General features: G+C 36.6%; 5 protein-coding genes across 7 annotated transcripts; 3 read left to right on the top strand and 2 right to left on the bottom strand.

The window, feature by feature from the left end:
- The first annotated feature begins 1,760 nt into the window (after positions 1-1,760).
- vwa11 (von Willebrand factor A domain containing 11) lies at positions 1,761-50,217 on the top strand. The gene is made up of 18 exons (XM_059328950.1): positions 1,761-2,082; positions 31,274-31,466; positions 32,729-32,865; positions 32,952-33,096; positions 34,672-34,765; positions 36,270-36,398; positions 36,818-37,004; positions 38,229-38,398; positions 40,994-41,106; positions 41,238-41,354; positions 41,440-41,613; positions 41,938-42,070; positions 42,218-42,370; positions 44,472-44,564; positions 45,278-45,549; positions 45,670-45,803; positions 46,532-46,691; positions 48,225-50,217. The coding sequence occupies exons 2-18, from the start codon at positions 31,284-31,286 to the stop codon at positions 48,603-48,605; spliced, it is 2,775 nt and encodes a 924-aa protein (XP_059184933.1). The 5' UTR covers positions 1,761-2,082; positions 31,274-31,283; the 3' UTR covers positions 48,606-50,217.
- LOC131968208 (prostaglandin D2 receptor 2) lies at positions 12,308-13,793 on the bottom strand. Its single transcript, XM_059328984.1, has one exon. The coding sequence runs from the start codon at positions 13,709-13,711 to the stop codon at positions 12,308-12,310; it is 1,404 nt and encodes a 467-aa protein (XP_059184967.1). The 5' UTR covers positions 13,712-13,793.
- Positions 50,218-50,818: 601 nt separating the features above from the next.
- LOC131968164 (mucin-2) lies at positions 50,819-62,002 on the bottom strand. Of its 3 annotated transcripts, none has more exons than XM_059328921.1 (5): positions 61,582-62,002; positions 57,418-57,560; positions 57,237-57,339; positions 54,733-57,116; positions 50,819-54,341 (listed from the first exon to the last, which is right to left on the bottom strand). In XM_059328921.1, exons 1-5 carry the CDS (start codon positions 61,859-61,861, stop codon positions 52,179-52,181), a joined length of 5,073 nt encoding a protein of 1,690 aa, XP_059184904.1. In that variant the 5' UTR covers positions 61,862-62,002; the 3' UTR covers positions 50,819-52,178. The 3 variants fall into 3 exon arrangements, with proteins under 3 accessions (XP_059184904.1, XP_059184913.1, XP_059184922.1); XM_059328930.1 differs by having other exon boundaries at positions 57,237-57,336; XM_059328939.1 differs by having other exon boundaries at positions 57,237-57,309.
- Positions 62,003-65,598: 3,596 nt separating this feature from the next.
- On the top strand, positions 65,599-71,429 carry si:ch73-109d9.2 (uncharacterized protein LOC565042 homolog). Its single transcript, XM_059328972.1, has 4 exons — positions 65,599-66,336; positions 67,919-68,052; positions 68,814-68,922; positions 70,122-71,429. Exons 1-4 carry the CDS (start codon positions 66,078-66,080, stop codon positions 71,270-71,272), a joined length of 1,653 nt encoding a protein of 550 aa, XP_059184955.1. The 5' UTR covers positions 65,599-66,077; the 3' UTR covers positions 71,273-71,429.
- A 2,682-nt stretch (positions 71,430-74,111) lies between these two features.
- Positions 74,112-84,710, top strand: si:ch73-109d9.3 (zinc finger protein 354B). Its single transcript, XM_059328960.1, has 4 exons — positions 74,112-74,902; positions 75,249-75,388; positions 78,059-78,158; positions 78,889-84,710. The coding sequence occupies exons 1-4, from the start codon at positions 74,605-74,607 to the stop codon at positions 80,058-80,060; spliced, it is 1,710 nt and encodes a 569-aa protein (XP_059184943.1). The 5' UTR covers positions 74,112-74,604; the 3' UTR covers positions 80,061-84,710.
- The last annotated feature ends 37,186 nt before the right edge of the window (positions 84,711-121,896 follow it).

The following is a 121,896-nucleotide window of genomic DNA, read 5'->3' as shown; positions in this document are numbered from 1 at the left end:
AAATGGGAACAACACTCACTCAGAGAACATCCATAAAAAAGTCCCAAAAAAGACTGAATTTCTTAAGGAAGTTGGCCTCCGTCAATGTAGACCGGTCCCTTTTGAAGTCATTTATTGAGAATATTTACCTGTCTGCATTACCTGTTGGTACAGTAACACTAACACTTCACAAAACAACATGCTTACTAGAACTGTTAACATTGTCAGTAAAATCCTGGGTGTGAGACACGACTGCCTGAATGAAATCTGCAGCAGGGCCTAAACTAAAGCTACTAGAGTCTAACTCACCCCTTGAATAGTGAATCTGATTAAACCTTTGAAGTCCAGGAGATTTTGGTTCAAATTTGTCAACTTGCTATGCATTCATTTCTGTCTCTATTCAGCATATTTCAGTCTGTCCTTACATCACATGCATGGCTCCTTTTTCTCCACACAAACTTGGCTATCAGTCAGATTTTTCATTTAATTTTAATTAACAAAGTATAAAGCTGCCAAGAACCCAAAATACAAACAAAAGACACAGGTTTCTATGGTTTCTATTTTCAGGTTTCTACTATATTACATTTATAACATTATTTTTGCATGTAAATTAAAAAATAGTAATTCATTGTAGAAAGGAAAATACACATTTTAAACATGGTCTAGAAACATAAATGGCACACCTTTTAACTGGCTTTCTCAGCTTGTCTACATATGATATATACATAAAGTTATTACAGAATAAACATGCGAAATAGATGAACTCCAGACGGTTAAAATGTAATGGGTTCCTCATTGGCCCATGCTACACCCTTTCACAATGTTTCCTAAGAATTGGTCCAGTAGTGTATGAGCCTCTTGACACTCAACAGACAAACAAAAGGAAACATAACGTCTGTTGTAGAGGAAAGGAGCTGGTCCACCCCTGGTCCTAGACAGGAAAGTTCAACAAACTCATAGTTCAAGCATTTGTCACTTGGACTGGCATTCAATTCTCTTCACTGAATCATCAATAAATGCAGCGGCGCAGATGGGATTTTTGAAGCTTTCCCTCAGATTTAGTGCACAGTTAAGCATAACCTCGCCTTTATGACCTGATTATTATTTTCATTTTCATTTACTGGATCAACATTTTGAACACAAAAAACACACATAAAAACACACAAAAAACATTTTTTTTTTTTGCAAAAAAAATACAGATAAAAAAACAAAAAAACACACAAAACATTTATTTTTAAAGAATATATAAAAAAAATACTTTTTTTTTTTTTTTACAAAAAACACAAAAAATACACATAAAAAACACAAAAAATACCAAATCACAAAAAATAGACATGAAAACAAAACAAAATTACAATAAACACACACAAAAACACATTGCTTACATAATGTTTATTTCTAGATTTAATAATCTTAATTTAAGAAATCTTTTCAAGGTAAATTATCTGTCCATGCAGCAAGATCATTTCCCTCAGATTTAGTGTTTTTATCTTGTTTTTAGACACACCTTTTTTGCAGTGTATAATTTTATCTCACTTTTTACTTCATCACTATTTAGATACTAATTTCCCTATCAAATAATCGTATAATTTCTATTATTTTTATGCTTTAATTAGCATATATATATATATATACTAATTAAAACACAAAAATAATAGAAAATTGAAGCAAAATTAAAGCAAAATTGAAAACTTTGTCACAAGATAAAACAGAGAAAACCATCAAGAAGTTCATTTTCAGTTCATAACTCAATTTCAACCAACAATGTATTTACTGCAGTTAGTAGCTTTGAAGGGCAGAAGAGCACTTGAGTAAATGTACTTAGTAACATTCCAGCACTGAATATGAAACTGTCTTCATCATAATAATGTTGCAATTCTGTAGATGTTGTGGAAAGTCCAAGTTTCAGAATAGCCTAAAACTAAAGGGAGGAAATTCCCCGCTCAAGTTCACTCCCACTTCCTGTCAAAGTGATGTTTACAAGTCGCTGCAGCAAATTAACTCACATAGCTTCTGTACGGACCTGCAAGAAACAGCCTGGATAGGAATTTCTTTACCAACTTATCAACAACTTCACATCCCGGTTTGCCTTTAAAACAAAGGGTAAGTAAAATGTTAACACTTAGAGAAGTTGATAAATAACTTCCTCTAAGTCATCTTGTAACAGTGCATTCTTAAGATAAAGCAGAAGGCTTTTCTCTGCTGTGTTCGGCTCCGTTTAACAGTCAAAAATGTTGAATTACACTCATTTTTCTATGTCAGTTGTGTTAATTCTATGGAAATCGATTGCATAAAAAACTGTATGTTAATGATTCACAACTACAAGAAGAAGATGCAACGTATATGAGAACAAACATAGATTAATTATGAGGCAAACTTTATTAAACTGTTCCTGTTTTTGCATAAATGTACATTATAATATACATGCATTGCACAAAATGCATAAAAGGTGTTTAGTCTAAAAGCAAGATAAAAACACTACATCTGAGGGAAATGATCTTGCTGCATGGACAGATAATTTACCTTGACTTGAAGATTTCTTGTTTTTTTGTGTGTTTTTTGTAATTTTTTGTGATTTTGTAATTGTTTTGTGTTTTTTGTAAAAACAATGTGTATTTTTATAATTTTTTTATGTTTTATGTGTGTTTTTTGTCTTTTTTGATTTTTTTGTGTTTTTTTGAGTATTTTTATGTGTGTTTTTTGTATTTTTTTGTGTGTGTTTTTAGAGTTTAAAATGCTGATCCAGTAAGTCAAAAGGAAAATAATAATCAGGTCATATAGGTGAGATTATGCTGAACTGTGCACTAAATCTGAGGGAAATGATCTTGCTGCTTGGACAGATAATTTCCCTTGACAATATTTCTTAAATTAAGATTATTAAATCTAGAAATAAACATTTTGAACACTTAAAATAAGAAATTAACTCTCAAAACAAGATACATTAAAGCTGCGAGCAGAGTGACCTGACAATTATTTGTTTCTTACCAAGATAAAAAAAAAACTTTAGATTTAGAAGTGTTTTAAGAGTTAATTTCTTATTTTAAGTGTTCAACATAAAAATACACATAAAAACACATAAAAAATTACAAAAAACACACACAAAAACACACACAAAAAACGCATTGCTTACAACGTGCTTATTTCTAGATTTAATAATCTTAATTTAAGAATTTTTGTTCTTAAATTATCTGTCCATGCAGCAAGATAATTTCCCTCAGATTTAGTGCAGAGTTCAGCATAACCTCACCTATATGATCTGATTATTATTTTCATTTCAAATTGTGTTAATTTCATTTTCATGTTTCAAAAAAATATATTTTTTAAAATGATAAAAAAGACATATTTTTATTTTTTTTTACAAAAAACACAAAAAATTACAAAAACACACATAAAAAACACAAAAAAATTACAAAATCACAAAAAATACACATAAAACACATTTTAAAAAATGACAAATACACACATAAAAACACACCCAAGAAACACATTGCTTACAACATGTTTATTTCTAGATTTAATAATCTTAATTTAAGAAATCTTGTCAAGGTAAATTATCTGTCCATGCAGCAAGATCATTTCCCTCAGATTTAGTGTTTTTATCTGATTTTTAGACCTTTTTTTGCAGTGCAGTTGCACATGCTGCCATGTTTCATCTGTTGCATTGACATGATGCACGCATAGTTTTTTATTTAGTAACTTATTTTTTACAAATGCAAAATCCTGTTTTTGTGCATGAGCATATATTACTACTTGCACGGCGTTTAAAGGAGAATGAGTGACGTGCGACATGCTTTAATTCTCTCTTGCAGCATCTGTCGGCTATAAGTGCTGCAGCAGTGCATTAAACCCTTTTAAAGCCTCCACCTTTCCTTATCTCTCATCTCTACCAACTGTTTTTCACAGCGGTTTATATAATCTCTCTATCGGTGTCAACATCTTACACTGTCAATGTTCTCACTGTCCTCCTGCTGTTTCATCATCTTTATCCTCATCTATGTCATTCTGTCTTTTCTATAGTCAGAAACACCAGTAAATCTTAACTCTATGGAGTTTTGGGCTATTTTGTCCATGTTTGAATGCTTTTCATCCTGCCTGTATACACCACTTAAAAATGTTTAAATGCCATGTTGGTATATGTTTTTCACCTATATGACCTGATAATCATTGATTTTTTATTCTGACTTACTGGTTCAATATTTTGAGCCAAAAAGAAACAAAGAAAAACCAACATAAATGTGATCTTGTGATTGTGTGTGATCCTGTCATCAACTCTGGTTTTTATTCTAGTGGGACTCTATTTTATTTGTGTCTTGTGTGTTTAGCGTAACAATTTTGGTCATTTTGTGTCTTTTTTTTGGTCATTTTGTGTCTTTTTTTCAGTCATTTTGTGTCTTTTTTGTCATTTTGTGTCATTTTTGTCATTTTGTGTCTTTTTTAGTCCTTTAGTCCAACATAAAATGTGATTTTAAACCTAAAACTTATTTTCTTTTGTTAACATCTATTCATCAATGGTCTGGTAACATCAATATACACTACAGGCCAAAAGTTTGGAAGCAACTTAAATTTTCTGTTCACAATGTCTTTCTTGAAAACCTGTATGGATTCTTTGGGTTTTTGTATGTGTTTACTACATGATCAGACTTTGCCTTTATTGAATTGAACCATTTTCCTCAATTTACCTTCATTTATACATTGATGTTACCAGACCATTGCTGAATAAATGTTAACAAAAGAAAAGAAGGGCTTAGTTTTAGTGTTGAGAAGATTTGGAAGAGTCAGAACTTCAGTGCAAAAGTCAAAAACAAATCAGTTTGCATTATTCACTTTAGCTCTTTGGCTTTTGAGAGATAAGACACAAAAATTCCAATAAATCTCAACTGTTCATATCTCTGACAAAAGAAACAGGATACACAAAGTCTAAGCCAGGGGTCTCAAACTCAAATTACCTGGGGCCGCTGGGGGCAGTATCAAAATGACACAAAATGACAGAAAAAAAGACACAAAATGACAGAAAAAAACTAAATCATCTAGAAAAAGGCACAAAATGACCAAAAAAAGACACAAAATTATTTTAAAAAGTAAGACACAATATGACCAAAAAAGACACAAAATTATTTAAAAAAAAGACACAAAATGACCAAAAAAAAAGACACACATGACCAAAAAAAGACACAGAATTACCAAAAAAGACAAAAGTAATTAAAGGGACCTTCCACACACAACATGGTAAAGTGCCATTCATATAAAACTCACATTAAACTTTCATATCAAGGTGGGGGCCACAAAATATCGTCACGAGGGCCACAATTGGCCCGCGGGCCGCGAGTTTGAGACTCATGATGTAAGCAATAAAAACCCAAAGAGCTGATAATTAGAGTCAAAATGTGTTCTAATAAGTGACTCTTTATAGAAAAGTCATGTTTATTTTGTTTCAAAGTATAGCAATGATGATCTTTTTTTGAACAAATTTGAACTTGCTTCCAAACTTCTGTCCTGTAGTGTATCTGACACCTTCCCACTTGTCAAAAAACAACAATCTGTTCTCATATTTTATGACTTTGAGACCCATAATTTGATGTAATAAAATATGATGACATGACAACAAACTATCTTAATTGCCGTGCTAACTCATAGTTGAACACACGTAATTCAAACTTGACAGAAGAGCTTTGTTTAGTCTTTCCTCTGTTCCAACAACAAATAAAACCTTAACCTTGATGCACAACATGGGTCTAAACCTTATACAGTCTATGGTCTAAACCAGGGGTCTCAATCTCAAATTACCTGGGGGCCGCTGGAGGCATGATCAAAATGACAAAAAAAAGACACAAAATTAATTTTAAAAAAAGACACAAAATGACAGAAAAAAACGAAATTACTAAAAAAAAAAAAAAACACAAAAATGACCCAAAAAAGACACAAAATGGCCCTAATCCTCTTCCATACATCTCAGGGGATGAAATTAAATTATACAAATAAAATGATTTTTAAAAATTCATATAAAACTCACATTAAACTTTCATATCAAGGTGGGGGCCACAAAATATCGTCACGAGGGCCACAATTGGCGCGACCCATGACCCATGATTTAAATGTTAATTTTGGATCTGAACAATAATTTCCTTTTACTGACTGTAAACCATGTTGTGAAATACACAGGGTGCATGTATTAATATACTGACCTTTATTCATCCCTACATCCTCTTCTGTTGTGTCTGTTTTTTCACTCTCATTGCTAAAAATGCATGACTAATAATACTGTATCAGACTTTTCTTTTTTTCTGTTCTACATGCTGTTTGTGGTGGCTGCAGTTTTAATGTGGGAGGTCAGAGGTCATCCACTGAATCAGGACTCTACTTGCTCTTCTCTTCTTCCTGTTTTTTTCCACTTTGAGTTCACTTCAAGTGTCTTTGTTTGTCCTGTCACTTTAAAGAGAAAAGTCATCGCTACACAGAGCCATGAACATTAAATGAAACTATTTCTTTGGGAAAATCTGCTTTCATGTAATTTATCTGCATATTTTAGACATTTATTGAGGAATTGTGTTTGTTTTTTCACTCTCCTTGCTAAAAATGCATGACTAATAATACTGTATCATGTTTTTCATCCTTTCTGTTGTACATGCTATTTGTGGTGGCTGCAGCTTTAAACATTAAGAGAAAAGGAAGCATCTAGTGGTTATATTCACCTCTTCTTGCTCTTCTCTTCTCCCTGTTTTTTTCACTTTGAGTTCACTTCAAGTGTCTTCATTTGTCCTGTCACGTATCTGTCTTTTCATCCCTACTTCCTCTTCTCTTCTTCCTGGTTTTCTTCACTTGCATTAGTCCGACATGTAGATTATGACATATCTGACATGATTCCACTGAATTTAACATTGAGCCAAAAGGATGTAAATCAGGGGTCTCAAACACAAATTACCTGGGGGCCACTGGAGGCAGTATCAAAATGAGCAAAAAAAGACACAAAATTACTAAAAAAAAAGACACAAAATGACAGAAAAAAAGATAAATTGCTTTAGAAAGACACAAAATTACAAAAAAGACACAAGATTACTAAAAAAAAAGACACAAAATGACCAAAAAAAGACACAAAATGACTGAAAAAACATTAAATTACTTTAAAAAAGACACGAAATGACCAAATAAAGACACAAAATGATTTTTTTAAAAAGACACAAAATGATTTTTTAAAAGACACAAAATGACCAAAGAAATACACGAAATTACTAAAAAAGACACAAAATTACTAAAAAAGACACAAAATGATTTTAAAAAGACAAAATTACCCAAAAAGTAATTAAAGGGACCTTCCACACACAAGACGGTAAAGTGCCATTCATATAAAACTCACATTAAACTTTCATATCAAGGTGGGGGCCACAAAATATTGTCATGAGGGCCGCAGTTGGCGAGACCCATGACCAATGATTTAAATGTTAATTTTGGAGCTGAACAATAATTTCCTTTTACTGACTGTAAACCATGTTGTGAAATACACAGGGTGCATGTATTAATATACTGACCTTTATTCATCCCTACTTCCTCTTCTGTTGTGTCTGTTTTTTCACTGTCATTGCTAAAAATGCATGACTAATAATACTGTACCAGGCTTTTCATCTTTTCTGTTGTACATGCTGTTTGTGGTGGCTGCAGCTTTTAACATTAAGAGAAAAGGAAGCATCTAATGGTTATATTCACCTCTTCTTGCTCTTCTCTTCTTCCTGTTTTTTTTTCACTTTGAGTTCACTTCAAGTGTCTTCATTTGTCCTGTCACGTATCTGTCTTTTCATCCGTACTTCCTCTTCTCTTCTTCCTGGTTTTCTTCACTTGCATTAGTCCGACATGTAGAATATGACATATCTGACATGATTCCACTGAATTTAACATTGAGCCAAAAGGATGTAAATCAGGGGTCTTAAACTCAAATTACCTGGGGGCCACTGGAGGCAGTATCAAAATGAGCAAAAAAAGACACAAAATTACTAAAAAAAAAGACACAAAATGACAGAAAAAAAGATAAATTGCTTTAGAAAGACACAAAATTACAAAAAAGACACAAGATTACTAAAAAAAAGGGACACAAAATGACAAAAAAATACACAGAATTACCAAAAAGGCACAAAATTACCAAAAAAGACACAAATGACAGAAAAAAAACTAAATTACATAAAAAAGACACAAAATGACCAAATAAAGACACAAAATGATTTTTTAAAAAAGACACAAAATGACCAAAGAAATACACAAAGTTACTAAAAAAGACACAATATGATTTTAAAAAGACACAAAATTACCCAAAAAGTGATTAAAGGGACCTTCCACACACAAGACGGTAAAGTGCCATTCATATAAAACTCACATTTAACTTTCATATCAAGGTGGGGGCCACAAAATATCGTCATGAGGGCCACAATTGGCGAGACCCATGACCCATGATTTAAATGTCAAAAATCATTTTGGATCTGAACAATAATTTCCTTTTACTGACAGTAAAACCATGTTGTGAAATACATAGGGTGCATGTATTAATATACTGACCTTTATTCATCCCTACTTCCTCTTCTGTTGTGTCTGTTTTTTCACTCTCATTGCTAAAAATGCATGACTAATAATACTGTATCAGGCTTTTCATATTTTCTGTTCTACATGCTGTTTGTGGTGGCTGCAGCTTTAATGTGGGAGGTCAAAGGTCATCCACTGAATCAGGACTCTACTTGCTCTTCTCTTCTTCCTGTTTTTTTCCACTTTGAGTTCACTTCAAGTGTCTTTGTTTGTCCTGTCACTTTAAAGAGAAAAGTCATCGCTACACAGAGCCATGAACATTAAATGAAACTATTTCTTTGGGAAAATCTGCTTTCATGTAATTTATCTGCATATTTTAGACATTTATTGAGGAATTGTGTTTGTTTTTTCACTCTCATTGCTAAAAATGCATGACTAATTATACTGTATCAGGCTTTTCATTTTTTCTGTTCTACATGCTGTTTGTGGTAGCTGCAGCTTTAAACATTAAGAGAAAAGGAAGCATCCAGTGGTTATATTCACCTCTTCTTGCTCTTCTCTTCTTCCTGTTTTTTTTCCACTTTGAGTTCACTTCAAGTGTCTTCATTTGTCCTGTCACATATCTGTCTTTTCATGCCTACTTCCTCCTCTCTTCTTCCTGTTTTTCTTCACTTGCATTAGTCCGACATGTAGAATATGACATATCTGACATGATTCCACTGAATTTAACATTGAGCCAAAAGGATGCATATGGCAACATTCACCTCTATTTCCTCTTCTCTTCTTCCTGTTTCTTTCACTTTGAGTTCACTTTGAGTTTGCCCTGCCACTTTAAAGAGAGAAGTCATTGCTACAGAGAGTTATGTAAATTAAATGAAACAGGAGGAGAAAACAAGTGACAGTACCAAAGAAAGAGAGAGAGAGAGAGAGAGAGAGAGAGAGAGAGAGAGAGAAAGACACAAAATGACCAAAAAAGACACAAAATGACAGAAAAAAATTAAATTACTTAAAAAAGACACAAAATGACCAAAAAATACACAGAATTACCAAAGAAAACAAAAATATATTTTTAAAAAGACACAAAATTACCAAAAAAGACACAAAAATGACAAAAAAATACACCATACAATAAATGTTTTCACTTTGAGTTTGCCCTGTCACTTTAAAGAGAGAAGTCATTACTACACAGTGACATGTAAATTAAATGAAACATAGGAGGAGAAAACGAGTGACAGTACCAAAGAAAGGTAGAGAGAGAGAGAGAGAGAGAGAGAGAGAGAGAGAGAGAGATAATCTGCTGGAAGTGAATGGCTGAGAGGAAAGTGGAGCTTTGTCCGTCAGTCTGCTCCGTTAGCTTTAATCCTGCTCTGTCTTTATATTCTGGATCTTCACTCTCTAATATTCTCTACAAATTACAACTACCTCCATGGTAATCCTCCATGGCCCACATTACACCTCCGCCTGTGTGTGTGCGTGTGTGTGTGTGTGTTGTTGTACTTCCTACATAGTGAGGACCGGGACACGTTTTTAACCAACAGGGTGAGGACATTTTTGCAAAGTGAGGACATTTCAGCCGGTCCTCACTTCTTTAAAGGCTTTTTTGCGATTTCAGACTTTGTTTTAAGGGTTAAAGGTTACAATCAGGTTTATGTTAGGGTTAGGGTTGGGCATTTAGTTATGATGGTGAAGTTTAGGTTAAGGGGCTAACTGAAACTGTATTGTGTGGTTACAAAACTAATTGAAACTAACTAAAATTATAGTGAAAATGTCCTTCGTTTTCGTCTTTGTCAACTTTTTTCATACATTATGAAGATGGATAAGACAAAGAAAATAAAGGCAAAATTTACTGTGACCTCTTTTAATCTCCCACCCAACAAATACCCCATTACAAAAAACTAAAACTAATACAAACTAAACTAAAATTAAAGCATTTCAAAAAAAAAAAAATACTAAACTAAAACTAGCAAATTCACTCTAAAAACTCATTAAAACTAACTGAATTTGAAAACAAAAATTCACAACAAAATTAAAACTAAAACTAATGAAAAATCCAAAACTATTATAGCCTTGCAAGGGAATTCACTGTTCCAATGAGGGACCTCACAAAGGTAGAAGTACAAGACTGTGTGTGTGTGTGTGTGTGTGTGTGTGTGATGGAACCAGACATTTGTTGATGCAGTGATGAGACAGTCAATCAAAATGGATATCAGATATGATCAAATCCAATCACTCAGAAAGGTGGTCAGACGTTCAGCAGATTTAAAGTGCACCTGGATTACACGACCTGAAAAGCATAATCACACTTTCATTCACTATCATTTGATGTTTGTTTATGTATTTAGTGCTATATTGCTCTCTGGTGGCCGAAAGCTGAATAGCATAAAGTCTCATTCTACAGCAAAAAACATTTTTTGCTTGTGAGTTTTTCAATTTTTCTTTTTTTATGCTTCATCTGAATAAAATTTAAAACATTAAACACAATTTAGTGCAGCAGAAATGTATTTGATATTTCCTATGACCCCTCACATTCTTCACTTCTTTCTCACTTCTTACAGTTCAGTGTGAAATGGGAAAAGTCGTGGGATTCCAGGGCATAAGAATTAATTGATAACATGTTAGTGGATGTCTGTAAACCCTTTTACATAAATATGAGATTGAATTGAATGAAAACTACAGCAGACCATTAATTTATGTACAAAAATCAATTTAATATAAAAGTGAACGAGACAAACAAAACATTTTTTTTTTATCAGTGTGGCTGAGTGAAGCCATTCAGTGCTGTGCAATATATTTCTGAATGTTAAAGATGCAATGGTCACATTAGCAGGTCACATTAGCAGATCGCATTAGCAGGTCACATTAGCCGATCGCATTAGTCAGTCACATTAGCCTTTGCATTAGTCGGTCACATTAGTCAGTCGCATTAGCCGATCGCATTAGCCAGTCAGTAGTGACGACACAAAGTGTCAAACTGAGGTCAGCCAGAAAGGGCGCCATATTAACCCACTGAAACGCCGCATATCACCACCCAGTGTTGAGGAGGAGGACACGTTCCCATCGGTTATTAGATTTTCTCAGTTGCATGTAAACTGGGAGACGCCAAAATCGATTTTCAAGCAGCTTGTTTAAACTCTGCATGTTAACGCACTGACTTTGAAGGAGTTACAGTGTTGACTTGTAAAATGGATTGTGCCCCGAGGGGTGTTACTGAGTAACTGTCGCATCCAGACTGTCCTTAGAGGGGACAAAGAGGCAGATGCAGTGACACTGTTAGCTGTACAGCTAATTAGGTTTAGTTTACATCTAAAACTACAATGAAGACCTAACATGCTGACATTTTTTAAGACGTTGCAAGGTTTGTGTGTCTTCATATACAAAAATCTGTGGGGTGGTTTTTTTTAGCCAGATATTACAATTTAACCTACGTGGCGGGTGGACTGAGTGACAGATCAGTGTTGTCGTCCTTAGTATCTGGTGCTAGCATGGCTGAAAATACTGTATCAAACTACTCCTGTTCTGTATGCTTCTTGTGGTGGTCGCAGCTTTAATGTGGTAGACCAGAGTGCATCCACTGACTCAGGCCTGCCTGTAGATTACCACATAACGGACATGATTCTACTGAATCAAACACTGAGCTAAAAAGGATGCATTTGGAAATATTCACCTCTACTTCCTCTTCTGTTCTTCCTGTCATCTTTTTCACTTTAAATTCACTTTGAGTGTCTTTGTGACTTTAAAGAGAAAAGGCAAAAGAGCCGACAGAGATTACGACATATCTGACATGATTCCACTTAATCAAACATTGAGCCAAAAAGCCGCCAGTGTCTCAGCTATCTTCCACCTCATCTTTGGCTTCTTGTCTTGTTAGCTCCATGTGAGTGTCTTTGGGGCCTTCGGAGGGTGAAGGCAAGGGGAAGGACGGTTGGCTGTGAGGAGACAGATGAGGTGAATGTGAACTCTTTGGCGACGTTGGCGTCCCAAGGCTCACATCTTTGCTGCTCTTCCGCCTTATATGAGCTCTTAAACTTTTCCCTGGGGCCATCAGTAAGCCGCCTCCTTCCTCTACCAGGCCTTCAAACACAGCTCCCAAACTCTGTCGTATCCTCACACAAAAGTTGGGACAGCTGAAGGCGTACAGAATGGGGTTCAACACAGGATTCAGGAAGGCGAGCGTCGTGGCCAGGGGCAGTCCCACCTCCACATACTTGAGATTTTTGGGCCAGTACTGGGCTGTCACTTCGATCAAACAGAAGACGTGATAGGGAGCCCAGCACAGCACGAATGCAGCAATCACAAATGTCACCATCCTGGTAAAGCTTTTGGATAGCTGGCTGTTATTGGTCTGATTAGTGGGGGACAATTTAGTAGGCGTCAGGGATAACAATGGGCCAGAGACTGGAGGCTTGAGAAAGATGTTAGTCGTTTTTGTGGTTGTAGGGGTAGTTTCTGGTACTCCATCTTTGTTTGACATAATCAATGCATCTGTGAACCTGCCGGTACTCTGCTTCCTCCTCCTGCTCCTGTTCCTCAGGGTTAGAACAATCTGGATGTAGTTCCCTGCAATAACCACCAGGGGGAACAAGAAGGCCAGCAATAACTTGGAGATGGCTGTTGCAGCTTGCCTTATTTTGCAATTTCTCTCCAGAGTGTCTTGAGAGGAATACAAGGCAAAGTTATGATAGCAGAGTTTCCTCCCGTCCAGTTTTTCCGTCACTGAGCGGAACATCAAGTAAGGTAATGTATTAATTGCCGCCCAAAGCCAACCCAGCACACACACCTTCCATGCTCCGGCCACTGTACGGTGATTCTGGCTCCACACCGGTTTGGCCGCCAGAAGGCAGCGGTCCACTGAAATGGCAGCCAGCAGGAAGGCAGACACAAACATGTTCAAGTAGAAACTGGAAGCCTGTGTTTTGCACAATATGCTGCCGAGCTCCCAGTTGTGTGAGGAGGAGAGGTAATGGGTGAAAAGAGGCAACGTCAGGGTTGCCAGGAAGTCGGACATGGCCAGGTTGAGCACCCAGACAGAGGCGACGGTGCGGCGCTGCAGGCGGAAGCCGACTACCCAGAGGATGAGGGCGTTCTCCAGAATCCCCAGGCAGGAGACCAGTCCATGGATGCAAACCACCACCAAGTTGGCCTGAGTGTTGTTGTTGAGGCGGTGCTCCATCATATTATGTAGCAGGGGACAGACCAGCGGCCCCCCTGACACATCGGAGGTGTTTGACATCGGTGCTCTGAAACACAAGAGACAGAAGAAGTAAGCTAATGTAGGCTTGATTAAAATCAAATGTCCAGCTCCACTGGCGACCTGTTGCGGACCGCATTAAATTCAAATCTCTAATGCTGGTTTTGTGGCAATTTCGTGGATTGCACTAAGTTAATGGGTGAGCTGGCCAAACACAAAGCACTCAATACTCTGTTCAGCAAGTTTTAGCAAGTTTTATAAGCACATTCGATTCCATACACCGCACAATCCCGAATGGCTCTTTCACAGTACAACAAAGCCCTGTATACCGCTCAACTTATATCTGTTGTATTTCCCAGCAATGATTCTTCAGCAAGTCTCAATGTGGCCCTATCTTCCTGCCCTATACATCACATCAGGACAGAGCCCACTGGCCCACACGTTCCCCTCAGTCATGGTGTTATCAGAGTTAAGTTCACAGAGTCAGTTCCCACAATGCCTTGTGTCTTGAATATCAAGCAGGTCGCCGCCTACTTCATGCCCCACCATGCAGGAATCACCAAATTTCCTTCACACTTACCTATAAAGTTGTCTCCGGTACTGCGTCCACCTACGTGAACACCCTGATTCAGACATATGCTACCTCACGACCACTGAGCTCTTCCAATGAACAGCGCCTGGCTGTGCCACCTGTTTGCCCGAGGCAATCCAAACTCTTTTTTTCACATTTCTTGTTCCCCGCTTGTGGAACCACTACCAGTTCCTACCAGAGCAGGGGCGTCCCTCTCTACTTTTAAAAAACTCTTGAAGACCTTCAGAGAGGACCTGCTCTCCTAGCACCACATGACAATTCTCCTCCTTAACCCATTTAAGGCGAAAGCATTATCGCATTTCTACCATTAAAACCGGGGGCGATGTTGCGTTATTCTACCATTAAAGCCGGGAAAGTGGATACGTCAATTTGTAGTATTTGTAGTTTTTTCCACCTATTTTCGGTCTCTTGGCCAATGAAATGCATCAGAATACATGTGGGAGTGTCGCAATGCAACACATTGATTTAAAAAAAATACTTTTTTAAGGTTTGGACAAATAAACTCAACTTCTAATGAAAGCCACAGGTATGAAAAATCTATTATTTAGTAGGAATCATTGACACTTCTGTTGAATTTCCAGAAAAACTTCAGGTTTTAGGGGGTTATTTTGAAATCACCCAGAGGTTTTACAGGCATTTTTTTTTACAGGCGTTTTAGGCCTAAATGGGTTAAAGAATCCTCACTAGCACTTATTGCTGCACTAACAGCTCTTATTGCACTATACCTTAATTGTTCCCCTTTTTTCCTGTAAATCCCTTTGGATTAAAGTATCTGCTAAATGACATAATGTAAATGTAATGTGAAATCAGAGTCATGGTTAGGAGGTACACATGCTTGTTCTTGTTTGACAGCTATTCATCATTTCATCACGCTCCTACAGGAACACCTACCTGGAGGGCAAAACAAAGCTGATTCCACAATCAGCCAATGACAGCTCAGCTTTAACCACACTGTTAGCCAAAATGTCAGATTGTTGTTGTCCAATTGGGTGGACCAAAAGACAGAATCTCCTCGTCTCAGATCAAACACCAAGAGTAGATTAAAAACAGATCTCAGAGCGGGAGGGGGCGAACACAAACGTCACTATTTTTAACTGCTAAATTGAGAAAAACTACCACATTGTTTATAAAACTTAACATTCATTATCAATAATTATGGTATCATATTGGGTGGGTTGTTTTGTGTTAAATTTGCATGGTTTTTTTTGTAATTTAGTGTCTTTTTTTGTAATTTTGCGTCTTTTTTGTGTCATTTTGTCTTTTTTCTAATACTTTTGTGTCTATTTGATTATTCTGTGTCTTTTTTGAATCATTTTGTGTCTTTTTTAATAACTCTGCGTCTTTTATTGGTCATTTTGTTTCTTCTTTAAGTAATTTAGTTTTTTCTGTTATTTTGTGTCTTTTTTTTAATAATTGTGTGTCTTTTTTTGTAATTCTGTGTATTTTTTTGTCATTTTGTGTCTTTTTGGTAATTTAGTGTCTTTTTTAAGTAATTTAGTGTTTTTTTCAGTCATTTTGTGTCTTTGAGTTCCCAGTTTTAGCTGACGGTCTTTTGACCTCCAGGGCTCGGTGCCAGTTTCGTGGTCTATATCCTCTGCAGTGGCTGATGTTTGTGCATGTTCATGGTTGTCTACAGTGAAAAAAATGTATGAGAACAGTGATGATGATGATGAGGATGATGATGATATCACCAACAGACGTGCTTTTGCCTGTAGACAGCTCATAAGCCAGCAATCCATTTCCTCATATGCAATGACGAAATAAAAACAAGCACCATGCTACTTCTCCTCTCGGTTGTTAATCTTTATTGATCAATTACAAATCTACTTTACTGTCAGGGCAACTAAATAAAACCTCAAATGCAATTAAGTTGATAATTGCAAGAATTAAATCAACAACATGACGAATGATGACTCTGCTTCAACAAAAATAAAAATATTAAAAAATAATAATAAAAAATATCTCGAAACTGGAAAAACCAATGATATGTTGAAATAAATCCAAATATACTTATTTTGAGCAAATGTTGCTTGAAAAGCCCAACTGTAGTAAGATTAAAGTAAACCAGACTTGAAATGCGGTAGAAAATGTTTAAAACTCTCAATTGGAGCCAAAATTTTAGGTAAAAACTCACCATATTCAACAGTTGAATAGATTGAAAAGCATGAAAAAGCTCAAAATGTCAATCCTGAAAAGAAGTCTTTAACTCTTTGGAGTTTGGGGCTATTTTGTTGGTTTTTGCAACTTAAATAATGATCACCATGCCATGCTGGTATCATCTTTTTCAGCACAACCTCACAAACCTTTTTTTTTTTTTTTTTTTACAAAAAACAAGCGCAAAACACAAAAAAATAACAAAAACACACAAAAACACACCAAAGAATAAAAAAAAAAAAATACATGAAAAACAAAAAATAACAAAAAACACAAAAAACAAACAAAAAAAACCCCACATAAAAACGAAAAAGAGTTGATGCATTAAATTGGACATGGAAACTTCTGGAAAAGCCAAAACTTTAGAGAAAAGCTGACAGCAGGGAAACATGCTGCTGAAGTTTTTACCTCATGAAGAAGTCCTGCTCCAGAGGGTTAAACAGTAAGATAATTAAATAAGCACATGAAGCTATGGTCAGTAGGTAAATTATACTCAAAACAAGATAATTAAGATACTATTGCTAGAAATAAGAACAAATAACTTGGCAAGCTTCATGTTTTTACAGTGTACTGTACACTAGTTTCTTTGGGTTACAGTTTGGAATTTAATATCAAGAAAGTAAGAAAGAAAGAAAGAAAGAAAGAAAGATAGATTGCGAGATCTTTTCATGCATCATATATTTCTGTCCTTCAAGGCCTTCAGACTGCATAATGACACACTTATATAATGAATTTCAAGGGAAATCTGCTTCACATACCAGTTAGTAGGTGTGTGTCTCACATAATACACTAAAACACAATATATATACAGAGGTTTTTGATTCCATTTCCTCATTCTCTAGAAACCCCAAACCCCTTACAAAACATTGTCTCTTTGATAAGAACAACATGTCAAATCCTGTTGCTGTTGTCTAGCCACATACCAGCTCTTGGGCAACAACTCTTGCTGCGTGAAGCAATAGAGACCGCAAAACCTATGTCTTTTCACTTTATTCTATCCCAGTACCAGGATATATGTAATTTAAAGTGACAGTAAAAAAAGTTAATTTTTTTACATTTTGGTCGTCCGTCTTGCTCTGCATGCGTTCAGTTTTACTAAAAGACACTCTAAGGAGTTGGCTGTTCATTTTTCATTCCCCAGTAAGTACATTTTCTTCTAAGCATGTTTTAAGCTGTCATAGTTAAGTGAATTACAGGAGCAATAAGTGTTAGCATTAGCTGCTAACTTCATGTTTTCTTTGTGTGTTCTCAATCTAAATGCCAAACCTGTGTGGCTATGTCCACTTCTTTTAAACAGTAGGTGGTACAGTAGTGTTAAAAAAAAAAAAAACGTAAAAAAAAAAACTAGGGCACACCCAGACACCCTTCTTCAACATGTATACTGGCACATCCTCAATACTAATCCACAGGTCTGATACTTACAGCTGACCACTATCAGCAGCACAAATGCATCCCAACAAGGAGTCAAATTATGAGATGTGAAAACATGAAAAACCAGCAAACAACACATATACATTCATGGAAAAAAAAATATTAGACCACCCTTTTTCTTCAATTTATTGTTCATAATAATGCCTGTTTGGACAAATATAATGATAACAACAAAAAGAACTGATAAGAGTTTAATTTAAGAGCTCATATCTAGACATTTTCCATGGTTTTCTTGATCATGACCAAAATCATTATCGCATGCTAAAATTTAACGATCAAATCTTCCTAACATTAGCTGGCGATCAATAGCGTGCTAGCGTTAGCAGGTTAGCAAGACCAAGATCAACTCAGTGCCGTCGAGAGAGACCAACTAAAACGTTGAATCATTCATTTATTTGATTTGTTTAACTGCAATGTGATTGATACGGGCTAGCAGGCTAACGCTATATATCACGTTATGACATGAAATAATCATTATCTTGAAATAATGTGATAATACATTATTTACCAAAAAAGACACAAAATGACAGAAAAAAAACTAAATTACTTAAAAAAGACACAAAATGATCAAAAAAAGACACATAATTACCAAAAAAGACACAAATTATTTTTTAAAAGACACAAAATGACCCAAAAATACACAAAATAACGAAAAAAGACACAAAATGACACAAAAAAGACACAAAATAATAGAAAAAACTAAATTACTTAAAGAAGAAACAAAATGACCAATAAAGGACACAGAGTTATTAAAAAAGACACAAAAATATTTTAAAAAGACACAGAATAACCAAAAAGACACAAAACTATAAAAAAAAAGACAAAATGACACAAAAAAGACACAAAATTAAAAAAAAGAGACTAAATTACAAAAAAAAAAGACCAAATTTACAACAACCCACCCAATATGATACCATAATTATTGATAATGAATGTTAAGTTTTATAAACAATGTGGTAGTTTTTCTCAATTTAGCAGTTAAAAATAGTGGTGTTTGTGTTCGCCCCCTCCCGCTCTGAGATCTGTTATTAATCTACTCTTGGTGTTTGATCTGAGTCGAGGAGATTCTGTCTTTTGGTCCACCCAATTGGACAACAACAATCTCACATTTTGGCTAACAGTGTGGTTAAAGCTGAGCTGTCATTGGCTGATTGTGGAATCAGCTTTGTTTTGCCCTCGGGGTAGATGTTCCTGTAGGAGCGTGACGAAATAATGAATAGCTTTTTTAAAAAAAAGAGACAAAATTACCAAAAAAAGTAATTAAAGGGACCTTCCACACACAACATGACCCATGCTTTTAAGTGTCCTCTGGAAACACTTCTGTTTTGTTGTGGTCTTTTCAGCGTTTTCTAAATACTGCGCTTGTGTTGTCAGACTGATGAAGATGTTTTCTCAATTTCCTTGTGTTTTGTTTCAGCGATGTGAGCTCTCAGGGCCACCGTACATTTAAGTCCTTTTTACACGTTTTCATCTATTATTTTGTGCCTTGTAAACTATATTTTCACACAAATCTCTGATCTTACAAACTCCAGTCTCGAATTCCACCTTCATCCCTCTCGCTGTGAGGCTAAAGTGTTAAACATGACACCACCATGTTGCCACACCACTTTGGAGTTACACCCCAGAAATAGCTGACATGTGGAACATCTCAATACTTATACTACTAGAACAAAACTGTTCAATTTAAATGGCTGAAGTTGTTTCCAGCCGCGGTCACTAACTTAGTCACCTCCCCTCATCCTGACTGTCTATGAGCTTTCAGCACCGTGCCTGCACATGAACACAGACATGAGTAAATGTGTCTATTACACAACGCCACCATGACTTCTCTCCACCTGAACTCTAAACATCACATGTCTGACCACAAACAGACATGTTTCAAAAGGTCAGATCAGGATGATGGATGATGATGGAAGTCGACAAAATGAAACACATCTTATTCACTCTATGGAGTCTTATAGGGCTATTTTGTCCATTTTGTATCCTTTTCATGTCTTTTCGTGTCTTTGTAAGTAATTTTGTGTCTTTTTGTGTCTTTTTTGGTAATTTTGTGTTTTTTGTGTCTTTTTGTGCCTTTTTTCGGTCATTTTGTGTCTTTTTTTTGTCATTTTGTGTCTTCTGTGGGTTTTTTGGTCATTCTGTCTTTTCATTTTGTGTCTTTTTTGGTCATTTTGTGTCTTTTTGTGCCTTTTTTTTGGTCTGCTTTGTTTTTACGTCCAGATGTGATGACGAAGTCATGCTTTGGTGCTTTCGGAGACTCCAGAGGGTTAAAATAATAATATAAGTCTTCAAATAAAGTAGCTCTATATACTACAAGTGTTGCTGGTGTTGTAACCTCTTTGCACTTTGGAACAGTCATGGAAAAGTATTCAGATAAATTACTTAAGTAACAGTACTACTACCACACTGTGTATTTACTCCATTCCAGTAAAAATCCTGCATTCAAAACTTACTGAAGTAAAAGTGAAACAGTTTCAAAAGTATCAAAAGTAAAAGTAGTCAATATGCAGAATTTATACATCCCAAATATATCATTGTATTATTATTGATGCATTTATGTTTGCAGCATTTACTTTAGTCAAGTTAGGGCTCATTTAACTACTTGTAATTGTAATAATTACTTCCTAGGCAGCGCACACATGCACAAAATGAAGCTAATCTTTTTATTTTTATTTTTAATTGCTGTCAACATGCTTTCCACTAGGACACGAAGCAACCAGCCAGTGTGGAAAAAAACTGTCTAGAATATTTAACACAAAATAACTTTATATTATGAATAGTGTAGATATACACAAGGCACAAGGCCAAATTGCTTGTGAAATTCCTGCCTGTCTAATCACTTTAAATTGATCAGGTTTTTTATGTTAAATGTTGACCTGAAAAATGACTAAAGTTGAGTAAAAACCACAATATTTGCCTCTAAAATATAATGGATTAAAAGTATGAAGTTACATTAATGGAAATACTTAAGTAAAGTACAAGTACGTCAAAATTGTACTTAAGTACAGTACTTGAGTAAATGTACTTAGATACATTCCACCACTGCTTTGGAAGAAGTTGAAGTTTTTCCTAACCCTTTGAAGCTGGAGGCAGTATCAAAATGACCAACAAAAGACACAAAATTATTTAAAAAAAGACACATAATGACCAAAAAAGACACACAATTACCAAAAAAAGACACAAAATGACTTAAAAAAGAAACAAAATGACCCAAAAAGACACAAAAAAACAGAAAAAAGACACAAAATTACTAAAAAAAAAAAAAGACACAAAATGACCAAAAAAGACACAAAATTATTAAAAAAGACACACATTTATAAAAAAAAAGACACAAAATTACCAAAAAAAGTAATTAAAGGGACCTTCCACACACAACACGGTAAAGGTGGGGGCCACAAAATATCGTCACAACGGCCACAATTGGCCCGCGGACCGCGAGTTTGAGACCCATGATTTAAAGGGACAGTGCACCCAACATCTATTGTTTGTTGTGAGTTACAGACTGTTAGAGACGTACAGGTGCTTCTTAAAAACAGTAAATACACAGTACAGATGGATAACATGTCAAAATGAGCCACTCAGCAACTCAGCACCAAACTTTTGAACCGTGCAGTAAACTGACAAGCCCCGTGTGTTTGATTTATGCTTCCTCCTTGTCATCACGTTCCCACGAACACAGAGTGCTGCAGGCTGTCAACAGGCATATTTCAAACGTTTATTAGCTGCTCTGTTGTTTGGCTGCTGTTGACATTTGATTAAGAGCTGCCATTGTATTAGGCACACCTAGTTAATGTTTACTGAACCATTATTGGCATGAATTAGGTGGACATAATGATAGAAAAACATTTCTGTATGGCACACTAAAACACTGCCTCCACAACCATGATAACGCTGAATCAACACCTCTCATTAAACTGTTTCAACAGAAAACGAATGAGGATTATTTTCATTAAAGCAGAATTTATTACAGGGCTCTTTTATTAGACGGCAGACATGCTCAGGCACATGTAGCTGGTAATAAACTGGCATCAGAGTGTATAAACAACATTATTTTATTATATAGTACTGGTTCTAATAGTAATGTTGTTGTCTTCTTTCAGCTTTTATATATTTTCATTTCAGTGAATAAACATTTTTAAATTGATTTTGTTATAAGTGCATTTAAAAGTGTTCAACAACTCTATTCAAAGATTTTTGTATTTTAGACTTAATATTATGAAATAATGTTGACTTAATCACTATCTAGATAATAATTTCCATATCATATAAACTTATGATTGCTATTATTTCTATTTTTAAATTAGTATAATTAGTATTATATATATATATATCTAGGGCTGCAACTAACAATTATTTTCATTATTGATTAATGTGTCGATTGTTTAAACGATTAATCGATTAGTTGTTTGGTCAATAAAATGTTGAAAAATATCAATCAGTGTTTCCCAAACCACAAGATGATGTCCTCAAATCTCTTGTTTTGTCCACAAACCAAAGAGATATTCAGTTTATTGTCATAAAGGAACAAAGAAACCAGAAATATTCACATTGAAGAAGCTGAAATCAGAGAATTTGGACTTATTGTCTTAAAAAAAACTGCTCAAATCAATTATTGGATTATCAAAATAGTTGAAGATTAATTTAATAATCGATTATTATTCCATTAATCGAATAACTGTTGCAGCTCTAAAATTAATTCTAAAATACACAAATTTGTGCTGAAAGAAGACAACAACATTATAGTTACTGCATTTAATAATTAATTTAATAATTGATTATTGTTCGATTTATCGAATAATTGTTGCAGCTCTAGGGCAAGGGCAATTACTGTTTGGTTTTGAGTTGGATTTTGCTGTTTTTTATGTAATGTTATTTGAAATAAAGCAAAATTGAAATCTAAAACAAGATGTCACAAGATAAAACAGACATCAAGGAGTTCATTTTTAGTTATAACTCAATTTACACCAAAAATGTAGCTACTGCAGTTAGACTTTGGGGCAGAGTAGCAGTCTGTAAATCCCCAATGAGCTTTTATATATATATATATATATATATATATATATATATATATATATATATATCTACAGATTACTGCTGTACTGGCAAAGTGTGACATGTGGTGATAAGAGGCACTATCTTGTCCCAGAATCTTTTCTTTCTATGTTTGAAAAAAAAAAAACATTACCTGAAGCCATTTCAGGAAATAAAACACCAACTCTCTCAGAAGAAAAGTCAATAAGCACACAACATATCAATAAGTACAATATCCCCATGTTTAAAGAATGACACGATATGACATTGCGGATGAAATGAAATATTAAAAACATACCTAGTGAGGGAGTGTAAGGTGAAGATCTCATTCACAGAGGAGAGTCGAATGGTTTCTCTCCAGATTCCTGTTCTGTCCTGTTCTTTGTCTTTCTGTCGCTGACACTCATCTCTCCAGTTCTGTCACTTTCTGCTGCTCTCCTACTATGGAGACACCCACTGAATCACGCGCACACACACACACACACACACACACAAACACACACATTCTTGTACTTCTATCTTTGTGAGGACCTTCATTGGAACAGTGAATTCCCTTGCAAGGTTATAATAGTTTTGGATTTTTCATTAGTTTTACTTTTAATTTTGTTGTGAATTTTTGTTTTTAAATTCAGTTAGTTTTAATGAGTTTTTAGAGTGAGTTTGCTAGTTTTAGTTCATTTTTTATTCGTTTTAGGACATTTTCACTATAATTTCAGTTAGTTTTAATTTAGTTTTTATTAGTTTTAGTGTTAGTTTTTGTTTTTTTGTAATGGGGTATTTGTTGGGTGGGAGATTAAAAGACTTCACGGTAAAATTTCTTTATTTTCTTTGTCTTATCCATCTTCATTATGTATGAAAAAAGTTGAAAAAGACGAAAACGAAGGACATTTTCACTATAATTTTAGTTTGTTTATTTGTTATTATTGTTTGTTATTATTTTGTAACCACAAAATACAGTTTAAGTTAATTATCTTTATCTTAAAACTCTCGTTTTTATTTTTATTTCAGTTAACGAAAAAAAAATGTCCATTCTAGTTTCCGTTATTTTGTTTTGTTTTCGTTAACTATGATAACCTTGCTCCCGAGCCCCTTACCCTAAGGTAACCATGGTAACCCTAACATTAACCTAATTGTAACCTTTAACCCTTAAAACAAAGTCTGAAATCGCAAAAAAAGCCTTTAAAGAAGTGAGGACCGGCCGAAATGTCCTCACTTTGCAAAAATATCCTCACCCTGTTGGTTAAAAACGTGTCCCGGTCCTTACTATGTAGGAAGTACAAGAACACACACACACACACACACGTACACACTCTTGCTCCACCTTAAAAGATATCTGACGTGTGAACGTGTGTGTAAAATTTGAACATAATCAAAATTCCGACAGGTATCTGGTAAAAGAGAAGCAGTGTGACATGAACAGAGACCAGAGGTGATTCTGATCTCTGTGATTTCACTGTCTGTTCTTCATGACTGATCACCAGGCTCAGACTGGACTTGTGGGAACTCGTCTCCCTGACGCTACAGACACTGAGCTGTAGTTTCCGTGATGGTACATTGCATCAGTAAAAACCAGCAGACTGAAACATCTTCAGTCTGACATGTTAACACAACACTTGCTCCTTAACAACAGAAACAACATTTAAATGTGACTTATTCAGCAGCTCCTGACAACTGTGTTTTACTAACATCTATGTCGCCATCTGGTGGTGAATATGACTCACAGCACCTTTCACTGTGTGGGTATTCCTGTGTGAAGTGCTTCTACAGACCAAGGTTATTATAGTTAACGAAAACTAACGAAATAACGAAAACTAGAACTGAAAAAAAAACATTTTTGTTAACTGAAATAAAAATAAAAATGAAAACGAGAGTTTTTAAAAAACGATAACTAACTGAAACTGTATTTTGTGGTTACAAACTAACTAAAACTAACTAAAATTATAGTGAAAATGTCCTTCGTTTTCGTCTTTGTCAACTTTTTTCATACGTAATCCAGAAAACCATGTTAAATGTCCAGATATCAGTTCTTAAATTAAAATCTTACCAGCTATTTTTGTTGTTATCATTATATTTGTCCAAACAAATGTACCTTTAGTTGTACCAGGTATTAAAATGAACACGAAATTGAAGAAAACCAGGGTCTAATAATTTTTTCCATGACTGTATTTATGTATAATGTTAGGCAGTTACCTCTAGTGGCCAGAATAAATCAGGACTTTGACTTTCTTTTCTGCTAGCTAGTCTGTTTACAGTCTGGATAATAGGCTGGTGGGTGGCCCCTACCCCCACCCAACCCAACTGTATTGTGACAATGAGGGATTGCTCAGACCCTGAGGCCCCCAGGGGATCGGCCCCTGTGGTCTGGTTAGTGTTTGGAGATGCTAGAATGGAGTGGAGGGACATTTCCATCACTGGACTTGTTCAAGTAGCTTTTCTAGCTTTGTTAGCTAAGCAAATAATACTTTTTCTGTCCACACTGACTGTTTAGCTACAGTCAATCAAAGCCTTCTCAAACCTGATTGGTCAATGCTACTCAGACTACAAGCAAAAATCAAATCAAATCAAATCAACTTTATTTATAGAGCCCTTTAAGACAGTGTTAGCTGATACAAAGTGCTGTACATGGCAGGACAGACCAACAATAAAAACAGAGAACAAGCAAAAACAACTAAAACAAAGCAAGTCTCATGCTGGGTAAAAACCAGTAAATAAAAGTGGGTTTTAAAATGAATCTCAATTTTAAAATGAATCTTAATTTTAAAAAAGCCCCACAAAGAACAGAATAAAAACAAATAAAACAGAGCAAAGGCTCATGTTGAGTTAAAAGCCAGTGAATAAAAATGGGTTTTAACAAACAAACAAACAAAAATCTAGCATGTAGGCCAGCATTAGAGATCTGAATTTGATGCTTTGGGCTGCAACAGGTAGCCAGTGGCAGTGGCGGTTCTACACAGGGGCCTCCAGGGGCCACTGCCCCTGTAAAAAAGCACTCGGCCCCTGCTGTGGCCCCTGTGTCAAATTAATAATAAAATGAACAATTCATAACGATGAACGACGGAACAATTCTTACCTATTTCTTGTTCAAACAATATCTCATTGTACACAAAAGGAACCCAGAATGTGTACATTGTATAATAGTTTAATTGTGCAATAAAAGCTTGTGCATATTTAAAAAGATCATTCTGACTGTACTGCACTTTCAAAATAAAAAAATTGTGCACAAAAATGAGAAATGTCATTGTCGTACAAAAATAAATTGTTATAGTTGGTAAGTCTCATTGTTTTAATCAGTGTATTTGCATCTTCCAAATCTACTTAAGATTACTTGAGATTTTTAAATAAGCTAAAATAAAGATTTTGAATGTTTAAATATCATCTTTGACATTTTTTAATGTGCTCCTCTGATTAAACACTGGCCCCTGTTTGGCCCCCACAGTAAAATTAATCTAGAACCGCCACTGACCAATGGAGCTCAATGAGCAGGCTGGAGGCATCACAGTAGTCAAGTTTTAGGATGATGACAGCTTGTGTCAGGAGTTGAGTGGCATGTTGAGTTAAAAGGTCTGATTTTTCTTTATGTTGTAAAAAGTGTTGATGTTGAAGCCCCTAAGCATACTGTTATACATGTTGACACACTCTAGCAGCATTATTTGTGAGCTCTCTACCAGTGGTGGAAGAAGTCTTCAGATCCTTTACTTCAGTAAAACTACTACTACCACTCTGTGAAATTACAGATTATTATTATTGATGCATTTGCATAAGCAGCGTTTCAATTTTCTCAAGGTAGGGCTAATTTTAAAATGAACAAGAAACTGGAAAAAAAACAAGGGTTATGACCTTAGTTTACTGTCACATGAAGTAACATAAAGAGTAAACCAAAAGCTCTGCAGAAAAATGGCTGCTGGGACACAAGGTTTAACAATGATCACCATTTATTTACATATAAAATTGATGAAGAGAGATAAACTAACAGAAAAAGGAGGCAACTAAACCATCAGGGTCTCTGTGTTGCCAGTACTGACCTGCTTGGTTGACTGTTGCCGTCAACATGTTGCTTTCTCTACTGCAGCTCTTTCCACACTTTGTGTACTTTGGACCTGCAGATCTGGAGGAGAGGGGTTGAGGTTCAGCAGGTTTCTGTATGTGTCAAAGGATTTATTTTTAAAGGCGGGGCAGGGTGGTGACTTCTGAGAATGTTCTGAGGAAATACACCCGAGAATCCTACTTAGCATTTATAGGCTTCCAGTAATATAAATATAATAATAATAATAAAATAAATAAATAAAATAGATAAAATAAAATAAATATAACAAACAAAATAAATAAAATGAATAAATAAAATAAAATAGAATAAAATAAATCTAAATATAACAAACAAAATAAATAAATAAAATAAATAAAATGTAACAAACAAAATAAGTAAATGAAATATATAAAATAAATAAAAAATAAAAATATAATGAATAAAATAATATATAAAATATAATGAATAAAAAATAAATATAATAAAAAAAATTAAATAGATAAAATAAAAAAAATCTAACAAACAAAATAAATAAATGAAATATATAAAATAAATAAAAAATAAAAATATAGTAAATAAAAGAATATATATATATAATATAATGAATAAAAAATAAATATAATAAATATTAAAAAAAAAATTAAATTAAATTAAATTAAATTAAATTAAATTAAATAAATATAGAGGATTCAGTCAATAATTAGGGCCTCGGGGCAATCGCACCGAGCACTACTGTTATACTGTGGATTTCTTCTTCTTCCTCTTCCGGACGCAATTTCGTCCCGCTACTAGTCCTACAACTTGAAGAGTTGCAGGACAAATTATATATCAAAATGTGCGGTTTGATCGGGATCGGTGTGCTATTACTTTTCTCTACAGAATCCATATTCTTCGCGACATAAGTTGCGAAAAACTGCCCAAAATTTTGCATTGAAATGAATGGGACGGCCGAAAAAAATGAGCGAAAAAGAACAATAATTGGAGATTTTTAAACGTCTACTCCTCCAGCATAATTTCACAGAGAGACTCCATTTAAACTTTAAACAGTAGACACAAGTCTTGTGTATCGGTGTATTAATCCACGTTTCGATTGGTCATATAGTTTTTTATCAATCCCTGTTCAATTACCATGATCATTTTTGGAGAAATTCTGAGATTATAATGGGTGTGTATTGCACGAAATGTTCGTGTCACAGTGTGTGACATCATCGCCAGAGTGTAGAGGGAGAGAATAAATTTGAAAACTGCACTCCAGGCCGCAAATTCCACTCTACAGAAATAATTTTTACATAGAAATGTAGGAAAATTTGTCTTCTCACTCACAATCCTCTGGTAAAGCTGTCAGAGTTATAGTTTGGGCGTACGACGCACAGATGTGCCATCAACACGCATCAACAGCCTCATTGGCTCCCATATTAAAAACGCAGGAAGATTTCTGAAAAAACGAAGTTTTTTTAGATCGCTCTAACAAAGCTATTCTTTCATTTGTCTTTAAAAAAAAGCATATGTAGACGTTCAGGAAGAACTCAGGACGCTAAAAGTGAAGTCGGATCAATGATAGGTATTGCCAAAAATGCTTTCTGTTCGAGGACAGAAATTGCAGTCTGTCCACCTCTGCTTTCACTGGAACAGGTGTCAGTTAATTCTGTTGATTGCTTTGATCTTTGATGTGATTACAGTTACAGATACACACACACACACACACACACACACACATGCGCGTAAACGCGCACACTCCTCACACATGCATACACATGCTTCAAAAACACACGCACACACGCGCCGCACACACACACACACACATACACACAGACACACAGGTAACTTTATGTGATTTTAATTACACACACATACACACACACACACACAGGTTACTTTATGCGATTTTCGCTACACACACACACACACACACACACACACACACACACACAAATACACTTACTCACACACACAAAATACACTTACTCACACACACAAACGCACACACACACACACACACACACACACACACATTTTGAGGTTAAAGGGCATAGTTTGAAATCTCTGAAGAATCTCATCATAGTGTAAACACACCGGCAGTAGCCCCCGTGGCCCTTTCAGAATTTCCCCAGAGGAAATTTTCTAGTTTATGAATGCTACTTTAGTCAAAAACATTGCTTTAATTTTCTGTTATTTTTCTTCTTCTTTCTGTGTTAGTCAATGAACATTTCTCAATACTGAAACCTTTACTCAGTAAAGTGATTGATTTTTGCAGCTCAAATGCATCAGGTTGTTAAACATGTTTCAACTGTTTCATCACCATAAAATAATAAAATAATAAAATTTGTTTTTTATCGAGTTAGTGGGAATATGTTGCAGAAAGTGAAAGATAAGTATAAAAATTCGGAAGTCTAAAAATAATATGTGTATATATATATATATACATATATATATGCATTTTATAGTCTGGCAGTAAAGATAATGACAAAACAATTCAGAGAAATGTATGAAATGGAAATCTAATTTAAGCAGAAAAAAGTATTTAAAGCAACTGAAAGTAAGTGTGTTCTGTAAAATATTACGTAAACATTTATATTTACACTTCCCCTCCCCCTGATCTCCCTCTGGAGAGGTTGGAACAAAGTTATTTCTTAACCTGCCCAACCTTTGTTTGAACCTTCAAATGGAATAAAAACATCTATAGTCACGTAGGGTCATTTGAATGATTTACGTGTGCGTCACTGGACTAACAGTCAAATGATTCCTTAAGGTGTGACCATATTTTATGGCTTTAAGATGATGATATCCAGCTCTTTATGAGGAAAACCCTCCCAGTAAAGTCATTTTTCTGATGTATATGATAATGTTTCCACGTACACACACACCCTATTAGATGTTCTAGTCTCCACCTTCCATCATAAACCACTAGAGGCCTATATAATCATCCTCAGGGCTGGTCAGCAGCCTTTATCACTGCTATTAGAGTCTCTGGAGTCACCACAGCTGAGAAACATCAAGGTAGGATCATCAGTTTAGTTTTTACTATTGTTTTAATATAGATTAAATTACTACTGAGAAAAACAATTCAAGTATAGCATGAGCACCAAATTTTATTCACTTTTTTAAAAAAGGAATCAGTACATTTGATCAATTAGATATTCAACTGAATTAATAATCCATGAGTAAGTTTAATCATTGTAAACTACTATTAATATATGTACCTGAGAATATATATTCTCAGGTTTCTATATATATTCTCAGACTTTTAATATATATTCTCAAACATTTAATATATATTCTCAGACTTTTAATATATATTCTCAAACATTTAATATATATTCTCAGACTTTTAATATATATTCTCAAACTTTTAATATATATTCTCAAACTTTTAACATATATCCTCAGGTTTGTATTATAAATTTTGTTTCTTGTTCTAATTCATTCACTCATTGTTCATTTTTTCTTTTGCATTATTTACAACTGTTAGCTTAGATTCTCGGTTTTACTTTTTTGTAAAGTATGTGACATTTATTCCAGTACATTGAAAAATTTCAATGCAATAAATTTGAATTTCCTGTCATAAATAAATACAATTAATACAATTAATTAATTAATTGATACAATTAAATTAAATTAAATTAAATTAAATTAAATTAAATTAAATTAAATTAAATTAAATAATATGAATATAGGGGATTCAGTAAGTCAATAAAATAGATAAAAAAATATAATACATAAATAAAATGAATGAAATAAAATGATGAAATAAAATGATGAAATAAATAAATGAAATTTAATAATAGTAATAATTAAATTAAATAAGTTAATGAAATAATATGAATATAGGGGATTCGGTCAGTAATTTATGAAAGTGACTTTAGTCAAAACATTACTTTAATTTCATGTTATTTTTCTTCTTCTTTCTGTGTTATTCAATGAAGATTTCTAAACTTAAGAAGTGAAAGTGGACTCAGTAAAGTGATGCATCGGGTTGTTAAACATTAATCTGCAACCTCAGATTCAACCTCGGAAACTACTGCAACCTCAATGCATCATCACAATAAAATAATACAATTTGTTTTTTATCGAGTTAGTGTGAATATGTTGCAGGAAGTGACAGATAAGTATACACTGGAAGTCTAAAAATAAAATAAAAACAAATGTGATGGCTGATATAATGAATTTCAACTCCTAAAAATCAGCATATGTTGTTGCTTCTCTCTCTCTCTCTCTCTCCTTCCTGAACATCTCTCTTTCAGTCTGTCATGTGATTTACTTTAACTCTACATAATAAAGTCTTCCAGTGTGACGATCCAGCTAGAACACAAGTCCTCCTCCATTAATTAACCTGATAACAGACTTCTAATCATTTCCTCTCTGTTCCCTGCAGATCAATCATCATGACTTCAGTGCCGGGCCTCGCCCTGCTGACTCTGGTCCTATCAGGGTCCACGATGGCCTTTGTCCCCATCGGGGGAGGGGCGTCCACTCATGTCAGCATTACAGGAACAGCTCTGTTGGACAAAGTGACGGAGACGTGTCGGGCGGTGGCTGAGGCAGCAGGTCATGAGTTCAACCCCACGGTAGGAAAAGATCTGAAGATAGCACAAACAAAGTCCCAAAACAACAAAAATACTCACACATTTAACCCTCTGGAGTCTCCAAAAGCACCAAATCCAGACTTCTTGATGACATCCAGACTAGAAAACAAAGCAGCGTGGGAAAAAAAAAAGACACAAAATTACCAAAAAAAGACACAATATTACAAAAAAAGACACAAAATTACATTACGTAACATTTCCACTGCTTGCGGTAACAACAACAGGGCAGATAATAAACGGTCCGGTAGCAGCTGCCTTTCTTTTTGTTAACGTCGTCATAGAAACGAGTGAAACAAAGCTCCAGCTGGAGCAATAAAGGGACCTTCCACACACAACACGGTAAAGTGCCATTCATATAAAACTCACATTAAACTTTCATATCAAGGTGGGGGCCACAAAATATCGTCACGAGGGCCACAATTGGCCCGCGGGCCGCGAGTTTGAGACCCGTGGTTTAGAACCAGTGGTTCCCACAGGGTTTTTTTTTTTTGCAGGAAATTTTTGCCCTAAAAGCCTAAATTTGGTGCCTCTCGCACATTCTAATGCCACTATTCCATCATAATCATTGCATATTTTTAATGAATTATTGTAAAGGAGAATAAGGGTTTTTCTATGTTTTATTTAAGGTGTCATATTTTGACAGTATTCTTGTAAAATATGTGGTGGACTCTGCTAACACATCCATGTGCTCTTATTTTGAAAGCTGCATGTGTTTGCTTTTATTTTGAAGGAGGGTTTAACACGTTCCTTCCGTAACGCCTTATGGTGCATTTAATTTACACTGAAATCAGAACTTATTATTTTTTAAATAATTTTGTGTCTTTTTTGGTCATTCTTTGTATGTTTTGGTCATTTTGTGTCTTTTTTTGGGGTAAATTAGTGTCTTTTTTAAGTTTTTTTTTTCTGTAATTTTGTGTGATTTTTTTGTAATTTTGTGTATTTTTTGGTCATTTTATGTCTTTTTTTTAGTACTTTTGTGTCTTTTTTGGTCATTTTGTGTCTTTGTTTTAGTAATTTAGTTTTTTTCTGTGATTTTGTGTCTTTTTTTTTGTAATTTTGTGTCTTTTTTTGGTCATTTTGATACTGCCTCCAGCGGCTCCCAGGTAATTTGAGTTTGAGACCCCTGATCTAAATATGTCAGGATATGACGTTTGGTCCATATCGCCCAGCCCTAGAGACAATAGTTTGGTTCGGAGGTGCAGGGGAATGTGAACCTTTGTCTAACCTTTGACCTGTGACTCCAGGGTCCTTCTCCTGATGAGCTGGTCCAGGCCTGTCTGGGTCCCACGGCGACAGGAGAAGTGTCTGGAGCCAAGTTTCACTCTGCTCTTCAAGAGATCTACGTCCAGAACGGACTGGTGGACCGCGACTTTGTCAACAGGTTGGAGAACCATAGAGACAAAACAGCTGTTTTTATTTCAAAGCAATAAAATTAGCTGTTTTACATATTGTGAAAATGTCTTTCAGTGCTCCACATCATTTCAACTCTGAAGCCTTTCTGGAGGGGCGTAGCCTCATCACAGAGGGAATGGCCACCATTAAGGCAAACATCCGCAGTGAGAACTTCCAGGCTGCCAGAGAAACTCTGGGCAGAATCCTCCATACTCTACAGGTGAGAGAGGGGGAATAAAGAGCAGGGGGTGGAGAGATTATTGAAATACTTGCAAATTCCTAATTTCAACCCTAGAGAATATTGGAGGATATTACATACTACCAGAATGTGTACTGTGGAATGTGGAAAAAAAAAGGGGGGAGGGGGGTAATATTTTTGAGAAAAAAGTTTACGAGACTAAAGTGGCAATTCTACGAGACAAAAATGTGCAGATTTATGAGATTTAAAGTGGTGAATCTGCGAGAAAAAAGTTGCTATTTTTCCACTTTTTTCTCGTAAATCTGCAACTTTTTTCCTTTAGATTTGCCACTTTAATCTAGTAAATTTGCAACTTTTTTCTCGAAATATTATTGCCACCCCCCTCTGGGTTAGTATTTTTATTTTTATTCATACTTGGCCCTAGTCTTGGCCTGGTCTAAATTTTTAATTTTTACATTGGAGGTCAAGGTGAATAAAGTTAATATTATTATATTATTATATTATTATCATACTGATTGGTCAGATCTCTTGGTGTCACTGTCTGTGACGTAGCCTGATCTTTGCTGATTAGCTGGAATAAATCCATGTGGTTCTATGACCAAACAGAGAGACATGGGGACTCAGTTAGATATCCACTGAAGTTACCAAATATAGTTAGTCGCCCGATAAAGGGTTAAAAGACAGGTCACTGGAGTAATAAACAGACAGATCCTGAGTCATGCACTAGATCTGGTGAAGATAGGGGTACACTCTTTGCCCGAGAATTGAAGAGTTTTAGGAAGAGGTTAGTGGATTAGTTCAGGAGATTCTATCAAGTAGTTTGGGAACCCAGACTTTTTTTTACTTGGTCTATACCCAGAGGGGCATAACATAAATTACCATGAACAAGTTTTTCTTAATTTGTGTTAGTTACAGGCAAAACGAGTGCTTGAGTCAACATGGAAAAACATCGGTAAACCAAGTGTATCACAGTGGTTTAAGGAATTAGCGGTAACACTTTACAATAACCAACTAAGTGATGTTTATAGATGGTTTATAAACCAATTATTAACCATTTACAAAGTGCTATACATATTTAATCTTTAAATGTTTTCAACCAATTTCATAAAGGTATATGAATCATTAACATACTTAATATGATATTTAAAATGTTAAAATGAGTGCAACTAAAACTATTAATAAACTATTAATTATAATTTAATTGTTTGTTCATGATAAAGTAACTATAAACTTACATTAATATAGAATCTATTTGCCATTTTAAATGATGTAGTTAGTTAAACATTAATAAATTGTGTATTTAACATTCTAAATGGTCTATATACGGTTTATAAATGCTGATTAAACATTAATAAACTATCTGTTTACCATGTATAAATGATGGTTATTGTAAAGTGTTACCCAAAACTCAATAAATATATTGTTGAAAAAAAAATAAACAGGGTGTACCAATGATCAGGCTAAAGGAGGTACAAATGAGATTAAATGGAGTAAAGCTTCTGCTATGTATGACTAGTGGATATACAATCATAACTCTATAAGTCTATATATATGTATGTATAACAGTGTTAATGTGTGTGTTTCTATCCCTGTCAGGACTTCTACAGCCACAGTAACTGGGTGGAGCTGGGAAACACTGATCCATACATCAACCTGATACGCCCAGACCTTCTCTTAGATAACCTGGCAGGTGTGTGTATGTGTGTGTATAAACAGTCATAGAAAAAATTATTACATCACCCTTATTTAATGCCTGGTACAACTAAAGGTACATTTATATGGACAAAAATAATGATAACAACAAAAATAGCTGATAAGATCTAGACATTTTCCATGGTTTTCTTGATAATGATTTTGGTTATCATCAAGAAAACCATGGAAAATGATGGAAAAAATCATTAAAATTAACAAGAAATTGAAGAAAACTGTGGTTTAATATTTTTTTCCCCATGACTGTAAATTAGACGTATTGAGGAAAAGCAGGTTGTAGCTTGCAGTCTACTTTACCAAACACAAAAAGTTTACTTTCAATGGTTCTTTCTTGATAGTGATTTTAGCTATTATCAAGAAAACCATGCAAAATGTCCAAACAAATGTTCCTTTAGTTGTACCAGGCATTAAAATGAACAAGGAATTGAACAAAAAGGGTGGTCTTAAAATGTTTTCCATGACTTTAGGAGGACTATGCATATTTTTGCTGTTGGTTGGGTAACACATCATGAAGAGGACTATCTGTATATATGTAGATAAAAAAAAGAGCATATCTACTGACCAAAGAGCAGACTGGGCTGATTGACTGTTGGGTGTGTATTTTCCTGATAACCATGCATAGCCCTCCTATCACTGTTCTGACCTAAATTATACCATGAAGCAGAGGTCAACCTGATCACTACTATAGGAAAATGCTGTAAACAGGGCCTGTATGGAGACGGCTACTTAGCAAAGTAGGCTTCTAGCATCGGTCGTGCTAGCCACCAGCCCATCGTTTTCTGTAACCATTGTAGCATGAAAGAATGGTAGGATTAGCTTACTATCTAGCTAACGAGCCAATTGTTCGCTAGTTGGCTAGCTAGATAGTAAGCTAATCCTACCATGCTTGCTACACTGGTTAGAGAAAAATGAGCCAAAAGTCACTCAGTGTGAAGAATTAACTTGCTGTTACTCATTTAGCAGCTAGCCATCCTGGCTTTGCACAGAAGCGTGCCTATGTTCCCCTCTTTGTATGAGACTGGGAAACATAGGACCCCTTTTTCCCTGCTTTTCCCAAAAAGGGTCCTATGTTCCCCGGTCTGTTACTTTTTCCACCACTACTGCCACATTCCATGGCAAATAGGCCTAACCCTAACCCTACAGGCTAACCCTATCCCGAAAAGGAAAAAGCTAAGCCTCGATGCGATTTTTTCCATGACTGTATGTTATATTGCTGCACTATACTATACATTATCTTATTTTATGACTGAACCCTTTACTATATCATCGTATCTAATATTCTATGCTATATCATAATTTACCAAAATAAATTAAGTTATGTTAATTCATATTGCATCACATTTTATATGGTATTTATTACAACTCTTTATTAATGCTGCAACCTTGCAGTTTTTGTCTCCATATGATGTATAGTTTCCATTTTTTTCATTCTTATTATTCTATTTCTTCTATTTATCTCTATTTAACTATTCATGCATGTTTAGATGTGGACACGGCCACCTGCATTGACTGTCCCAGTGGAACTTGCCCCAACCCCATTCTCCCCAACGTCCTGAAGGACAAGATGCTGACATCAGGATACATGGGAGTCTTCTCTGCTGCCAAACCCAAAGGTATCAGACACGTCACCACCGGGAGCTGAACATCCTGTTTAATCCTCTTCAAGGAGGAAATTAACTTACACAACTCATAAAAATATGTATATGTCCATGATAAAACGATAAGATATTTTACTTATTTATTCATTAACATAAAAAATCAACAATCACAAAATATTTTAGGAGAGACACATGATTCTTTTCACAGGTTATTTATCTTTTGTATGACTGTAAGGACATAGTGACAATTTCAACAAATATGACACTAAATTATTTATGTCAAAGGTTCCAACTGTAGCTTTAAAGTACATTGACATTTAGATGAGACACTCATTCAGTCAACCCAAAGAAAACCCACTTAAGTGCCTGTAAAGTCCAGAATAAATATACATTTGAAGCCTGTCTGGGTGTGACCTGTCCCTTCTGCTCTGCAGGTAAATGTAGCCACGGAGGTGCAGGTGACCTGACCAGCACCGTGGTTCCTCGTGGAGGAATCAGCAAAGACGAGCGTCGTCCAGATAACGTTGCTGTCCACAACGCTGCTGTGAAGGCGGCTACGGCCGCCAGCCTCCTGCTGCTGCAGGACATCCGCCTCGCTGCCGGGGACAACGACTTCCTGAGGTACGACAGAAAATATCTCACGGTAACACTTTAGATTAGGGAACACACATTCAACATGAATTAGTTGCTTATTAACAGGCAAATAAGTAACATATTGGCTCTTAATTAGTCATTATTAAGTAGTTATTAATGCCTTATTCTGCATGGCCTTATTATACAACCAGTAAGCCATTAACTCTATAGAGTTAATGGCTTACTGGTTGTATAATATATATAATATATATAATAATATAATATAATATATAAAGGAGTCTTATAGAGCTAATTTGTCCATTTTTGAATCCTTTTCATGTCTTTTCGTGTCTTTGCAAGTCATTTGGTGTCTTTTTTGTGTCTTTTTTGTATCTTTTTAGGTAATTTTGTGTCTGTTGTTGTGTCTTTTTTAGTTATTTTGTGCCTTTTTTGGTCATTGGTGTCTTTTTGTATCTTTTTAGGTAATTTTGTGTCTGTTGTTGTGTCTTTTTTAGTTATTTTGTGTCTTTTTTGTCATTTTGTGTCTTTTTTGGTCATTTGTGTTTTTTCTGTGTCTTTTCGGTCATTTTGTGTCTGTTGTTGTGTCATTGTTAGTTATTTTGTGTCTTTTTTTTTTAGTCATTTTGTGTCTTTTTTGGTCATTTGTGTCTTTTTGTGTCTTTTTTGGTAATTTTGTGTCTGTCGTGTCTTTTTTAGTTATTTTGTGTCTTTTTTTTAGTTATTTTGTGTCTTTTTTGGTCATTTTGTGTCTTTTTTAAGTAATTTAGTTTTTTTTCTGTCATTTTGTGTCTTTTTTTCATTTTGTGTCTTTCTTGGGTCATTTTGTGTTTTTTTTTTTTAAATAATTCTGTGTCTTTTTTGGTAATTCTGTGCATTTTTTGGTCATTTTCTGTCTTTTTTTAAAAGTAATTTAGTGTTTTTTCAGTCATTTTGTTTCTTTTTTGGTCATTTTGATACTGCCTCCAGCAGCCTCCAGGTAATTTGAGTTTGAGACCCCTGTTGTAGAGTAAAATAATTCTGAGGTTATTGAAGGAAAACTCTAAGTTAATAACTTACTGGTTGCATAATAAGGCCATGCAGAATAAGGCATTAATAACTACTTAATAATGACTAATTAAGAACCAATATGTTACTTATTTGCATGCTAATAAGCAACTAATTACTGTTAAATATGTGTTCCCTAATATAAAGTGTTACCTATCTCACTTTATCCTTGAATCTGGGTTACGTGACTATAACTCTTGTTCTCAGAATGATGGGGATCGCCCGCTCGTCCGTCGTGTGTTTCGTCATCGACACCACCGGCAGCATGTCAGACGACATCGATGCAGCCAGAGAGATTGTTTACAAAATCATCGACAGCAAGAGAGGAACACAAGACGAGCCGTCGGAGTACATTCTGGTGCCGTTTAATGACCCTGGTAGGACCTTTTCTATCTTGCTCATCATGTTTACTGAACTTTCAGCAGTGGAGACCCCTGGTGGTAGCATGATGCCATAAAACAGGGGTCTCAAACTCAAATTACCTGGGGGCCGCTGGAGGCCACCTGCCACCATTAGAAATTCAATAAAACATTCAAGCGTTATCCTCAAGAGGGTATTGAGAATAAATGTAAGTTTTGTGTTAATCCGACCAACCGATGTGGAGATATAAAATACTTCAATTTAAAGAGCGCCACCTTGTGCTCATCGGCCAAAATTTTGCAGAGAGCCTCAGGGTCTCATGGGGAAGTAGTAACCTGAGTTTCATGTCATTCAGATACACCGATGTGGAGATATGCAACACTTTGTGTTTTGTGTTGATAATAGCGCTACCTGCAGGAAGTTGTTATTTAATAACTTGAGTATTCTTTGGGTTATCAAAATTCTTTTAAAAACTTTTTGTTATGAGGGTCCATAGATGCTGTGTGCAAAGTTTAGTGCAAAACGATGAAATTGCCTTGGAGGAGTTCGAAAAAGTAGATTTGCGACATTTTGCGAATTTGGAAAAAAAAGGGAGGCGAAAATGGGCGTGGCCTATATCACGAGATTCAGCACAACTCAGTGAATGCGTGGATATAAGATTTTTGAATGTGCGATAAAAACACAAGATGAGCCAACAGAGTACATTCTGGTGCTGTTCAATGACCCCGGTAGGAACTTTTCTATCTTGCTCATCATGTTTACTGAACCTTTAGCAGTGGAGACCCCAGGTGGTGGCATGGTGCCATAGAACAGGGGTCTCAAACTCAAATTACCTGGGGGCCGCTGTAGGCCGCTGTAGGCCACCTGCCACCATTGGGAATTCATTCATTCATCAATGTACTCAACACTGGGAGCCATTTGAGGTTCAGTATCTTGCCCAAGGATACTTCGACATGTAGGCTGCCATGGTCAGGGATCGAACCACCAACCTTCCGCTCTGTGTGTGACCGCTCTATCAATTGAGCCAGAGCCGCCCAACATACAAATTGTGAAATTGTGAAGCTGTCTTTAAAAAGGCCAACCAGCGCCTGTACTTTATGAGGAAACTGTCCTATCTACACATAGACCGAACCCTACTGACTCTTTTTTACCATGCTTTTATTGAATCTATTTTATCCTTTTGTTTGGTGTGCTGTCTCTTAAAAATAAAAATTCCCTCAAACAAATAGTCAGGTGGTCTAGCAGGCTGATTGGTGAGCCACAACTTAACCCTGAAGCTCTCTACAGTAGGCAGTTGCAGAGGATAGCTGGTTCCATTCTGCGAGATGGCTCCCACCCACTACACAAACAATTTCAGCTTCTCCCATCTGGCCCCAGATACAAATTGCCTACATGTAAAACAAAGCGATTTAGAGAAAGCTTTGTTCCCTCTGCCATCAGGGAAGTAAATAAAACATACCATTTACTAAGGCCATGACAGTTGCTTTTTAATTATCCATCCTTACCATCATAAAATTTTTATCTACTTATTTATTCGATTGACTTTTTATCTATGGCATTCAATGGGATGCAGTGGTGCACTTCTTTGAGTTTTTTATTTGCTTAATGGTTACTGTGTCTTTCATCTGTCTGTTGTGTTCTTAATGTCTGTATGCTGTGTGTTTTGTGCTGAGACATCTCACTCGACTGCACACCAAATCTACCTCTTGGTATAAATAAAGTATCAAATCAAATACAATTATGCCTCATTTCTAGGTTTTTTTCCCCCTGATGACCACAGTTAAAAATTTCAATGGACGATGATATTGTATGTCCAACATACACACACACACACACACACACACACACACACACACACACACACACACACACATATATGCACATTTTAGTTGATTAACAGCCCATCCTTACCAGGGTTATCCTGAGACTACTTTACCTCCCTATAGTGATGCGCATCATTTTTTAATATGTCCCTACCAAGGATATAATAATTTGGGATTTTTCATTAGTTTTAGTTTTAATTTCGTTTTGATTTTTTGTTTTCAAATTCAGTTAGTTTTTAGAGTGAGTTTGCTAGTTTTAGTTTAGTTTTTATTAGTTTTAGTGTTAGTTTTAGTTTTTTTGTAATGGGGTATTTGTTGGGTGCCAGATTTTTAAAAAAGTCACAATAAATGTTTCCTTTATTTTCTTTGTCTGATCCATCTCAGCCCCAATTTGTTTATTAAGTCATAAAACCAGATAGATTAAATAGATTTCATATCAACCAAAAAGGTTAATGTATGAAAAAAGTTGACAAAGACAAAAACGAAGGACATTTTCACTTTAATTTTAGTTAGTTTTGTAACCACACAATACAGATTCAGTTAGTTATCGTTTTAAGAGTTAATTTCTTATTTTAAGCGTTCAACTTGCTTATTTCTAGATTTAATAATCTTAATTTAAAAAATCTTGTCAAGTGAAATTATCTGTCCATGCAGCAAGATCATTTCCCTCAGATTTAGTGTTTTTATCTTGTTTTTAGACACCTCTGTTTTGCAGTGCAGGCATTCAAAATACCTTAGGCCACAGGTTAATTTTGACCCTTAACTCCCTTTTCTGTGCTTTTAATTCAGACTTTGGACCAATGATCAGGACAACAGACGCTGATAAGATGAAAAGGGAAATCTCAAAGCTGAAGGCTGATGGAGGCGGTGACACCCCTGAGATGTGTCTCTCAGGACTTCAGGTACTAAAACTATCGTATTCTCTAACTCTGTGATTGTTTATTGGGGAAATATTTATACCCATATATTTTTATGGAGTCTTTGAAGACTGTATTCATTCAGAATTAACTGAGATGCATTGTTTATGTTCCAGATCGCTCTCACCGGTTCCCCTGACAACACTTACATTTATGTTTTCACCGATGCTATCGCCAAGGACATTCATCTCAAGGATGCTATTGAGGCCCTCATCATGAAAACAAAGTCAACGGTAAATACCGGCTAACTCCCAATGATGCCCTATGTTCATTCAGTTTAGTCAAGTTAATTTCCTTCACATTAAAATCTCTCCACAGGTGTCATTTTTCATGACTGGGGCCGGTGGTAGGCCCCGTCGTTCCATCAAAGCAGCTTCCTTTGAAGACTACAAGCAACTGGCTTTGGCCTCTGGAGGCCAGGCCATCCAGGTGTCTAAGAACCAGTTGCCTCAGGCCACAGACGTCATCCTCGACACCGCCACTTCAGCTCTGGTAGGACACTTCTTATAATACATCCTGTACTAGCAGGGCCGGCTCTAGCCCATTTGGTGCCCTAGGCGAGATCCATTGATGTTGAGCAGCTCCGCTTGCTGTTTCACGGAGGCTGGAACTCCCGTTTTTGTTTGCTCATGGTGCCAACCAGGCTATATAATACAACTGTCTGTCCATATAATTATTAACTTAAAGTAAATTCGCAAAGAAGCACAGCTGGAGACCGCTAACAAAGATAGAGACAATAGAGACAATGAAAGTGCAAAAATGATTCCTTAGTTGTTTCCAAATCTCACGCTTTTCTTTGTCTCCCTTCTCCCTCAGGTGACAGTTCTTCAGAGAGCAAGGAGCCCTGGAAAGCAGGAGACCTTCCCCTTCTTGTTGGATGAATCTTTGAAAAACATCACTATCTACATCACAGGGACATCCATTACTTTCACCCTCACCAACCCTGCAGGTAACGTACGATTTCCAATGCATATTTGTTTATCTTTGTTAAGACAATGTAGAAGCTTGGCACTTGTTGGGTGTCCCTTTTCCTTACTGACAATGTTATATGTGATACATATTTATGACTAATTAAAGGCATGCTAAAAATCTACAGGTGTGACCCAGAGTCACAATCAGGCTAGCGGTAGTCTGGCGACCATACAGACAGTCGGCAATCTGAGGAGAATCCGTCTCAACGCTGACAACCAGATAGGAACCTGGCAGATCAACATCGTCTCCAGCCAACCATACACACTTAAAGTCTCAGGTCAGATATTCTGTTTATTACTCATGCCCTTTCTGTAGAAACACTCATATCAACACATATACACATAATTTGTAGATGAAAAGAATAGTTCAACATTGAGAGAGATATGCTGATTTGCTTTCTTGCCGAGAGTTAGTTGCAAAAATTGATACCACTCTCATATCGATCTGGTAAATACAAGGGAACTTCCCAGGGGTCTGAAGTTGCCATGATCCTATGTTCACTGGGTTCTCAGTTCCAAAAGTCCTATCTTATGTGAATCCAATTCTCCCAGGGTCCTTTGTCACCATGGTCCTGTGTTTCCTGGATCCTTTGTTTGCAAGGTCTTATCTTCCCAAGGTCCTACGTTCCCTGGGTCCTAATTTATCAAGGTCCTAGGTTTCCCATGGTCCTATGTCACCAAGGTCCTGGATCATATATTCGCAGGGTCCTCTGTCCCAGGGTCCTAAATTATTGAGGTCCTATGTTAACAGGGCCCTATTTTATCAAGGTTCTAGGTTCCCATGGTCCTATGTCACCAAGGTTGCATTTTTCCTGGATCCTATGTTCCCAGGTCTTACGTTCCCTGGGTCCTAATTTATTAAGGTCCTAGGTTCCCATGGTCCTAATTTATCAAGGTCCTAGGTTCCCATGGTCCTAATTTATCAAGGTCCTAGGTTCCCATGGTTCTAATTTATCAAGGTCCTAGGTTCCCATGGTTCTAATTTATCAAGGTCCTAGGTTCCCATGGTCCTAATTTATCAAGGTCCTAGGTTCCCATGGTTCTAATTTATCAAGGTCCTAGGTTCCCATGGTCCTAATTTACCAAGGTCTTAGGTTCCCATGGTTCTAATTTATCAAGGTCCTAGGTTTCCATGGTCCTAATTTATCAAGGTCTTAGGTTCCCATGGTTCTAATTTATCAAGGTCCTAGGTTCCCATGGTTCTAATTTATCAAGGTCCTAGGTTCCCATGGTCCTAATTTATCAAGGTCCTAGGTTCCCATGGTCCTAATTTATCAAGGTCTTAGGTTCCCATGGTTCTAATTTATCAAGGTCCTAGGTTCCCATGGTCCTAATTTATCAAGGTCCTAGGTTCCCATGGTCCTAATTTATCAAGGTCTTAGGTTCCCATGGTCCTAATTTATCAAGGTCTTAGGTTCCCATGGTTCTAATTTATCAAGGTCCTAGGTTCCCATGGTCCTAAATTATTAAGGTCATATGTTAACAGGATCCTACGTTATCAAGGTTCTGTGTTCCCATGGTCCTATGTTTCCTGGATCCTTTGTTCCCATGGTCCTGTGCTACCAAGTTTCTATGTTACAAATGTGTTAGGTTCCCAAGGTCTTATATTGCCACGTTCATGTTCCCCAGGTCCTACATTCCCCCATTTTTATATGACCCTAAAACTTGTCATATTAAGTGATACAGACCTGAGGAACATCTTTCACAGTTTCCCTTTTTGTGCTATAAAGCTGGGGAACATAGAACTCTTGGAACATAGAAATGACCCCATCATTACTCTCCAATAAGTAGGGGGTTAGCTTAATTTAGCATAATAGATGGGAATGGAGAAAATATCTAGCCTGGCTCAGTGACCAGCAGAGGCTTAAGGAAGTTAATGTCTGCAGTAAAACCACAAATTGGGTCTTTTACCCATTTTTGGTACGGATTTAACAAACAACATGTGAGCTGCAGATTTGCTGGTTGGCAGCTTTTGTTGTTCTTCTTTTGTTGGCTAGAACTACCAGCTGCCTCTTTGCAGGCTTTGTGGTAAGCTAAGCTAATCACTTGCTAGTGGTAGCTTCATATTTACCAAAAATACATGAAAGTGGTATTGATCTTTGCATGCAACTTTATTTTAGCAAGACAGTAAATAAAACTGTTTCCAAAAATGCCAAACCATTTGTTTAAGGTAATCTGAATTCATATTTGCACTGACCCCCGTTGTCTCTACGGCTTTTTAAAATCATAATCCACATTTATTTCCTCTGCTTTTTGGTCGATGCAAAACATGTAAATTAGTTCTGTTTCTATTGTCAGAATAATCTAACACAAGTTATTACACAGCTGTTATTGAGACTTGTATCTGTATTTACTGTAAGTCTGTGCTTGTGCTTCCAGGCCAAAGTACAACAACCTTCATCTATGACTTTGTGGAAAGATTCGGGGGACCTCACCCAGGTTACGCCGTAATCAGTGGGCGTCCACTCGCAGGTACAACACATGCAATAACAGTTTTACAGTAGCTCCTCATTAACCTCTTTAACCGTTTGACGCACAACATACTGACCCCCCTTTTAATGTACAACATGGGTCAAAAATGACCCTCATTCATTCCCCATGTTATTTAATGCTGCTGTGTGTTTCTGTGCTCTATCTTTTGATATCAACTTATTTTATGATTGAATATTCCAAGTATTCTTTAAATATCTTGTTTTTGATAACAACTGACTAAGTAGTTAGCTTGGCAAACTACTTAGCCAAGAAGTTAGCTAAGTAGTTAGCTTAGCAAGCTACTTCGCTAAAAAATGGATATGGGTCGTTTTTTACCCATGTTGTGCATTAGAAGAGTAGTGACACAAAAAAAGGGATTTTATTTAAAAATGAATAAAGGAAAACATACAATTAGGATGTATGACGATCAAAAACAAACTCATTGAGGGAAACCTGGAATACTGAATGATGAAAATAATTTATTGTAAAGATATAGAATATAAAAACTCATACATATCGGGTCACTTTAGACCCATGTTGTGCATCAAAGCAATTATGTGGAATAATCAATCATAGATGTGATGGTGTAATAAAGACTACAGGACCAGGTTAAGATTTATATCTTTGAATGTAATTAGGTAAACAAAGAAGATGAATTTTTCTTCTTTTTCTTAATCTACAATACTTCTTCATGTCCTCCTCTACAAACCCAGGTCAGGCAGCCACTCTGATGCTCACAGTCATGGGTAGGAAAGGTCCGTCCTTGATGACCATCGAAGATGTTGCCCTGGTAACTGTGTCTGGTCCTGAGACTCATAGCAATGGCACAACAACTGACATGGGCAATGGAAACATCCTGGTGACAGTTGATTCAGTCCCTGAGGGGGAGTTTGTGGTTCTTCTCAAAGGAACTGACAAAGAGTCCAAAAGTGACTTTCAGAGACAGTCTACCACCCAGATATCAGTCTCCAAAGTCAATATCCAGGTTGGTCTCTTCACTTCCTCTTCGTACCATGTGTAAAGAGATAAATGCATGCAATTTCTGTTCTGTATCTTTTAACTCTTCACCTATTTCGTTCTCTTCTCTACTTCCTCTTCTCTTTAGGCTGGGGTGGCCGGCAGTGTGGAGCCAGGAGAAGCATTCGAGCTTCCCTTCAGTGTCATGACTCAGGGCTCTGGTGGAGCGTACGAGATCCAAGCCACCAATGACAGAAGCTTCCCCATGAACTTCCCAAAAAGGTGTGGGGAAACAGCAAAAGACCATTCTTTTGTTAAATATTCTCATCAATGTTGTTATGTGTCTAAACCAGGGGTCTCAAACTCAAATTACCTGGGGGACGCTGGAGATAGTATCAAAATGACCAATAAAAGACACAAAATTACAAAAAAAAGACACAAAATCACCCAAAAAAGACACATTCAAAGATACATACAAAGTGATTATGTACATTCACTGAGTGAATATTTAAAAAATAAAACATATATTTCTCGCTAGAAATGTGATCAAAATCCATTTTTATGCAGAAACTAAGTCAAAATATTGAAAAGTCACGTGACTTGGAACTAACCAATAGGAAAAACTACCCATGGAATAGCCACGTGATATGACTGTCATTAACTTGCATTGTAGAGAAATCCGTGTCAGTTTCGCGGAAATTTGAGTGATTCTGAGTTAAGCAAATCCGTGGCTATTTCACGGATTCCTGTGAGACCATGTTCCATTAATTACTTTGATCTGGATCTCCTTTAACTAATGCTAATCGTAATCAAGAATGAGGACTATTTCATCATACATGATGCATCAGAGCTTTCTGCTGCTGGTGGGGCTCCATGTTGTACAGAATGGGCCCTTTTTATTTTTTCGCCCTTCAAATAGTCTGAGTCCGCCACTGATCAAACGCATTGATTAATCACAGTAAAAGTTCTGTCATCATAACGTGTATTTTATCTGTTTCTTCTCTTGACAGTGTCACCTTAACAACTGGAGTATACACTAACGCTACTCTGACCATCACACCTCCTGCCTCCACACCATCAGGAACTGATGTCACTCTCACCCTGGAAGCCAAGTCGGCCAGTGGCGCCGACTCCAATTACGTTGTTCTGAGATTATCTGTCGTTACCAAGGTAACTAGACACATCCTGGGTTACACAAAACAATCTCTAGACCGAAAAAAGGTTATAATAGTTTATTTTTCATTAGTCTTAGTTTTAATTTTGTTGTGATTTTTTGTTTTCAAATTCAGTTAGTTTTAGTTGGTTTTTAGAGTGGGTTTGCTAGTTTTAGTTTAGTTTTTATTTTTTCACAATAATTAGTTTTAGTTTAGTTTTTATTAGTTTTAGTTTTAATTTCGTTGTGAATTTTTGTTTTCAAATTCAGTTAGTTTTTAGAGTGAGTTTGCTAGTTTAAGTTAAGTTAATATTCTGAAAATGCTTCGTTTTAGTATAGTTTTTTATTAGTTTTAGTGTTAGTTTTAGTTTTTTTTGCAGTGGGCTATGTGTTGGGTGCCACATTCAAAGAGGTCATAAAAAATTTTGCCTTTATTTCCTTTGTCTGATCCATCTTAGCCCCAGTAAGGTTATTAACTCTTATAGTTCCAGGTGTTTTGAATGTTGGTTCTAGTGTAACATCCCAGTCTCAGTAAATATATTTACAATGTGTTCCTGCATGCTCACTAACAGAATCCTCTTTCTAATAGAAACACTGGATTATGTAGGAAAGAAGTTGACAAAGATGAAAAAAACTAAAGACATTTTCACTATAATTTTAGTTAGTTTTGTAACCACAAAATACAGTTTCAGTTAATTATCGTTTTTCTTAAAAACTCTTGTTTTTATTTTAATTTTATCCATCCACTATATATATATATAGTGTTTCTATATATATAAAAGTGTTTCTTTAATTGTAGTTTCCGTTATTTTTTAACATTTCTTTGTTGGTAGAATCTTGTAAAAAAATTTAAGGGTTGAATAGGATGATTTGTACAAATTCTTCAAGATATTCAACCAAGGAAGCAAATATATTTTTCCAGTAATCTTGAAAAAAAAATTGGGGGGAAATTGCTGTATTTTTAGAAGATAAAAAGAAATTGTACATGTCAAGATTAATTTTGTCATTTCTTTAGTTTTCGTTCACTATAATAACCTTGTTCAGAAGACATTTGATGTTCTTGTTTCTTATTGTTGTCATTTCAATTTTTCAGTAAAACAAAAAAACATTTCTACTTTAAAATAATTAATATTTTAAAAACATCAGGATAATTCCTTGTTCAGCATCTTAGAATAGATAGTTTATTAATGTTAAATCATCATTCATAAATGGTAAACAGTTTATTAATGTAAGTTAATAGTTACTTTACCAATAAAACAATTCAGTTCTGATTAATAATGTTTATTACTGGTTTATAGTTGCACTCATAACATTTTAAATACTATTTTAAGCATCTGTTAATGATTTCCAAATTATTCATATAGCTTTAAGAAAATGGTTGTAAACATCTATAAAGATTGACTTTATGTCAATAATTATATTAATGAAGTTAGGGCTATACATGAAAATTACTTCTTTTTTTTTCTTCAACACATTCAGGAAAAACATTTTTACAGAGGTACAAGATTAATTTGTGCTGTGATTGACTTATTTCCCCACTCTCTGTCCAGATTACAGACTTTTTCCAGCCTAAGTGTGTGGTGCTCAGTGTGCTGGCTGATGATTGCCCTAAAACCCAGTCTGAGTGTGGACCTTTCCAGTGGGATCTCATGGCCAGCCTCACTGATGGAAACGGCACCGGGATAGAGAGCATTTCTCTGAGCCAAGGAGCTGGAAACCTCACCACCACCTCCCTGACGGAGCCCGTCGTCCACGTTAACTACACCGCCTCCTGCTGCTCGCAGATTGTCGAGTTAATCGCTGTCGACAAAGTTGGAAATGTGGGAAAATGCTACCACTCCATCGTCCGTTCTGCTGGTCCTCCAGCTTTGACTCTGTCTCTGCCGCTGTGCTTGTTCCTGCTGCTATCTGCCTTTATAACAAGAGGCTAAAGGGCTTCGCTGGCTCACTCTCTTACAGATGCATCTCAATACATTAGAAAAGTCCATAACAAGTAGTTTAACCCTCTGGAGTCCACGAAAGCACTGGAGCACAACTTCTTCGTGATGTCAAATAAGACACAAAAAGACACAAAATGACTAGAAAAAAGACACAGAAATGACCAAAAAAGACACAAAATGACTAAAAAAAGACACAAAATCACTAGAAAGAAGACACAAAATGACCAAAAAAGACACAGAAGACACAAAATGACAAAAAAGAGACAAAATGACAAAAAAGACACAACAACATACACGAAATGACCAAAAAAGACACAAAAAAGACATGAAAAGGATTCAAAAATGGACAAAATAGTCCAAGACTCCATAGAGTTAAGTCTAACAGCCCCAACCAAATATTGAGTCATATTCTGTCCTGCAAAGTCTAACTAGCAAAGGGTAAAACTGAGAAAAACTACTTTAAAGATTTTTAACGTTTTTTTAATGGCCAGCCAAATTAGTTAAAGGTACACTGAAAAAAAACAGATTTTTTTGGCCCTGTAATTATTATTTCAATCATCTATATAAATTCTACAAATAAATACGAATTTGGTGCTTTTACTTTGAAATAGCAGTTTTTCATGTACTGATAATACATGTGTTATTCCCACTCGTTGAATTGAATTACTGACAAATAAGCTTATCTATCCATCCATCCATCCATTCTCGTCCGCATATCCGGGGCTGGGTCGCGGGGGCAGTATTATATTCTAATTTATTGAGATGCACCATTATGTCTGCATCAGGTACTGCATGCACCCTTTACCACTCCAAAGTACGTTAAAATAAACTTCCTACTGGTGATGGTATACTCATGTGAATAAAATGTAAGCACTGATTAGGCGATGGATGAATGCTTGAACTGTATGAAAATAAATATTTCTATATTTTTTTATAAAGAATTAAAGGAATTGAGAGCAATGGGTTGGAGGAATAAAAATGAAATGGATAATATATAATAACAGTCATACTGCAGTGAGCATGCTTCATTTGCAGCAGTTTTATAGAGAAATATTGTCAGTAGATTCAATTACATAAACCAAACTGTTCAGTTTCATTCCTGTTTATATTCTGAAGGTTTTTAAGCAGGGATTTGGATCATTCGTAGCCATTTACATCACATTTTATTCTGGAAAAACATGAAAATATGTGTAATGGTTTTCTTTTTATGGCTTTTTTTCTGAGATATCCTAAATCCCCTCTGTAAAAATGTTTTTCCTGAATGTGTTGAAGAAAAAGAAGAAGTTATTTTCATGTATTGCCCTAACTTCATTAATATAATTATTGACATAAAGTGCTTGTGTTGGATGTTTTTTGTTTCCTGTAATACATTTACTGCAGAACATATTTCTACACTGATCTACAACAAAACTAGTCACAATTATGTCTTAAAATTTTAATTCATGGAAGTTAAATATTTGAAAATTCATGGATCATATTAAATAAATTCATCGAATTTAAATCAACAATCATCTGCATAAATGCTTGTACTAAGGAATCATTCTGATGTTTTTAAAATATTAATTATTTGAAAGTAGAAATGTTATTTCACTGAAAAAACAATAAAAACAAGAACATCAAATGTCTTCTGACCAAGGTTATTATAGTTAACAAAAACTAGCGAAGTAAACGAAAACCAGAACTGAAAAAACATTTATGTTAACTGAAATAAAAATAAAAATGTTTTTTTAAAATGATAACTAACTGAAACTGTATTTTGTGGTTACAAAACTAACTAAAATTAGAGTGAAAATGTCTTTCATTTTCGTCTTTGTCAACTTTTTTCATACGTAAACCTTTTTGGTTGATGTGAAATCTATTTCATCTTTCTGGTTTTATGACTTAATAAACTTATTGGGGCTGAGATGGATCAGACAAAGGAAATAAAGGAAACATTTATTGTAACTTTTTTTTAATCTGGCACCCAACAAATACCCCATTACGATAAAACTGAAATGAACACTAAAACTAATAAAAACTAAACTAAAACTAAGCGTTTTCCCAAAAAATACAAACTTATTAAAACTAGCAAATTCACTCTAAAAACTCATTAAAACTAACTGAATTTGAAAAACAAAAAATCGCAACGAAATCAAAACTCAAACTAATGAAAAATCCAAAACTATTACAACTTTACTTTGGACAAAAAATAGCACAGCAGAGGGTTAGTTTTAACTCTTTATTACCCGCTTCCTCGAGTGACAGGACTTGGAATATACAACTTAACTGAAATACAATCAAATAAACTTGAATTCAAAATAATACCATAAGGTTTAAAATTCTAAAAGAAGCACGGGTCACTGTCATCTAACAAGTGTTAAACTGTTAGCACTTTGAGAAAAAAAACAAAGGTTTTACCAAAGCAAGCATTAAACTTTCATTTGTATTTGTATAATACAGCACACGTATTGCCAATTTTTGTAACAAAGTTGTCAAAGAAACAGCAATATGAAGAATCTAAATTGTACTCAAACTATTAACATATTTACAAATAAACAACAATACTTACAAGCCAATCATTTATCATACATTCACCGTATGCTCCAAAATCACAATGTGACAGCTGGTAAAAATGACAGCTGTGTCTTGCAAAAAAAAAAAACAATAACAGAATAATTAAATATCTCTTTCTATTAGACATATACTATCATACTGAACTTGGTATCCATAGAGAAAACATTTTTTAAATTTCTCAAGTATCTGGTACGCCGAGGTTTTCACTACAGCCAAAAACTGATGTTTCATCTATAATAAATAATACCAGATTAACCTTTGAAATTGTTTACAATCTAAAACATTCTTAAGCCCTGCATGAAGCAAAGCTCGTCGGAATAAAGTGCATTTCTTATTTTGCATCCATCATTTGTTCCAACATGCTACTGAAATCAGGGCATTTTGTTGTATCACTGATTTAATCAAAAATGAGAAATGAATTAGTTATTGAAATAAGCCAATATTCTATATTTACAACAAAAAAAGAGGTGTCAAAACCAATTAAATGGAAATTATTTTAAAAGATCAGATCGAAATTTTAGGAAATGCTCCAATATGTTTACTTGATAAAAGTTACCTCTCTCACATAGGGCACTACTTCTGAATTATTTCTTTCACAGCATCACAAAGTTTGTGAATTGTGTAAAAATGTTAAATCAATCATTAAATTACAAATAAGGTTGTTTCTCTCTGTAAAATATACATGTGATCTATTTTGACTTTGCACTTGTTTGTTAGTTTTTTTTTTTTTAAATCAGCAGGAAAGCATTAGAGAATTTCCTAAAAAAAAATGTGTTCCTTCATAAATTAAATAAAAACAAATTCGCCTCTGCTAAATGAAGCATAAATAGGATTGCATTTTTCTACTTGCGTTTTTTTGTTCGTTTGTTTGACAAATATATCGCGTCAAAGGAAAAATAAAATAAAAAAATCACTGATCCCTTTTGAATCAAGTACTGTCACATTACAACACTGTATATTGCTGTATGAAGATGGGGTTAAAACAGTGGTATACTGAATAACCATCTCTCATTATGCTCTATGCACATTTTTCACATGCTTTTTCAGGTGGCCTGACTGTGTGAAATTCTTGGGGCAGTGTGGGCAGGCATGTGGTCTCTCCCCTGTGTGGATGTACTTGTGCCTTTTCAGGTTGTTGGAGTCCAAAAATCCTTTCCCACAGTATGGGCACCAGTGTCTCTTCTCACCATTATGCCACCTTAAATGCACATTTAGTTCTACCCTCCTCGCAAACTTTTTATCACAGAGGTTGCAATGGAATGGTTTCTCTCCGGTGTGCATCCGTATGTGGGCTTCCACATCACGCTTTGAGAAGAACCCCTTGTTGCAGATCTGACAGATAAAAGGTTTAATCCTGGTGTGCACCATCTGGAGGTGTTTGGTGAGGCCAAAACGATAGACAAAGCCTTTCCCACACTCGGGACAGATATGGATTCTACCATTGCGGTGCACCCGGCCATGCCGTTTGAGACCTTTTGAGTCCGGAAAGCCCTTACCGCAGAGCGTGCACGAGTAAGGTCGGCGACCAGTGTGGAGACGGACGTGGCTCTCCAGGGCGGCAACACTGCTTAGGACACGGCCGCACTCCCCACACTGGTTCTTGAGCAGACGCCTACCGATGACTGATAAAGGCTGTAACGGTGATACAACAGGTGGTCCTCTGATAGGTATAGGGAAGAGAGAAATACTTGGGGGGTAAACCAGTGGACTGTCCGGCGATCTTGGTGACTTCGCCTCTTTCTTTTGCCCTGGAGGTGTTTTACAGATTGGAGGAATCCACACAGCTGTAGCTGTAAATTTTCTCAAAACCCCACCGCTAGCATGGCCCTCTGCTAACTGGCTTGTTTTAGCGACATTTTGCATTTTTGATTGACTAGAATTTCTCATTTTAGCTATTGTTTTTGCTTTTGCTGCTTGAGCTAATTTCTTAGCATTCAGCACTCTTAGATTCTTTTGAGGATTAGCAGCCTCGTGAATAAATCTGGGTTTTTTAGCAGGGGTGGATTCCCTTGACTTCTTAGGACTTTGACCGTCATCATCTAATCCAGGCCACCTAACCAAACCAATTTCACTCATAGCATTTGCACTAGTACTAGCACCATCGGTACTAGTACTATATCTAGCACTGAAGGAGTTTGATTCCCTCTTAAACTCTTTTGTGATAGGGCCATCTTTAGGTAAGGTACACCTCCTACGGCAGAAATACGGCAATTCATTTGTTGACATTTTTGGGCTAGCACCTTTTTCACTACTTTTTTGACTAACGATATCTTTCCTAGAACTAATCCTCTTGAGGGTCACAGACGTGGTCTTAGTACTTTTAGGGCTTGTACTGTTTTTGGAGTTAGTACCATCTCTAGTTGAATTGATCCTCCTTGGACTCATAGATGTGGTTTTGGTTTTTTTAGGGGTAGCACCATTTTGGGGGCTTATGTCATCTCTAGTTGACCTGGTCCTTCTTTGACTCACAGATGTGGACCTTGTATTTTTAGGGTTACTTATTTTAGTTGAAGACCTTCTTGGACTCACAGAAGAAGATTTTGTCTTTTTGGGGTTAGCATTTTCCTTAGCCTCTTTAGTTGGGCTAGGCCTCCTTGAACTTACAGAAGTAGATTGAGTCTTTTTAGGGCTAGTATTTTCTTTAGTTGAGCTACACCTTCTTGGACTCACAGAAGTGGAGGTTTCAGTTTTGGAGCCTACAGCAACTCTATCTTTAATAGACCTCCTGGATGTCTCCAAGGTGGATTCAGTAGTGGCCTTAAACCTTTCAGAAGGGACAGGAGTTTGTTCATCAGCAGTCCTCTTTGATCTAGCACTACCTGTACATAATCCAGATCTCAAAGGACTCATGGGAGTCGGATCATCATTGGTCTTGTTTGGAGATGTAACATCTTCAACTGCTCTTGGGTCTTCTGGGCTGAGAGGAACAGCTTTTGAAGTTGCTTTTTCGTTATTTGGACTGTTGTTCTCTAAAGTAGGTTGCCTAGGGTTTGAAGTGTGGGGCTCAGTTTCAGTGCGTGGCTCTGGAATATTTCCAGTTCTTTTTGCCCTTGAGTGAGCTTTGAGATGATTTTGGAGTCGGGCCACTAAGGATTTCCTCTGTAACCTCTTCTTGTCAGGGGTGAAGGTCTCTGAATGAGAACTTGTGGCATGTACAAAGTCATTAGAGGAGGCCTATAACGAAAAAAAAAAGAAATTATGTTAAATTTAAAATACATACAGAACAACCACAATAATTGTTGCAGAAGATTGCAATACATATTTATTTAAAGATGCATGGATCCAAAATCTACTTAACCATGGTAATTTTTTATACATATTTATATTGAATATTATTATGCCCCTATACAAATTGTTTATTTATTTATTAGCAAATCAAATACCAGATTGAAGTTATTTGTCATGTTTAATCTTAGGGTGAGGGTCTTTCAGCAACTCTCTTGGCAATCAAGCAAACAAGATTTTGTTGGCTCTGGTTACGGCAGCAATATATTTTGAAACTAGCTTCCTGAAGGTGCAAAAAATGTTTTTTTAACATAACAATCATATTGTTAAACAAAGTTACCGTTTGTGGTTCTTGCATCACAGGTGTCACTGCCAGCTGTGCCAGAAACTGAGCTTTCGTCATCTGTAGATGAGGGTCAGAAGGGTCCTTGGTGATTGGAATTAGCTGTATGGGTGCGGCAGACTGTCTCTCTTCCATAGTTGGCTCATATGGCAACTGACAAACTTCAAATATTTCCTCATCTGAATAAGGAGTAGTTTCACAAGCTTTACCAGCTACAGCTGGAGGCTCAGATGTCTTGACGGCAATTGTAGAGTTCTCAAAGACTGGCACACTGGGTGGTGTAGATAGACTACAGTAAGGGGACTCTTGCAGATTGGACCAGTTGTCAGAGGATAACGATGCCTTCTCTTGAATATCAGTTTGCTCTTCGGACACCTGAGGGGCATTTACAGACAGAGGAACAGAAGTTTGTCTTATATTGGGACAAATGTCCGTGGCTAATGTCTGTGTTGACATAACCAAAGGTGAAGATGGTTTCTCTTGTGTGTCACTATCTTTCAAAATGGATTGATTTTCAGAAGATCCATCTTTAGGCAGTCTTGAGACGAAGACTGCTTTATTGGCCGACACTGAAACTGGAAGCCTGGTTAATCTGACCACAGCAGAAGAGATTTTTTGTTCAGAAGTTGGCGGAACCACTGGAGGTGAGGGCGTTGGTACTAGCCAGACTGAACCAAAAGAGGTTCCTGTAGGTTCATCTATTGTTTCAGAAGCAAAGTCAGTTTGTTTGGGAGATTCCAAGCTGTCTGATGTATTATCTCTTTTTTGAGACGATATTGTGACCACTTCGTCTGAAGCCATGTGTGTATCCATAGAATCGCTTAACTCGTGTAACTCGGAAATCAACAGTGGCGATGACATTGTAACAGGAGAAGCAAATTTGGCTGACTCCTGCTTGGTTGTCAGAATGGCCTGAGACTGAGACATTCTTGATGCCACAGCTGACATCCGTCTTGGAATTATAATTGTTATTTTTGGGTGCGATAGAGTTCCCAACTGTGGGTCTGTTAGGGTAGCGGTCGACTGTGAAGTGGCAACAGGAAGCGACTTCGTTGAGGTAATGAATATTGTTTTCTGAGGAAGAGGGGAAAGGGAAGCTGATGCCGGAGGCAGGCTTGTAGTTGCAGAGCCTGAAAGTAGACTTTTCTTTTGTGCAGCAACAACTGTTGATACAACAGCAGGAAGCTGGGTTGGAGACAGCGCTGCTATTTTCTGATACGTTCTTGGCATGACAATAATTTTATGGGATGCTGTCTCACCCGGATTTTGGGCTGCTACTGGTGTTATCAGATGATGGGGAGTTTGTTGCTGAAATGACATCAGATTTGTTTGAACTGCAGCAGCTGATGAAGATGTGATAGTATTAGATGGAGTGACCCTGTGCTGTTGGTTTGGTAAGACACCCTTAATGTGGGCCTGAGTTTTGCTGGTTGGAGTGGCATCTGCAGTAACTGAAGGAGCACTAAGTTTCTCTACTGTTGATTGGGTTGTTGTGGACATCTCTGTTACGTCGAGATTTCCTGCAGGCTTATGACTTTTAACAGGAAGAGGTGGTGTCTGTACCTCAGCAGGGACCTTGTCCACAAATCTTAAGGTACCCACACTGAGGGCACACTGGTTTTGAGTTGGTGCTGCCATTCTTTGTGGAGAGGAGAGTGTCTTTTCTGCAGGTGACTGATTCATGGCTTCAACTAATAGCATTGCATCCTGAAGAGTAACGGAGGTGTGGCGTTCTCTGGGCTGACCTTCTGGGGTGTTTTTTGTTTCATTTGCAGATGAAACCTGAATTGCCCCTTCTTCCATTTCCATGGAAGATTGTTGAGATCTAAATGTTTTTTCCTTTTCAGAGGAAAAGTCTCTACTTAGAGATGCTGCTGAAACAGCAGGAGAACCAGTATCTCTTGCTGGCTGTTTAGCCTTCTTTGGTGGCCGTCCTCTACGTCGTACTGACTTTGTAGATTGCACATCTGTATTCTGTTGCAGAGTGACATCAGTTCGTTCAATTTCTGACGTTTCACCTTCTCTTCGACACTGTTGGGGAACAACTGATGTTTGCTCTTTTTCGATAGATTCAACCTCTGATTGATTCTGAGCAATGACCAATAGGGGGTTTTCAGGTGTTTCTGATATCTTCTGACTAACTTCCGACTCTTCTTCCATGTTGTGATTTATTGCAGCAAGTGAGATGACAATTGAATGCTCCAATTCAGATGACTGGTTCTGGGCTTCTTGTGAACCACTATTTATTCTCAAACAAGGTAGTTCTAGGGCCAACCGGGCCTCTGCATCTTTAAGGGGTAAGGATATTCCTCCAGTTGAACATTCCTTGTTAATGAGAGGCCCTTCAGTTTCAGTTCCACAAGCAGATTCTTGTGTTGAACCTAGCATTGATTGACATCACAGAGGAAACATGAGAAGAAAAAAAAAAGGGTAAGAATTTTGTGTAGCCAATCTTAACAAAGTTTGTAAATCTCACAAATAAGTTAGTTTTAATTCCTTACCTGATTTATCACTCAAAACTAACCCACAAACCACAGCAGGCTCAACTTCCTCTTCCTCTTGCTTTATGGCAGACTGCGGAGAACAATCATCATAAGAGTCCTGCTAAAAGACAACAAAACTTAAAATGCCAAGAAGACAAATGTGAAAATAGGTTGGTTGATTTCAAAGACACCCACGCACCTCTTGTTTGACAAGTATGAAGGCCATTTGAGGACATCCCTCTCCGTAGTTGTGGTCATGCAAACATTGTTGCTCTTGGTTTTGCAGTGAATGCCTCAATGGTTGACATTGTTCCACCAGCACTGTGCGAAAAGGAACCAAGTCTGTAAACATGAATATGCATTAAAACAGGACAAATGGTGATTTTTTTTTTAAAGAAAAACGATCCGAATATTAAAAATAGGGTTTTTAGAGCTAAATCCCTAAATGCTTTTGGGCCCGACTCCAGGAAAATATATTGTAAAGCAGCCTGCTAAGATACAAAGAGCTTACTTTATGTTGTACAACAGCTCAAATATATAGCTTGTTTAGACTGCCGTTTCAAGCATCGATGACTATGCCTCTGTGATGTTTCGCCTTCAACATCAGAGGGTTAATGGGGGGACCAAGTGATCCCCCCTCTGTAGCACCTTTGGAGGTGGTTACAGAGGCATTACAGGGGTGAGACTTTCCAAGGTGGTATCAATGTGAACCAGTGGAGCCAGCAAGACAGAAAATATGTGATGTTGCGCATGATGTCTAAAGAAGCACGCCTCTCACTTGAGTCTGAAAGTAATCGAATCATGTTGATTAAAACCTGAACAATGGCCGAAATCATATGGAGAAGGTTTCTTTCTTCAGCATTGGAAACAACTGCCTACACTGTACTACAATAACTCTTTGTATTCCAAATTTTTTGATCCATGGTGGTTTAGTTTTTATAAAACTTTACTCAACCTGAGAAAGGCTATTTAAAAATCTGTGATGTCATCACAATGTAAAGTCTATGTACACACCCCGGAGGTAAACCCAGAAGTTAAAACTCGACAGACGAGCAATTGTCACTGGAATTAAAAGATGCCATCTTGGGGTTACATGATACAGTTTTCGTTATACATCCAAAAGAAACCTCTTTCACTGTCTTGTACCCATTTTTGCCCAACGCAAACCTAGTTCTTTTGCTGGGCTGGTGCTGGTTTGCAGTTGGTTCAACTTGCAAACTGCCTCAGAACCAGTTTGCTTTTCCACAGGCTGGAGCCACGTCATTACATCACTGTATACACCTGGAAACTTCTCCGCTCTCTGAGACTTGAATAACAATGGCAGACCACATTGTCACAACATTGTCTCAAATGTTGCTCATGGCTCTGCAAGCCTACATTGGCATCTAAACACCACTGGTACAAAACAATTGTGCTGCTCGTCTTGAATGTTATGGACGGAGATTATGTTCTTGTTAACACTGAATGTAAGATGTTAATGCTAGACTTTGTTGTAAACTATATCAATCCCTATATCAATCACATTGCAGTTAAACAAATAAAAGGGTTGGTGTTCTTCTGGAACCAGTTTCACTGGTGGAGAGCAGGTTCTTTGGCAGTCAAAAAGCGAGGATCTGGTTCAAGATTAGGCATTAGCCGCGTTTCGACTAGGGGGGAAGTGGCCACTGGGAAAGTCTCAGGCCGCATCCTCTCAAAGGTCCGCTCACTCTGCATGTTTCGACTACAAGTGAGCCCCCAGAGGGATTTAGAAACTCCGGAGGTGATGTATGGTTTTCGCCGTCGCTAACTGTGCACAACGTCAGCAGCTGAAAGCAGCATAGCTAATAATGCACAGAGTCTCTGATCATGAACATAGTGATTGTGAATTAACAACATCGCTAAGTGAACACCTCCTGCAGCAGCAGCACATACACACTGTACTGCTACAGAGCTAACTGTAGCTAACTGCCGCTAACGGCGGCTCTTCTTAACAAGCCGGCCTCCGGCTCGTAAGCGGTTCTTTAAGAAGAGTAAGAAAGAGTCGCTGGATTTTGTCTCCAGTCGCTTTCCTGAAAAATAGTTGCTAAGAGGGTCTGAAAAGTCGCTGAATTTAGCAACAAAGTTGCTAAGTTGGGAACACTGCTTTGTTGGCTTTTACAGGTGCCGTGTTTTGTTGTCGTGTAGAGTACTACATCATATCCAGGCAGTTTTCGGGGAGAAAAAAAGACCCTGCTCTTCGACAGGGACTACAAAGGTCCCGACAAAAGTATTTTTCTGTTGTATTGCTAAATGATTGCATTACATTCCTTCTCGTTAAATGAAACATTGGTTCTTGCATTAACTTTGTTTTGGAGAGACTTTATATTGGAGTGTAAAACACAGATTACCAGTTAAGACGGTTGGGGAATAATGCCCTGCAGTGCTTACTTTGTTTTTCATATTTGTTTTTTTGAAGAGAAGATTACTGAATATAATACTGAAATATAAATGACAAGTTTATAACCTTTTATTTTTGGTTAATTAATTCATTGATAGACAAGTTTAAGTAAGGATGGCTGTAATACAAGTATAATGTGAGGTAAATAAGACTGACAAAATACTAAGTAAATACAAGTATAGTATAAAATCAGACAATTTGGACTTATTGTCTTTTTTTAAAATACTACTCAAACCAATTAATCGATTACCAAAATAGTTGACGATTAATTTAATAATCAATTATTGTTCGATGAATCGAATTATTGTTGCAGCTCTAGTGTTATTTGTACTGTATACATTCATTATGTCACATCCCGTTATTGCTGCTGGAACACACTGTGACAAACATGTTAGCCAGGATAGCATTGTATGGTTTCCCCACCCTTTTTGGGTCCCACACTTTAGACAAGTTTAAGTAAGAATGGCTAATACAAGTTCATTGTGAAGTAAATACGACTTACAAAATACTAAGTAATACAAGTATACTTGTATTTCTTTGTTGTGTTGAAAAGTAAAGAGAAGAATAATATAAATTATTATTATTATTATTATTGTTAAGTAAAAAAGCAAGATAATATTTTATTAAGGCTAAAATATAACATTACTTTATAATATCAAGTAGGGCTGCAACCAACAATTATTTTCATTATCGATTAATCTGTCGATTATTCAAAGGATTAATCGATTAGTTGTTTGGTCAATCAGTGTTTCCCAAATCACAAGATGATGCCCTCAAATCTCTTGTTTTGTCCACAAACCAAAGAGATATTCAGTTTATTGTCATAAAGGGACAAAGAAACCAGAAATATTCACATTGAAGAAGCTGAAATCAGAGAATTTGGACATATTGTCTTTAAAAAAAACTGCTCAAACCAATTATTCGATTATCAAAATAGTTGACAATTAATTTAATAATTGATTATTGTTCGACTAATCAAATATTTATTGCAGCTCTAGTGCAATCTGTAAATTAGCGTCATATCACTAACCTACCTATAACCTATTTGGCTGGCCAGTTAAAAAAACATTTAAAAAAACCAAACCTTTTGTTTTACCCTTTGCGTAGTTACTGCAGTTAGACGTTTTAGTATTTGTTCTGTATACAATCATTATGTCACATCCTGTTATTGCTGCTGGAACACACTGTGCCAAACATGTTAGCCAGGATAGCATTGTATGGTTTCCCCACCCTTTTTGGGTCCCACACTTTAGACAAGTTTAAGTAACGAGGATTGTAATACAAGAATATTGTGAGGTTCATACGACGGACAAAATACTAAGTAATACTAAGTAAATACAAGTATAGTATGAAATCAGAGAATTTGGACTTATTATCTTTTTTAAAAAAAAATCAAACCACTTATTTGATTATCAAAATAGTTGACGATTAATATAATAATCCATTAATCGAAAAATTGTTGCAGCTCTAGTAGTATTTGTACTGTAGACAATCATTATGTCACATCCTGTTATTGCTGCTGGAACGCACTGTGACAAACATGTTAGCCAGGATAGCATTGTATGGTTTCCCCACCCTTTTTGGGTCCCACACTTTAGACAAGTTTAAGTAAGGATAACTGTAATACAAGTATATTGTGAGCTAAATAAGACTGAGAAAATACTAAGTAACGTTTCTGTATGTAACCACAATGTCGCAAACTGTTCCTGTTGTTGAAACACGCCGTGTTAAATCTGTGTGCCATGAAAGCATTGTATGGTTTCCCTCCCATTTTGGATCCCACGCTTTAGGTAAAGCTGAGCTCACATACGTCTGTACACACGAGTTACAGCATGTAGCTCCAACATAATCACACTTTAGCTAAATCCTCTCATGACATTATCGCACAATTATATTTGGCTACGATTATACTAAGCATATCGTGCGTAAACAAGCTTCATAACGCACCACATTGAACCGCTCGGTCGTGTTTCTCCGCGCCGCAGCTCGGCCCCGCGGCGGGCTCACTCTCTCCGGTGTCCCCGGTGTCTCCGCTCGGTTCGCTTCTCGTCTTCTCAAACTGGCTGCATCTTGTTTTCAGGTCCTCGTTCTCCTTCTTGATTTTGGAGATCTCTGCCTTCAGCTCATCGACCATAGTTTCGAAAAGTTTCGTGGTTTCTGCGATGGCACCCTTCAGCATTCCCTCCATGACGGAGGAGTACTTGGTCTGGAAATCATCCGCTGACATCTTGGTGTCTTTTACACTTAGTCCGAGTCCCGACAGGAGTCTTTTAACGGACTTTTAACGGTTTGTTTCACTGAAACGGGTTTAAAAACACGGTATTAGGAGCTGGCTTAACATGGCTGCTTTCCTATGGCCGTGCTTTGTGTGACGCACATACACTTCTTCTTCTCCCCTCTCAATTCTTCTTCTTCTTCTTCTATTGAGTTTTTTTTGGCGGTTGGCAGACCAACGTACAGGTGCATTACCGCCACCTACTGGACTGGAATGTCAGATTAACACTTTGCTGTAGCCTGGGCAACAATATTCAAGGGCCCCATCATCACCACCCCATAATCACCATAATCTGGCAAAATACAGAATAAATTACAGTAATATACAGTTAATATACTCAATACATCAATAACTAACTGTCATAAAGTGCATTTTCCTGTGTGGATATGCAAACGCTCATAGAACTACAAATGCACTACAAGGCCACTCACTCACATATGATGTTATGAAAACAAAACACATCAGCAGTAGTATAATCTGACCCACTACATAGATGATGATGATGATGATGATGATGATGATGATAATAATAATAATAATAATAATAATAATAATAATAATAATAATAATAATAATATTAATAATACATTTTATTTTGAAGGCGCCTTCCTTGGCACTCAAGGACACCATACAAAAAGATAGAAAAAGATCGGGAAGGAAGTGTCCTCAATTTTCACAAAAAAATAAGTAAGCAACCACTTTCAAAGCGTCCAATATTTATTTAACAACACCTATTCCCAGCAGCACTAATGTATTGCATTGATAGAGGCATCACAGAGGAAGACAAGACACAAACAAAAATCAAGAATCTACAATCATAGTAGCATTTTGGTCCTCAGCTCATTTTAAACAGAAATCACCCTGAAATCACCTCAAAATTCATTTTTGAGCAACGACTCCTATGGACAGTTGAACATATAAGAGAGAGATAACCAGATATTTAGCTTGTGCCCACACTGCCCTGGGCCCTTTAGAGGTCAAGGGCCCCTGGGTAATTGCCCAGTTGCCCATATGGTTAATCTGGCCTTGCCTCTTCTTTGGTGTTTATTGGCAGTTGGCATCCTTATTGTTGCATTTACCGCCATCTGCTGGATTTAACTTATTTCTTACTCTTTCTGTTATATTCTTTTAATTAATCCAGTTTAGAAGCTGTTCAACTGACTTCAACTACTGGAAATTGATTTTTCCATCATATTCTGATTAATTGAGATGCATCTGTATTATACATTTGAAGTTATCTCCCCTTTTATCTGCCTTCTGTAACTCTACATTCATCCTTTTCTTCTCCCTTTTTGTACTCAACCACATGTTCTCCTGTCTCCCTCTCCCCACAATTACACCAACCAGTTGCATGTTTTCCTATTATATTAAGTGTGTTATTTAACCTTCTGTGCACTATTCTTGTTCTACTTATGCTTACTTGTTCTGTTCTATTATCACCATAACAACCTGCCTCCCCTACTACACTCTGTAGTTTATATAAATGTCTCAGTTTTACCTCCCTCTTCCAATGTTGATTCCACTGATTCATTATTTCTTTCCATATTAAACTTTCCCCCTCTGCTTTTGAACATTTTACTTTCATTTCCACCTCCTCTTTTCTTACTGCTTCCTCAGCCATTTCTTTTTCATTTCCTATTAACCCTTGATGGGCTGGAACCCACATGAATACTATTTCCTTCCCCTGTTCAGTCCAGGTGTTTTTAACAGTATTTCATGTAATATTTCCTGACGTGTTTTTCGTTAATTAGTTAGTTGCTTTATTGTCTCCCTTAGGAGAAATTCGCTTTGGACACAAGATAATGTCACATGTTCACATAAAGCACGTCACAAAACACAAACACACACAAAAGGAAGTCTGTTTACATATCGCATTAAATTCATATCAGCACAGAACACACACACTCTTCATTTGCACTATTGCACACACTCTTCCTATTGCATATATGGGTAATTCTCATGAACATGGTACAGCTCATAGCAAAAATCCAAGAGCATTGAATACATATTTCCTTTGACCCTTTATAACATATACAATCTAAAGTCACTGTTTAATATGAATTTATAATCTATTTTTTAAAAATGTAAGGTATTTTCTGACATTTTTAGAGACACTGTGAGCAAAATTCATTACCGTAACAGATTTTTAAATAGAAAAAAACAACGAAAGGTTTTTTGTCTTGTTTTTTTTCTTTGGCAAACCCTTAAATATGCTCAAGGGTAGCTGGTATCACCAAAATGTAATTTATTAAATATACATATATTTTAATTAAAATTCTAGCCTTATTGTATCATTTAACCATTTTTTTTTCATCAATTTTCATTCAGATTTTGTTCTTTATACATGGTTAAAAAGCAATATGTTTGAAATCATTCTGTTAAATTTTACATTTTTAAACAAATGTATACTTATTTTTATAATTTATTAAATATTTATTGTATATAAGTTTGGGGAAATCATGACATTTTTATCTGGACGCATTGCAGTGATGAATTTGTGAATCAAAAATAGGTTTTAAAATCTAAAAAATATTATTTTAACACAAAACAATGAATTGTGCCTCATTATGGTTATGTTGTTCATTCATATAAAAGTGAAATATATTTAGTTTATAAGTATGTCCTTATAATTTTCACAGACAGAACCCTATACCATCGTTTTTATTGCACAATCCCTTCATGAATCTCTCACTGACACACACACTATCTTGCACTATTTAATAATTTAATGGAGATAGGTATAAAGGACAGTTTGTATCTATTTAACTTGCAGTTTGGTACCCTATACCTTTTTTCCTGAAGGCAACATCTCATATTCGCTGCAGAGAACATGATTTGGATCACCAGCGATTTTGCGGCCTTGCCTCCACAAAGATTTCCCGGAGAGAGGATAATGGTGGCATACCCATTATTTTTCACTGTCCTGTTTTCAATTCATAATATTGATGAAACTGAATCACTACATATGACTATCTTTCTTCCAACCATGACCTCTACCCACGACACTACTGTGTAACCCATATATATATTAAAAGTCTGAGAATATATATTGAAACCTGAGAATATATATTGAAGGTTTCAACCGAAGGTTTCTATATATATTCTCAAATTTTCAATAAATATTTTCAGGTTTCAATATATATTCTCAAATTTTCAATAAATATTCTCAGGTTTCTATATATATTCTCAAACTTTTAATATATATTCTCAGGTTTCTATATATATTATCAGGTTTCTATATATCTTCTCAGATTTTCAATATATATTCTTCGGTTTTTTATATTCTCAAACTTTTAATATAAATTCTCAGGTTTCTATATATATCCTCAAATTTCAATATATTTTCTCAGACTTTTAATATATATATTCTCAGGTTTCAATAAATTTTCTCGGGTTTCTATATATATTCTCAAACTTTTAATATATATTCTCAGGTTTCTATATATATTCTCAGATTTTCAAGATATATTCTTCGTTTTTTATATATTCTCAAACTTTTAATATATTTTCTCAGGTTTCAAAATATATATATTCTCAGGTTTCAATATATATTCTCAGATTTCTATATATTCTCAGGTTTTGAATCCATAGCCTATATATAATAATTTCCTGAACGGCCATAATATGTAGGCCTACATATAAATAACGCTCTGTGTAGCGTTGTTGATGAGAGAGCCGGTTCGGTTCAGTTTGTCCCATCTGACGATCCGTAGTTTAAATCTCGGAAGTTCTCTTGTTTACGGAATCAAACGGAAGAGCGAAGCTAAACGGATTTATAACGTTAGATAACAGATAGAAACTGGATTACCATCGCTACCAAACTTTCCTCACACTTACCGTAAACTACATTAATGCTAAATATTATTATTCTTTACGTGTCTGCTAATTGTTTATCGCATAATGGTCGGAATCCGTAACGTCAACTCTGAATCACAACTAGCAGGCTAGTGAGCTAACGTTGGCTTTAACAGCGATTCTGCACTTTAATAACATCATATTTGGTTTAATAGACGTAAACAAGAAGTAAATACGGACCAGACAACATACCAATAAGACTTGTTTAACGTCTCATAGAGTGGAAACCGACTTTAAGACGTGGCGTACAGTTTAAAGGGACCTTTTTTTGAAGTTGTACTGAAAGAGACAGATATCTCATATTCTTGGAACGATGTCTGAAACCATAGTAACGTTCCAGTCGCAGCTCTCGGGTGTCATGGAGACGGTGTTCAAAGCCGCCATGTATGAGATCACCCGGCTGGTGGAGGACAGCTTCCTGGAGGAGGTGAGCCGCTGCAGGGAGCAGGTCGAGGCCCTGAAGAGGAGGCTCAAGTGGTCGGAGAGTCGCCGGAAAGAGAGAGAGGAGGACCGGAGGAGGTGTCTGGACTGTGGGAGAACCGGAGAGGATCCCAACAACCCCAGAGACATAGGTGAGTCTCACAACCCCAGAGACATAGGTGAGTCTCACAACCCCAGAGACATAGGTGAGTCTCACAACCCCAGAGACATAGGTGAGTCCCAGGAAGACACCAGGGGTACAAGGTAATATCCTGTAAAGCAGCTATTTTTCAACCTTGGGGTCGGGACCCCAATTGGGGTCGCGAGATGATTGCTGGGGGTCGTCAAATCATTTTGGAAGTCAGCTCTGTCTCCACTGTGTTAAAGTGTTCATGTGTTAATGTGTTTTAGTCTTTTTGGTCACTTAATGTCATTTTTTTGGTCATTTTGTGTGGTTTTTTTTTGTCATTTTGTGTGTTATTTGGTCATTTTGTGTCTTTTTTTGATCATTTTGTGGTCAATTTGTGTCTTTTTTGGTCATTTTGTGTCTTTTTGTAATTTTGTTTCCTTTTTTGATCATTTTGTGTCTTTTTTTAGTCATTTTGTGTCTTTTTTGGTAATTTTGTTTCTTTTTTGGGTAATTTTGTGTCTTTTATGGGCATTTTTTGTCTTTTTGGTCATTTTTTTTTTTTTTTGGGTGATCTGAACTGTGCGTGTGAGATTCTGTTCAGTGAGCGGGGGTCACGGTCAATATGCATGTTAAATTGGGGGTCGCGACTCAAAAAGGTTGAGAACTACTGCTGTAAAGTACTGTACCTTATGGTCAGGAAGCTTAGGATCAGATTTAAGAATAAAGGGGACACGCCGGACAAAAGCTCCACATTTTTTCCACATGCTCTCCATCACCATAGGTTTACATTTTTGGTAGGAGCCACTTCATCAAGATTGTGGATACTTTAAGTACATTTTGATGCTGATACTTTTGTACTTTTACTTCAGTAAGTTTTGAATGCAGGACTTTTACTTGTAGTGGAGTAATTTCAAAGTGTGGGATTAGTACATTTACTTTTTTAAGTAAGGGATCTGAATACTCTTTCCATCACTGTATAAAGTAACAAAAATTAAAATACCCAAGAAAAGAAAAAGTACCTCCTATTTGTGCTACTAGTCAGGAGAGTAGATTTTGACACCAAGATTGACACAAAGTGTATAAAAATATCAATCAGTGTTTCCCAAACCACAAGATGACGTCCTCAAATCTCTTATTTTGTCCACAAACCAAAGAGATATTCAGTTTATTGTCATAAAGTAACAAAGAAACCAAAAATATTCACATTGAAGAAGCTGAAATCAGAGAATTTGGACTTATTGTCTTTAAAAAAAACAGCTCAAACCAATTATTAGTTTATCAAAATAGTTGACGATTAATTTTATCATCAATTATTGTTCGATTAATCAAATAATTGTTGCAGCTCTAAAATGTTCCACTCTGTTTGCCAACTTTCACAAATTTTGTCTGCAATTTGGTCCTGGGTAGATAGAGTACAAGGTCTTTTATTCTTCTTTATGCTGATTTCCGTTGTTGTACCAAAATAGTAAAGTGGCGGGGCATAAACCAAAACAATGTATCAGTGACCCCTCACCTTTACCTTCATAAACTCTTAATATGCAATTGCAAATATTCATGCTATTCAAATAAGAAGATAAGAACATTTTCCCTCTCTTCTGCTCCAGAGAAAAGTCTTAAACAGGAGAGTATGCTGCAAGAAGAAGATATAAACAGTTCCCAAGACACTGATGGAGAGACACCTTGTCATGAAGCAGAAGACACAAGACCAGAGACCAACAGGGGCATGAAGACCACACAGGTAGGGGACAGTTTGTTTCACTATCCAAGCTTCTATAAATAAGAGTTAAACCTCTGAAGTCCAGGAGATTTTGGTTGAAATTTGTCAACTTCCTATGCATTAATTTATGTCTGTGTTTAGCCTCTTTCAGTCTGTCCTTACATCACATCCTCCTTTTTCTCCACACAAACTTGGCTATCAGTCAGATTTTTCATTTTATTTTAATTAACAAAGTATAAAGCTGCCAGGAACCCAAAATACAAACAAAAGACAAAGGTGTCTATGGAAATGTACCATTTTTTTCACCATTTATACACATAAAAACAGCAGAAAAAAATAATAAATAAGAATAAATAATTAAAAATAGTAATAGTTTTCATTGTAGAAAGAAAATTCCCCTTTTAAAAATGGTCTAGAAACTAAATGGCACACTATGAAAGCTCCTATGATTGAACTTTCAACTGTCTTTCTCAGCTTGTCTACATATCATATATAAATAAAGTTATTACTGTAAATAAAACATGTGCATTTTCGATAAATACATGGACTCCAGAGCGTTAAATGTTTAAAGTATAGTTTTTAAGGATAGCTGATTGTCATTGCATTGTTTTTCACGTCTCCGGTAATAAAATCGCTGTAATATCTTTCAGTATTTTGGTTTTTGTTTGACTTTTTAATGCTGTAGCATTAAATCCTGTTGATCAAATGCAAATCTTATAATTTCTCCTGAGGTTAGTGTAGTTAAAGCTCCTGTATTAATGTGTCTTGTGTGTGTCTGCCAGTCTCCAGGTGTTCAGGGTGAAAAGCTGGACAGACTGCTGAAGGAGGAGGCCCTTCGGATCACTCCAAAAACTAACGAGTCCCAAGAGAGATGGGGAGTCAATATGGACGGTCAGTCCCTTTTATCTATGCACACATTCAGAAAAATGATTTAAATTTGAAATTTCAGTCACATAAATAAGTATATCGTCATTTCCAGGTTGAGTTTTTAAGAGTGCCGGTGGTAAAAATGGAAGGTTTTATAACTTAACTTAATTGTTTTACATAATTGATGATAGCACACCATTATTATGACTTGGTTTGGGTATACCCATGCTGCCTTGCATGCTTTATTTAGTTTCGAACTGCAAGATAGCATGGTGTCCATGGCCGATTCTTAGCCCTGCTTTTGGTATCCAATCACAGAACGGGGAGGGACGACAAGACGATGACGCGTACTATTCGACAGACGGAAGCTTGTAGTTTTCTTACGGATCCAACATGGCTGCAGCAGACGCGAAGCTCTATTTGGATCTAGCTGTAGACAGTGTTCTCAATAGTTTAGAGCCAAAGTTTATTTTAAAAGAAGAACAATGTTTGACTTTACACTCCTTTATCACCACCAAAAAGGATGTTTTAGCCTTGCTGAGAAACCGGATTTGGCAAAAGCCTAATCTACCAACTAGCCCCGTTAGTGGCTAAGCTAACGGGGTTTAGCGAGACCCCGATCGTTGTGGTCGTCTCGCCATTGATCATTGTTTTTTTGGAAAAATATATGTCTGAAGTGCATATGTGTAGTGTCTTTCTTCCTTCATATATATCTTGCACAAACGACAATAATTGTTCGGCGCCATCGTGTAAACATGAGTCGTGTTCTTCCTCGATGCTTCCTCGAATTTCTGTCGCTCTACATACGTCATCTGGTATTGCTGATACGATTGGCTAAGAGCTATGTACAGATGGTTATGACAGACATTCGGAGCGTCCAATAAACGGCTCTGGAGGATCGTAAACCACGCCTCCTCTACGGAGAAATGAATAGGTGGTCTCCAGACTATATCTCATTTGTGATATAGTCTGGTGTTAGCCAGGCTAACTATGACTATAGATAACACCTCAAAAGCTTATTGACATAACTTGCTATAGTTAAATAATAACATTTATTATTTTCACATTACACAGCCTTTATCTCAACAGTGAATTCTTCTTCAGTACTGCCAGATGATGCAAACTGGTTTTTCAGTATTCATATTGTTATTGTGTCGTTGTAGTTCAACAACTGTAATGATCTTTAATATAATAAATAATCTTTTCTTCCTCTCATTGGCCAGAAACATCGACATCAGGTCTGCCGGGGCCCAGCAAACGTTTCAGTGACCAGAAGCTCCCAAAGTGCCACATTAACTGGGACGCCGGCTTCGACCAGAGGCCAGAATCAGGACAAGGAACCCACTCAGCCAACACATCTGAACCTCTTTTCCAGAACAGGTACGGTATGGAAGATCTGGGAGGATTTGACAAGACTGGCTACGGAGACTCCACTGTGATAGACATGGGCAACTTGGATGGGTTACAAGGGTCACCGTCCCACCTGGGGGAGGATCTGAGTTACATGGGGCACTACGAGGGGGAAGCAGCAGCAGAAGGAGCCGGGCATCAAGTTTACCAAGTGGGAGCCGCACGGAACAGAAGAGGCGCGGTTGGTTCACCCGTAGGGTCTCCCTCAAGGACTAACGTTGATGTAAGTGGAGAGCTCAGCTGTTTATTGATCAATGAAGAAGGGTATCTACAGGACCCCAGTATCCTGTACCCTGAACATGTGTCTGGTGATGCAGGCGGCAGGTTGAACTTCAGGGGCCAGGGCATAGAAAACACAGAGGATATGTATGGGCCCTCAGACGCTTACAGTGCTAGCTTAAACCTGGGAGAGAGGCTGCAGCATCAGGTTGGAGGGAGAGCAGGAAGGAGGCACTCCTGTAACCAGTGCTCCATGTCCTTCCCTGATCCGGCTTCACTAAAAGCCCACAAGCAGACACACAAAGGCACCGGACAAGTGCCACCGTACTCCTGCACCCAGTGCGGGAAAACCTTCACTCAAGCTTGTAACCTCAAAGTCCACCAGAGGATCCACTCAGGGCAGGGGCTCCACCTCTGCAGCCACTGCGGGAAAGGTTTCCCTTCGTTCTCCGACCTAAAGACACACAAGTGCGGCCAGACGGGCGACAAACCATACTGCTGCACCGTGTGCGGGAACAAGTTCAGCCGCCTCTGGAACCTGAAATTGCACCGGAGAATTCACACGCAGGAAAAACCGCACCGGTGCACCATGTGCGATAAGAGCTTCACGCGGGCGGACATACTGAAGGTTCACCAGCGCACACACACAGGGGAGAGACCGTACTGCTGCACCGTGTGTGGCCTCAGCTTCAAACGGCTCGATCATCTGAAGTCACACCAACGCAAACACATGACAGATCTATAGGTTAGAGGTCTGGTGATCAGAGGATTTAAGATTGTTTATTATATAACAACATTGGTAACAGTTTCTATGGTGTCCATGTCTACAATGCATTATAAACATAATTATAATGTGTTACAATCTGCGTATATCACTGTATAATTATAGTTATAAGCACTAATATATATATATATATATATATATATATATATATATATACACTTTTCATATATATACTTTTCTGGTACACAATGATGCATTTATATGCATTTATGCATTTATATTAATTAAACCACATACTAGCATATGAAGTATTTAAAAGGAACCCTACCTAGGCAACAGTACAATGCTGCTGGCAAAAATGCATCATTACAAATGATCCAATAATATATTTGAAAAAAAAAAAAAACAACAACATTTTTGGGGTCAAAGATTAAATAAATCGTCATGATTTTTTCACATAAAAATTACATCATCAATACATGTAGAAATAAGTGTCATATCACTAATCTAAGAAGAAGCTGAAATCAGAGAATTTGGACTTATTGTCTTTAAAAAAACTGCTCAAACCAATTATTCGATTATCAAAATTGTTGGCGATTAATTTAATAATCGATTATTGTTCGTTTAATCGAATAATTGTTGCAGCTCTTTACATTATCGTATGTTTAAGTGCATTTTCATGTGATTACAGGGTTAGGGTAGGGGTTAAAGCTAATGCTAACCCTATAATTCATGTATGTTAATAATGCATTATAGATGTGGGTTTGGTTAAACATTTTCAGTAACCTATTATAATGTTTACTATAAAATGATTTGTAATGTGCTATGATTATCGTTATATTTTATTATGAATATTTGTGCTTATTACTGTAATTATACAGTGCTATAAGCTTATCATAATGTATTATATGTATATTTATAATGCATTATAGACATGGACTTCATAGAAAGTGTCACTGGACATTTAAAAATCTGTCCGGGGGGGCAGGGGTAAATAAGCCATGGAAGTTTTTTATTTTCTTCTCTTCAATTCCAAGTCCTTAGATTTTTATTAAAAACTTTTATCGCTATAAAAACAAATATAGGACAAATATAAAATACACGTTTCTTGTGTTTGATGAAATGTCTTCTTTGTACCCATTTATCCTTTATCCTTAACTGATTATCTGAACGCGGGTCGCAGGGCAACAAGGCAACAGATCTCCAGACTATCACATGGCTGACACATAGAGACAGGCTCTCATTCACTCCTACGGACAACTTAGAGTCACCAATTAAACCTTTTGGGACTATGGGAGGAACCCAGAGGAACCCACACTGACATGGGGAGAACATGCAAACTGCACACAGAAGAGCCACAAGCCGGAGTCGAACCGACGACCCTCCTGCTGAGAACACCACCGTGTAGCCCTGTACCCAGTTATTGCTGCATATCTTTTTACTGCAAAAAATGACAGACTTTAAGTTAAACTGAAAGTTACATTATCCTTGTGATCAAATTACAGATTCAAAATAAAAGAAAAAATGTTTCCTCTCAGATCTGCTTTTCTTAAATCAATGATTCACTTGAAAACTTTATAAGAAAATCACATTTTAGTCATTAGGGCCACGGGGAACTGGAGCACTATTGTTATACTGTGGATTTTTTCTTCTTCCTCTTCCGGACACAATTTCGTCCCGCTACTAGTATATATCAAAACAAAACAAAAATTATATATCAAAATGTGCGGTTTGACCGGGATCGGTGTGCTATTACTTAGATTTTTAAACATCTACTTCTCCGGCATAATATCACCTAGAGACTTAAACTTTAAACAGTAGACACAAGTCTTATGTATCGGTGTATTAATCCACGTTTCGATAGGTCATATAGTTTTTTATCAATCCCTGTTCAATGACCATGATCATTTTGGGAGAAATTCTGAGATTATAATGGGTGTGTATTGCATGGAATGTTCGCGTCACAGTGTGTGACATCATCGCCAGAGTGTAGAGGGAGAGAAAAAATTGTCAAAAAGTTAATTTGAAAACTGCGCTCCAGGCCGCAAATTCCACTCTACAGAAATAATTTATAAATAGAAACGTAGGAAAATTTGTCTTCTTACTCACAATCCTCTGGTAAAGCTGTCAGAGTTTGGGCGTAGGACGCAGTGAGTTTGCTAGTTTTTATTACTTTTTATTTTTTGGAAAATGCTTAGTTTTAGTTTAGTTTTTATTAGTTGTAGTTTAGTTTTTATTAGTTTTAGTGTTTTTGTAATGGGGTTTTTGTTGGGTGCGAGATTCAATAAGGTCACAATAAATGTTTCCTTTATTTCCTTTGTCTGATCCATCTCAGCCCCAATAAGTTTATTAAGTCATAAAACCAGATAGATAAAATAGATTTCATATCAACCAAAAAGGAAAGTATGAAAAAAATTTGACAAAGACGAAAATGAAGGACATTTTCACTATAATTTTTTTAGTTAGTTTTGTAACCACAAAATACAGTTTCAGTTAGTTATCGTTTTTTTTAAAAACTCTTGTGTTCATTTTTATCTCAGTTAACAAAAACGTTTTTTCAATTCTAGTTTTCATTATTTCGTTAGTTTTTCGTGAACTATCATAACCTTGGTACCTATATATCCTAAAATTGGTCAAAAAATATAATTTCACTTTTTGCCTCCAATAAACCATCGCAATAGAACGTGGATATATTGTCCCAAAATATGTGTACAAAAAGTAAAACGCACCCGTATTTTAAACAGTGAATGAAATAACAAGGAATGTTTGGAGCAGCCTATGGGTTTCCCTTTATTAAAACGCGTTTCGTTATTCACAGACTTCAGGTAAGGCCACCGTACTACGTTACTAATGACGTAATGACGTCACGAGCAAAAACAAGGACCACAGGCGAAAGCTAGCTCCGTTAGATGCTCAACGCTCATGAAATTGATTAACGTTACGTTAACTTCGGTTACTGATAAACACGAGGGTAAAAAGGTAAACATCTCAGGCGGGAATATGGTTTTTATAGCTCGCAGCTTTGTCCGTTTTGTTGACGGTTTGTCGCTGCTAACGTTAGCGAGCTAAGAAGTCACTTTAGCTATCTGGCTAGGTGACAATTTAGATTAACATGAAGGCTTTTCGTGTCAACAAATAGCTTGTTGGACAGAGTTAGTCCAACCTTTGAACGTGTATAATTCAATGAATATGTGTTAGTAGTTCTGTATCTGAAATACCAACAACAACAAGTGGGTGTGTAGCCTAGATAATGGTGCGCAACGTAAACAACCTGTGGTAGCATTTTCCCAGAAAGGATTTCTTCTCCATCACTTTTATTTTCTCCAAACGCGGGATTTTGGTCGCCACAGCTCATGATGGCGGACCTGGACACCCTGATTGTCACCTTCCAGACCCAGCTGTCGGATGTGATGGAGACGGTGGTGAAGACAGCCATGTATGAGGTCACCAGGCTGGTGGAGGACGGCTTCTTGGAGGAGGTGCAGCGCAGGAACCGGGAGGTGGAGACCCTGAGGAGGCAGCTGCAGCGGGCCGAGAGGAAACTAAGTGAGCATAAAGGAGCCAAATCTGGTCGGTGTGTTGACTGTGCAAAGGAGGATGTGGAGCTGTGCTGTGAAGCTGCAGGAGAAAGGCCCAGAGAGCAACAGGATGGTGAGAACAGACACAGTGATTATGTATTGACGTATACAAATCTTATTTTTTATTTAACCAGGAAATATCCCATTGAGATTAAGAACCTCTTTTTCAAGGGAGCCCTGGCTAAGAGGCAGCAAACACAAAATACAGTTGCATATTTACACAAGACCGGGATTCATACGGGTGCTTGAAATAATTGAAAATGCTTAAATGTTGTATTTTCAAGGTTTGAAAAGTGCTTGGATTTTGGATAAAGTGCTTAAAAATGCTAGGTGATCAGTAAAGAGCTGGGTCTTCAGCCTCTTTTTGACTACAAAGCAGTCGGCATTATGTTGGACTAATTAACCACCCGTTTTTTCAGACATGTTTGGGTCCTGTGTGAAAGAAGAGGGTGAATGTGTGGACAGGTGGGCACTAAGCCACAAACAGGAAGTCATCCCAGAGTCCACACAGGCACCAGACAGTCCTTCATCCACCAACAGCCCTGAGAGGAAATCTGAGGTGGGTCCAAGGACGATCCCTGACTTACTCTCAGTGATACGACAGTATTGTGTTCTGAGAACCTTTATGCACATCTTCTGAGCCAATGACATTCTGCCAGTGGTGGAAAGTAACTAAGTACATTTACTTAAGTACTGTACTTAAGTACCATTTTGAGGTACTTGTTCTTTACTTGAGTATTTCCATTTTATGTTACTTTGTACTTCTACTCCACTACATTTTGAAGCAAATATTGGACTTTTTACTTACTATATTAAGCTGACAGCTTTAGTTACTTTTCAGGTGAAGATTTAACATGAAAAACATGAAACATTTAAAGTGATGAGAATTTTTTTTAAATTAAACCTCATAACAGTACATTAAGTCGTTTAAATGAGCCCTACCTTGAGAAGATTCAAACACTGCTTACATAAATGCATCAATAATAATAATAATCCAATAATACATGTGTAATATATTAAACAATCTGAGTGGGTCCATTCTGCATGATAAGTACTTTTACTTTTGATACTTTAAGTACATTTTGATGCTGATACTTTTATACTTTTACTTCAAAAAGCCTCGAATGCAGGACTTTACTTGTAGTGGAGTAATTCTACAGCGTGGTATTAGTACTTTTACCTAAGTAAAAGATCTGATTACTTCTTCCACCACTGCATTCTGCATCCGTAGCAGACGGCTTTCTGCTCTCACACTCTTTATTGTGAAATAAGTGAGATGTAGTTGAGTATCTTTGGAGTTTATTCTTCACACAAAAAACCCAGGCGTTACACACAGGAACCACACAGATACTCTCCACCCTCCACTTTGAATACACAGCTCTTTCACATGTCACACTATAAATGGTATAACATATACCAGGGGTAGGCAACCTGCGGCTCTGGAGCCACATGTGGCTCTTCAGGCCATCCGCAGTGGCTCCCTGTGGCTGTGACAAAAAACAAAACAAAAAAAAATGTACATTTTAATTTTCATTTATCACTGGTGTGGGCCCAAAGCAATTTGTATTCTTCAATTGTAAAAATGTGGAGCTTATATAGGCAATAAAGCATTTTTTAAAAACACATTAGACAACTAAAATGTGCATCGTAGCTTACAATATCTTAAAAAGATTTAACCTATACATTTTGCCAACTTTAAGTCTAGCTTTGAAGTCTAGCTTTCGATTCCAAACTCCAAAATCATATCAATAAATGCTCATTTTGACCAATTAGTCATGTTGGTAGACTAATTTAGACTCAGGAGATGATTTTATTTTTATTCAAATTAGGTTTGCGGCTCGATTCCGACAATTTTTCTCTTATTTTGACCAACAATGGCTCTTTTGTTGGTAAAGGTTGCCAACCCCTGACCTATACTATACTAGTGGTCGACCGATTCAGGTTTTTTAAGGCCGATACCGATTATTTTGACATCAGTCTTAACCGATCCCCGATATGTGCTGCTGTCTTTTTTTGGGCCGATTCTTGAAGTCGATATTGCCTTTTCTCCCTCCATTGACATGATAAAAATGACACATTGATAACAAATGTTACACAAGTCTCAATTTAAACAAAAAAACGAAACATTTATTAACCCTTTATCAGGCAAAGAACTATATTTGGTAACTTCAGGTAATATTTCAAGAAAAAAGTTGCAAATTTACTAGATTAAAGTGACAAATCCACAAGAAAAAAAGTCGCAGATTTAAGAGATTTCAAGTGGCAAATCTGCACGAAAAAAGTCGCAGATTTACGAGAAAAAAGTGGGGAAAAAAGCAACTTTTTTCTCCCAGATTCACCACTTTAAATCTCATAAATCTATAAATAAAATCGAAGTATTTCAATGAGTGCCCTATTAAGGGTTAACAAAACAAACACAACATATTAACAGTTGGATAGCAAACAATGTGTATGTTGTTCTAGACCTGGAGGTGGTGGCGCCTCGGATGATCCACATATTTGATGTGTTTTTCTTTTTTCCGGTATCAGCAGCAGCTCACCAGAGAATGGAGATGTTGCACCGAGCCTTGCCTGCTGTTTCTCAGTGAAATGAGATCATTGATCGGCCACAGCACGCACGTATCGGCCGATGCCGATACAAGTAAAAAACGCAAATATCGGCCCGATATATCGGTCGACCTCTATACTATACTATAAATAATATGACAATACATAAACTCTCTTACACACATCTCCCACTGTCTAAAAAAATAATTTCACCCACATATAGTACAGGCCAAAAGTTTGGACGCACCTTCTCATTCAATGCGTTTCCTTTATTTTCATGACTATTGACATTGTAAATTCATCAAAACTATTAATGAACACATGTGGAATTATGTACTTAACAAAAAAGTGTGAAATAACTGAAAACATGTCTTATATTCTAGTAAGCAAAGGGTGGTTACTTTTGAGGAATCTAAAATACAAGACATGTTTTCAGTTATTTCACACTTTTTTTGTTAAGTACATAATTCCATATGTGTTCATTCATAGTTTTGATGCCTTCAGTGAGAATCTACAATGTAAATAGTCATGAAAATAAAGAAAAACGCATTGAATGAGAAGGTGTGTCCAAACTTTTGGCCTGTACTGTATCTCAGTTTTTATAGTGCAAAAATATTAAGAACATGAACTAAGTTAAACAAAACAAAAGCATATTAACTGGTGTATTCTTCCTGCTGTTCAGACAACAGATGAAGAAGACGTGTTGCCAGCCGCAGATGTGAAGCTAGAGGAAGTGAATAAGCCGTCTTGCTCTTCTGTACGTTGGAGCGCTCCTCTTGATGGTGAGTATCATCAGCTGGAGCTGATCATCATGGGACGTTGTTTTATTTGCACATTGAGCTTGAATATCTACAGTCATGGAAAAAAATATTAGAGCATTGTTTTCTTCAATTTCTTGTTCATTTTAATGTCTGCTACAACTAAAGGTACATTTGTTTGGACAAATATAATGATAACAACAAAAAATAGCTCATAAGAGCTTCATTTAAGCCATTTTCCAGGGTTTTCTTGATAATAACCAAAATCATTATCAAGAAAAAACATGGAAAATGGCTAGATATCAGCTCTTAAATTAAACTCTTATGAGCTATTTCTGTTGACTACTGTTACTACTCCAAAGAGAAGTGTGTATACTGTGGAATGTATATGTGAGAGAAAGTGGGAGACAGTTTTAACATTTTTTAGGCTGTTATTCTCTAATTAGTCTTTGTATATGGATAATGCATTAGCTTAATTGGTTAATAGTAGGTTAAATACTTACAGAAGAGCCATAATGAATGTAATATTCTTTCTTTCTTGATGCATTTCTGGAAAAAAAATGCAGTTGAACATTGTAGTATGCTTTATTTCATCATAATATTTAAGCCCTTAAGGGTATTTTGTCCCGTCAGTTGTGTTTTTTGGTTATTCTGAGACTTTTTTTGCCCACCTTAATTCCTGACACTGTTTTTACAAATTGAAAAGGGCAATAGAAGTCTTAAATGAAACTCCTGTTTGTGTTCATTTCTTTAGGTGAAGCAGGATCTGAATCCTGCAGCGCTGCTGATATGACTGAGGTCCAACAGAACCAGACCCAAGAGAACAGCGAGGAACTGTTGAGGGATGTTATCAAGCAAGACCTGCAGATCTCCGCTCCGTATGTTTTCTCTGAAGACCAGGAGGAAACCTACATGGCTACAGATCCATCTTTAGAGGGGGACGGTGCTTGGGCTGATCTCACTGTCACAACAGCTGGATTACTGCAGAACAACAGACTCGCAACAGAAAAGGAGTGTGATCCAGCGAAAAGCAGAGGACCTCTGAAGCAAACAGAACACGAGCTGTCCAGCTGTGTCACAGCAGATGTGGATACAGCCAGCAGGGATCAGATGTCAGCGTCAGCGTCCCCTCAGGCAAGACCGCCAAACAGCGAGGCGCTGGGTGTGACTATCAAACAGGAAGTTATTGTCGATTCTGATGAGTGCGTGGAGAGTCAGCGTAAAGAAAAGAAACCGACAAAGACTACGGCGTCTATGGCGTCTTTCTCAGTAAAACAGCACAGATTGAGCTCCGAAGCACTTAAACAGAACCATATTTCCCAAAAAGCAACAGTGCAAGAGACTCATATGAAGCTGCATCCCAAAGCGGGTTCAGGTCTCAGGTTGCACGCGGCGATCCAGCACCTCCACCGGCCCATGAAGAAGATCTCCCACACACACTCACACAGCACCAGCACAACACTTCCTGTAGCTCACTCAAACCTAAATCCTCTCACCCGAACTCCCTCAACATCCAAAGCCGCTCCTCCTCCTCCTCCTCCCCCTCCTCCTCCTCTCTCTGCTAACCGAACTAGCGCCCCGTGGGTTAGCATCAAAACACACCTGACTGCAAACTCGCACCACGCCAACCCGTTGCCCCACCCGGACTCCCACCCCCACGCCGGCCCCAGGCACCTCCTGCGCTGCGGCCAGTGTGGGAAGTGTTTCCCCCACCCCAGCAACCTGAAGGCCCACCTGCAGACTCACACGGGCGAGCGGCCGTTCTGCTGCTCGCTCTGCGGCCGCAGCTTCACAAAGCTGAGCAACCTGAAGGCCCACCGGAGGGTTCACACGGGAGAGAGACCCTACTGCTGCTTGGCTTGTGGCAAGCGCTTCACTCAGAAATGTAACCTGAAACGACACCAGAGGATCCATCTGGATGTATGATGACGGCCAGACAGTGAGAACAAAGTGTGGTGTGTTTGTGTCTTTTAGATTAAAGGGACAGTTTGAATTTATTCGAGTTATTGGGGTTGTATGAGGTACTTATCCGTAGGCCTGTCACGATAACACATTCTTTAGGACGTAGGGTTGTCACGATACTAAAATTTTCAACTCGATTCCGATACTCAGGAAAATATTCGATACTTGATACCATTTTCGATACCACAGGGATAAAAACAAACACCCCAAAATTTAACAGAAATGTTTTTATTAAAAAGAAAAATGCAACAGAACCACAGGTTAAATATTTATAATTAAAAACAGTTGTGCAAAAAGAAACTGCAACTATGATAACAAGCTTCAGGTCTGAGTTAGTGCAAAAAATACAATAAACAATAACAATTATAACAATATTTTGAGGTTGTATGCTGTGCAAAAGTATCGGTACTTTTGAAAATGAGTATCGTATCCGGATACAATGTTTTAGTATTGATTTTTTTTTGAGTAACCCTAAACGATAGTGTTGTGGAGACACAATGATTTTTTTAATCCCAAGAATATTAAATATTGGAATTGAAATGTGGAAAATAAATATTAAAACATCCTAGATAAATAAAACATAAATAAATAAACTACGATCAAAACAAATACAATAAACTCACGGGCCCTGAGATAAATATTATAGTATTATATATTATAAATAATATGTATAAACAGCTGTTTATACATTTGCAGTATCACTGAAAAAGCACAAAAAGTCTGCGTTATAATGCGTCCACTGAAAGAGAGGGGTGGCTCCTTTAAGAGGCACGACAGTCAGTGCTAACAGGCTAACAGTTAGCTCTGGAGCAGTACAGTGTGTATGTGCTGCTCCTGCAGGAGGTGTTCACTTAGCGACCTCTGTTTGTTTACAACAACACTCTGTGCACGGTTAGTGAGTCCACAAAAACTACCGCATCCATTTTTATACATCAAACGATAAGTCGATATATTGACTATATCGTGACAGGCCTACTTCTCCATAGTCATACTTAAAAAAGATGGCGGTCGGCACAGCTGTTTCTTGGAGAAGCCAACTGAAGTAATGGCAAAGAAGCTAAACAATTTACTGTACGAGGCAGCAGCTACTTTAGCTACCTGAAACAATCTTAAGTTTAAGTTTACGCTACATTGAGAATATTTCCACCGCTTTGCCTTGCCATCACAGTCCTTTTTATGTTTAAACCGGAAAATTAAAGCTGGTCTATGTTCTCATCAAAGCCACCAGACTCTATTGACAAAAACAATAAGTAATATTACCTTTTAGAACACAGGAGTTCCTGGTCAACCACTAACGTTGGTGGGTTAGTTTGTGTGAATTATTGTGTACTAAGGTGTGAGAGTACTTCTCCAGAGACTGTGGTTTAGTCAAAAATGTAATACATGGTATGCACATGGTTTTCTTGATAATAACCAAAATCATTATCAGTTGTGTCTTTTTATTGGTCATTATGCGGCTTTTTTGGTTGATTTGTCTTTTTTTGGTCAATTTGTGTCTTTTTTTTTTTTGGTCATTTTACGTCTTTTTTTTTTGTTGGTCATTTTACGTCTTTTTGGTCATTTTGTATTCTTTTTTGGTCATTTTACGTCTTTTTGGTCAATTTGTGTCTTTTTTGGTTATTATGATTTTGGTTATTATCAAGAAAACCATGTTAAATATCTAGATATCAGCTATGAATTATTTTTATTGTTATCGTTATATTTGTCCAAAAAAATGTACCAGGCATTAAAATGAACAAGAAATTAAAGAAAAAGGGTGTTCTAATAATTTTTTTCATGACTGTAGGTCATCAGCCTCAAAAATCCCATATCAGTCTGTTCCTAATAAGACAAACTGATTGCTGCAGCGGTAAACCACCAACTAGCATGTTCTGCTAAGTCAAATGTGGCTTTGATGAGTGCTAAGATAACAGCGTGCTGACAGGGCGGTCTCATGGCAAGGTAAAGCAATGAAAATACTCCAAATATAGCATACACTTAAACTGATATTGATTTTTTTAGGTGACTAAAATATGTCCAGCTACTACTTTCATCCACAGCAGTTCAGTGCTTCTCTTTCTGCTTCTCCACACTGGGGCTGTGCTGATCGCCATCTACTGTTTACAGGTACATCTCAAAAAATTAGAATATCATGATGATGTTCAATATTTTTTGTCAATCATTTCAGAAAGTGAAACTCATACAATATATAGATTCATTACACAGAGAGTGAAATATTTCAAGCCTGTTTTTCTTGTAAATTTGTAATTTTTTTTTCTTAAATTTGTCATATTTCTCATGAATTTTTAGATTTTTTTTCTCATAAATTTGTATTTTTTTGTCTTGAATTTTTGAATTTTTCTCTTAAATTTATGTTTTTTTTTCTCTTAAATTTGTGATTTTTTTCTCACAAAATTTGTGATTTTTTTCTCATACATTTTAGATTTTTTCTCTTAAGTTTGTGAATTTTTTTCTCTTAAATTTGTGATGTTTTTTCTCTTTAAATTTGAATTTTTTTACCGTAAATTTGAGAATTTTTTTTCTCATAAATTTGTTATTTGTTTTTTCTTGTAATTTTGATGATTCTGGCTTAGAGAAAATAGAATATTGCTGGTCAGTGTAATATGCTGGTCCTGGGTCAATGGTGGTTTGGGGCCATGTCCTCTGCTGGTGTTGGTCCACAGTGTTTCCTGAAGTCCACAGTCAACATAGCAGCCATCTAGCAGGACATTTTAGCGCTCTTCAAAAGCAACATGGTGCTGTAGGCTGATTTCTATTGGCCAAAATATGCCACCAGAAACTGAATTAGAATCACATCATTTGAATTTGTATTGTTCAATTTGAATGATTGCATTTAAAAACTGAATCTGAATTGTAATTTGAAATTTAATTAATTAGTTTGGATCTGAACATTCAGTTCTAACAATTCAAATCCAGTTCGCAAAATTCAATTTAAATTTTCTTGTAACATTTGTTGCCACCCGGTTGCCATAGCACCTCTTCGGCCAATCCGTGGTCAAGCTAATCTAACTTTTTCCTCCGTTTCATGGCAAGTGGCAACCGGGTGGCAACAAATGTTACAAAAGAAAACGGAGGTGCTGATTGGCCGAAGAGGCGCTATGGCAACCGGGTGGCAACAAATGTTACAAAAGAAAACGGAGGTGCTGATTGGCCAAAGAGGCGCTATGGCAACCGGGTGGCAAAAGATGTTACAAAAGAAAACAGAGGTGCTGATTGCCAAAGAGGCGCTATGGCAACCGGGTGGCAACAGATGTTACAAAAGAAAACGGAGGGGCTGATTGGCCGAAAAGGCGCTCTGCCTCAACTACCCGGATGTTCGTCGCAGAAAATTGAAATTGAATTTTGCGAACTGAATTTGAATTGTGAGAACTGAATGTTCAGTTCCAAACTAAAACATTCAATTTCAAATAACAATTCAGATTTAGTTTTTCAATGCGATGATTCAAATTGAACAATACAAATTAAAATTATATGATTCAAATTCAGTTTCTGTCGGCAGATATTTCAGCCCATAGATCTCCTCCATGCCACCAAGTATTCATGCAGTAATTCATGCAAAAGGAGCCCAACCAAGTATTGATGTATAGAAATGAACAGACTTATCAGAAGCCTGACATTTATGTTTAAAATATCCTTTTTCTTTATTGATCTTATGTAATATTCTAATTTTCTGAGACACTGAGTTTTGTGTTTTCATTATCTCTAAGCCAGAATCATCAAAATTACACGAAAAACAGGCTTGAAATATTTCACTCTACGTGTAATGAAACTATATAATGTATGAGTTTCACGTTCTGAAATGATTGACAAAAAATATTGAACTTTTTCACAATTTTTTGAGATGTACCTGTATGTATGTACATGTACCTCATTCCTCACAGTTCCATAAGTCCAAACTATCCCTTTAAGATGCTTTAAGTGTTTCTTTTGCAATGTTTGAGATTGCAAAAATGCTTCTTGTGTACACGTCTGTTGAAGTGATCGTCCCGAGTTCTTCTGTGCATTCCAGATGATTCATCTAGTAACTTATTGTCGTGTTATTAAAGAACGGAGAGTAGCGTGTTGTGAATCATGCACAGCCGTAGGTCAGCTGTCAGTTGGTCAATAAATATTTATTCTGTGAATACAAGTCAAACTGATTGTTCTTTTTTATCAAATGCAAATGAAACTCCACAATTCAACACAATGGAAACGCAGCATGAGTCTTTCTGATGATGGATCATATTTATCAACCTGCTGAAAGGAACATTTTAGACTTGGGTTGAGTAATAAAAGGAAATATTCTTCACTTTAATTTAAACTCAAACGTAAGTGTAAATTATTTACTGAATTAATTACATCTTGAAAATACTTTTATGGAATTAAATAAAGCTCCAGAGGGAGATGGAAACAGGAGAGAAAACATATTCATCATGACTTCTGAATAATACATTAGTGGTGGCTACTTTTAGCCTATTTTTATTTCATTGAAACCACTTTTTATTAAAGAATTTATCTATTTATTTGGAGTTTCTATTTTGATTAATATATTATTTGATCCCTATATCTATGTATTTATATGTTCACATGTTAATTGCTGAATATATTAAGGATAAAAATATAGATTTTTTTGTATGAAAACAAGAATAGTAAGTGCAGGAGAGGTTTAAAAGCCCTATATGGGCTTATAAAAAGCATCTCCCCATGAAATATACAAAAATTAAAAAATGAATTAACAACAACAATGAGAGAAAGCAACAACAAATAACAACAAAAAAAGAAAAATAGTTCAAATTGCAGATTTATATTAAACGAACAAAGAAGGGCAGATGTTGGGTTGATTCTGAATAACTACTCCTGTTTTTCCTGATTCATATTTTTTTGTAAAGTATTTGATTTGATGATGATTTTACCATCTAAGCAAATATGCAAATTGATATTAAATTTTTTATTAGTTTTTTAAAGAAAAACCCATGGAAAGAAAATCTAAAACTAAGAACAAAGAAAAAAAATATGCATGAATGCCACTGATTTAAATATGTAGATTAGAGTGTAACGTTTTCTGCATTAAAATGTCTAAAAATTAATAGACCTTTTTTATAAATGTTGTTGAGTTGTGAACTTCTACTATCCAAAATGTTTCCGACAAGGTTCAAACCAGAATAACCTTGAATTTAATTCAAGGTTACAGTCGTCTGTCAACTGTCAACACCACATGTTCTCTGCATGTGTCAACGTTGTCACCCAAAGATGTCATAAATTGAATTTTTACAATATATTTGGCTGTTTTTAACGCTGTATTTTACCAGAATGAAGTTAACCCTTTGGAGTTTGGGGCTATTTTTGACTCCTTTTCATTCTGCCTGTATAAACCACTCGTCGTTTTATTTTTCAGCACAACCTCACCAATATGACCTGATCATTTTTTCATTTTGACTTACTGGATCAACAATTTGAATACAAAACAACATACCAAAAACACACAAAAAAATGACAAAAAACACATAAAAAAGACATAAATGCACACAAAAAACATACCAAAAACACACAAAAACACTTTTATTACAAAAAAGACACACTCAAGACACACAAAAACACACCGAAAACACATGCATTAAAAAAAAAAACACACACACACACACACAAAAAAAAAAACATACATCAAACACACACAAAAACAAACAGAAAAAAACACAAAAAACATACTAAAAATACAAAAAAACACCTAAAATAAAAAAATGCACAACCAAATACAAAAAACACATAAAAATACACAAAAATCACAAAAAACACTAAACATAAAATATTACATTAAAATGCTGAATGCACACAGCAGAAATTGAAAATATCTGCAAAAAAGGGGGAAAATAACACTTTACACTTGGTCGAGGTGGGTTTTTTTTCTTTCTTTCTACCTATCTATCTATCTATCTATCTATCTATCTATCTATCTATCTATCTATCTATCTATCTATCTATGTGATATTGTGCATTCTTACAACTTTAGTATGATTTATCTCTGCTAACATTGCAGTAAACAGCAATTAGATGGCTGAATTTACATCTTGAGCTCTGTTAGGAAGTTTACAAAAGCTGCTCCAAAGATACCTTCCTATCAGTTTTACAGCACTATTGTAGTACCTTAATTGGCCACTTGGTGTCAGCCTTTCGCCTGACTGTTCCAACATCAGGACTACAGCCAAGAAGATATTAGTCCTGTTGTCTGGCTACAGAGAGAAAAGACTATTCTCAAGAAAAACCATCCCATTAGAGTAACTATTCATGGTTACACTGAAGACACTGTTTTAGTCCCTCTGTGCCCACTCATGTATGTGTGTATGTATGTGTGTGTGTGTGTGTGTGTGTGTGTCTGTGCGTGTGCATTACATATCTCATGTTCAGGATTAAGCTTCATGTGCCGATCTGTAGTTAGAGTCAGAGCAGCACAGTGCAGGTGGTACAACCGATAACATTTTAATCTTATTTTGAAGGTGAGGAAATAAGCTAGCAGAGGCTAAACCCTCTCTCTCTCTCTCTCTCTCTCTCTCTCTCTGTGTGTGTGTATTAAAGCTGTGCTTCTGTCTCTAGATGATATCTTTACTTTTTGATGTTTGAACCGAATAACAAGAGAAGTTATCTATGAAGAGCAATTGAGAAACATCTACTTAGCAGAATGTGCAGTGGACATAATATATGGGATGTGTGTGTGTGTTTGTGTGTTCTGGTACTTCCTACATAGTGAGGACCGGGACAGGTTTTTAACCAACAGAGTGAGGACATTTTTGCAAAGTGAGGACATTTCGGCCGGTCTTCACATCTTTAAAGGCTTTTTTGTTTTTGTTTTAGGGGTTAAAGGTTACAATTAGGTTTATGTAAAGGTAACCATGTGTTAGGGAACAAGGTTATTATAGTTAACGGAAAGTAAAAATAAAAATGAGTTTTTAAAAAAAAATGAAACTGTATTGTGTGGTTACAAAACTAACTAAAACTAACTATAATTATAGTGAAAATGTCCTTCGTTTTGGTCTTTCTCAACTTTTTTCATACGTAATGAAGATGGATAAGACAAAGGAAATAAAGGCAAAATTTACTGTGACCTCTTTTAATCTCCCACCCAACAAATACCCCATTACAAAAAACTAAAACTAATAAAAACTAAACTAAAATTAAAGCATTTAAAAAAATACTAAACAAAAGCTAACAAACTCACTCTAAAAACTAATTAAAAATCATTTGAAAACAAAAATTCACAACAAAATTAAAACTAAAACGAATGAAAAATCCTAAACTATTATAACCTTGCAACGGAATTCACTGTTCCAATGAGGGACCTCACAAAGATAGAAGTACAAGAATGTGTGTGTGTGTGTGTGTGTGTGTGTGTGTGTGAGGGGGCTGTGAAGGCAGCTTGTTGGTTCTCAGTTGATTGAGTAGGAGTTCTGGCAGTATATATAAACACATTCTTGTACATTTGCCAACATACTACACTTTGTGTGTTTGTGTGTGTGTTTCACACCGACGAGCTCAAACATGAACTACAGTTTGTATGAAGCTCATTAGTTTTTCCTCTAATTGGATCACTGTGATGTCAGCTTGTCTTCTGAAGATGTTTAATTACTTAAAACACACACACACACACACCACTAAAGATATAGAATAATATGGTTCAGTAAAGAATACTAACTACTACTTAAAAAAACACAGCTATATAGTATTAAATTATATATAACATCTAGCTTTAAGTAATGGATATTAAATGTAAAGATGAAATAATATCTCCTAAATGGATATATATGGAAATTATTACTATTAATTAACTATTCAAAATATAGAATAATGGATGGATGTAACCCTCTTATATGTTACACACAGGACACAAAATGACTAAAAAAAAGACACAAAATGACCAAAAAAAGACACAAAATGACTAAAAAGACACACAATGACCAAAAAAGACACAAAATGACTAAAAAGACACAAAATGACCAAAAAAAGACACAAGATGACCAAAAAAGACACAAAATGACTAAAAAAGACACAAAATGACCAAAAAAAAAACCCCACAGAAGACACAAAATGACAAAAAAAAGACACAAAATGACCAAAAAAAGACACAAAAAACACATGAAAAGGATTAAAAAATGGACACAATAGCCCGAGACTGTTAGAGTTAAGTAATGGATATTAAACATCAAGATGTATAATGAAATTCTAAAATAGAACAATGAAGAATGTATAAAATATCCTGATTTTGAAGCTTTGCTTTTATATTCTTGGTTTTATTTTTTTATTTTGCTTCACTTTTCCCATTATTAACTCTTTAAGTTTGTTTTAATTTAAGTTGTATGTACTGTATATTATATGTCGGACCCCAGGAAGAATAGCTGCAGTTGTGCTGCAGCTAATGGGGATCCAAATAAAACAATAAAAGCCTCATCAAGAGAGACTGTTTCTGTGTTTCTTAGGCTTTTCTTTTACCAATGTCTAAAATCTGCTTCTAGCTAAGCTGGTGTTTGGTTGGATTCAGTTTAAAAAACAACAACACAAACAGTGGAAAAGGTCACAGAGAGAAAGAGAATAAATGGATTCAGACAGTGGTGGAATACTTAAAGAGGTTGTTGTAGTGACTTGAGGTGAACATGAGCAGCAGCCATGACTCTTATTGAAGAATCCCTGAGACACAAACTGAACCCCGGAGTGCTCTCTAACTATATTCTTACATTTTATTTTTGTTCTTTGGATACTTTCACTTTCAAAATGCATTTCCCTCCCCAACCAATATCCCAAAAATGATCAGAAATCACAAACAGGCTTATTTGCCTAGTAGGTTTTCACAATTGTTTATAATTATTCAAAAATAAACATACTAAGAGAAAAGTAAAAGTAAAAGGTGGACCTGCAAATAGTCATGAACTATAAAATTATTTTAAAAAATACAAAAGAATATGTACATTATACGTGTTTTTAAAAGATATATTGTTCTTATTTTTATAATGTTTTTTCCTATTTCATCTGGTATTGTTGTGATTATAATTTAAAACAAAATGGTCAAAATATGAGGGCAGGAAAGGAGAAATTAGCCATTGAGACCAAAACCGTTTTTTCTAACACACTGTAAATATATTTATTTCTGCTGTAAAGTTGGGCATTTCAACATGGGGGTCTATGGAGAATGACTCGCTTTTGAAGCCAGCCTCAAGTGGCCATTCGAGGAACTTCTGTTTTTGTCATTTCTGTGTTAAATTTATTTTTCAGCTCTAGAAGTTGCCCTTGATGTCTACACAAGCGCAGCATTTAGAAAAAATGCCGCAAAGACCACAACACAACAGAAGTGTTTCCAGAGGACACTTAAAAGAGATGCACACGTCTGGACACACATGTGATATTATCACGTTATTTCAAGATAATGGTTATTTCACGTCATAATGATCATAGTGTGCTAACGTTAGCCAGCGATCGATAGCATGCTAACGTTAGCGGCCAATCATAGCATGCTAACATTAGCGGCTGATCATATCGTGCTAACGTTAGCCTGTGATCGATAGCCGGCGATCGATAGAATGCTAACGTTAGCGGCTGATAATATCTTGCTAACGTTAGCCGACGATCGATAGCATGCTAACGTTAGCGGGCTACCAAAACCAAGACCAACTCGGTGCTGTTGATAGAGACCAACTAAAATGTGTATCATTCATTTATTTGATTTGTTTAACTGCAATGTACTATAAAAACTATAAATAAAACTATAAAAATAAACTACATCACTATGTGTTATACATACATATATATAAATATTATTGTTGTTAAATAACTGAATATAGTAAATTAACATAGGGAGAAGGGATTTCATAAGCTTTGGCTTCTTCCCACTCCTTTTGAACACAAATAAGTTTTGAGTCTTGTTGTTGTTTCATTTTGTGTTGTTGTCTTGTATTTATTGTTGTTAGTTTGTATTTAAATGTTCATCTTTTATTTTGTGTTCAAATAAATTCTCAATCAATCAATCAATCAATCAATCAATCAATCAATCAATCAATCAATCAATCAATCAGTCAACCAATCAATCAATCAATCAATCAATCAATCAATCAATCAATCAATCAATCAATCAATCAATCAATCAATCAACCAATCAATCAATCAATCAATCAATCAATCAATCATTCAATCAATCAATGTGATTGATACGGGCTAGCGGGCTAACGCTATATATCATGTTATAACATGAAAATATCATTATCATGAAATAACGTGATAATTTCACATTATAACGTTATACTGTGAAATTATCAAAATGTCCAGACATGTGCATCACTTTTAAGTGTCCTCTGGAAACACTTCTGTTGTGTTGTGGTCTTTGTCAGGGCCACCGTAGAATAGAACGGCAAAGTCCATATATGGAAATGCTGAACTTAAAAGTGAGAGCCTACTGTTCACTTCCCATCAGACCAACAGTTAACAAATGGTCTTTAAAGCATGATCACATGATCACAGTTTGCATGTGGACGAACAGATGAAACACTTAGAAAAATGTATGTTTTTAAAAATACCTGAAAACATGTAGTAAGAGTTTATTTACGGCCATCAAGAAAATAAACTCTGAACAAGCGACGTCTGAGCTGGAGGGCACCATAATATTTCTAATACTCTGAAAAAGTTAAAAACACCTCTATGGCTTTTTAAATATTCTTTGTTATTTAATAACACTCACAAATATTTGATATGACGTTAAATAGAAATGAAGTACAAATGCTTCCCCTGCTCTCCCAAAAAAGTAAGACGACTAATAATTTTCGTACGGTCCCTAAATGACCAATAAACTCGTTAAGTCCCACATACGCCAGAACCCCCAGTGTATTCCTTCACAATCAAGACTTGTTTTGCCCTCAGATCTCCCACTGTTTTTTAATATGTTTAAAATTATAACGCGTGCAGCTCAGCACCGTCGAGTGGTTTTTATCCACAGCCTTTCATTACCCAGGCTGTTAACGTCTCCCTGAGCTGGGAGAGACAAAGAAAATTATAAAAAGGGGCAGACATGAAAAAAAAAAACAGACAGACAGGAGGTGTGAGAGGATAATGCCACGTTGAATGAGAAGACAAAGAATTACAGTTTCTGGATAATTCCTGATATCACGTGGAATTGTCATCCAGTTACATCCTGTCTTTTTTTAAATTTACGGGGCAATCAGCAGTATTAGCGGTGCATGACTGGACTTGGGAAATAATGTCTTTTCCGACTTGAATTGATAGCTTTAAAAGGAACTTCTTCTTTTCTCTTCTGTGTCAAATCATTCCAATATTAAATTCAGTGCTTAACAGGCTATGGAGTGCACAGTGGAAGATTTGTGCCAAGTGTTGCAAGGCTAGTGTGCCTTATTCATAACACCTTCATATTTCATAAAAGCAGCTCAGGCAGAAGAAATTGAACTTTGATGTGTTCTTCATTCTAACTTTTATTCCCATTTGTGGTAAGTCCACTAAATCCATTAAGAGGGGTTTAAGTCCTTGAGCTTCACCTTCTTTTTATTGTGTATGAAAGAATAAGTGCAGCTGGAAGTCTCTGCTTGTTTCTCCTCAGATGAAAAGGGACTGAATGTATTTCTGTATTCACAAACACTGAGATCATTCCCACAGAGAGCTCCTCACTTTGGAATTATTTCTATTAAATAGTGACGGAAATTAATTAAGAGGTATAGCCCAGTTGGTATGATTTTAGATCTATTATATTTTCATCCATTCTCGTCCGCTTATCCGGGGCCGGGTCGCGAGGGCAGCAGCCTATATATTATTTCAGGTTGATAGGATATTTTTTGTGAGTACTGTATCCATATTCAACTAAGCTTCCAGTGCTGCTTTAATGCCTAAATTCTAGACCAGCAAAACATAATTTTATCGGTAACACTTTACAATAACAACTAAGTAATGTTTATAAATGGTTTATAAACCAATTATTAACCATTTACAAAGTGCTACATACATATTTAATCTTTAAATGTTTGCAACCAATTTCTTAAAGGTATATGAATAATTTCAAAATCATTAACATACTTAATATGGTGTTTAAAATGTTAAAACTAGTGCAACTAAAACTATTAATAAACTATTAATTATAATTTAATGGTTTGTCAATGGTAAAGTTACTATAAACTTACATTAATATACCATCTATTTGCCATTTATAAATTATTTAGTTAGTTAAACATTAATAAAAATATGTATTTACCATTCTAAATGGCCTATATACGGCTTATAAATGATGATTAAACATCTGTTTACCATTTATAAATGATGGTAATGTGGAGTGTTACCATTTTATCCACTAAACACTCATTGTTACAGACATCCATCATCCAAAGTAGTCAATTGCTACTTCTACTATTTCACGTTATTTCAATACTAGTTTTGCTTTTCTGAACTTGGGTTGTATGAGATACTAACTCAGCACTGCAAACAACATGAAACCTAACAAGTATTTTCTTCTTATATCTAATTAAATCCAATTGTGACCCTCGTGACGATATTTTGTGGCCCCCACCTTGATATGAAACTTTAATGTTAGTTTTATACGAATGGCACTTTACCGTGTTGTGTGGTGAACGTCCCTTTAATTACTTTTTTTGGTAATTTTGTGTCTTTTTTAAAAATAATTTTGTGTCTTTTTTGTCATTTTGTGTCTTTTTTGGTCCTTTTGTGTCTTTTTAAGTAATTCGTTTTTTCTGTAATTTTGTGTCTTTTTTGGTCATTTTGTGTCTTTTTTTTGGTAATTTTGTGTCCTTTTTTGGTCATTTTGTGTCTTTTATAAGTAATTTAATTTTTTTCTGTCATTTTGTGTCTTTTTTTGTCATTTTTTTGTCATTTTGTGTCTTTTTTTTAGTCATTTTGTGTCCTTTTTTGGTAATTTTGTGTCTTGTTTTGGTCATTTTGTGTCTCTTTTTGGTCATTTTGATACTGCCTCCAGTGCCCCCCAGATAATTAGAGTTTGAGAGCCCTGCTCGAAGCTAATAACATTTTATGTAATTTAGTAGAACTCCTATACAAATACAGAACAAAATACATTGTGAATATGTTCCCTTGTTACAAATAAGTGCTCCTCTTTTATGCTCAGAGAAGAGGATCGAGAGCACTCACTTGACATTGGGAGTTATTTATGAAAAATGAATTCATTTCTGTGTCTCTGTACACATATGTATGTATGTGTATGTATGTGTGTGTTTGTGTGTGTGTGTGTGTGTGTATAGAGAAAAAGCGAACAAAAGTCAAGCTACCAGTCGGGTTCACACTGCCACTGTCAATGGGCAGCATGCACATCTTTCAACACTCTTTGTGTGTGTGTGTGTGTGTGTAATAATAGCTGTGCTGGACTCTTTCCCCTGCTGTCTCACAGTTTGACGCTTGTTTGTCCTTCAAGTCTATCTTTTTTGGTAATTTTGTGTCTCTTTTGTGGTAATTTTGTGTCTTTTTAAAATAATTGTGTGTCTTTTTTAATAATTGTGTGTCTTTTTTGGTAATTTTGTGTCTTTTTTGGTAATTTTGTGTCTTTTTTGGTCCTTTTATGTCTTTTTTTTGTAATTTTGTGTCTTTTTTAAGTAATTTGTTTTTTTTTCTGTCATTTTGTGTCTTTTTTAATATGTATGACATATGTATGTGTGTATTTGTGTGTGTGTGTTTCGAGAAAAAGAGAACAAGAGTCAAGCTACCAGTCGGGTTCACACTGCCACTGTCAATAGGCAGCATGCTCATCTTTCAACACTGTGTGTGTGTGTGTGTGTGTGTGTGTGTAATAATAGCTGTGTTGGACTCTTTCCCCTGCCGTCTCACAGTTTGACGCTTGTTTGTCCTTCAAGTCTGGCAGAAGCTTCTAAAACCGCATAACCTGTCTTGCTGTGTGTGTAAGTGCACCTACAGTGGACACACAAAGTAACAGAAAAAAAAATCTACTTTTCCACCCTAAAGCCTAAATTTTTGCACTCTGCTCACATAATGACCAAGAATGTATTGTACCACTAATTCTAAATGCCTTACATGTCTGACTTGTTATACATTTATCCCTAAAGTAGCTTTTGGCGTGGAGCAGAGCTGCACAGGGTCAGACCACATCCTTGTTAACAAGGCCTTCAAATGAGTGTGAAGGCCTGCAGTGTTTTGTCTCAGTAGTCATCTCATTCATTTTGCCCTTGAATATAATATAATATAATGAAGAATTAAGTACAATTTATATTCAGACAATGAGGGTTCAGATATTATAAGGTACATTGCCAGTTTGACGTAAATCCAGGGCCATGGAGAAAATAATTCCCAGACTGTCCAATCACCTCCGTGCATGATGAATATAAGCTGTTATACACTCAGATCATCTTAAATCATTTGTCCCAACATCCAGAAACTAACCAGAACTCACTGGATTCTTGTGTTTGAGTCATTTTGATTAAAAACAACCTTGTTTAGGATGTTGAGGATATACATTTGATATTCTACATTTATTTACAGCATGGGTCTCAAACTCGCGGCCCGCGGGCCAATTGCGGCCCTCGTGACGATATTTTGTGGCCCCCACCTTGATATGAAAGTTTAAGGTGAGTTTCATATGAATGGCACTTTACCATGTTGTGTCTGGAAGGTCCCTTAAATTACTTTTTTTGATAATTTTGTGCCTTTTTTTTGGTAATTTTGTGTCTTTTTTAATAATTTTGTGTCTTTTTTGGTAATTCTGTGTCTTTTTTCTGTCATTTTTTGTCTTTTTAAAAATAATTTTGTGGGTTTTTTTGAGTCATTTTGTGTCTTTTTAAAATATTTTTTTGTCTTTTTAGGTAATGCTGTGTTTTTTTAAAATAATTTTGTGTCTTTTTAAATAATTTTCTGTCTTTTTTAATACTTTTGTGTCTTTTTAATATTTTTGTGTCTTTTTTTAAAAATAATTTTGTGTCTTTTTTTGGTCATTTTGCATCTTTTTTTTAGTAATTTTGTGTCTTTTTAAATAATTTTGTGTCTTTTTTAATAATTTTGTGTCTTTTTTTGGTCATTTTCTGTCTTTTTAAAAGACTTGTTGTCATGGACACGGCATTTGCACGTGTGAAAAGACCGTTCCCCCTACACAGTCCATCTTAATGTAGCTTCATTAATCATCTCCCGGCAGATTGGACATCGCCCACTTTTTTGTCTGATGTTGCTCTCAGTCCAGACTGTTATTGTTTGTCCATTCTCATCGCTGATCAGCCTTATATAAGACGGCTGTGTCTGTGTAATTGTCTGTTTCTTTAAAGTCTCTTCTTATGTTGTGTTTTCATTATGTCATCCACCCTTTATATTTCATCCCTTGATCTTTCTTGTTTTTCACTCATTTTTCAGCCCCTCTTCCCAACATCCCGAGTTTTTTATACAGCCTATTTTCTCACTCTCACCTCCCTGACCCCCTTCCTTCCCTGTCATCCACCCACATCACACCGTCGCTCTGGAAATCCCTGGTGTGAACAATTATGACTAAACTCATAGTGGGAGGGTGCTGGATGTGGGGGTGAGGTGAGGAAAGGCTCCACATGTTGATCAATGCATTTAACCCTTTGATGCACAACAGAAACGGCCCAAGGCGTAAGTGAACTAAGAAACTGCTTAGGGCCTTGTGGCCACTAGGGGGCCCCCATGAGCAATTACCAATAATATATTTTTATTTTTTATTTTTTGCATGTTTGACTAGGGTTGTCAAAAGTATCGATAGTCAAAAAAGTATCGATACTAAAACGTATCCGGATACGATACTCATTTTCAAAAGTATTGATACCCCCCAAACAGCAACACACACAGCTGAAAATATTGTTCTAATTGTTATTGTTTATTGTATTTATTTATTTTTTGCACTACCTCAGACCTGAAGCTTGTTATCATAGTTGCAGTTTCTTTTTGTACAACTGTTTTTTATTATAAATATTTAACCTGTGGTTCTGTTCATTTTTACATGTTGCATTTTTCTTGTTCGTAAAAATATTTCTGTTAAATTTTGGGGTCTTTGTTTTTATCCTGGTGGTATCGAAAATGGTATCGAGTATTGCAGGTTTTCCTCATCAAAAGGATGTTTGATCATCAAACATCCTAATTTTTTGTTTTCATTTCTTACTTTTTGAATAAAAACCCTTTTTTTATCACTACACTTCTAATGCACAAGGTCATTTTTGACCCATGTTGTGCATCAGAAGGTGTTTATATGTTGTCACCAATTTAAAACCTGACAAAGAAGACACAAATATTAACTATCCTACTTTGTTAAATTGTTGTTTTTTCCAACGGAAATTATCATTTGGTGACTCTGATAAGTCTCAAATGTTAAAATGTGTGATTTTCCAATGTAATCTGGTGGTTCTAACAACTCTTTTAAAGTTAAACCTTCAAAATAAGACAAAAATAGTTACACATATACTCAAACTGTTAATACAGTGAATCATTTTTTGTATCACTACGCTTCTAATGCACAAGGTCATTTTTGACCCATGTGTGTAAACTTGATGTCCATCCATCCATCCATCCATCCATCCATTCTCGTCCGATTATCCGGGGCCGGGTCGCTTGGGCAGCAGACTAAGCAGGGCATTCCAGGCGCCCCTCTCCCCAGCCACAACGTCCAGCTCCTATTCTTCTTCATAATGTATGAAAGGAAAAATGGATATAATGATCTGTTGTAATAATTTAAAAAAAGATATTCAAACACACAGCCAGCATGAAATAACATGGGAAATGAATGTGGGTCATTTTGGATACATGTTGTGCAATAGAAGGTGTTTATATGTTGTGCATCAAAGGGTTAATTTTATTGAGTAGCAACACACAAATTGCACAGTGTTTCTGTGGTGTAGCCAAGCATCGGATTACTCATGTTGAGCTGGTAGCAGCAGCATTACAAGGATCCAGAACATTGAAAAGTGCCAGTCTGACTTGTCATTTCCCCTCGTTTAGCTGTAGGCACATACCCACCCACACTCCCAAAAGACAGCGTCTCCTGTCGCCGCTGCCATCAGTCAGAGGTTTTATTATTCTGTTTAACTACTTTCTCTGTCTTCTTGTCAAGAAGCTGAAAATGCCACTTGTGTGTCTGCGTTTACAAAGCACTGAGTGGTTCTTTAAAATATATTTACATTTAAAGAGAGTGGATTTAATTCTTGTCTTTTTTTTCCTTCTTTGCTAGTTAAGTGATTCTGAGTGTGTATGTGTGCACACAGTAGATTTATGCATATTTCTATATTCACCTTTCTTTCTTTATTGAATCTTATAACAGTCTTACTGGTAAGGTCTGGTTGGTTAGCATGCTAAAGCTTGCTAATTAGGACTGAACACAAAGTATCGTTGAGATTGTTGGGAATGTCATTAGTTTTAGTGGTAAATCAGAAGATTGATGAATGAAAAATACAAACGCCCCAAATCATATGATTCTTTACCTTCTATTTTCTTCTAAATGGGGCCATTATTTACACTATTAACATTAAATTGTCTTGAAGAAGATTTTATACTAGCGATTGAGACCATAGCGTTGTCTGAGGTAATAAATCAAGTGAGAAGTTATCTCATTTTGTATTGAGATGAATTGACCAAAATGCTTTTGCAGCCACCGTCAGCACCCCCTGCTGGAATTTTAGGTAGAATGCAGCTTAAGTCACTTCCTGGTTTGCCTCCCTGCTCAGACCCGGAGGTCTGTTGTCACATTCAGACTCCATTAGTTAGCCGCTACAAAAGCTGAACTGTTAGCATAGCACAAAGACTGGGCGCAGTGTGAAGCTGTTAGCGTAGCTTAGCACAAAAACTGGTAGCAGAGGAAAACTGTTACCAGCTTAGCATAAAGATTTGAAGCAGGGGGGGAACTGTTAGCGTAGCTTAGCATAAAAACTGGCAGCAGAGGAAAACTGTCAACATAGCTTAGCATATAGACTTGAAGCAAGGGGGAAACTGTTAGTGTAGCTTAGCACAACAACTGGTAGCAGAGGAAAACTGTTAATGTAGCTTAGCATAAAGATTTGAAGCAGGGGGGGAACTGTTAGCGTAGCTTAGCATAAAAACTGGCAGCAGAGGAAAACTGTCAACATAGCTTAGCATAAAGACTTGTAGCAGGGGGGAAACTGTTAGCGTAGCTTAGCATAAAGACTTGAAGCAGGGGGGAAACTGTTAGCGTAGCTTAGCATAAAGACTTGAAGCAGGGGGGAAACTGTTAGCGTAGCTTAAAACAAAGCTGAAAGCAGGAGGAGACACTACACTGCATTAGTTAGCCGCTACAAAAGTGGCTGTATGGGAACAGAGGCTGAGGGGAACTAACTAGTGGGCGGAGCCAAAACTAAGCCGCTTTCCATAAAGTACTCAGTGGAAACACGCCTTATGTAAATAGGCAAATGCTGCTACAGCAAAGTGGCGGACTGTCTCACCAACACTGCTATCCCTAGATCTGTAGCTGATAGTTATTACAAAGTCATCAGACTTTTTTGGACATCAATCCATTTAGGCAACCCTTTGAAAATAAAAATATATATATAATTACTTCTAAAAGAAACAAAAACAGGACACATGCCAAGTTATCTTCTGCTAATGTCCTGGCAAAAAGACATCACCACAAAAAGGTTTGCTTATAAAAACCACAATGGACCCTGGGACTTTTTAGGGGCCATACTTAAACTGAGTGCTACAGACTTGTCCCTTGTCTCTGGTGGCTTTCCTCTCCTCATTTTTATTATTTCAGATTGATTTTCAAACTTAAATCTCCCTAAACATTGTCTTATTACTTTCCAGCTGAGAGAGGAGCTGACGAAAACGTTGATACATTCATCTGAGTCGCCCTTCGTTATTAAACGTGTGCTCCAAGCAATAAATTTAACCTGCAGAAGCCCAGTGATTTACAACCTTTTCCCCCTGGGTTTTGCCTCTCAGGCTATATGCATTCTGTCCCACCTTCTCAGTGGAGATTGTTGGAGTCTTATACAGCCTGAATGGGGATGAAACAGGCACCCAACAACCTGCATTATATCACACAAAAAACCCATAAAGTCATATTTTTACAGTTAGTATTTCCCTGAAATGATACAGGAATTGAACATTGCTGAAATCAGTAAGAAATAATGAAACATTATCAGGTGTTTGTTAATTACACAGACATCTTTTAAGCCGTGTTTGCTGCATCCCCTGTTCATTTTTATAGTATTTCAGCAAACCTGTCTTTCTTGTCAGACTCAAGCTCATGCACACGCTGCTCCACAAATCAAAAACAGGCTGACATTAGAGGTTCAATCAGCCGAGAGATTGCCGCTGAATCCCCAAACTGCCATTTAAAAATGTCGTCAGTGCTCCTTGAGCGCTGCACGAGAAATACCCCAGCTCACGCTCCTGAACAATCATTACTTTTGAAGAGAGCAGGGACGGAGGTCATTTAAAGTTTATTCCACTGAAACCAAACATTATAAATGTGGCCTTTAACAGGTGGCTGAGAGAGAATAAGAGGAGAACAAAAGAGAAGGAGTAATATTCAAAGAGAGTCATTTACACTTGTTCTTTTAAACCCTCTGTAATTGTTATTAGGGTGATCAGAATCCAAATAACCAAATTTGGGACAAAGAATACGTGTATGTGGGACAATGTGGGACTCGTCACCTACTGAGTGGTTTGAATTTCAGTTATTTATTTTTCTTTGCAATCCCTGAGTCTGGAAATATGACGTCGCTAGTTTACGCTATTACAGTCTCCTGACTTGTAAGACTGGGGGTAGAGTGAAACTGTTAACATAGCACAAAGACTGGCAGCAGAGTGAAACTGTTAACATAGCACAAAGACTGGCAGCAGAGTGAAACTGTTAACATAGCTTAGCATAAAGACTTGAAGCAGGGGGGAAACTGTTAGCGTAGCTTAGCATAAAGACTTGAAGCAGGGGGAAACTGTTAGCATAGCTTAGCATAAAGACTTGAAGCAGGGGGGAAACTTTTAGCATAGCTTTGCACAAAGATCATAAGCAGGATGAAACTGTTAGCGTAGCTTAGCACAAAGACTGGAAGCAGGAGGAGACACTACACTGCACTGGAGAAAACATGATAAAATGACCTCTAGGATACACAGTTAGAGAAAACATGATGCTAAAAAAGTATGAATATTTAATAAAGTGACTACTGTAGGGAGCCCTTAGAGTAGAGAAAACATGAGGACACGCCAAAGGGTGCACCTAAATGGAGAAAACATGATGAAGTAGAGAAAATGTGATGATGTGCCCTTTTGGGTGCCATTAAATGTAGAAAATGTAATAAAGTGCCTGCTGGCATCTCCTTAAATTGACAAAATATGATGAAGTGTCCACTAGGGTGTCCTTAAATGGTTTTTTTTAAAGGTGCTGTATAAATAAAGGTATTATTATTTATCTATATCAGCCATTTATGTGTCTGACAATCATCGTTAGGTTTGAGTAGGAATGCATCCATAGATCAAAACATAATTTCACAAATAAACTCCCCATTTAGTTCCCACAGTGTGGGGGGCATTGGACTAGGGATAGAATAGCTGTGAAGACATCTGGTCACATGTTGTATTGACAATCACAATGATACACTTATATGAATACAACCTAATAGCCCTCTAGAAGCCTAGACTTCCACAGGCTTCATGTGAAATGCTGTGATATTCTGTTACTGATGCAATTCATTTGAAAAATGGCAGCATTCAGTAGGGGTCAGTGTTGCTCCACTGAAAAACATGGAAGACCACCAGTCCTCACCACTGTGTGTTGACTGGGCTGTGTGTGTGTGTGTGTGTGCGCGCGTGTGTGTGTGTGTGTCACTTGGAGCAGACCTGGTCAACATAAATTGACATGACACGTGATATGGCATGCACACACACATGCACCCACGCATGCACGCACACACATACACACACACACACACACACACACACACACACACACACGGCTCTGATTTCTATAGCTATCAAGCAGATGAAACATTTTTCTTTACTCTGACTGGCTTCTCTTGCTTCCTCTTTTCCAACTTATTGGTCTTTTTCTGCTTTGTGAAGTGTTCTACCCTCTGGCCACACACACACACACACACACACACACACACACACACACACTGTTACACACACACACATACATGTGTGATAGCCAAGTGAGGGAGGAGAGGCAAGACAGACTGTGAGTGTGGGTGAGAGTGGAAAGGGATGATAGCTATGGTTTGTGTTTTCCCCGCTTCTCTCTTGGTAAAGTGAGCCACCCAAAGCAAAACGACATACACACACACACACACACACACACACACACACACATACCTCAGCGTGTCTTTTCCTCCTCAGGAGGGAGCAGAGCAGATGGAATGAAACCCTACGAGGGGCAACAAGCAGTAAGAGTGGCTGAAGAAATGTCACACTTGGCTGTAAGCTTTTCTCTATCTGGAATGAGTGTGGTCATTTCGTATTATTCTCTTTCAGTGTTAGTGTCTGTGTGTATGAGCACAAGTGGATATTTGTAGGAAACACAAGTCGGATGAACTAAGTGTGTGAACATATCCTTATGTGTGTGTTATCAGTGTCAGCCAGGATGATTTAGACTGCTTTGGCTGCGTAATGTTCACCTCCTGCCTGGCTAAAGGTAGTCTCTCTCTCTCTCTCTCTCTCTCTCTCTCTCTCTCTCTCTCTGTTGCTCTGTCGCTCTGTCTCTAACCACAAATAATGTGGAAGAGTTCTCAAACATATGGAGCCTTGACAATGTTTTATGTTCTGTTGTAGAGAATGAGCTGGTTTTTGGACTTGTTTTGAGTTGAATTATGTTTTTTGTTGTTGTTTAATTTATTTTTTTCGTTTTTGAGAATGCAATGCGATTGTATTCACAAATTGTGTTAAGCAAACAAAGAGGTTTTGGTAGTCTCTCTCTCTGTCTGTCTCTCTCTCTCTCTGTCGCTCTGTCTCTAACCCTCTCTGTCTCTCTCTCTCTGTCTCTCTCTGTCTCTTACCCTAACCCTCTCTCTCTGTCTCTCTCTCTCTGTCTCTAACCCTAACCCTCTCTCTCTCTGTCCCTCTCTCTCTGTCTCTCTCTCTCTGCCTCCTTCTCTCCCTCTCTCTCCCTCTTACCAAAACCTATTAGATGCCTTGTTGTGGGAGCCAAGAAGGACAAAATCCAAGGCTACATTTCATCTCCCTGGCTAAGCCTGCTGCCACTATCTGGACAAACTATTGACGCTCTCTGAGCCAGCAGACAGAGGTCTGTCTCTCAATGTACTGAGGGAGAGCGATAGAGGGAAGAGAGAGGAAGACAGGGGCTGGAGATGGAGGACGAGAGACAGATCGGATTAGCTGGGTCGCAGTTATTCCATTACCTCTCAGCCACGCATACACAAGTGTCTGTGTACACACAACATAGTTCCCCACACCGTGTTTGGCCTCAGACTGCAAATTTTCCTTGCTGAACACGAATGAAAAAGAGGAGAGGAAAGGAGAGGAGGAAAAAGTGAAATGGTGAGAAAATTGACTGAGGAGGCGTTCCTTTAATTGCATTCTGGTTCTGGTGTGAGTTCTGTGAGCGCTGGAATTAAAAGTATCCTGGGATGTCCTCTGACGATTCTGTCTTTTGAGTAGCTTAGCAGCATAATATTTAATAACCCCTGAGTAAACACTGGGAGGAATTGCTCAATAAATAATTGAAGGGAAATTTATAAATAATTTTCCCTCTTAATCTACTCCAGTGCACTGCCGCCAGGTCCCTAAAGTGATGCTCATCCCTCTGGACAGTCGACGGGTCTCACTTATCGCCTCATGGGGGCGCTCTGGTAACACCACAGAAAACGCCTCCTCAGGACGACCAAAATGTAAAAATAAATAAATAAATAAATGTGTTCACAAAAAAATAGTACATGCTTCTAAGAAACAGGCCCTCACCCTCTATTAAAATCCTGTTTTTGAGAAGACTACTTTTGTTATCGGTGCTGTCTCAGATTTCTGGGCGTTTTCAGGAAATGAGAGAGGTTTTGTGCTCCCCGAGCAGCTGCACAGCTCCACAACCTGCTCCTGGGTCTATACAAAATGTCAGGCAGTATATTGAGGCAGCCCTGTTTGACTTTGGACTCGGATTGAGGTGTCCATCATGTGTTCTAATCCCCGAATCACAATTAAGAAGTGATATTACACCTATTGTGCTTTTCCTTTGTCAGTTCCTTCCTCCTTTTTTTTGTTGCTTGCTTGATCTCTCATTCTTTTTTTCCAATTTCCCTTCTTCCCTTCCACTGGTGGACTCCGGGTAGGGGGGCATGTTAGAAACAAATGTATAAAAGTGGAGAAAACCAGATGAAGTTCTCCAGTGTGCTTATATGGAGAAAACATGAAGATAAAAATTATGAACACTAAATAAAGTGACTGCAAGCATGCCATTAAATGAAAAAAAACATGATGAAGCAGAGAAAATGTGATGAAGTGCCATGCAGAGTGGCCTTAAATGGAAAAAAAATATGGTGAAGTGCCCTTTTGTCTGCCATTTAATGTAGAAAATGTAATAAAGTGCCTGCTGGCACCACACATCAGGTAGATTACAAAATAAAACAGCAGACAAATCTGATCGTAAGTCGTCACTTTGTCAACATTAGTGTCTCCCGCTGCAACAGAATACTATGTTGATCAGCAAATCAACCTCAGCCACAAGGCATGTAATGGGCGAAGGTTTTATCCGTTAAACACACAGAGGATCAGGGGGATTTCAAAATAAAACACAGTGGATCGTCTTTTTCTGGCAAGATCTTCGCCACAAAGTGATTATGTACATTCACTGAATTAATATTTAGAAAATAAAACATATTTCTCACTAGAAATGTAATCAAAATCTATTTTAGTCAAAATATAGATTTTTTCACTTAAAGTGAGAAAACTGTCCACCATGTTTTTTTTGTTCTGACCGCCGGAACCTTGAAAGTCACGTGACTTGGACACAATATATGTGTCCATGGAATAGCCACGGGATATGATGGATATTAACTTGCATTTGATGAAATCCGTGTCAGTTTCACGGAAATTTGAGTGATTCCGTGGCTATTCCACAGATTTTGAGTTAAGCGAATCCGTGGCTATTTCACAGATTTTGAGTTAAGCGAATCCGTGGCTATTTCACGGATTCCTGTGAGAAAAGGTTGCTGCTGGCATCACCTTGAATGGAGAAAACATGATGAAAGTACCCTGTGGGGGTAGAAAACATGAAGTCATTCCATCTAGGGTGCACATAAATGGAGAAAACACGATAAAGCATATGATGATGTGCCCTCAAGGGTGCCCTTTAATGGAGAAAATTTACACAACAAATACATTTTCGGCGCGACGCAATTTGATTATATCACGTGGAGTGTCCATGTAAAGTTAGCACTTCATCTCCTCTCTGCAGGTAAGACTTTTATACTGCAAAGTGAAAAAGAATGACAGTAAAGTGTTTATCCTTCATGTCAGCTCACTCTGAACCGGCTCAATGAATTTACCATAAATATCACAATACGGGCGCACTACATATATAGGGGCGGCTGGTTTTACTATGGAGAAGCGAATGAAGGCAGGAACCAATCAGGAGGAGGATCAGTGTCCAATATGTACCTACCCTTTCCGTTTTTAATGAATTGCTGGTGTGTTGTGGTCAAATGCTGGCGCGTTGTGGTGAATTGCTGGCGCATTGTGGCGAATTGCTGGCGTGTTGTGTGAATTGCTGGCGTGTTGTGGCGTGTTGTGGCGCGTTGTGGCGAATTGCTGGCGTATTGTGGCGAATTGCTGGCGCGTTGTGGTGAATTGCTGGCGTGTTGTGTGAATTGCTGGTGTGTTGTGGCACGTTGTGGCGAATTGCTGCCGCATTGTCGTGAAATGCTGGCATGTTGTGGCGAATTGCTGGCGCATTGTGGCGAATTGCTGGCGCGTTGTGGTGAATTGCTGGCGTGTTGTGTGAATTGCTGGCGTGTTGTGGCGTGTTGTGGCTAATTGCTGGCGCATTGTGGCGAATTGCTGGCGTGTTGTGTGAATTGCTGGCGCGTTGTGGTGAATTGCTGGCGCGTTGTGGTGAATTGCTGGCACGTTGTGGTGAATTGCTGGCGTGTTGTGTGAATTGCTGGCGTGTTGTGTGAATTGCTGGTGTGTTGTGGCACGTTGTGGCGAATTGCTGCCGCATTGTCGTGAAATGCTGGCATGTTGTGGCGAATTGCTGGCGCATTGCTGGCGCGTTGTGGTGAATTGCTGGCGTGTTGTGTGAATTGCTGGCGTGTTGTGGCGTGTTGTGGCGAATTGCTGGCGCATTGTGGCGAATTGCTGGCGTGTTGTGTGAATTGCTGGCGCGTTGTGGTGAATTGCTGGCGCGTTGTGGTGAATTGCTGGCACGTTGTGGTGAATTGCTGGCGTGTTGTGTGAATTGCTGGCGTGTTGTGTGAATTGCTGGTGTGTTTTGCACTTCAGGGCCACCGTAAAAATGCCACCTAGGATGTTCTTTAGGGAGGTAAAACATGATGAAGGTACCCTGTAGGTTGCCCTTCCACTGGAAAAACTGATCGGTGCTCTTAAAAAACATGATGTAGTGCCATACAGGTTGTTTTATATTATAAAAAGCTTTCCGCACATTATTTTTTTGCCCCTCAGAGAGCCTGAGTCAGCCTCTGTTCCTTCTCTGCCTCATCCCCTCGCTGCTTCCAGCCCGTAGTAGCCTTGTTCACAATTAACAACTGTTTGCTAATGAGAATGAGTGGGGGCTCATTATTCATTCTATCATTAACATTTAATTGCTCTGTGCTAATCCTAATAACCATCTCACACGCTTTAATCGGTTGTCACTTTCTGCTGCGACCACAACGTCACAGGTCTTTGACATGAAGTCTCCCGGGAGGCTGAGGTTCGCTCTGTGCTCCTGATGGAGATTCTTAGGTTCAAACTGTGGCTTTAGACAATAATAAGCCGGAGAATTTGTTGTATGGATTCCCTTGTTGTTGCTGATCACTGATATGGTCTAAGTCAGGGGTCTCAAACTCGCTTTTGTGGCCCCCACCTTGATATGAAAATTTAATGTGAGTTTTATATGAATGGCACTTTTCCGTGTTGTGTGTGGAAGGTCCCTTTAATTACTTTAAAAAACTTTTTTTTTGTGTCTTTTTTTAAAATAATGTTGTGCCTTTTTTTGGTAATTCTGTGTATTTTTTGGGTCATTTTGTGTCTTTTTAAAGTAATTTAAATTTAAATTTTAAAGTAAGTTTTTTTATGTCATTTTGTGTCTTTTTTTGGGTCATTGTGTGTCTTTTAAAAAAAATGTTGTGCCTTTTTTGGTAATTCTGTGTATTTTTTGGTCATTTTGTGTCTTTTTAAAGTAATTTAGTTTTTTTTCTGTCATTTTGTGTCTTTTTTTGGTAATGTTGTGCCTTTTTTTTGGTAATTCTGTGTATTTTTTGGTCATATTGTGTTTTCTTTTGTCATTTTGTGTCTTTTTTTCAGTAATTTTTTTTTTTTTTTAGTAATTTTGTGTCTTTTTTTGGTCATTTTGTGTCTTTTTATGTCATTTTGATACTGCCCCTTTGAGTTTGAGACCCCTGGTCGAAGTGGAGCTGTCGCTGCCTCCTCTTCTCCCTTTCTCTCACTGTCTTCCTCCGTCTCTATCTGTCCCGCCATCTCTCTCTCTAGTCCCCCATCTCTTCCCCTCTTTATCTCTCTCCTCCCTCACCCTCATCTGTCCCACAGTGGTTTTATAAATTGTACAGGGTCCAAACGGTGGAGGATGTAGGGGATGCTGACACTCTGAATGGCAGGGAGGAAGAGCGGAGGCAGGACAGATCCTCCCTCCATCACTCACACCTGGACATGGATGTGACTGGAGAAAGGGACAGAGAGAGAGAGATACAGTATGGGGAGGGGTGAGAGCAAAATGAAAGGGAGTGAGCAGCCACCCAACACAGTCATCAACTCCCTTCCATCCATCATCTGTCTCCGCCCAAAGGCTGCTGCTGCTTCATCAGCATCAGCTCCTTCTACATTATGTGTGTGTGTGTGCATGTGTGCATTTACAGGCAGGTTAATGAAGGTTTGTTTTTTAAAGTGTGTGCTAGAGTGTGCACTGCAAAAAAGGTGTGTCTAAAAACCAGATAAGAACACTAAATCTGAGGGAAATGATCTTGCTGCATGGACAGATAATTTACCTTGACAAGATTGCTTTAATTAAGATTATTAAATCTTAATTAAAACTCTTAAAACAAGATAAATTACTTTACTTTTTTAAAAATCTTGGTAAGAAATAAATAATTGTCAGTGCACTCTGCTCGGGCCAGTTCATCGCTGCTTGCAGCTTTAATTTATTGCAACATTTATTGTGACTTTTTTTAATGTGGCACCCAACAAATACCCCATTACAAAACAACTAAAACTAATGAAAACTAAACTAAAACTAAGCATTTTCCCAAAAAATAAAAATGAATTAAAACTAGCAAACTCACTCTAAAAACTAATTAAAACTAACTGAATTTGAAAACAAAAAATCACAAAGAAAGTAAAACTAAAACTAATGAAAATCCAAAACTATTATAACCTTGGTTTACAGCTGCAGTTCCATAAGTCGAAGGTGAAAGAAGAGTGATTGGGTGAGGCTTTCCTGAGTGTGGACAGATTCTCAGGGTTGCGTCGTCAATTCTGCGTTTCCGGTAACCATGAATTTATTCAACTTAATTACTTTTTTGGTAATTTTGTGTCTTTTTAAGATAATTGTGTGTCTTTTTTGGTCATTTTGTGTCTTTTTTAAATAGTTTTGTGTCTTTTTTAAATAGTTTTGTGTCTTTTTAAAATAGTTTTGTATCTTTTTTCAGTAATTTTGTGTATTTTTTGGTCATTTTGTGTCTTTTTTGGTCATTTTTTGGTCTTTTTAATAATTTTGTATCTTACTGACCTGTCTCTATCTCTAACATACAACACGGTGCTTGTTCTGTGTTTGTCCTGCCCCTTCATACTTAACAGACAAAGCATTTATCACCTTATCTAACTCTCAGTAAATAGCCAGTAATATATAGGCCCACAGAATACCCAGAATGCAGTGTGACATGACTCTCTACAGCCCTGCTCCCTGTATAACACAAGCACAATGGTTTGGTTTGACTTTAGTAGGGAAAACATTGGATCTGCCAGTCTTTCAGCTTCAGTCTTTCCTTTCTGATAGACATATTTACATGTCAGATGTACTGTATTACTGTATGTAATTAAGAGTGACTCCTATATTAAACCATTGTAAACAGCCCATTCTAAAGATTGTAATAAAATGCCATTTGCAATTTAGAAAGCAACACCTACCCAGGCCCAGCAAACGTTTTAAAAACACCCTGACATTTCCACACAAACTGTGCTCCACTCAACTTAACCTTTTTGTTTCTTTTTATTGCTTCCCACAGCTCTGCCACCTTGTTTCTTCCTCTCTACAGTTGCCTTTGGCACCATATTGCTAATTGTGCTTTAAGAGCACGATCTAATTGTGCAGAAAGAAATCTGGGCTGGAAGAATTATCCCTAAGCTTTTAGTACTTGTTTATTATTCAGCCAAATGCCAAAACCAGCGGCTAATGCTTTCATTCACACCACAGTGTAGGTGGTGGTCATTTTAAGGGTTGATAAATACCAGATTTTTTACGCATGCTGGCTTAGTTTTTATTTATTATTTATTTATTTTCTGCTTGGCTGGATGTGACCTCGGATAATTTTCATTTGACTTAATAAGGCCGCTCTGTTTTAACAGTGAGAGATTTCTATTTCCTCTGTGAGCCACGCCATTGATATTTGCTGTGAATGCCCTTTTGCAAGTCTTCTCTACTTCATTATATTTGCTGCCTGCTCCACAATCTCCTCCACCTTTCCTCAGACAGTCAACAAAAAGCCACGCAGACAAACTTCCCATAACACTCTCTCTTCTCCTCCTCCTCCTCCTTTTCTGAGGAAAGAGCAAACTTCTGGTTAGATGCTATCTGCATCTAAAACTTCATCAAGTTATTGTAAATTTTGTGTACTAACTTCCTGTATCCCAGTCCCCCCAAACCAACATGGTCTCACAGGGATCAATGAAATAGCCATAGATTTGCTTAACTCAAAATCCATGGAATAGCCACGGAATCGCTCAAATTTCCGTGCAACTGCACCGCTACAATGCAAGTCAATGACAGTCATATCCCGTGGCTATTCCATGGATATTTTTTTCTATTGGTTTGTTCCAAGTCACGTGACTTTCAAGGTCCCGGTGGTCAGAACAAAAAACATGGTGGACAGTTCTCTCATTTTTAGTGAAAAAAATCAATATTCTGACTTAGTTTCTGCATAAAAATGGATTTCGATCACTTCTAGCGAGAAATATATGTTTTATTTTCTAAATATTCACTCAGTGAATGTACATAATCACTTTGAATGTTGGAATAGCCACGGGATATGACTGTCATTAACTTGCATTGTAGCGAAATCCGTGTCAGTTTCATGGAAATTTGAGTGATTCCGTGGCTATTCCACGGATTCCTGTGAGACCAGCTTCCCCCAAACACATATACATACATACACGCATACACGCACGCACGCATGCACGCACGCACGCACACACGCACGCACGCACACACATACACAAACACACATTTCTCAACTTCATCAAGTTACTGTAAATTTTGTGTACTAACTTCCTGTATCCCAGTCCCCCCAAACACATATACATGCACGCACGCACACACGTAACACAGAGCCCATGCTATGCATTAAATGGCAGCAGGGAGCGGAGCTTGGCTGGATGTGACCTCGGATAATTTTCATTTGACTTAATAAAGCCGCTCAGTTTTAACAGTGAGAGATTTCTATTTCCTCTGTGAGCCACGCCATTGATATTTGCTGTGAATGCCCTTTTGCAAGTCTTCTCTACTTCATTATATTTGCTGCCTGCTCCAGAATCTCCTCCACCTTTTCTCAGACAGTCAACAAAAAGCCACGCAGACAAACTTCCCATAACACTCTCTCTCCTCCTCCTCCTCCTTCTCCTCCTCCTTTTCTGAGGAAAGGGCAAATGAATGATGCTCACTGTATCGACACAAAACTTTTCCCTCCCTCTCCTCCCTCTTTGCTAATGAGCAATGCTAGCTCTATTGACCTACTTGTGGACTTAAAGGAAATCCAATCACAAATGCCTCAGGTCGCTTTCTTCCCACTTTGGGAGATTAAAAGATTCAATTCTCCCTGCCTATCCACACTCATCATCATCATTTCTCCTTCCTCTCCTTTCGTCTGTCTGCCGACCCCCCCTCCCCTCCACACCCCGCCCCCCTGATTGTCGCTCTCTCTTACCCCCCCCCTCTTTACTCCCTAACTAAGTTTTCAGGCTCTTTTACAAACTTGCTCTTTGTCTTTCCCATTCAGACGTGAGGAGAGGAGAGTAGGGGAGAGCAGCCGTGCAGATAATTATCAGGAGGAGACGAGGGTGTTGGGTGTTATCGGGACACAATGGAGCTGGCGGACAGAGTCTGTCTGTCTGCTGCAGAAGGACAAAGGATCAATGGCCGCCGCACATCTGCAAAGTGTACAAATATGCACAAACACATAAAATCAAACATGCAGCTCATAAAGTCACAAATGCAATTTTACCCTCAAGTCACACTCACATAGATGGATGGATGGATGGATGGATGGATGGATGGTTGGTTGGTTGGTTGGTTGGATGGATGGATGGATGGATGGATGGATGTTGGATGGATGATTGGTTGGATGGATGGATGGATGGATGGGTGGGTGGGTGGGTTGTGGATGGATGGATGGATGGATGGATGATAGATAGATAGATAGATAGATAGATAGATAGATAGATAGATAGATAGATAGATAGATAGATAGATAGATAGATAGATAGATAGATAGAGTATTTAAGTACAATAAAATACAATAGAATAAAATATTGATGTAGAATAAATAAAAACAACAATAGAAAAACACAGAACTCTGATGATATGATGGTAATAATGTTTTTGTGACTAGACAGTATATACTAATAGTACAGTATATATATATAGTATATAATATATAATACTACTACTACTACTAATATGATGATATAATATATAACAATTATAAGGCCAGCATAATAATAGTAGTATATCACAGTATATAGTAATAATAGTAATGACAGCCACAGTATATGTATATAATAGTAGTAGTAGTAGTAGTAGTAGTAGTAGTAATAATAATAATAATAATAATAATAATAATAACATAGCAATGTGTCATATATTTAGCCTGTGCAGGATGTGCATACATACATAATATAATATGTAAACATGTCTAAATAAAAAAATATTTTATATATATATATATATATATATATATATATATATATATCTATATCTATATATATATATATATGTATATATCATAATATATAATATATATTATAATATAATAATATAAATGTGTAAATAAGTAAGTATATAATATAAATATGTAAATAAGTAGATTGTGCAAAAGGACAAGAATATTGTATAAATATGATATATAATATCAATATTAGCACATATCACATATAACGTGAGCTATATGTTCTAGTATATATATATATATATATATATATATATATATGTTAGATGCTATCTGCATTTCATTGCTTTGTACTTGTGACATGTGCAATGACAATAAATCTAAAATCTAAAACTTCATCAAGTTATTGTAAATTTTGTGTACACACACACACACACACACACACACACACACACACACGTAACACAGAGCCCATGCTGTGCCTTAAATGGCAGCAGGGAGCAGAGCTACTGTTTGCTTTGCCTATTGCCAGGGTGTTTGTTTGGCTTCATGCATACTGCGCAGTAATAGAACACAGTGACCCTCGCTCCGAAGGGGGTCCGCTAACAAACAGACTGCCGTGTGAAAACACAAGCTCTCTGTGGGGAACACGGGATATTCAGATGTTATACGGCTTATATGTTTGTGTAGGTGTGTACAGACAAGATGAAAGCATGATGCCATCAGATTGTCTATTAGACATATTGACATGTGCCTTAAAGAAATACACACTTTGACTATGGCAGACATAATGAGAAAAATGTCTTGTTGTTAGAACATCAAAAGAAAATTCATGTTTTATGTTTCGATAGGAGGTGTCTATAAAAGCTTTAACAGGACACCTCCAGTGTTATGCAAGTTTACACTTTAAAAAAAAGTTTGCTGAAAGTTTAGATCACACGGATTAAAATCAACTTTCATAGTTTGCAGTCCCAAAAAAAGTTCATGTTCATTTATTGTTTTCGGCTGACATTTGGACTTGATTTTTCAGACCTGGGCCCCGGGGCCACAATTTGCATAAAAATGAGTCCTGTCAATTGCTTAAAATATTTATTCACAATTAATAGTATGATTTTCAATAGCTAATCATATTTTAATCACACATTTTTCAAATGATAAGACTCTACTTTAACCCTCTGGAGTCCATCTATTTATTGAAAATACACGTTTTATTTACAGTAATAACTTTATTTATATACGATATGTAGACAAGCTGAGAAAGCCAGTTAAAGTTCAATCATAGGAGCTTTCACAGTGTGACATTTATTTATTATATTTTCTTTCTACAATGAAAACTATTCATATTTTTAATTTACATGCAAAGAGACTGTTTTGTAGTTTTATTATTCATTATTATTTCTGCTGTTTTTATGTGTATAAATAGTAGGAAAAAATGGTACATCTCCATAAAAACCTGTGTCTTTTGTTTGTATTTTGGGTTCCTGGCAGCTTTATACTTTGTTAATTAAAATAAAATGAAAAATCTGACTGATAGCCCGAGAAAAAGGAGAAAAATGAGCCATGCATGTGATGTAAGGACAGACTGAAAAATGCTAAACAGAGACAGAAATTAATGCATAGGAAGTTGACAAATTTCAACCAAAATCTCCTGGACTTCAGAGGTTTAACAGGAGATTTTTCAAGTATTTCAAACTCTTCATCATGGGAATGGGCAAACATGCTTGCTTCATGCAACTGTATGTAGATTTACGACTGGAAATTAATTGACAACACAGTAGTTAGAAGGCCACATGTATTCATAAAACTGGAGTTATGTCCAGTAATTAGGGTTTCTCACTGGTAACCAAAATACTAGTGCTGAGTGAAGTCTCTGATGATTGCAGCCGTTGTATTCTGTCCAACTCTGTCCAAGTTTTGTATCTATAATGCAGAACACTTAATGCAGACCGTGTCTTCCACAGTGTGAACTGGCCTGCCGTGAGCTTGGTGTTTCAGAGCTCCTGCATCGTTACCTGTATGCTAGGACATGGTTGTCTTTGAGACTGGATGTACCACACTGCTAGGGCGTAGCTTAATTTGTCATTCAAAATACCTCTCCTTTGTCCATTGTTTGCTAGCTGCTATCTGAATTTGGGGAAAGGCTTACAACAACACAACCTGCATAAATGGTTGGTGTAGAAAATAATGTATGGTGAGGTAAAATAGAAGGCTTTTACAAGGAAAACTGGACGTTCTGTTTGTGTTTTACAGCTGCTGTCCATAGACTGTATATTAATAATAGACGTAGTCACCGTGAGGCATCGAGTTCAGCGTTACACTCGTTGCCATCTTGCGTCGCCATCTTGTTTCCGATACGGGGAGCAGACCACATCTGGACTCTCTACACCTCACAAGACTGAGAGAAGTCTCTGCTAATTCATGTTAGCATTAACTGGAGCATTAGCTGGGATGTTAGTTTTGGCTAGCAAAAAACAAAAACAAAATGTTCGTTACTGACCTCAGAAAACTGAACAGCAACTCCTTGGAGTGTCTGTTAGTCCAACCAAACGCTGAACAAGACATTTTTACTGAACAAAATGTTGAAATAAACTGTCATTAAGTGAAAATTACCTTTGTCAGCACCCCTTGTTTGAATTTTCAGTAGAATGCAGCTTAAGGCACTTCCTGGTTTGGCTCACTGCTCAGACCCGGAGGTTGCCGCCTGCTGATGTCATTACGAGCAACCACAATGTACTGGGGCTATACTGCAGCCAACCACCAGGGGGTGATTGAGATGCTTTGGCTTCACTTTTAGGGATCGGTCATCTTGTCCATGTTTTTATACAATCTATGGTTCAATATGAAGCTAAAGCAGAGCTGGTTTTATATGAATATGGACAAACAGCTAGCCTAGCTATGTCCTAAGGCTAAGAAATATGCGTATCAGCATCTCTAAAATTCGCTGCGTAAAGTGTTGAATCTTGTTTGTTTCATTTCCACACAAACATACATATTAAAATGTTTCTTTTTTTGTCTTTTCAGGGAGTAACTGCTTTAACTATTTGTGTGCAAATTAAACAACCAATATTGAGTTTTTGAGTAAAATGTAGCAGTGCAGGTGGGCATATTATTGACCTGTCACTGAACAAAGCCAAAAAATAATCCAGCAGAACAGCCAAGTTATGATGATATGACCAATATTTATATGATTTGAATTCAGTGTCTTATATTTTGGCATTGCTGAATCAAGGTGGTATGTTTTTGTTATGTTGTGTTAAAAAAAACAAAAACATAAATATAATACGTTTATGATTATTTAAAGCCTTTTTAAATGTGAGATTTTTTTCCCCCATGCAATGTTATGCAAGGAAGGCACTGCAGCCTGTAACTTCTGAGTTTTCGGTGAGTCAGAGTTGGAAGCAAAAGAAAGCAAGAGAAAGTCTGAGAGAGAACACATGAGAAGTGAGACAAGAAGGGCAAAGCTTTCCTGACTCTTTTGTTTGATGCTGATGTTTTGTTTTTCCACTCCGCATTTGTCTGTCTGCTCATGCAAGACAGAAGCAATAACGAATGAAGCTTTAAACACAAGAAAAATCAAACTAACCATTAAGCAAGATGAGTAAGACAACAATAATGGGAGGGTGAGATGAATAAACAAGAAGAAAACCAAGGAAATCTGGGATTTTCCGATAAGTGTTTTTCTACGGACTGCAGGACCTGAAAGAAGTAAAGTTTTTAGATGGATACAAAACAAACACACTCATCGTTATTACAAATAATCCAGCAAACATAAACCATCTACAGCACCAACTGATCAAAGATGTGTCTACAGGAAAGAAACTCTAAAATGCCCATAGCCACTTAGGGGACATGGGGGAGAAAAATATAGATGGGATAAAAAAAATCAAAGGCATTCTACCAAGAAACAAAAACAAGTCATTGTACTTCTGGGTCATCATGGGGAAAAAACACAACAATAAACCATACAAACCTGTGGGTGAGCTTCATAGATCTTTTGATTCAGAGGTGACACAGAGGTTTCGTTTGTTTTAGGCACCAAAACAAAATGGTAAGGTTTAGGGAAAATATTACATGGTTAGGTTTTGAAAAAAAACATATGGTTAAGTGAAGGAAAAAAGAAAGTAAGAAAAAGAAAGTAGACTGGTCTTGTAAAGGGAAAAAAGTACTATGTGGTAAAATTTCAGAAAAAAGAAAATTTAAGAAATTACATGGTTAGGTTTAGGAAAAAACTCTACGTGGTAAAGTTAAGGGGGAAATACTACATGGTTAGGTTTAGAGAAAAAATTAGATTGTGGTTAGGTTTAGAAAAAATACTACATGGTTAGGTTTAGGAAAAACACTGTGGTAGGGTTTAGGTGAAAATACTACAAGGTTAGTTTAAAAAAAATAACAGATGGTTAAGTTAAGGAAAAATAAACTAGACTGGTGTTGTCAAGGAAAAAAAATACTATGTGGTTCAATTTACGAAAAAAGAAAATGAAAGAAACTACATGGTTAGGCTTAGGAAAAAACACTATGTGGTAAAGTTTTGGTTAGAATAAGAAAAAATAAACTAGGTGGTTAGGTTCAGTAAAAAATATACTACATGATTAGGTTGAGGAAAAAACACTGCATGGTAAGGTTCGGGGGGAAATACTACATTGTTAGGTTTAGAGAAAAAAATAAATTAGGTAGTTAGGTTCAGTATAAAATACTACATGATTAGGTTTAGGAAAAAACACTACTTGGTAGGGTTCAGGCCAAAAAACTACATTGTTAGTTTTAGAGAAAAAATAAACTAGGTGGTTAGGTTCAGTAAAAAATACTACATGGTTAGGTTTAGGAAAAAACACTTTGTGGTAGGGTTTAGGGGAAAATATTACATGGTTAGGTTTTAAAAAAAACAACAGATGGTTAAGTTAAAGAAAAACAAACTAGACTGGTCTTGTCAAGGAAAAAAAGAAAATGAAAGAAACTACATGGTTAGGCTTAGGAAAAACACTATGTGGTAAAGTTTAGGGGAAATACTACATGGAGAGGTTTAGAGAGAAAAAAATGATTGTGGTTAGGTTTCGAAAAAAAGAAACTTGGTGGTTAGGTTCTCTAAAAATACTACATGGTTTGGTTTAAGGGAAAAATTGATTGTTGTTAGGTTTAGAAAAAAATAAACTAGGTGGTTAGGTTCAGTAAAAAAATTACACTACATGCTTAGGTTGAGGGAAAAGGAAACTATGTGGTTACATAACCATTTCTGCATCAGAAAAACTTTGAGGTTTTTTGCAAAATAAAACAATGATGCACACCAGATTTTAAAACACATTTTCACAGATAACGAAACAACCCAGACACCATGATGTTCCTTAACCTCTTTGCGACGTGACGGCCCACTGACTTTTTGACACTTCTTTCTTTCAGAGGTGGTAGTGGGCTCAGTTTTAAGCTTTAACTTTAAAAACTGACATGGCCATTTCCAAAGATGTTCCTTGACCTTGGACCTTAGAATATCTAAATGAAAATGGGTTCTTTGGGTTCCCATGGGTCTCTTCTTTTCAGACATTTATGCTAACCCCATGCATGTTTGGCCAAAAACCAAATAGTTATTCTTATTCAGCACAAATATGTCATTTTTGCTTACTGTATTTGAATATTTCTGCACAATAGGGCCCCTAAACAGTTGTGGAATTGCATAAATTGGGTATGACTGGAAAGCGGAGACTCTTGTTGATTCAGTGAACCCATTTTTTTATTAGTGTGGTGATGTTAGTCTCCCTTGACACTCAAATTAATCTTCAGGTTCCAGCTTTTCAATGAGGTACAAAACTATAACGACTGGTGAGTAACGTATCAGATTTTTTTCAGTAGCCAGCCCTAATGGCAAAAGTATTTCCTGTTTTTCACCCCTGTGTCCACTGAGTTGCTTTGATAAACATACAAAGTTATTTTCACCTCTCCTAACCCTTCCAATGTGCTCAGACTTGCACTGGGCCCACTTATTTTTATTGCTGGACTCAAAAAGTGAATACCATCAATTACTTGTGTCAAAGCGAGAGCTCCACGTCTCACCCTTCTGACAAGAATCCTTCCTTTGGCAAATTAGTGGCGCAGACAGCAAAATAAATTAGATTTATGTGGAACATCCCACCAGCTCTCTCTGAGCTACAGAAAAAAAGAGCGAGTGAGACACTCCTTGTCTGTCCTCTCTTTTAATCATCTTTCTTTTTCCCCTCCACCACTCGACTGTACAGCTGAAGTATATTTGTGCTTCCCAATCAAATTGTTCTCAACTGTGTCCTTTGTGTTTTTCCTTTTTCATCCTCTCACTTGCTTTTGACTTGTGTTTTGTTATCTGATGGATCCCCAGACCTCTGTGCCTATATGTGTGTGTGTGCATTTCTGTTTCTATTCATACTTGTGATTCGACCGCAGGTTCAGACTTTGGAGTAGTTCTAGTAAACACAAATCAATAACAGTAAGTACCGTACATGTATTTTGTTCTAATGGCCTGTGTGTGTCTTAACTCTATGGAGTCTTATAGGGCTATTTTGTCCATTTTTTAATCATTTTCACATCTTTTTGTGTCTTTGTAAGTCATTTATTGTCTTTTTTTGGTCATTTGTGTCTTTTTTGGTATTTTTTTTGGGTCTTTTTTGGTAATTTTGTGTCTGTTGTTGTGTCTTTTTTGTCGTTTTATGTCTTTTTTGGTCATTTTGTGTCTTTTTTGTCATTTTGTGTCTGTTGTTGTGTCTTTTTTAGTTATTTTGTGTCTTTTTTGGTCATTTGTGTCTTTTTTGGTCATTTTGTGTCTTTTTTGGTCATTTGTGTCTTTTTTGGTCATTTTGTGTCTTTTTTGGTCATTTGTGTCTTTTTTGGTCATTTTGTGTCTGTTGTTGTGTCTTTTTTAGTTATTCTGTGTCTTTTTTGTCATATTTTGGTCATTTTGTGTCTGCTTTGGTCATTTGTGTCTCTTTTTGGTCATTTTGTGTCCTTTTTGGTCATTTTGTGTCTTTTTTTGGTCTGCTTTGTTTTTACGTCTGGTTTTGAGGTGGTTTAGTACCAGTAGGTCCTACTGCCCTTACTTTTTAACTATGCAATGTTTGACTTGTGCTTTTTATTATTTTATCTATTTTCTAATCCTGCTGTATCTTATTTTATCTTATTTGTATTTTTATTTCCATTTCCCTGTTTTAAATGACTGTTTTTACTGTTTTCAATTGCTTCTTGCTGTTTTTAATGTTTATGTAAAGCACTTTGAATTACCTTGTGTTGAATTGTGCTATACAAATAAACTTGCCTTGCCTTGTGATGAAGAAGCCATGCTTTGGCGCTTTTGGAGACTCCAGAGGGTTAATGGTTGTTCATGTGATGAAGGAGATTTCAGGACATTTTGACTTGTGCATCATGTTCCATCACCATCGATTTCTGTGCACTCAATGTCCATTCCAGTAGGTACACCTTGTGGTGCCCAGTAGAACTCATTTTCCCATCGAGAACAGCCTGAAATGCCCTCAGCAAAGGTTCAACAGGATGTTGTTGACAGACACATGCTTCATCATTTTGAGAATTTTTTAGTAGTGTGTGCAGCCCATTTTTACAGAGAGAGCTCACATCGCTGCAACTGAAGAAAACTCATGCAAATACACAAAACACAAGCAAATTGAGCAAACATCTTCATGCAAAGATCACAACACAACAGAAGTGTTTCCAGAGGACACTTAAAAGTGCTACACACGCCTGGACACACTTGTGATATTATCAAGTTATTTCAAGATAATGATAATTCATGGGACTACAAACTGGAGAAGAGCATGCTTCTCTCTGGCTCTCTGCTCCATGTAGATAAATATATGAATTCAGTGCCCTTTTATTGGGTAGCTGTTTTATTTCTAATGAAGGTGGATCTGCTGTGTGAGACGTGCAAGTAAAAGTACCTGTGGTCTAGATTTCTGGGGGTCGCCAAATCATTTTGGAAGTCAGCTCTGTCTTTTTTTTTCATTTTGTGTGTTTTTTTCTGTCATTTTGTGTCTTTTTTTGGTAATTTTGTGTCTTTTTTAAGTCATTTTGTGTCTTTTTTGTCATTTTGTGTCTTTCTTGGTCATTCTGTGTCTTTTTCTGGTCAATTTGTGTCTTTTTTGGTCATTTTGTTTCCTTTTTTTGGTCATTTTGTGTCTCTTTTAAGTAATTTTGTGTCTTTTTTTGGTAATTTTGTGTCTTTTTTAAGTCATTTTGTGTCTTTTTCTGGTCATTTTGTGTCTGTTTTTGTGATTTTAACTTACAGATGAGATGAGTCAGGGTGGAAATTCAGAGTGAATTGTGTTACTGACCAGGTGTAGGCCTATCACACAATGGGGCGGAGCTCCCCTAAAAGGCGTCCGATCGGAAACAGTGCAATGCTGCAACACGTCCTACGTAAATAACGATATTTTGAAAAATGAATTCAAAAATCTTCAAAATTGAGGATGCACACCTTCGTGCCATGAGCAAGACACACACATACACACACACACACACACACACACACACACATACACACACACACACACACACACACACACACACTTCTTGCTTTTATAGATAAATGATCCCCACTTCTGGAAGCCACTCATACTGTTACACTCAACAAAAAGTGACACAGATATTTGAAATATGAGCCAGAGAGAGAAGTCTTCTTTCCCCTCTTACTGTCTCACCTCCACACACCTGGAGAGTCTCTGTGTGTGTTGGTTGAGGGCGTCTTGAAGCAGTTTGACCAACCGGCGAACAGCTCTGATGAAGTGAACTGGAGGGTAATTGAGGATGAGGAGCAGGTGTGAGGATGGAAGAGGGATCAGGTGACGGACACTAGCAGGAACACACTGAGGGCACAATCCTGAATGACAGCTGGGCTAATGACCTGCAGCCAAGAACGCTCCTAACATGTGAAAAGAGTAAAAAGATGGCTGACACCACATGTTAAAGTGTCAATGTTGGTTTCACTACATATGCTACATGGTTCATATTAAATACATTATCTATGAATATTAAAATAATCTATATACACTGCAAAAAGGTGTGTCTAAAAACCAGATAAAAACACTAAATCTGAGGGAAATGATCTTGCTGCATGGACAGATAATTTCACTTGACAAGATTTCTTAAATTAAGATTATTAAATATAGAAATAAGCATGTTGAACACTTAGAATAAGAAATTAACTCTTAAAACAAGATAAATTATCTAACACAACCAAATCATTTGCAGTGTAATATTTTGTGGCAAAAAATCTTACTCTAGACTAGAGCAGGGGTCACAAACTCAAATTACCTGGGGGCCACTTGAGGCAATATCAAAATGACGAAAAAAATACACAAAATGACCAAAAAAAGACACAAAATTATTAAAATAAAAGATACAAAATCATTAAAAAAAGACACAAAATTATTTAAAAAAGACACAAAATGACCCAAAAAAGACACAAAATGACTGAACAAAACCTAAATTACTTAAAAAAAAAAAAAAAAAAAAAAACTAGATAAAAAAGATAAAACAATACATAAATAATTAAGAAAAAGAGCATGATAATATATATATATATATATATATATATATATATATATATATATATATATATATATATATATATATATATATATATATATTTATAATACAATTTTTTAAAATAAAAGTCAATAATTACAATGGAACGTTAAAAACAAATAATAAAAATAATTAAAAAAAATAAAAATAAAAAGTTAGATAAAAAAGGTAAAAAAACCCAAAAATAATTAAGAAATAGACCATGATAATATATATTTATATATATATATAAAAATATATAATAAAAAATAAAAATAAAAAGTCAATAATAACAATGGAACGTTAAAAACAAATAATATAAAAAAAAATAGTAACATAAAAAAGGTAAAACAAAACATAAATAATTAAGACATAGACCATGATAATATATATATATATATATATATATATATATAAAAAATATATAATATATATATATATATATATATATAGAGAGAGAGAGAGAGAGAGAGAGAGAGAGAGAGAGTGTCACCACCACCAGTGGTCTGTTGTTAGTGTCTCTTGTCTGTCCATCTAAAGTAAACACTGCCTGCTATTATTTTAATTGCCTCCCATGTGATGAAGTTCCACTGAACTGAACTGAAATGAAGATGAATTGAACCAAAAATGCAATCCATGCCTAAAGGACAGTCAAAGCTTTTTCTTTCTTTCTCAAAAGTAGGATTGTGTAATTCCAGAAAGCCTTATTAGTGAGATTGCCAATGTCCCATTTGAATGGTTGATGTGTAATTGCAGCATGGCCTCTAATGCTGATCCAAGGTTGCCTCATAGCTTTAAGTATAGTACAAAGTATTGATTCGCTCAGCTGGACATTATTATTCTCTCTCAGTTTGACATACTGAACTGATTCTAAAAAATATTTACTGAACTGTATCATAAGGCTCAGAGTCTGGGCCTCATTAGGTTATCAATGCCATAATAACATTGAATTGAGCTGGATTGCTTCCAAGAGAAACTGCTCCAGCATATCTGTGATTATTATTCATATTTATGAGAGAATAAGAGGAAATGGAAGAAAGTTCCAGACTCAGCAT

This window comes from Centropristis striata, chromosome 1, assembly GCF_030273125.1.
Source record: "Centropristis striata isolate RG_2023a ecotype Rhode Island chromosome 1, C.striata_1.0, whole genome shotgun sequence".
NCBI lineage: Eukaryota > Metazoa > Chordata > Actinopteri > Perciformes > Serranidae > Centropristis > Centropristis striata.
The sequence above is the reverse complement of the archived record's forward strand: the minus strand, read 5'-3'. Positions and strand labels throughout refer to the sequence as shown.

What these genes read in the sequence shown, in the direction of transcription:
- LOC131968164 (XM_059328921.1), bottom strand. Translation starts at nt 61,861, where the DNA reads ATGTCAGCGGATGATTTCCAGACCAAGTACTCCTCCGTCATGGAGGGA. An exon ending in AGTTTTGAGTGATAAATCAG is followed by an intron (nt 57,117 to 57,236) that starts GTAAGGAATTAA and finishes AATCAATGCTAG; the next exon opens with GTTCAACACAAGAATCTGCT. An exon ending in TGATGCAAGAACCACAAACG is followed by an intron (nt 54,342 to 54,732) that starts GTAACTTTGTTT and finishes TTTTCGTTATAG; the next exon opens with GCCTCCTCTAATGACTTTGT.
- LOC131968208 (XM_059328984.1), bottom strand. Translation starts at nt 13,711, where the DNA reads ATGTCAAACACCTCCGATGTGTCAGGGGGGCCGCTGGTCTGTCCCCTG.
- vwa11 (XM_059328950.1), top strand. Translation starts at nt 31,284, where the DNA reads ATGACTTCAGTGCCGGGCCTCGCCCTGCTGACTCTGGTCCTATCAGGG. An exon ending in TCATGAAAACAAAGTCAACG is followed by an intron (nt 41,355 to 41,439) that starts GTAAATACCGGC and finishes ATCTCTCCACAG; the next exon opens with GTGTCATTTTTCATGACTGG. An exon ending in GATTATCTGTCGTTACCAAG is followed by an intron (nt 46,692 to 48,224) that starts GTAACTAGACAC and finishes CTCTCTGTCCAG; the next exon opens with ATTACAGACTTTTTCCAGCC.
- si:ch73-109d9.3 (XM_059328960.1), top strand. Translation starts at nt 74,605, where the DNA reads ATGATGGCGGACCTGGACACCCTGATTGTCACCTTCCAGACCCAGCTG. An exon ending in GCCCTGAGAGGAAATCTGAG is followed by an intron (nt 75,389 to 78,058) that starts GTGGGTCCAAGG and finishes CCTGCTGTTCAG; the next exon opens with ACAACAGATGAAGAAGACGT. An exon ending in TTGGAGCGCTCCTCTTGATG is followed by an intron (nt 78,159 to 78,888) that starts GTGAGTATCATC and finishes TCATTTCTTTAG; the next exon opens with GTGAAGCAGGATCTGAATCC.
- si:ch73-109d9.2 (XM_059328972.1), top strand. Translation starts at nt 66,078, where the DNA reads ATGTCTGAAACCATAGTAACGTTCCAGTCGCAGCTCTCGGGTGTCATG. An exon ending in GGGGCATGAAGACCACACAG is followed by an intron (nt 68,053 to 68,813) that starts GTAGGGGACAGT and finishes TGTGTCTGCCAG; the next exon opens with TCTCCAGGTGTTCAGGGTGA. An exon ending in ATGGGGAGTCAATATGGACG is followed by an intron (nt 68,923 to 70,121) that starts GTCAGTCCCTTT and finishes CTCATTGGCCAG; the next exon opens with AAACATCGACATCAGGTCTG.